The 125,664-nt window shown below is 45.4% G+C and overlaps 3 protein-coding genes across 3 annotated transcripts; all 3 read right to left on the bottom strand.

Annotated features, from left to right (window-relative positions):
- Positions 1-40,564: 40,564 nt before the first annotated feature.
- On the bottom strand, positions 40,565-46,239 carry LHX3 (LIM homeobox 3; the record flags this gene model as incomplete). The annotated part of the gene is made up of 6 exons (XM_080630746.1): positions 40,565-40,983; positions 42,489-42,660; positions 42,776-42,927; positions 43,101-43,303; positions 43,495-43,666; positions 46,170-46,239. 6 exons carry the CDS (start codon positions 46,237-46,239, stop codon positions 40,565-40,567), a joined length of 1,188 nt encoding a protein of 395 aa, XP_080486872.1.
- Positions 46,240-51,862: 5,623 nt separating this feature from the next.
- Positions 51,863-74,883, bottom strand: QSOX2 (quiescin sulfhydryl oxidase 2; the record flags this gene model as incomplete). Its single annotated transcript, XM_080630676.1, has 12 exons — positions 74,637-74,883; positions 70,535-70,635; positions 69,265-69,313; positions 68,017-68,122; positions 67,729-67,819; positions 65,298-65,443; positions 64,553-64,696; positions 62,679-62,808; positions 60,280-60,402; positions 58,969-59,119; positions 54,861-55,049; positions 51,863-52,413 (listed from the first exon to the last, which is right to left on the bottom strand). Exons 1-12 carry the CDS (start codon positions 74,866-74,868, stop codon positions 51,863-51,865), a joined length of 2,013 nt encoding a protein of 670 aa, XP_080486802.1. The 5' UTR covers positions 74,869-74,883.
- A 3,313-nt stretch (positions 74,884-78,196) lies between these two features.
- CCDC187 (coiled-coil domain containing 187) lies at positions 78,197-120,755 on the bottom strand (the record flags this gene model as incomplete). Its single annotated transcript, XM_080630950.1, is given in 36 exon segments — positions 78,197-78,337; positions 78,341-78,376; positions 78,681-78,806; positions 79,232-79,360; positions 80,022-80,315; positions 80,318-80,320; positions 80,382-83,311; positions 84,066-84,234; positions 84,715-84,827; positions 85,379-85,563; positions 88,690-88,868; positions 88,962-89,138; positions 89,930-90,017; positions 90,691-90,878; positions 90,994-91,139; positions 91,642-91,775; positions 92,250-92,353; positions 93,100-93,210; positions 93,552-93,649; positions 100,651-100,741; positions 102,786-102,834; positions 103,839-104,165; positions 104,307-104,408; positions 104,969-105,490; positions 105,952-106,043; positions 106,271-107,016; positions 109,734-109,832; positions 110,221-110,346; positions 110,349-110,359; positions 111,636-112,133; positions 112,672-112,738; positions 113,870-113,963; positions 114,719-114,775; positions 116,368-116,470; positions 119,003-119,070; positions 120,708-120,755. Coding segments are annotated over 36 exon segments (8,451 nt in total).
- Positions 120,756-125,664: the final 4,909 nt, after the last annotated feature.

Raw genomic sequence — 125,664 nt, 5'->3', positions numbered from 1 at the left:
CAGCCTGGGATGGCACAGGACAAGGCTGGGTGGGCTCCTGCCTACCCAGGAGGTGTCATGCTTCTAAAGTGGGTTTTTTCTTCTATGTCATTGTGTTAACTAATTAAGTCTGTTCCATCTTTACCTACTGACAATGTGGCACTTAATTAAGTAGTTTAATTAGAAGCTGGCATCTTTAATTAAGTTTAGGACTGTCGATGTGACTGGGAGCCTCCAGCTGAGTTGCAGAGCCTTTCTCTGGGAAAATGATGTGTGCTGCTGGTGAAGGAGAAACCTTTGCTCCCTTGTCCATCGTCCTCAGACATGGCAGGGAGGGAAGCACCATCTCCCCACCGCTGAGGGGGTGGATGGTTTGAGCACCCTTTGCTCAGACATTTAGGAGAGCTGAGGGCTTCCCTGGGACTATGGAGTGGGAGGGAGACATGAGGGGTATGGGTGGGCTCAGCAGGAGGCGGGTGTTGTGAGCCACAGGCTCTGCCCAGTGGGTGCCCATATCTCCTCACTGGGACTAAACCTGCTGGGCACCCAGGATGGATGGCTGCAGGACAGGTATTACTGAGTGAAGGCTGTGGTGAGGTTAGAAACAGCATCTGAATTCTAGACCATGCAAGAGGCTGTCTAAAAGATGTATTGCCTTTTAATAATGTAAATATGTAAATATTACTGAGGTGCCATTAATCCTTATTGCCTCAACATGATACCACTCTTAAGAACAAATGTAGTGAGATATTATTAATATGCACGGTAATAGTACATTGACCTGACTAACACCAATAAATTGCAGAGCTTCACACAAAGTGAGGAGCTGCTCAGGGAGCAGCCTGCATCCCTTGGGGCCACCTCCAGCAGCACCCCAGGCTCTGCAGCACAGAGGGCCTCAGTTTGCCCTTCAGTAGCCCTAGCCCTGGGAAAACCAAGGAGCTGGGAAGGAGCAAAGAGTTCCTGGGAGGGGAGCTGGAGTAGGTGGGGCTCAGCAGAACCTGCTCCCTATTTTGGAGCTAGAGCCTTAACTGCTGATGCTCCTTTTCCAAAGCCTCACAGCCTGAGAGTTTTCTTGACCCCTTCTCATAACAGATTTGTCTTAAATCCTAAATGTGTGTTAGGAGAGAGAGTCTTATTGGTCCCGGAAGTGTGGCAATTAAACCAGGCTTTGGGCCAGATTTCCTGTCTCGGTGTGCTAAGAGGTGGCCAAGCCTTCATCTCATCCGTTGTTGAATCACAGAACAGTTTGGGTTGGAAGATCATTCAGTTTCAACCCCCTGCCCTGGGCAGGAACACCTCAGACAGACCAGGTTGCCCCAAGCCCCATCCTGAGAAGCTGTTTGTCTCTTCACAGACCCAAGCCCAGCTCTGTTTAAAGCTTCAAGGCAGGCTCTCAGTGCCTGCCTTTGGTGGTGGATTTCCCATTTAAATACAAGCCCATACAGGGATTACAAATTGGAAGGAGCACCCCAATTTACATTTGCCAGGCTGAGAATGCAGGCTATTGCCACTTCTCCTTGTCCCTGGCGGGGCAGCGCCCGGCTTTGAGCTGTGTGAATGGCAAGTGGGAGCAGAGGGAGAGCACACAATGGAGTAAGGGAAGCCATAAGGTCTGAATTTAGGGCTTGAAAGGGAAATGATTCTGTGCAAATGGCTGCTTCAGTTCAAATCAGCCCTGCCTTGTAAATCCTGCGCATCCTTTTCACAAGGGAAACCCAGTGAAATAACCAATATTTCAGCAGCACACAGACTTCTGGAGACCTTCACCTCTCGGTGTCCTCTGAGCCCCACACCCAAGCACAGGGCTAGGGAGCAATTCAGGCACGAGCATGGCCATTAGATCTGAAATTAACCCTCAGTTTCATGATTAATGAACTTCAGAACCACAGATTTACCCAGGTACGGTGTACTGAGAAATTGTATACAGTAGATGTCTGCAAATAATCAAGATTGTAACCAAGACAAGGAGTAAAAAAGAATTATTTTCAGTTCCTTTCTGTAGAAGAATTAAGTGCTGAACAGTAAAATTATCAGGCAGTAGGCTGATGTTTCCTCCCCAGAGCATTAATGAACTGCAGGATTCATGGCTGGAGGATGCTGTGTAAGTTATCACTTCTGAAGGAGCTAGAAAAAGACTACACAAATTTGTGCATTATGTGTCCACCTTTACTGCTTTCAGCCCAGGAGGTCTCTGCTCAGTGTGTTGCTGAAGGGCAGCAATGAACAGCAGCAGGATCACCCTTTCCCCAAACACTTCCCCTATGCATTTGCTGCTGCCTCATTAGAGACAGCTCCTGGGCCAGAGGGACCAGTGGAAGCTCAGGTGGGTCTTGCACAGGGCAGGGTGCAATATCTTGCAGGGATATCAATTAAACCACTCCAAGCTCATGTAAATAAGGTTTTAGGCCAAGCAAAAGAGCCTCAGTTTATTTGCCAGTGCTGTTTTGGTCTTTGCCTCTCACTAGCACACTCCTTGCATGCTCTGCCAGGGCCACTGGTGCTCCTCTTTCTCCTCTTGCTCAGCTAAGTGAAGCTTGCTGTGTACAGACTGCATTTCCCTTTCCAGAACGTGAACCTTCCCTTTCTTTCCAGGGTTTCTTTTATGCATCATCATTTTAGTAGACCCTATTGTACTGGAAATCTGTTTGCCACATGTTAGCTGGAGCTCATCTGCCAAGATCCTTGGTTAAATATTCATGGAGAGGTAGCTATTAAACCAGGGGCAAGAACTCAGGTTACACAGCAGAGATGAGAAGGATGGTCGGCAGCGGAGGCCAACTTAATATCAAGTTAAAAACCCTCATGGAAATGACTTACCCCACATAAGGCCTGGGCATGGAGAGGCAGGAAAAAACCCCAATCCCATTGTGCTGCTGAAGGGTGTTAATTACCTCAAAGCCATCAGTAAAGGGGCAGCCTGAAGCCCTAAAGCACACTCCTGGCAACAAGTTCTGCATGAGCTTGTGGCCATTAAAGTAGCGAGAGAGAATTTCCAAATAGGTTGAGCTTTTCACAGAGGAATTAAAATGAAGCGTCCCATGTGTCCATGCCCACATACCCAGGCTAAGGAGATGGGTAGAACAGGGAATAGCATCAAACCTGCTATTCCAGTCCAAAACAGCTACTCAAGCACTGCTGCAGTGAGGAGGTGATGCCTGAGAGGGGCTGGTGGGGACAGGATGATGCCCTGTACAGCCAGACCACCCAGCAGGCTCCTCTCCACCACCTCCTCCCTGGCCATTAACTCCCACAACCTGGGGGCAGGAACACTAAGGGCAAAAGGACAAGAGAGCAGAAGTCAGTCTGGGGTGTCAGGTAACCAGTTACCTGAGCTCTGCCTAAAGGTAACTTCCTCATGAATAGCCCACAGGCCTCATCCCAACACCGACGTGCCAAGCTGGTGAATTATGCAGGGCCTGGCGGTGCTGAGCAGATGGCATCGCTGCTGTAACGTGAGCAGCCACGCTACACAACACGCAAAGCCCAGCAATTAACCTTCTCCAAGGTTTCCTCTTGTCTTGGGGATTAAGCCTCCTCCAACCCCCCTGTGCTCCACTCCTGCCTGAGAGAAAAGAGTAATCCCCAAATAAATAAGGGAAACAGATTTCGACACCTCCAGCAGCCCTGTGAGATTGTCACTGGGGCTCCCAGCCCTCCGCCTGAACAGCAGTGGGGCTGAAGAGGGTGCAGGAGGAGCCGGAGCGCTGCGCTGGGGGTGACACTTGCCCTTCCCAGCTCCGCAGCCTCTGGTTTTGTCCCGGCCCCGGTATAGCTCCCCATTCCTGCATTTCCCTACGGCTCAGGCACACACAGCTCTTACCAAATCAGTGGTGTCCCCAGTGCTGCTCTCTCCCACTAAGAGTCATTCTCTGTCTCCATCCCATACCCGGAATGGCAGGGTCAGCCCAGAGTGACCGATGGGATCAGTGCACAGCCACTGCAGCTGGAACCTGCTCATGAAAGCAGTGCGACAGCATGGCTCGGGAAGTGTCACTGCCTGAACCCAAGCCATCCTGTTCTTTTTCTCTGAGATGAATCTGTGGCTCCCGAGATCTGTTTGAGATTCAGTTTTTATTTACATCCCCAAGCTTCAGCATTTTATTCTTTCTAGAGCCTGTCCTCCTGGAGCCTGGGCCAGGGTTGATTTATGAGAGGAAAATAAAAGGAGAATGAATCATTTTTTAAATGAAGAGAGCAAATTGATCTTTTCCTCTTCAAGTGAAAAAGATCCCACTATTCCTAAAAAAAAGGCCTATGGCCTTGATTACTAATTTAGAAGGAGGGTGAACAAAAGAAAAAAGGCCAAGGAAGGAGCAGCCATGTACATTACAGTGCAGGTGGGGGGTTCATGAGCCTCTTTCTCCCCAGATCCAGACTCACAGCCACGCATTGGAACAGGCAACACACTCAGAAACCTTTGAGCCTTCAGCCTGTACACAGAAAATAGGCAGAGCGGGTCCAGCCTCTGAAAAGCAGCTCCAAAGAGGGTTTGGGTGGGCTAAAGACAGGGGAAAACCAGAGCCTGTTCCCTTTCACACCCCCTTGGCAACAGCTTGGTGACACAGCACTGCGGGAAAGGGAAACGTGAATATGGGTAATGGCTTACTATTTAGAGGAAAAAAACACGTATTGCATGCAAGGCATTCACCTTGGTGTATGACAAAAGTTGTTCTTTTAACTATGATTCTTCAACCTCTTCATAATTAAACTGATTGATTCACAACAATGCCTAATACTTTTAATTAACAAAGTGTTGTACATATACTGGCAAAGCATTACTGGCGCGCTTCCTATGCAATACACTTAATTCTGTAATGAATTATTAGTACAAATGACTAAGATACATTGCACCCTGGCAGAGACTGTCAAGAGAGGTCGACTTCAGACTCTTGGTCACTTGTTGGACCATCTGGAAGCTGAAGTAGTGCCACATCCTCCTTGGTTTCTGTGGTGCTCTGTGGCCAGGACAGAGTCTGTCCGTGCTGGGGACATCAGTGTCTTTGCAAATGACACTTCTGCTCCAGAGCTCAGGGAAAGCCCAGACAGTTTTTCCATTGCTTTCTGCCTAGAGAAATGCCAGCATGACGTTTCTTTCTCTCAGTGCAAAAGAGAAGTGTCCCTAAAAGATATATACTTTCTTCCACTTGACCTGGATGCTTTGCTTGCTGTTTTTCAGCTAGCATCCTAATCTGACTGAATTGCTCATTCAAAGGAGCAATGCAAGGTACAAAACCAAGCCTATGAAATCAGTGCACCAAGGTCAGAGAGGGATACAAGTTTGTTTTACAGTTAGCACAAAGTTTAAACAAAATAGTCACTTTGCTCCCTAAGGTGCCTGGAGAAGACTACAGGGAGGTAAACTCTGCGTGCAAACACAGCGATGCTGACAGCTACACCTCCAGAGAGAGCTGACTACAGAGCCAGTTCTGCTCCTGGTGGTCCCAGTGTACTGCAGCTCAAGTTTGGAGTCAACAGTCAATGCAGGGAGATGCCAGGAAGGAAAAGAGTGGGATTACTAGGGGAAGAAAGCACCCAAAATGGAACAGCCACCAGGACAGCAGCACTTGCCCCTTGGGGCATGCTGGACTTCAGAGCACGGGGATGCTTCTCTGCCAGCCCTTGTCCACACAGAAAGCCAGTTCAGAGCCTCTGGAGGAGGTTTCTCAGGGTGGACATGCTGGAGCAGTCGTCATGGCCCTCTCACAGCAGAGCAGCCCGTGCCTGTGCACGTGTCTCGCTGCTGAGCTGTGAGGTTAGAGGTGACTGATGTTTTTATACATGGTCATTAGGTTTGAGAAGGAAACTATGTCTTGTAAAGTAAGGATATGAAGGTTAATGGAAGGATTCTATGTTTTCCCAGGTTTCTTACAAATTAGTTAAGGTACAAATACCCTGGGGCCACATGCAAAGCAAAAGTCATTCCTGCAACTTTTATTGGATCACAGTTGAAGAACCTCGCGGTCAGAGGTCACCAGTGTTACTTTAAGACACAATCACTGGGGTCAAGCTAATTAGCACCAGGATCACATCACAGGCTTTTCCTTTTTCTCTTTGTTTCCAAGTCCTCTCTGACCCCTGATCAGAGCCTCCCAGTCACCACTTGCCTGCAGTTTTCCAGCTGACAGACCTCTGGCTTCTCACTCAGCTGAAGAGACCTCCAGGTTTCTTCCCCTTTCAGTTCAATTTGCAGCCACACAGGACAAAACTGATGGCAAACACAACTAGATCCCTCTCTCCAAATGGCACAAGCTGGGCCCACAACTTAACACAACAGGAGGAGAATAGGAAGGAAATCAGAAATGAGTTTCCAAGTGGCCAAATGTCTCCCCCTCCAGTCCCTTCTGTCCCCAGGCAATGCATCCAGCACCCTCCTCCTCTGACCAGCAGATCTGAGCCCGTTGTGCTTGGTCAGCACATCATAATGATGAGTTTCATGCAGAAGCTGAGCCTAGCCCCAGTCTCATAAATTTGTTATGCATTACATCCAATTAATGTAAATTATTACAGTGACTAAATAACAGCTCTGCCATCAGATAAGGGAATAATCGTAAGTGAACCTGCAAGTTCCCAAGGTCCAACTGAATTAACCCTTTCCCCTGACTCCACTGAACCAGGTGAGAGCTGGGTACCAGCCCTTCTCCTCTGACTGCAGCAGACAAATCTGCCTGATCCAATGCTCTTATCACCATCCATGAAGATCTGGGCAACACCAGAGCAATCACAGTAACTGCAGCTGCCTACTGACACACACAGCATCCATCCTTCCAGTCACCAGGTGAGAGACACCCTTCTCCTTGCATCATTTCCCACTCCTGAAGACACAGAAGCAGTCAAAGGTGGCCACCCACCTCCCAGGAAAGCACAGCCAGAAGGTACTGACCCTGGCACCGCTAATTCACACACCCCTTCAGTGTACAAAACATGCCCTACCCCTGCAGAGATGGAGCCAGGGTGGGTACAGAGCATTGCCTGGCAAAGCAAACAAGTAGTCCTGTCTCAGAGGCAGATTTAATGTGTGCTTCTGGGGACCTGTGGTCACAGTGCCCCAGGCAGGTAGCTTATGCTCATCAGAAATGCCTCCAAGTGCCTGTGCTGCTGAGACCTGGAGGGACCCTGGTGTGTTTTTCAAAGCAGAAGTGATCATCAGTGTTTGCAATAATTCCTGGGCTCAGATTAAATGGAATAAAGGCACAGGTTCAGAGCAATAAATAAATAGTCCTCTCCCTGCCCCAACGTGCTTCTCACGGATTCATTTGCAAGCTTTCCTGTGTCTTCCTCCTTGACTTGCTTGTGCCCAGCTCCTCATGGTACCCATTTTACCTTGGCAGAGCAGCCACAAATCATAGTGACACACCAATCAAGAGATCCGGGCATTTTTACACCACTCTGCCTCTTGAAAGATGAGTCACCTTCTGCACCACATTCCCGGGCACCCAGATAAATCTGTCACAAACTTCTCCTTCCCTCTAGGTGCAGAAGTCTTTCCATTTTTCAGTAGAGCTGTATTTCCTCTTTTTAAGCTCCTCTTTCTTGCCCCAACACACATTCACACCCCTCAGCCATCTCAGTATATTTCTCCCTTTGTTCCTCTTTCACTGACAACTTCATCCTAATAGTCTCCTCAAAGGAATGATGAATGCATAAGCTGCATATTGATCACTGCAGTGATTGATTACTAGATCTCTTTGACAGATGAGCCTACTAAGGTAGTTGCCAATATGGAGGTATGGATGGCAGAGCCCCCTTGTACAACAGTCTAATGGTATCTGACCTGATAGGGCAGAAAGGCAACTCCTTCATTTCAGCAGGAAAAAAGGCCTCTTTATACTCTTTATAAAATAATTCATAGGAAACTTAAAACACTCAGACACAGAGAGATTGCAAATGGGGAAATATGATGGATTATGGGTTGAAAGGAGCAGACTTCTGGAAGCTAAATTGATCCCCAGGAAAATGTTTTTGTCTGCTGTGAAAAATGGGCAATATCTCAGCAGCTCTGGAGGGCTATAATCTGGAAAATAATTTGCTTTTGATTTCCTTTAGTTTCATGCAGGGTTTTTTGTTGTGTTTTTTTTTTTTTTTTTTTTTGAAGTTGGTTCCTTGCGGGCTTTGTTGCTCAGCTGGAAAATCAGTGATGAAACAGCGAAGGGATTAGCCATGCCGCCAAATACGGGCTGATCCTTACTTAGGGTTGTAAAGCCCTCACCCCACACAATGTCACTTATTCCACAGGAGATGTTGCATCCCCTAAAAGAAGTACGCTACCAACCAAACCTGGAAAAGTCAAGCCCATGGTTGAATATGAGTGTGTATGTGGGAAGTTGGAGACTCTCCAGCCATGGTGCTGCAGAACCCTGCCATCAGCAGACACCTGTAAATGCTACACACAGGCTCATTGTCTAAATGCTTCCTGGTTGCCTGTGTACCTATATTAAGAAGACAGCACACAAGGATTGCTCAGTCTCCTTACTGAGAAAACCTCTGCATGTGAGCCTGTGCAATGGGAGTGACGTTTCTGCGGAGCACTACAAGCAACAGCCTCACAGGGGGAAAATCCCACTAGCGAAGAGGGGTGCAGGGTCTGTGCTTCACCTCCCGAGCAGCTCCACTGTGGAGCTCCAGCTCCTTCCCAGAAGTACCAGGCAAAACAAAGAGCAAACTGACTTCTTCTAACCCCTTCCAATTCAAAGTGCTGAATGACTGTTAAATAGTCATGGTGCATAAATCCTCAGCGAGGCAGCTACATCAGCCACCCCAGTTGGTGGACATGAGGTCATAGAACCAGGATTCTGATCAGGAAATCAGGAAACTGAGGCTTGGAAAAATAGTGAGTAGCTTCGAGGGGGACTGACTCAGGGGTCACTGAGAAGTGGGAGTCTGAAGTCAGAGCTGCGGTCAAAACCGAGGGTTTTATTCACTGCTTCTGCACTCTAATCACAAGCATGTCCTGCTTCCCTGGCTTAGGGGCTGGGTAGGAGAGAGGACTCAGGATAACCCAGTAAAACACGTTTAGAAGCTTCCCTTCAGTAGAGGAGCTTCTCTTGCTCTCATGTTTTAACCAGCTTCCCGCTTCTACTTATAATAACAAGAAATGTTCTGGCAAAAACTAGAAGAGTTTTCTCCAAGTTCAAAGTGCTAAGAAAGAAATTTATAGAGCAAGAGTTACAGCCTCCCAGTGCCTGGAAATTCCTTGGCAGTAGGCTTTTGCTCCAGCGAAATATTGACTCACTGGTGTGCTAACAGCTCAGGAACCCATTACAATCACATGCATACCTTGGGTTCAGACAATAACTCAGCAGGATGCAGCTACCAGAAAACAACAACAAGTTAGTTAGATTTCCATAGACTATACATTTGGTGAGTAATAATGTCGAAGTAGAAATGAACCGAGCCTGGATAGACTGCTGAGCCAAATGGAGATCTTTTATTCATGGCTTCAACTACTGCATGCACTGAGTAGGATGTTTGTGGAGGGCTTCAACCCGCTAAATATACATGTGTGTGTTTGACTTCACACATATTCCTACTGAGCTCAGTTATTTTACTGTTAACGGGACTTCTGGCTGCAGAGGGTTTTCAGTATAAGCCAGAAAGGATCCAGTAGTGAAAGACTGTCAGGCCTAAATTTAATGTGTCTTATTATTTGCACATTCCTACTTTGAGGTAGAGCCGAAGATGCCCTCTGCCTATCAGGAAATACAGCCCAGAAGCCAGATCTTTCTCAGTTTACGTATTACTGCTGCTGACTTATATTCTTAGAAGTCAGCCAGAGTTGACCTCTGGCTGTATAAAGCATTTTGAGCATAAGAGCTCTCAGAAGAGCAGAACCACAAATCACCAGGTCTAAGTACAACAAACAATTTTGAGGCTACTTCCATGGTATCTGTGCAGCCAAAGTGCTGTTTTGCCGGAGAGCTCTAAGTTCATTTTTCTGCCTCTGGAACAAAGAGCATTTTCATTTCTTTTTAATCACAGATACCGTTTTGATTTTATGTTCATTACATAATTATTGTTCATTTATAAGAAATTAAAATTTCTCAAATAAGAACCGCGTATATTAACCCCAAGCTTCTGGAGATTTCACACCCATCCCTGCACCTCGCTTTGAGCCAAGCTGAGAACAGGCAGGCAGGAAGGATTATCTTAAACAAAGATATTAAAGATAAGGCTGTGCCTATCAGAAGAACATTCATTACATTGCTCCAAGAACATATGTACCTAGGGGGGTGTTGGGGAGGGTCCAAAACTGTGAATTCCATTTCAGAGAGACATTTTCCTATGCATGTGGGGAAGCACTCAGCAGTGTCATGAGGTGATCTATGTCTCTTGCTGTCAGCAGCACAGCCCGGGCACAAGCACTGCAGTGAACTTACACACTTGTGCACGTGGAACTATTTTTCATGGAACTGATGAATTCTGCAGTGACGTTCATAGCAGTAGGACACATTATTGCTGCAATATATGACTACCAGTAACACCTACAAGCCTTTAATATTCCACAGCTGAACTGTGGAAACAGAAGAAAGTTGCTTGTAAATGCCTCATTCACAGTGTAACTGGGTTGTCTGTCAAAATAACTCTCAGATGTGAAACTTCAAGCAGGAAGCTTCAAAATCAGAAAAGATGCAAGAGATGACTTGATGAATGTTAAAGGCATTTTAGAGAAGGAGAAAACGAGCAGAGCACTTTTCTGCTTTCATTCTCATCACTGGGAGTTTCAATTAGCTGTACAACTATCTAATCACTTCTTTTCTGCAGTCTTAGCAGCTCCGTTATCTGAATAGTAAATATTGTAGCTTCAAGTGACAGGGCTTTGTGGGCAGAATATGGCAAAGTGGATTCTGCCCTTCATTTTCTCACTATAGGAAATGTTTCCTGCTTATTTCTATTTCACACATCATTTGTTTCGATAGGAGTGCTGGTTAAGTGGGCTCTGCTTCAGGATCTGCAGCTGCTCTCCCTGTTTCTAGCATCTCTATGGATGAAGTTGCTCTCCCTCAGAGTACCCAGTCACCCATGGGTACAGATGCAGGCCCCCAAATCTGCCCCTCTAAGCAAACATACAAGTTAGTTGGTGGCAGGAGAATCACACACTTTGAGCAGGAATGGGGAGAACAAAAGGGCTGCAACATGAAAAGCATACTAAAAAGTGAGCGTTTTGTGTTATGTGAAGGGATTGCCCACTCCTGCCCTGCTCCAACTGTAAGCCTGTTGCAGGATCAAGGTCATTCATAACCTGGAGTGCATCAGACTCTTCCTATATGCACCTAGCACCGTGTTGTCATTGTGCAAACAGTAACAGCAGTGGAAGCAGTAGCACAAAGCCAGTGGTCAAGGGCTTAAAGGAGCTTCCCTCTCCAGAAACACAGCCACACAGCAAGACACGTCCTGGTTTGCATTCCCGTCATTTGAACTGCCTGATGGTTCATTGCATGAAACATTGTCCAAGGGTTTGGCAGGAAGTTGTGTTTAACAGCAGACTCTCATAGGAGGCACTTGATTATATTAGACAGATAATTATTGATCCAGCTATAGTTTATCCTTGCTGCCTAATTTCAATAAACAGCAGCTTGGGGGAATTAGCAAGGGATTCTGTTCCCCCTCCCCCTGCTTCTTCAGAATTTGTCAGAAACAAGATGATTTATGTGTATTCCAGTAAGATTCTCGTTTGTTGTCAGGCTGCAGGGATTGTTTGGGGTTGGAAGTGCTAAGCTTTTATATTTAAATGCTTCTATGCGAGTATTCATGGGTCTCACTGCCTTGCATTGTAATATCTGAATAATAACTGTGACTTATGCAAACCAGTTTTCAGCTGTTCACTGTGATCAATTTTTCATTTTAAGCAACTCCCTGCCATGCCAGGGAAAGAAAAAATAACCTGATAGGCAAGAAGAGCAAGATCCAAGGCAGGCAGTAATATCTTCCCTTTTTAAATAATGCACAACTCATTTCTGGAACACTTGCGGATGTGTTGCTCTCTATTAAGCACAGATAATATTCTGAAGATGTTCGCCCCTCCTTATAGGTGAGGCTTTTGGAATAACAAAGTGTAGGAACACAGGTCTGCCTGGTACAGCATGGACCACGGCCTGGCTGAGCAAGCGTCCATGAAGCACAAGCAGACTGCAAAAGCTCTGGGTTTGGTATAAAGGCAGTTAGTTGCTGTTATTTCCCAGTGCTGGTAGAGCAGCTACTCCACTCCATTCAAAAGGCGCCTATGTTTTTGTGAGGGATTAGCATTTCTAGAAGTATCAGTGCATGAAAAGCATTGCTCCAAAACAACATAGCCCAGCAGACACTTGTAAAATTGGCCAAGGGAATAGGCCAGCTCTCTTCCAGGAAGCTGGTTTGGCCAGAAGGGCAATGGTTGCTGTTGAACTGGGAAAGGATTAGGAAAATACTTGCTCCCTGGCAATATTCAAGTAGACCAAGTCTATTGATAAGGAAAGGCTCTCCTGCAAGCAGGAGAAGTGGTGTTTAACTAGATAACTTCACTTGATAAATGTGAGCATCCCAGACAATTCCACCTGAACACAAGCCAGTGGTCATTCTCCTAGGCTGATTTCACTAGTGTGCAATGGATGTCTCTGAATTTCACTCCCACAGTGATAAATAGCTTCAGTTCCTTCAGGGAACTCTTCAGCGTCTTTTTTCTTTTCTAATGAAAACCTCCCACCTGGGAAGTGAAAGAAAATTCTTACCCTAATGGTTAAAACTCTGCACCAATGCAGGTAAACACACTTAAAAATACATCTTGGTTTTATCTCTACTTCCTACCTCATTTGAGAGCCTACATTGCTGGAAGACTGCTGGGGATTTCCTTCTCTCTTACCAGCACAATCTGGAAGCTTGCTGTGTAATAAACACTTCATTAAGCATCAGACTGTTGCATTATGACACGATTTACAGACAAGTGCTTGGAAATACTCTGCTCCCTTCTAGACCTGGATGGGAACCAGATTACTGCTTGAGGCTTTCTTGAGGCCAGTTAGATTGATGCTCTGATATTGCACCTTATGCCCAAAACCTTTCTTTAGCTATGAGATACAAAGGTCACATAGAAAGTGATTTTCACACTCATCCATGAAAAATCCCTGAATCAGAAATATCCATGTACTCCCAGTCTGAGACGTTTCACGTAGCACTCTGCAGTTGGGAGGAGCCTGGACTTCTTGCCGGCATCAGCAAGGAGTCCTTTTGTCCCACAAAATACAAGATATATTCTATACGTGTCATGCAGTATTTCATGCCATCACTTGATGACTTACTTTACTTTCAAGAAAGGTTTCAGCACAACTCTTTTACTGCATTAACCTTTAAAAACTACAAACTAAAATAAAAGCCCAAGCAAACCCAAACCTTTTCCCATTTCCATTTCAAGGGCTCCTTACTCCTGGGTCATAGCCCTTACTATGAACTGTAAATTTAGCCTAGAAAAAGATGAAAGAAGGGCCCATTGTAGCTGGGAATCCCAAACTAAGCTGTAAGGCTGGGCGGGCACAGCCTGCCCACTTCCTCTGACCTCCCACAAGAAGAATAAAGCCCTTTTTCAGAAGCTGTTCCTCAACTCCAGTAGGAGCTGAGCAAAAGAACAACCCTCTGATAGAACCTGGCCTTGTTTAAGAGGCTTCAGGGAGAATGTGGGGGGAGTGAACCCAGCAGTGAATCCCTGGCACAGCACTGCCTGAGAAAACGTAACCATTCTTCAGCCAAGAATTACTGGAGTGAGATGGTTTTCACAAACTATGGAGGCTCTTTCAGAGCAGCTCCTGGGTTATTTTTCACTCTGTGGCAGTACAGGGGTCTAGGATCTTCTTTGCCAAATATTTAGTGAACAGCATCTGCAGCATCTTAATTACAGTAGCTGTTCTCATCTTAATCTCTTGCTTCAGAATAAGGTTAAGTGTAATCTGTCCTAGATTCTTTTACAGATGGTTCATTTCTTAAATACTTGAGAAGAGTTTAGTCGATCTTTAATTCCTTAATCTGGGAACCAAGACGAACCTGATTGAGTGATATTTTACCAGATTTTACAATAAAAATGTAACACACACCCCAACAGGGGTTTTCAATAGCTTTTCTCATTCCAGTGGAAGTTGCTGGAGGTTAGAAGATGCATGTGACTTCCCTTTCTCCTATTAACTCTAATAACAATGCAGCATTACAGATAAGGAACATCTCAGTGGCAGAAGCTAGCAAGTACCTCTTTCTTTAGTTGAAATATGGAAGTTTCTATGCAGTTCAGTAGTACATTGAGCAGCTTTTATGGCTTTTTATCTATAGCCAGACTGCTGCTGTCACCACAAAATGCAAATCCTCATTGGGCACCATTTCCTTTCTGCAAGAAAACATCACCTAAGCCATTACAACTCTGGCAAGGAACAAACTAAGACACATAATGGCAGTTTTCAGTTAGGTTCACAGTGGAACACAGTGTGATTACAGCCAGGAAAATACCGATATAAAACTTCAAACCAAAACTTTGTTTTGTAAGCGTTTATCTGAGTCTTGAACCAAACTGCTTGACCTTCACGCAGCTATAAACAAAAAAGGGTAGATTTTCACTATGAACAAAAAAGGATAAATTTTCAGACTAAGGGACTAAAAACCACAAGGGTTTTGGCTACAGTTTTTCTTGTCTGGTTCAATTTCCCTTTATGAACTGAGTTTCTCTCATTTTCAGTACTGTACCAAGGGAACCGGAGTTGATAGGAGAGCACAGTTATGCTAACTGCTCTGCACTGCGAGTGAGAAGTGATGCCAGCCTCCAAAAGCAGCTGGAGGAAGTTGTTTCAACCTCAGTTGTGAAGTAAGAAATCACAACCTCAAAGTCCTGTTGCAAAGGCAGCCCAGGGCCCCGCAGCTCCAGAGTCTCCCCGGTTGTCCAGCACCCAGCCATTCTTTTCAGAGGCAATAACTGCATGTGCACTTCTTTAAGCTAATAATCACTTCACCATTTTAATTCCTCAACTCTTGGCTTGTGCTTATGATTTCAAGCTTTGCATTCAGTAAGACCCTAAAGGAAGCTCAAGAAATGAGCTCCCCGGAGTCACTTCTTCTTGTGAACTCTACCAGAAGAAGCTCTGCCTATGCTGACCTTCAGCAAGCCTCCGGGGAGGGCATTTTGACACTTTTTTAACAATCCTGGTAGCCTCATGTAAGAATAATAGAGATGTTTTATATCCCTGCAAAAAAACTGTCTTTGCTTTGTGAGCATTTTAAGAACTAACCATAATGATGTTCCTACCTCTGCTCTGGCTCTGGAGAATCCTTGAGGTGCTCCTATAAAATGCAGCGGTCATGGGTTTCTGCAGCACGCCAATGTGGCAAAGGCATCCGGCGGCTGCAGGCACAGCCAGCTCTCCATCCATCCGTGGGAAGTTATTGCACATGCTGTGCAGGCAAAACTCATGATGGAAAGGGCAATGAGCTGGTCCGATCAGAGATCATTCCATGAGGAAGAGAGCCTACAAGGGCTCAGGTGAACGCATTGTATGTCAGCTGCAGGCCAACCCTGGACCCCAGCGATGCTCTACAGTGCACACCGAGTCAATGCACTTGCCACAGAGTGCCTCCTTCCACCCTTCTTTTCTGGGCATTCCCCTTTTCTGTGTGGTGATCACAGCAGCCTGGAAAAGCTTCCTCACATCCACAGTTACACAGTGGGAGAGAGGGTGCTCAAAGCCGTACCAGCAGGGCTGGAAGCGGCCTTAAAGCTCATCCAGTTCCAATCCCTGCCACGGGCAGGGACACCTTCCACTGGAGCAGCTTGCTCCAAGCGCCTGTGTCCAACCTGGCCTTGAACACTGCCAGGGATGGGGCAGCCACAGCTTCTCTGGGCACCCTGTGCCTCAAAACACGTTTGAGAACGGGGATGTTCTCAGCGGGATTCATTCTGGGGACACAACCGCCTGGCAGTGCACAGCGGCAGGTCCAGAGCTCTCATTGCTACCCCCTTCACCGGACAGGGGGGCTCTGAGGAGCTCCTCACCAGCTCCAGCAATGCCCTCAGCAGCCTCAGAGCCGCTTGTATTTAATGCACCGATCTCGGAGGGAACAGTAATCTTTATTTATCTTTCCTTGATAAATCAGCGGCTCCTCGGGCCGAGCCCTCCTTGCAGGGCTGACAGGAGCCCTCCTGCGCCATGCTCTTTGTCACGGCCCCTTCCCCCTGCTCAACTTCCCCAACTTCCTAATGTGCCTCTTGGCAAGCGGCAATTTTTCTCCGAGATTATAAATTTCAGCTGTTGCCCTGATACAGCAGATGTTGCTCTTCCAGCTCCCCTCGATTGGTCCCCAGTGACAGGAACCGATCGATTTTTCGCCTCGGACTGCGTGGCCGGATTAACACAGTGATAAATGGCTCAGGATTGATTTGCACTTAATTGACAATTTGGTGAACCTGTTCTAAAGCCCCGAGGTTTGGCCCCGGCAGCGATCGTGCCCGGGTAATATACGGCGCGATCGATGCGGCCCGGCCCCGCCGCCCGCCTGAGGAGACGCGGTTTGCGCCGGCCGACAGGGGGCAGCAGAGCCTGCGGGACGGCGCCGGCGTTGCGCGGCCGTTGGAGCCGTTAGAACCGTTAGCGCGGCCCCGACGCGCGCTGCCGGCTCCCCCCCAGCGCGGCCGCCATGGCCGCGCCGCATCCCCTCGCCCCAGCGGGCTCCCCTCACCTCTGCCTGCCCCTGCCCCGCCCGTCCCCTCTGCTCCCCGTGCTCCGTAACCCAGCACAACGGAGCCCGTTTTGTGTGGGGGCAGCTGCGCAGGGGCTGCTTCCAAACTCGTTACCTCTGGCTTACCTGCAGCCTTATGTTTATCCTAAATGTAACCCAAACTCCCCTCAGGATCAGTCACTTGTGACTATGGGGCTTTACGGACAAAGCAGGGAGTTGGATTGCTGCAGTAGTGAAAATAAAGGCCAAGAAGGAAGTTAATTAGCAAAAAACTATAACCTCCGATTGCCTTTTCTGTCATCTTTTGTTCTTTCCTTCTGTTGTGCCAAATGCCCAAGCTTTTACCCAGGTAATACCCCCACCACATAGCCTGCATTAGGAGATAATAAAAGCTCTGTGCAGTCCATGGCAGCAGAGCAACTTTATCCTCCAGTATTTATCTATTATTTATTACCAGGTACTCTCAGAGCCGACAAGGGAAGCAGAGTGAAGCCAACCTGTTGAACAGCTTGATTCGGCCCCATCCTGCGTGAGAGGTTTCCGCAGGGCTGTGTAACGGGGGCTGTGACACAGTCACACATAAAGGATGTCTGAGTTGGACTTTTTTCCCCGATAGCTTTTCAATTACAGCTAACCCAGGCTTCTGCTCCAGTAGCAGCCTCCAGAGCCAGCCCTGGATCTCAGTACACAGCTTACAACCCAGTCTGATGGAATAAATTGTGAGCAAAGCTAAATCCTTCATCTTAGATAACCACCTCCAGCTTCACCCCCACTCGTCCCAACCCCAGCTCACCCCTGCGGAGTTGCCATACACCTGCAATGAGTTTAAGCTTCCTAGATAAACCCAGAACCCGAGACCTGGGGTGACAATCGCCTGATCAAGCGGAGCGGGTCCTGCATTCCCATAGCCATGTGCACACACACAGAGCTCCGCTTCCTGCAACTGCAGCTCTCCTCTGGGTAACAGAAGCTCTGAAACTGATGCCATGGACTGCAGCACGGCACCGCAGGCTCTGACCCTCTTCCTCTAGGGCAGCTGGGCTTCCTGGAGCACAGAGAAATGTGGCAGTAGCAAGGCTCTGATTGAGGGCAGTGAGTTTGATTTATATCTACCTGCTCCATGCCCAACTTGCAAACCTGGGCTGCTCACCAAGTTCGGGCTCACTCTTTGGGACAGAGCTGCTGTTACTGCTCTTCCCTTTGCTTCACATCTTGAAACTGCCCAGGGTGCCAGCCACTGGCCGCATGCTCTGTGTTTATTCTGAAGCAGTGAAGGGACATTTCACTGGCACAAAAGCTGTAAGATAAGGAGAGATGAAGGCCTCCAACATTTTTGTGAAACACAGAAAATAGCTAAATCCCATGTCAATATAAGGCAATAAACCTTTTTGTCTTCAGCTCTGCTTCAACCAAGGATGCCCAGCACTACCGAAAAATTCAGCCCACCTTCCCTGTAAGGCAGCCTTACAGACTATTTTGTTACACTGGGTATATAATGGAATGGAGAAAGAGAGGCGATTAATTATGTGGGATAAAGAAAAGTTCTTTCTAATGCCACCTGTAGCTTTGTGGCGTCTCTCTATTGATTACAGCAAAGGGAAAATAGCAGATTACAAGCCAAGTCAGAATGTACCGTCAATACATTTAATTGGAAATGAAACGACAAGTTTCCTGCTTAATTAAGAACTGTATCAAAAGAAGGCTAAAATCACATGGAAAGAAAAACTTACATTTTGTCTGGCCCCAGAATGACCTCTACTGTCTGCAGCTCACTTTTGTATGCGGAGCAGCCAGCTCCCTGTGTTCCTTGCCTAGAGAAATAGGAATGTAGCTGAGAGTGCCAGCAAGCAAAATAACACCGAGTTCATTTATCATGGCAACAACTATTACAACCCCGCAGCACGGAGAGGGTTTAAATAATCATATGTTCAGTAATTTTGTTTTCTTGTGAATCCATGGGTTATAGAAGGGTTGTGCTGCTGACACCGCTAGAATGAAATAGCAGCTTCCGCCGGTTTCAGCCTGGTGAAAGTTGGCAAATGCTGCGCATTAGGGTTTAATTATTGGCCACAGACAAATCATTTATTAGACATCGATTTGTTTCCAAAGAATGTTTTGCTAGTGTGAAAATAGCTGGTAATTAACCTATGATTAGATAGATTTACCTCGCTTAACAAAGCAGGGGAATCTCTGAAAGCTTGTATTTGTCAACCATTTCACTGTTAATCGTAAAAACAAGTCAAAAGCTCATATGGCCTTGCTGGAGACACAGAAACATTCTGTGGAAAGCCATAAGAATGGTCAGAATTCTCACGGCAAGAACTAAGAGTGAGGATTTGCCAAGATTGTGCCTGTAATTTCATTAGATCCCTAGCCTGTATCCGAAGGAACAGACAGCTAATTGGATACTAGGTGTTCATTAGTTCAGAAAAGCAATATTGGTAGAAGATAGCTGAATCCTTGGAACAGCAGGAGCTGCTGGTTTGATAGTGCTTTGCATAATGTACCACAACAGCAAGTTCTGAATTCTCCAGTGGTCCTGAGCCAGCTGCTGATACCCAGCGTTCCTGTGGGAAATGCAGTTTGTAAGACTTGTGAGCTCAGGAACAGAAGCAGAGATATAGTAAGCATCGAGCAGTATCTTTATTCACCCCAAATCAGAATGTGCTTTCCATTAGGTGGTTACTCCTGGTACCTATTTCAGCTACAGTTTTCCCTGTGGTGAAGTTCACTGTTCTCCTGGAGAACATTGTCCTGGATGGGAATATCTGGGGGAAAAATTCAAGCAGAGTGACAAGAATGCCCAGGCTCACTGAAGCCAAGGGCCAGATGACTGCTGGCTCCTGTGGGGTCAGGGTTTCACCCAAGGGCTTGAAAACCTGCTAAGTTATTATATTTACTGCACTTCTACAATGGGGCTTTTAAAGAGACTTTGCTGTAAAAACAAACAGGAGGGAACGGAAATGAACCCCTTTGTAATCAGACAAGTGAGCGCAGCAAATGAGACTGCCTGGCTTGAGTTTCTCATTCAGGTGTTCTTCAATGCTGCTGTTATTCCCGGGAGCAACGGCACAGCCAAGTCTGAAAGTGGAGGGATTTGGAAAACAACAGGAAGAAATTCCATATCCCCTACCTGTCCTGTGAAATGTTACAGGAGACCCAGGGATAATTATTACAGGGCTGTAGCAACTGCAATCTGGGTCTGCTCCAGGTGACAAAGGGTTAAGCCCGAGTTATTTGAACAATAGATTTCACTCTATTTTCCTGTTTCCTACTTTGCAGACTTACATTCTGAGGCTTTACTACTTAATCCCCACTGTAGTAATAAAATTTTTTAATCCTGTGTTTAAAATATGAGATTTACTTGTCAAAATCTGGATATACAGCAGGAATTATAATCGCTGGTCAGCCAATGCAATTCCCCTCGAGTTCAGGCTGGTGTCTGGGAGTTTGGCAGGTGCTTTGTGTTGGTGCTGGAGGTATGCAGACTGCAGGGGCTGGAAGCTTTCCCATGGCACTGGGAACACAAGCATTTCATAGGTACCAGCTCAGGTTTCCTATTTTTCTCTTCTGTATTTTATTAATCCCCCCATTCTTTAACAGTAACATCAGCTCCCTCAGCCAGCACCTGCTGGCAACTAATGGTGCAAGCCTTTGGTTAGAACTGAAACACAGAGCAGGTTTGCCATGGCAGCATCTCACAGCCACAGTTGGGCATCACTTAAAGCCTTTTGCACAAGACTTCAGTCAGGGAGTTTCAGGTGGTGGTGTGATGCATGACCCGCGGCAGGTACCAGAAGAGCCTTGTGAGCATAGCAGAGATCACTGCCCTGTGCCGAGCACACTAAGCAGACACAGGATGGCTCTTCAGCACGAGCACTGCTTCAGTGAGTTGAGGCTCAACTTCGATTCGGAAGTACACATGCTGATAAGGAGCAGATGTGGGAGCTAATACAGATTAGCATCCATCTGATAGCACTGCCTTTCTGGGAGGGGGAATTCCAGGCTGGAGGACAGACATGACCTGGCCACTTGAATTGTAAACTTGAAATGTATTCCTCACCTAAACAGAATTTATTTTCTTCACCTAATACTTGTCCAGAGCAGATTAAGGGTGTGCCACCCACACCTACAGTCTTTGTCACAGTAATATGGCAGAAAAGATTAAACTCCTTTATGTTTTAGTGTGGTAAAAATAATGCCAATATCACAGGGAAGAAATTCAGCCTAAGATAGAATCATAGAATAGTTCGGGTTGGAAATCTAATTGCATGTTTTACTTCTATAATGCCCACATGTGTCTGCCATTCCAGGCCATGAGTGCTGTACACGGATGGCTTTACCCAGGAGGCAGTACTGCCTTCTCCTTTTTCCCCAAGAGCTGCCCTGGTGGCATCTGTCTGTCAGGCAGTGGAGAAGCTGTCCAGATCACACCAGCACCCGGCCCTGGCTTTCTCCCAGTTAAACCAGTGCTTCATCCAGGCAAAATAAAAGAGCTCCAAAGAAAACCTCAGTAGCCTTTAAAATACAATGAGCCCTCAGCTGAAAATCATCCCAGTCAGTCACCCTGCCTTGCAAACTTCTGCCACAATCAGCTGTGGGTTCCAGCTCCAGTAGCTTGATAAAAATGAAGATATTCTCCCTGCCTCATTGGACCCAGCACAAACTCCCTTCCCAGCACATCCAGATGCATCTTTGTCCAAATACTGTGACCTAAACTGCAATGAATGTGGCCAACCTCTCCATCAAGAAAGGTTTAATTTATTGCGAGCAAAGAACAACAAATCACAGGCTTTCAGATTTATGGCCCCCAGGATCTGAGTTGACCAGAGCAAAGCAGCCTTTCCAGCACTATTCATTTCTTTAATAAAGTTGAAAATGTAAAATATGCATGCATGCAGAGCCAGCCCTCCTGGATTTTATGTAAAGTGCATGATAAGTTTATGGATGGTAGTAACATATGACTCCTTGTAATTTCATTATGTAAAAAGACACAGTTGGGATCTCTTAGACCCCTATTTAAGCATTTGTGAATTAAATAATAGAATGTATGCAGGACTGAGATTGGAGAACAACGTTTTCCAACAGGCAGAACTGATGGGAAGGGTTTTCAGTATTTTATGCGGCTGTAACAATCTCTGCTGCCTAATTAGAGAGAATCCGACAGGAATGAGGGAAAAAAACAGAGGAAAGCAGAAATCTGTCAAGATGGGGAAAAAGCAAAACCTAGTGCAGATTGAGGGCCCAGGATCAAATCCACCCTGAACTTCAGGTAGTTCCAGGGTCAGATCTGGGTGCAAACTAACATTAGGGTGCACCTGTCACCATAATGGCAGCCAGAGAACAGATTCTTGCTTCCACTGGACTGTTATTAACATGGCATCAAAATGCCAAGGCAGGCACCAGAGCCCTGTACAACCACTAAGAAAAGAGGCAGCACAGAGAGCTGAAACCCAACGAAGAATCCATTGATGCAGTGTGAAGACTTGCTTGGTGGGCTCAGGCAGTGTGCAGGAGCGCACCCAGCACCGATGCCAGAGGAGTGCAAAGGAGGCAGTGCCAGTCATCACCCTGGCTAAGCTGTAGCTGATCCTTTGGCTCTCCCTCTGATCCCTCTCCCAAATCCACAGACGAGATGATACAAATTCATTGTCTTGGAAAGTGAATGTGTGTGAGTGCTTCCACGCCTTTCCCAAAGGAAGTTTAAGGATCTCACCAGGCACATCCAGCTATCGCCACATAAGCTGCACCCCATTGATGGGCTCCCCCGAGACACAATAGCCACAGTCAACCCCTGTAGCTCCAGTCTGAATTCAGAGCATCTAATGGTTACTGCAGCAGCTGTATGCTTATAGTATGGATAAGCCTTTGCTGTATCTTGCCACACTATAAAAAATGCATTCATGCCCTGGGTCTGTTCCTCCCCTTGCCCCCTCCCCCCCCCCCCCCCGAGATCTTGTGTTTAATTTCATTAAGCACCTGGCACAAGTTTCTTCATAAAATAGTTTGGTCACACTGGCAACATAATGAAGGCAGGGAAAGCATCAAGTACATTCTGGATTTACGATGGTGTGCGTGGGACACTTCATGCCCCGAGTTAAGTAAACCCTAACCTGTTTGGGCAATACCTTTTGGTCAATAGAAATGCCATTATTTAGACTATCACAATCAATAAATTGGATTTTGCTTTTCCAAGTGAAAGGGCTGTTATTTTTCATACAGTTTGTCAATAGGCTCTAGGCTGTGAGTTATATGAAAGATATTCTATGCAGGCCAGAGAGTTATGAGCTCTCAGGCAGATGAATTAAGTTCTTTTCACTTCTATGAAAAATAAATACAGAGATGGCCAAAACAGACGCCATAAATTGTGGGTTTGATGTAGGATTTCCATCTTTTCTTGTCTGCTCTAAAAAGCCTGGGTCCTTTGTACTGGAAATTCTTTTACCATTTGCATCCATGCAGGGAAAGACATCATTATACACTGAAATGGTGTGCCACGATCTGGACTTACAGGTGAACACTGACTACTCATGAGAGCCAAGAAGCAGAAATGTGCACTTCTTGCTGGAGGCTGGAGAGAAAGATGTAGCCTTCCCAGGTTGAAGCCTTTTCTTGTCAGCTAAGGGTGGCCTGAAATTCACCATGGGATAACTGCTCTCTGGAGGGAGATAAAAAGCACCATCATCTAAAACAGAGCTCTGGCAGCCATCCTGCGGGACAGCACAGCAAAGGATCAGGAGTGACCCTCTGAGGGGTTCCAGCTCACCAGCCTGGCCCAAGCTGTTGAGTCATCCGGGGAACTGCAGCAGCAGCAGAAGTTTCATTCTCTCCCCCTTGCTCCCTCTGGAAGGACTCACAGCTCCGGCCCCCACTGTATCACAGCCAAGGAGAAGGCCAAGGGGTAGAGTTTACCTTCCATTCTTTCCTGACAGCTCCTCCTGTCATCCCTGCCTCTGCCAGTCTAGAGACTACCTGTCCCCAGGGGCTATTGTGAGGAAAGTTCAAAGGGAAACCAATTTGTTGCAAGTAGAAATGTGTTATTTGAGAACACAACAAAACCTGCGTAACCTGGGCAGAGAGCTCCCGTGTTCCCATGGTTTGAAATCAGTCTGCCAACCTGCCCCTTCCCTATGGCTTCAGTAATTCTCTCTAGCTCCCCCCCACTGGTTCAGCGGAATTTCCTACCCTGCCACTCCACTCTGACACGATCCATTATTTAATCTTCATGTGCCCCATACACCTCTGCAGCATGTGCAATATATTACTTTCTCATTTACAAGTGTGCTCAGAAGAGCCAGGGCAGAACATGAGGCCTCTTTGTTGCCAGATGCTGCAGGGATGTTTGAGCACAAGGGGAGTCCTTACTTCAATCTCATCATTAGGATATTGCCTCCTTTTCCCCACCAGCATGTGCCTGAAGCACTCTAAGACAGCCTGCTCTGCCCTTGCTCTTTCCTTACCCAATCCACTCTAGCTGAATACCTTTTTCGTAAGGAGTTTTAAATTGTAAGTCTAAATGAGGCCAATAAATTATACTTCATAAAATCCTGTGCACGTCATTTTCTTGCAGAAAAGGCTCCAAAGAAATATTTTCCATGCCACCACCTATGTTCCCATCCCTTTGCAATATAACATTTATTCTAATATTAAAATGGCAGCTGCTCTATAAATTGTGAATCATTAGCACTCTTCATTGATTTTTCCCTTGCAGCCTGCAACCCTGGGCAGCGACTACGTGTGAATATCAGTCTATTGGATTGAGATTCATATCCTATTTGAGGGTCAAAGACCGAGACCTCATGAGCTTGAACTTCTATCAGCCTAAAGCTGATCAATACTTTGAGATATATTTGATCCTGGCCACTAGCACAGATTAAGTGGCCATAAATACAATCAAAAACGTGAGGCTGCTGGGATAAGTGGCTGGGGAATGGGAGCAGCATGCCAGCACTAGTGGGCTTTCCAGGAGCAGGGGCAAGCCTGCAGGACCTTCCTCAGCCCAAGGCTGGATGCTGCACTTTTGGGGAGGGGGCCAGCAACATCGCTGGTGGAGGAAGAAAGGAGGATGTGGAACTTCAGGGACCTCAGAAACAGGATGCCACTTTGTTTTCCAAGCTTGGTGTTCAGGCTTGGATATGGGACCCTCTCCAAGTTCCCACCCAGCATGCATCCAGGGTATCCCAGGAGGTGAGGAGGATGGCTCTCAATGTGGGTACAAGACTGCTGCACAACCACTGCTGCACGCAGCTCAGAGGAGGCACCACAATGCGCACACCATGAGGATTAGTGGGAAAACACCAAACAAAAGAAGTTCCTCTGGTTTTCAATCTTCCCTCTCACCCTCCTGCTCCATCACTAAGTGAAACTTTAAATATATGGTTAAAATGACCTATTAAAGAGGAGACTCATTCCATTTGAGTGTATTAATGGTGATTCTGTGCTGCTGAGGAAGGAAAAAACCCCTATAATCATAGGCATTATTAAAGAACAATATCCTTCAAGAGCTTTTTGTTTGTCCCTTTAGATAGTGTGAAGCTTAGAAAAATAGACATAGAAGCAGAAAGCAATAGAGACATTGTGTTGCACTGCCACAGAGACTGTGACACTCAAGAAATTACCTTCCTATTTTTAGGCACGTTTACAACGTGCCTCTTTGCAGTATTACCTTTGATCCTGAACTCCAATTTAGATGATTCTTTTAAACGCTTGGGAGATCCAGAGTGGAACTAATTAGAAGTGACATGAAGTCAGCAGGGCTCTGAAAAACCAAAGGGCTAACTCTGCATGAAGTGTTTGTAAGAGGGGGCGTAGGATGCAGCGTGTGCCTGGACAAGCAGCACAGGGCATAAGCCATCCCTCACCATGTGAGGAGGGACCCTCTGTGCCATGAGGGCATCAGTGGGACTCAGCCTCCTACACCAGCACCATTTCAGCTGACTTCAGGAGAGAAGCCACTGCCCAGCTACAGTCAGATGCAAGCCGGTGTTTATATTTACATGGCTTCATGTCCTTGTGGTGTCCTTGTGGGAAGAGACTTCATTATCATAAAGAATATGTTTTTATTCCCCTACATAAGTACTACTTATTATACACTCATATATTTTCTGACACAACCGAGGGGTCTTTATTGTTGTACACCAAGGTCACTGCCAAGTAATATATTCAATCTATTAAGTTATTAGGGAGATAAATAATTTGGATGCAAGCTGAACTCTGAACTTTTACCTTTTCCCCTGACAGACGGGTAGTTCCTTGGCGTTCACAGTAATCTTGCCTGTGCTTGGATAGTAATTCCATTAGGGTTATGACTGCAGCTGTACATATGCAATGACCTCAAATACAATTCCTTTATGGACATGGGCAATAGGAATATTAAAATTTTAAGCCAAAGAGGATGTAATGTAACTTTACATTATTTATTGGAGACACAAATCCTTTATAATATTAAAGGATAAAGAATTAATAAAAGAAAGATCCCATAAACAATCCATAAAGTCAGATGCAGTTCATGATTGAATGCAATTGCTTTTTAGCGTCTTCTGCTTACAGACTTGCACCTCATTAAAAAAAAATCTAGTCAAGAATCAAAAGCATCCTAACTTGAAAGCAGCTTTTCAGCCCTCTGGTTCTGCTCCTACCCAGAGATAATCTTAATCCAGAGGTTATTACAGTTAATTAGTCTCTGAAACCGGGACCTCTGCACCCACTAAGCAAGGTATTGCTTTCTGCAGGACCCCAGAGCTGACCCAGAAGCCCAGTCTTTGCCTTGTCAGGAGACCTTGGGGTGGGCTTTAGCCTGGCAGTGCCCCAGGGAGTATTTTGGGACCTGTGGTTTCTTCTCACCATGTATTCTATCAGAGAGCTTTCATTCCTGACCAACCCAGCTGCAGAAACTGTAACATGTGAATGTCATGTGCTGAATTTTGGGAGAATAAGTGCTTGGAGCATCGTCGCTGCAGCAAGGAGGTTGCTTCCCCATCAACACAAAACCCATGCTCTGGGATGCACAGAGAGAAGGCACAGATATTGCAAAGGACAGATGAGAATACAAAGTGCCAGATGCCCTCACTTAAAAACCCACACAGCCAGAACTGGCACCACAAAGCAAACCTTTGCCAGGCTGAGCCCACCACGGAGCTGAGCTCCTGGGACTGGGCCGGTGAGAGCAGATGCAGGAGGGCAGTGCCAGGGAGCACAGAGCACAAGTGTGCAGCCACTGCAGGAGAACTCATCCCAGCCCAGCTCAGTCCCTGCTGCCCTCCTGCACACCTCGGTCTGACCCAGGACAGGCCCTGCCAGCCAGGCTGAGGACACCAGTTGCACTCTGCAGTTTTAAACTGGGATCTCAGTATGCCTGGGGTACCAGCACTGTCATCACCAAGAGCTTCTCAAGGCTGATGTCACATTGCGTGAGATCGTGATCCTGGTATCCAGAATGTTTTGCTGTGCCAAAAATCACATCATATATTTAACAAGGGTTGACAACCAATGTGTTAAAGCTGCTTTCACGTCAATTCTCTTTCTAATTTAGACTTATGTTGTCAAGAGAATGTTTTCAGCAAGGTTTACATCAGTAGTCTAAATAATTAACTGAACTTTGGAACATGCTTTTCTCTGATGAGAGCAGAATGAAAGTGGGGAGAAAAGACAATAAGACTTCCCTACCATAACTATTAATTTCCCTTTTGCAAATACCACTATATGCAAATATCTTATTTTAACTAATAGAATGCTTGGCTTAATAAAAAAAAAAGGAATTTAAATAATTGAAGTTACCTCATTGAATTCTAACCACCCCCCAGCGCTGTCAGTAGTTGTCAGCTTTTGCTGTAAATCCCCAAAATCCTATTGCAAACGTGATTAAACACATACATTACTTCCACATTTTGAAGGAAACAAGTCTGACACTTGTTACATTCCTGCAGCGGATTTCACCTGCCTCATTCACTTTTTGGAGGAGAAAACAGAACCCTTTACCAGCCTGGAAGGTGCAGAACAACCCCATTGGCAAACAGCATTGTAGTTTTATCCCCAGATTTTCTTCAGGCCCCAATCTACTTGGTGCAAAAGCATGCGTGGACCTGAGGCAGCCTTGCAGGACCATGAGGCTGGGAAAGATTCCACATCCTCTCCTCCTTGTCCCTTCAACATGGCTGCAAAAGGAGATTTCCAGGCATGGGCACAGCAGGGCTTTAACTTGGACCCCAGCACCCCTGTGGGGCTGCCAGGAAGGGGAAAGGAAGGGGAAAGCCGCAGTTTCTTTATTCCATGTGGGGAATCATGTCCTGGGCATGGCCCAGCTGGCAGGCAGCAGATGGAGGGGGCTGAGGGTGGGTCTGTCAGCCCGCACCAGCCTGGGCACACAACAGTAAATGTGAGGAGCTCCAGAGCCACGGGGATCCCGGCTGCAGACTCATTCACGTAAGCCTCAGCATCATTATTAGATAGTCGCATGCTGATAGGCTTCATGTACTTGGTGCTGTAACATGTGACAACAAAACAGCCATGATTATTAGTTTCCATTCAGTATTTGGCATTGGAGTTTAGTTTTCGCATATAAAAGACTGTTCTAATTACCTCAGGGGCTTTTCAGGGCTATCACTTAACTAACCCGGTTTATTTTCCTCTCCCAAGAACTAACTGTGCTGCTCCTGCCTCTAATTGTCAAGGGTGATGCTTTATTCCTACTGCTGAATGCAGAAGTCAAACCCATCTGTGGTGTAACGCTGCTGCAGTCAGAGTTCAAGCACTTCCTTTCACATTCTCCATTCTTGCTTCTTTTTCTGCCCCTCCTCCCTCATTTATCATCCCCTGCCCGCACCCTTTCACCACTCCTCAGTGTCTTCTTCTGACTGGGACATTGCCCAGGGCTCAGAGCAGTTGCTCCCCAGGCACTCACAGCCCCTCACCCTGGCTGTCCCTGGGAAACATGGGCAGGAAACGCCCCCCCCAAAGCCCAGGTCATGCAGACCTGCCCAAAGGCCTTCCTCAGCCCCAGAGAAGGGGGAGCTTTGCCCATACATGATATTTGTGACTGGTTTCAGACTACACAAATAAATCAGCTTGGTTCAGATTTGAGGGGTTTCTCTCTCCCTTCTTCTGGCAGTGCCTGGTGGGCACTTGTGCTGGCCCAGCTCTGCTGCCGTTACAAGCACTAGCTTTTGTATTGCAATAAACAGGCAAAATTCACTTCACATCACATTACTACTTGCACTATTAATTTAGATTTAAGCAGCTCTATTGCTGATTAAATAATTATTCATTGTAAGGGACATTTACTGAAAATGTATCATACCTGGTGTATTACATGGCTGTTAACCCTCCTCTGGCATGTCTTAAAGAGTTAATGGGTGGCTACTGAACTTGCAAGAAGAGTCACTAAGTAGCTAGACTGCAGGGAAGCTGCTCTAATCAGTGCTGCTCAGAAGGGCTGGTGGGCCCATTCTTTAGAGTGGGCACAAAGTGAAGCAGAGCGAAGGGGCTTTGGGTCTGTCCCACAGCAGCTGGTCCCTTACCCAAGTCCGCAGTTCAATAAAGGCACATCCCATCAATGATAGATGGGTCTGTCAGGCGGACAGAGCCCTGAATAACAGCGCTGAGCTCTGTGGAGTAGCTGTCTGGATCCTCCTGTGTCATCAGGATAGACTTCAGCCCTTTCAAATGAGCAGTCCTGCCCAAGGAATGGGTCTTCTCCAGTCAGGGTGGGCAGGGATATTGCTGCAGTGTGCTGGGGAGCACAAGCCCTCCCTCTCTGGAGGGAGGGACACATGAGGGTTTAGCTTTGCTGTTGCAAATCAAACGAATGACATGGATTTGTAGCCTATCATCTTGACAGCCTCCCTTAAACTGCTTATTTTAAACAGAGGCTTAATAACCTTGCAGAACACAGAGAGCCCGGCTCCTCCCAGGGCACAGGGAAGCCGCTGCAGCATGCTTCCAGCAGCCAGGTGAGGATCTCCCCACCTCCTGCCCCTACAGACTGTGACCATGCAACCCACAGAAATGTTCTTCAGGCTCAGGATATGCTCCTGCTTCAGTCATAGGAATAAAGTAATAGAGAAACTTGCCTTGCCTCTGCTCTGCTTGAATTAGGAGGGACAGGTCTGTGTGGTAAACCTGGCTGTTTCCTTAATAACCAGAATAAAATCATTTCAAGATCAAGTCATGTTTCAACACCGAGGTACAGAGCAACTTTGCTGCTCCTCCCACCCCTATTCAGGTTGGCTAGAAATGCTCATCCAGAACATACCTGCAAGTTAAAGCTGTTGAAAAATACAGTTGTCCCTCCACTAACCACACACACACACGTATTTACTAGTGAGTAGCTACACTGAGCAGCACAGAGGGGGTATTTAATCCAAGTCCTTGTGTCACTCAGCCATTTGAGGGCAGATTTTCCATGCAGCACTGCTGGACAGCCCCACAGAGCCTGGGGGGTAGAAGGGTAAGTGAGCAGGGAATAGCAAGAAGGTGCCTTTCACACTTCTGCAAGACCTTGCTGACTTAAAACCACCACCTTTTCAGCAAAGCAGCAGCACATCTAATAAATCACATCTGTACACTGCTTTATTCAAAGGCACTGACAGCTTAGGATTGACGACACCCAGGGCAACCTAGTGTCAAGCACTCCTAATGAAAACTATCCCATTTTGCTCCAGTAGGAGCAGCTGCCAACAGACATAATCTACTGGCATATGGAGAAGGCCATGCTAATCCCTGCAAGGTCATTAACAAGAGGGTGAAAATTACATGCAAAGCACCAGCTGTGGCATCCCCTGCTCCCTCACACTTGATGTAGCAGGGGCAACAGAGGTGAAAAATGCAAGTACATCTCAGCAGGCCAAGCATTGCTATTAAGAGCACAGCTATTTCCTTCCCCTTCCCCAGACCAAGGCTCAGGACTGCTGAAATCCTTCCCACGCACGAGAGCAGAAAGCCCCTCACAACTGTCACCTGCTTTCATAGTCAGAAATGACTTGAGGGGAGATGAGCTTCGTGTCAGCATTGCTGCAGGGCAGCTGGGGCAGACAAGCAACAAGAGGGTCTTGGCCCACCTTGTTAACATGGGCTGGGCTCCGGCACTGCAGGAGGCAGGGAGCCACATCCCATCATCCCTGCCAGCCTGTCACCACTGCACTGCTGCCCTGTGTGGAAGAGATGCATCCAGTGTGGTCACATCCTTCTTTCCAAGCATTTCCCTTAAACCACACTGGCAAGCCTGAACCTTGTATTTTAACACCCATTCCTTATTTGCAAGGTCCCTGCCAGCACACCCTCCTCACATCAGGCACCTCATCTTCTGTGTCTGTGTTGCATTTCACACCTCTATTGCCTGGTTTTGCCTATTGCATTAGTTGGTACAGACTTGGCTACACTGTCAGGTTCACAGGGCACAGAGGTGCAGGTGCACTCACAGTGAGGAGCAGCACTGTATGGGGCTAAGGGGAAACCAAGCCTGCAACCTACCTGCCCTCCATCCCTTAATCTGCAAGTAAGGACCGTGTCCCTTCAGGATCACCTCAGTTTATGTACTTTAACGTTTACATCCACATAGAAGCTCTGCATCCATAATCCTAAACTCTCTCCTTAAGAATATTCTCCCCTCATATTTGCATGGGAACTCAGGATCTGGCTTTGTCTTTTCAGTGAGTCATGCAAACACTTTTATAAGCAATGAATCAAAAAGTCTGTTAAACCCCCAGCACCAACTCCCTAAACCAACTCTTTTTGGCTGTAAAGCCCAGCCTGTGCAATGATCAGTCCTGCAAACCCCATAACTGGGCACATTACTTTGGGTAATGTTGAAAAACATCCATTTCAAAAAATGTAATAGGAAAAAAGCTCTTTAAATGGGCCAAAAGATGAATGGCCCCAGCAGCATGACCCTTTTCCATACCTCTGTGACACTGAATCATCTTAGAGTTATTTACATTTTCATTCTTCCTTGGAAAAATGTTGACAAGGCTTTCACCAGCCATAATGGATACTCAGCAACGTCTGTGGGAAGTGAAACTTCATCAAGAGCCCTTCCTCAATTCCTCTTCACACCAGTTTCAATTAATGGAGGAGAGGTGACTTCAGAGCAAACCTTCTCATTAGCATGACCAGTTGAGCTATGGGAAGTAACACAGCTCCCCAGAACACAGCTCATGCAACCTGTGATGGGGTCCTTTAACCAGCTGTGTCCTTCTGCCCCCAGCACACATGCCTGCAGCTCCCCCCTTTTCAAGGAGGAATTTGACCTCCAGGCTCATAATTGCCACCAGGTTGCAGGTTGGTCTTGGCTTTACTTTGCAACCTGTAACTGGAGCATCCACCCACTGCCAGCTCACTGAGAGGCAGCATCGCAGCATCCCAGCGTACACACAGCCCGTGGTGCTCAACACACAGTGTACATGTTACATGCAGAAAGTAAAGCATCTGCCATGCTGGAAGCAGGAGGTGACCCCCAAAGTGAATCCTATCCCCATAGACACAGCAAGCCAAGGCTGCCAGGGCCAGACTCAGTCCTGGCACATGAGCCTTCATACATCCATTATTTTCCTGCTCCCAAACCCACCCCAGGTATCCCAGCCTTCTTCCTGTTGTGCACAGCAGGGAAAGCACAACTCTATCAAAGCTCCATGCACTGCAACCTGATCTCTGCTTGGCTTGATATAATATTAATGACAAGTAATGTGTCAAGCCACAGAGCCACAAAAGTGATCATATTGCAGCTGTGCTATGCCTAAAGGAGAAACCTGGATCACCTGGACCCCAGGGCCATGCTGGGGCCCAAAACCCCTGCAAATACACAGGAGCTCCTTGCACCCACAGCCCCAGTTCTGCTGCCATCCTGCCCCTGCAGCACCAGGAATACCCCACCCGAGCAAAGCACACACAATTAGTGTTCTTCTGAGTTAATGGGATGCTTCAGCTAACACAAGGGGATGTATTTCTGAAAATGATGATTTTCCTGTTGGCAAATCCGGTGATAAAATCTGTATTTCACAAATCTGTATTTCAGGGGATCTGGGCTGAAGCTCTGCCTCCAGACAGATTCTGTAGTCACACTGCTCTGGTTGCTGCGGAGGGGCTAATATCAGCATCCCACAATTAGCATGCAGCATATTAATCCACACAACTAAATGAGCCTGGTCCTCTAATCCAGAAGAACACTTGGGGGACCAATTCTTTACTTCTGAGTGCATGATTAGTACAAATTAAAACCAGAATAAGTTTTAGTTTTGCCATTTCAGGCAGGTTCATCAAAATACTCTTATCCCCCAGAGCCAAGTTCCAGGAAAGGCCTAACCAGGGGATGTTTCAACTGGAATGATTAGGATAGTCCAGGAAAATTAATTCTGAAGCTGATGGCAGCCTCCTGTCAGGAACAGGCCACAGTGAAGAGGCTGCATTCAGAAAATGAAAATGAAAAGGCTGTGCTAAGTGCCGCTGGTGGCAAGGAACAGAAGCGGGATCTGGCTCTGCTCCTTCTCAATCGCTCTCATAAAAGCCCCATTTAATATGAAGCCAATTCAACATGATCAGCTCAACAACTGGAGCCCAGTTCCCAAACACTGAGATCTGCATCCAAATCCTCCCTCATTTAGCTAAGGGCTCCCCATGGCTCTTCATTAGGGCTGGTCAGAGCCATCGGAGCAGCTGCTGACCAGCATGAGAAGGGTAGCAAGGACCACACTGGATATTTAACTTGGCTTTCCAGAGAGCACAGTTACAGCAACGCCTTTTTACCACCACATGCCCTCCACCTCCTGCCAGCCTGGGGCTGCTCAGCACATACAGCCTTGCTTTGCTCCAGCATCCTCAGATGAGCCCACCAGCCATCACCTGGGCTGTGGCACCTCCATCCTCCTTTGCGTGACAGAGCAATATTCCTGGTGCTCAGCACTTCCTTAGCCAGAAGGGAACCACCATCCCTGCTCTCCTGCGCACACAGACACAGCTTGGTTTGTCTCTCTTATCAGCCAGGACACCTCCATCCCCAGCACACAGAGAGCCCCCAGAGACGTGGCAGCAGCAGAGCTAAGGCAGGACTGCCTCAGGAGCAGGCAAGCAGGAATTTCAACATCCACATTCCAGAATTTTCCTCACCTTTCAAATTATAATTCCTTCAAATCCCAACCAATTCCAGTCCAACATGCAGAAGGAAAAGCAACCACAGCTCAGCATTGTGTGGCCTCACAGAAAGGAGCCAGCGAACAACTCCAAGCCCTCAAACCAAGGCTGTGTTAAAAGCTCAATGCACATCAAGCTGAGATCATCTGGGGCTTGTTTTGGGTTGTTTTTTCCAGTTGAGAAATGAATCACTCACTGGGAACCAACCTCCCTATGGTTATAAAGAAACAAACACTGCTTAGTCTATGGCCCAAGCACCAGGAGTAATCCTGAGGAAACACCAAGCACTATGTTCTGAAGATGAGACCAGCCTCACATCTCATGAACTTGCACAATCTCTCCCAAGCCCAGCCCCACAGCCCCCACAACTGACCTTCAGCACAGAGGGAAGGCTCCATCCCAAGTCCCAAATGGCCAATACAGACCGACTCCATGGTGCTTGAAAGAAGCCAGGAGTTAGCCAGGAGCCATTAAATAACACCCCTCTGTCCTCACCTGCAGAGCCCAGGTTGGGCTTGTTGAGGCTCATTCCTCTTTACAGGCAGCTTTGAGTAAATCAGCTGCTTTGGGTGGAAATAAACCTTCCACCCAAATTCTGCAGCCCTGTGGGGTGTCTGTGTGGGGACACAGCTCCTGGGGCCCCGTTTCACTCTGTTGCTTTGCACTTCTGCTAAATACCCCCTGATTCACACACAGCAGGAGAGGGGAGCTTGGCATCGCTCCTCTGTGCCTGTTGATGAGTATTCCGATGAGCTGCTTCCATGGATTGAGAACAACGTCCTCCCTCGGAAAACCAGCAGTGATTCCTGAATTAATTTAGGTGTCCCGCTGCCTTGTCAGACCAGCTGGATGCAGCACGCTTCATCCTCCCTGCAAACAGTGCCACGGGCCCCTGGGGACACTCAGCACTTTATAAACCTGTCAAGCCCTTAAAGCCGGCCACCATGAGGCTTCGCAACGAAACACGTTGAGGTTTATAGCCACACACGCACCCCACAGCCAGCCCCGGAGAGGAGAGCCACCATGGATGGTTTAGGAAGCCAGGCGATGTTGTTTGGTGCGACAGTTTAGTTTAAAAGCAAGATAAAACAAAGGCACTGCATGGCTTATTCTAAAGCATCCAAGCTGCTGCAGACTGCAATGCTTGGAGAGCATATGTATGTACATGGGAAACAGGAGATTGTTCCCAAAGTCATTTGCATTCATTCCCCTCCCTTCCTCCTTCACACAGTGAGGGTTTTTAAAAGGCCTGATCCTGGAGATGACCGAAAGACCTTTAACTTCTGTGGAAACCTGACAGTTCTGGGTGCAGAGCACCTGATGGAGCTGGTTTTCATTTACAAAACGTATTGTTCTGCCAGTTCCCCCCTGCCCGCTGCTTCCAACACTGATTTATTCTTCTACTCTTCCACCAAGAAGATATTTTCCACACAAACATCATTGATTCAGCATCCCTGCGACCTGCCCCAGGACGAGCGCTCCCCACAGCCCCCAGCACGCAGCTCCCCTCGTCCCCTTGTGTCTCCAATGTGCCCTCGCGTCCCCTGGGCACCTCCTTCTGCTCAGAGCCGTGCCCATCCCCGCAGCATCGGGGCACAGGGGCCTGGGCTCGGAGCCGCAGGTTGGTCCCTGGAGCCGCGCTCAGCTGGCCACGCTGCTGCCTGCGCGCCGCTCCCCTCCCGCACGGCCGTTTGCTGCCTAACAAGTCAGCATCTGATGAAGTCTCTGCCGTTTGGGTCCCTCAGGGATTATAATGTGACTGCAGCAGGTCCCGGCTGTTCTCTGCAGCCCAGCGTGTTGTTGCTTCATTAAACGCCAAATTGTTACATTAATTCTAACTGCCCTGTAGAGATGTAGCTGTCAGGAATGATTTAGTCGCCTCCAGCTGACTCCGAGACTTTTTACAGGCTCCTGCATAGGAGCTGGAAGAGGCCAGTGGCCGGCTGGGAGCGGGATGCGGGATGTGTGTCCAGGAGATGCTGGCAGCAAGTGGCTCTGCCTTGCCCAGAGAGATGGAGACGCCACAGTGGGCAAATCACCCGGGAGCTAAACCAAGGTGTGGAGTTTGGTTTGGTGTGAACTCTGCGCTGCTGGTGACCGAATCTGCCTCTTAAACACCAGCGTCTTTGCTGGAATATTTGCTGAGTCCCAGTCTCTGGGATCTCTCCTTCACCCTGCAGCCTGCACTGCAGGAGGAGGGTCCGGGTCATGTGTAAGTGTTAAACCCATCTCTGGTGAGCAGGACTGAGCTAGTTGTTAGCTTCCCTCTGTGTTTTCCTTGGGTTCAGAGCAAGGATCTTCACACACAGCAAATCTGTCAGAAGAAGGGGAAGGGACACGGGTCCCCTTCATTTGGACACTTATCCCTGAGGAGCGTCAGTGTTCCCAGAGCCTCAGAACAGCAGCAAGGGTGAGTTGGCACCACTGTGAGCCGCTTGGCTCCAGGGCTCTGGGGCTACACCAGGGCTCCTTTATTCATCTGTTAGAAATTACCTGAGTCTTCATTCAAAGTGGAAGGAAGACAAAACATCTTGATAGCAAATGTGCAGTTTTATTGCTTATAAAGCAGAAAAGATGAGTTAAATAGCATCTTCTGTTAGGGAATTGCAGTCTGTGGTTTCTATAGGCAGTACACACACCTTCCTGACAGCCTGCTCACACAAACACATATATGTGTGTATCCTGCAAGAGAAACAATGGGCAGAAACTGTTCTAACGTGGACAAGTTTGTTTAAACCTAGAAGCCCTGTCTATTTGCCTATTAAATTATTTTTCATCTCCAGAGTGCAAAATGCTGAGCACAAAAGCAGTGCTTTTGCATTCTATATGAAGGCTTTCCCTGTGCCCTGTTCCCTATCCACTACACCTGTGTGCCAGCAAACACACCTGCATGTGTGGTTTAGCGCAAAGCACATTCCCACCTAGACACAGAATGGAGATGTCAGAAAGGAAGAAAAAACCCTAATTTAACACCTTTGCTTTTTTCCTGGTGCATTTTTGCTACCTTGGTTTTCTTGTCAGGCTTTAACAAAGTCATTTGCTGCTTTTAAATGTTATTTTAGTGTACAAATGGTGCAGGTCTGCACTTTCCTGCCTTGTTCCCAGGGACCTCGGTGCAGGCAGGGGGAGCCCAGGTGGGATGTGCAGAGTGGTGAGAACAGCTTTGCTTGGATGCTCTAATACACCTGGGAGAAAACACTGGAGGGAACCCAGAGGATGATCCGGTCCCAGCCCTATCACTGCTCCCTGTGGGAGAGGGATTTCCCCTGGCCCATGTCCCCAAAGGGAGCTGCAGGAGCTGTGGAACAGGTCGTGGTGTCTGTCCCTCCTACATGAGGGGTTTGGTTTCATTGGCATCATAGAAGAAATCAGAATAAGAAAGAAATAAGTTAACATCCACTGTTTGACACAAAATCTAATCATTTCCAGCATCCATAGGGAGTGCGAGTTTAGGCACGACTGCTTCTAAAAGAGGAATATACTCTTGAGGGAAAAAGATTCATACATTAAATTCTCCTCGTTGAGAGCACAAAAGATTTCCTGCCTCCATGCCAAGCACTCATACAAATCAGCAGGGGTTATAAAGCTCACCTGCAAACTGAGCAATGCAAAACCCCTCTTCCTAATTCTGCCTGGGTTTTACAAGCTGTCGCTCAATTGGATAGTGTTGGGTTTATTTGCTTCTTTCAAATTGGTTTTCTTTTTAACAGGAAGAAAGCATTTATATTAATGGAATCCCCGAGCCTCAGCCCTGAAAGGAGAGGCTGAAATGCAATCCCTGAATTTTATATCAGGACATTCAGGGAGCTCTTCGCTGTGCTCAGCGCCGGCAACTTTCCACCCGCTCTGCCTTTCAGAGCCGAGCACAAAGGCAGAGGGGGGGAATTTGCATTTCTTCCTTTCTTAAATCCAGCCATCCGCTGGGAATTCCCAGGGTGAGAGGAACAAGAGCGCCGGTTATTTGCGGGGAGGGAAAAGATGAAACAAAGGTTTTTAGAATACATGTTCAATTTCCACGCTTTCCGGGCAGCGTTATCCTAAAATCCACGGCAGTTCTGTCTGTCTGCTCTTACTTCGGTCTCTTGTAGGAAATCAGAGTCTTTTAGAGTATTTTTTGTTCTTTTATAGTAAAATATTATTTGCACTTCAACTGCCAAAAGGCTTTGATGCAGCAAACACAGATTTGGTGAGGGTGTTTCTGGCTCATGGGACAAGACAGCAGAAAACAAACTCTTGTTTTCTCTTTGGGTGAAGTTCTGTGATGTGCTTTTTAAAATCCCACCATTTGCTAATTACTCCATCCCTTTCAGTGAGGAATGTCCCTGCAATGTACCTGTGGGCTGGCAGCAACAGTTGTCTCTATTACCCTGTTCCGGAGAAGGAAGAAAAAGCAGCTCCAGCTCAGGGCTCAGACTCAGAGCTCAGACCCGACTGAGGCAGATCTGTGCTTGGCTGCAGGAGACACAGCTTCACCCATCTGGAAACTCCCCCAGGAGCAGGGACACAAGCAAATGTGCAGGTACCATCCCCAGGTCTCTGCTGCTGGGGGTTTTACACCAGCAGCCCCATGGTGTCGCACAGTGGTGTTTCTCCCTTCCCTGGGCTGGGTCTCCTGAATAAGGAGTGTGTTTCTCTGTTGAGGACCGTTGCAGCGCTGAGCAGCGTGCATGTACCTGTATTGCCTTGGGCAGGCTCCTGATAGCTCACTGAGAGCCGGAACTGGAGATGTTCCTGCTCCTCAGGTGCAACTTGTAACAGGAGGGGGAGAAGCTCTAAAGATGCTTACACAGTGCTGGTGCTTAAAAAGTATTTTGCATTGCTCTGCCCTAGGATCCCTGCAAAGTGGAGGGCAGCGTGTGGCAGAGCAGCATGTGCCAGAGCATCACTGATGGGGCTGGACCCAGAGGCAGCTGCACTCCAACCCCGGGGCTGTCCTCTGCTCAGGCGTGCCGCTGCTCTCTAACTCACACACTGTCAAAGATGCTCAATGCAAGGAAGACCCCGGTACAAATATCCCTCAAATTCCCAGGGGAGCGAGAGCATCAAAGCCCACGTGCTTTACAGTGTCCCCCATCAGATTCCTAAATCAGAGCCTTAGCTAAGTGCTTCACTTGGCTCTCGGGAGCGTGATCACAGGCACTGGATATGAAGATGTGTTCGCACATGAGCCTCTTGTGCCTGCAAGCACACACGGGATGTGTGTGTTCAACCAAGCTTAATCCCTGATTAAGGGATTCTTCTTTTCTTTCTGATTTTGAAGTATTCCATATCTGACTTGTAGTGTTTCATGTGCACAGCTTGCTGCTCACAGACAGACAACATCACCCTCTGCTATTTGCCATTGCTTTATCAGCACGGATTTCTGCTTATACCTTTGTAATGAATGCTGAAGAATAACCATGACCCATCAAAACCAGCTTGACTGTGATCAAAGCCTGTGCATACACAGAGCAGTAAATACCGTTTGGATCTCCCAACGACTTCCAGCCTCCAAAACAGTCATTTTTTGTTTCAGTTTATCAAAGCATTTTTCCAAAGGTGGGATCGTTCCTCTGTAAAAAGGGAAGAGGGATATAGAGTGCATGTCAACCCTTTGTTGAATCATGGCATCGAGTTTTGAGGGCTTTCACTTTCAGTTTCAGGTGTTGCATTTACCTGCATTGATGCTTTTGATGTGTATTTAGCAGAAGACTATTTCAAGTTTAGCTGACAAATTTATTTGTGATCTTGAAGTATTTGATCATCAGAGAGAAAGCGAGAATATAAATAAAAGACACCGGACAGCCACATAATCTACAGTTAATGCCATATTTTTACAGGTAACAATATACAATTGCCTTGCCTACATCTGTGGATAGACACAAATGCCTGGAACAGAGAAGTGTCCCCAGGAAAGTGTGTGCTCACTCAGACATGCAACCCCCCGAGAAGGTATTTGGCAACAAGACATCAGGGTGATTTCCGAGACACTTCGCAGTAAAACTGCTGCAAAGGAATTTGAAGGGAAAGCGGAAGAGCCACAACTCAGAGCTGACAGCGTTCCCAGGTCAGGACAAAGCCCTCCTGACCCTGGGATGAAAGTGTGGTTATTGGGAATAAATACATCTAGTCACAGTTCAATGCTTATCTGGAACAATAAAACTAGCAATCTACAAATTAAAGAGATGAGAAGCAGAATTAACATATGGTTCCCATTTGACAAAGGAAAAGGGTTGCTGGGAAGTGATGATTGGCAAATTAAAGAGCATTTCATTATAGAAAAGTTCATGTCAATTCAAAATAAAATGTAACATACCGCATCGGATATAAAATACCTGCTGGAAGAACAGTTTCCTACCATGGATTTCTGACGTGATTCACTATTAACATTTCTCCTATAGAAATATAGACATTGTCACACCTTTTACCGTGGATGAGGACTTTATTTTCTCTTAAAAAGATTTCGACGTGGATGCGTGATGAAACAAGTCCTCGCTTGGGAGAATGCACTGACAACAGAAAGCAAAATACCTCATATCAAATCTGTAAAGCGCAAGTCCTGGTGTTTAGTAAAGACACAAGAATGGGTTTGGACGCTCCATGTGCCCGTCACTGCACTGCAATTGTCTTTGCTCACCGGCCTCCAGCCCCTGCCTATGGGTCACCATCCGAAAGCGCATCTGCTCTATGTCCTGACGCTTCCCTGCCCCGCTCAGCAGTCCCGGTTTGTTCCTCCTTCATTTCCAGGGGCAGATGACATTTCACAGCACCGAGTCCTTTCCCTTCCCACTGTGCGGGGATGAACCCTCTATCAAAACTGAGCGTGGTCGACTTCATCCAGCCAAGAGGCCGGGCTGGCAGGGAAATCCGGGTATCCCCCGCTGCTGCCAGTGGAGAGGTCAGAGCTTGGTCCGTTCCCAGCCAGGACCCTCATGGATGGGGGCACCCCCTGTCCGCTTTGTCCCATGATGCCCAAGCTGTTGTCTGGGTAAACCAAGCTGGATATTAAAGGCTGGTGGCCTGGCAGTGCTTGCAAGGAAGCTGGTGACTGGGGTATTCCATAGGGGCTGTTGGATCGCAGGTCATGGTACTGGTCCTGAGCTGGGATGCCACTGTGATCCAGAGCAAAGCTCCCGTTGGTCCCAGCCTGTCTACCCAGAGCAGGGGATGCTTCATTGAGATTGCTGTAAATCCCATTGGAATGGCTCATCTCAGACATAGAGGGCTCATCTGAAAGAGAAATGGACTGGTTTTACTGGGAGAGCAATGGCCACGGCGGGCATTGTTTGCATGGGAACTCCTGCAAGCTCTGGGAATGAACAGGTTAGACGGATGGGAGCTGAGCAGCCACACACTTCTCTCTTGTAATTCCTTATTATTCCCATTCTTGTTGACAGATCTTCATAGAAGGCCATGAGATTATTACTTTTTCTGAGTACAAACACCTAATACGTTTTGGATTTTAAAAATATGCACAAAAAATACATATTAGAATATGAGACTGTGATTTAAAAATAATCCCTTAAAGGGGAATGTGAGCTCAACGTCTTTGCACCTTTTGCTCTGCAGTTCTGTTTGGCTGTGAGGTTTATCTGGAATTATGATAGCGTTTTTAGGAGCTACCTGAACATTCATAGGTGAAAGAAAACCTCCCCATTGCTCAGGAGAAAAAGACGTTAAATCTCAGCAGTGATTTTGTGCTCAGGAACCGATGAAACACATTTGTACGACTTTAAAACACTTCTGGAAACATCAGTATTTTTTAAGTCACCACCAAAACTGGTTTGCATTCGTTAGGGGCAGCGGGAACTGCTGTGCTGCCCAGGCTACAAACCTGTCTGTGGCATCAAGCTGGCAATAATTGTTTAACACTGTTTAGTTCTTATTTAGTGTGAATTCCTATTTAATGGAGCTGATGGCACAGTGTGTATAAACAGAGTCGGAAATCATATAGTTTTTAGGAACATGAGGGAGAAGCTGGGATGCCAACTGTGCGTATAAAGATCTGTCAGTAATAGACGTACATGTGTGTAAATACACACAGTTCTACATTTCAGCTGCTCTCCTGTATTCCCAAAACCAGTGTACACACACACAGGGGTCTGGGCACGGTGGTGGCACAGCCCAGGTGCTGGTTGGAGGTGTGGGGTGAGCAGCAGTGGTGTCGGTATGGCCCTGGGTTTGTCAGCAGGAATCTCTGCTCCAAAGATGGGACCCTTCAATGCACAAACCTCCTGGTGCACAGCAATCTCCCTTCTACAGCCCAGCGGAGAGGTAACAGCTCCCGCAGAGCTGGGAGGGGAGTCCTAACGCAAATACCCCCCCTTAAATAGGGCGAAAAAAAGATTCCACACACTTTTCCCCATAAAGCGCTCAGTGATTCCGGACTCTGGGTTTTGTATTTCCGAGAGCCCTTTGAAAGGGCTGAACACGAGCAGTGGCTCCAACACCCGCAGCGCTGCCCGGGAGCTCTCCCCGCTTTCCCGCTGCTCTCTGTCGGTGCTGGCTCAGCCGCGGCGAAGCGGAGGTTCCGCTGCAGCAGCTCCGGTCCCCCCCATCCCGGCCAGGACCGGGCAGCAGGGGCCGCAGCGCGGTGAAACCCGCGGCTCTGCGCGCCCCCGCCTCGGGCTCGTTTTCACTCGTTATGTTATAGCTGAAGATTATTAACGTAGCACCGGGGGGGCGAAAGCAGCCTCGCAGGGAGGGACCGCACGGGGCAAAGCCCCTTCACCGACCTGTGAAGGAGACCTCGGCGTCGCTGTCTGGTCCCTCCTCCTGGATGCTGTCCTTGTCGGACTTGGAGGTCCCCCGGGACCGCTTCATATTCCTGAAGTACTGACCCCACCGCTGCCTCCCCGCGTCCTTCTTCAGCCTTTTCTCCTTGGCCCTGCGGTTCTGGAACCAGACCTGCAAGCGGGGCAGGCCGGGGAGATCCCTCGCTGCCGGAACGGGCCCCATCTCCCCGCCGCTCCCCCTCGCAGCCCCGGCAGCCCCGGAGGGGTCCGAGGGCCGCCCCCCTCACCTGCACCACCCTCATGTCCAGCCCCGTCTCCGAGGAAAGCTGCTCCCGGACGTGCCGCGCCGGTTTGGGCGAGTTGTTATACGCGTTCTTGAGGGTCTCCAGCTGCTTGGCAGTGATGGTGGTGCGGGGCCGCTTGGCCGTGGACTCGGCCTCTGCCGACACGTGGAGAGTTAGAGGTGAAGGAACCCCCGCCAGTCACCCCCTGACGGAGGATGCCCCCAGCATCCCTCCCGCCCGGTGCGAGAGCGCGTCCCGGAGGGCAGGAGGGTCCAGGGCCGGCTCCCTGCTGCCCTCGGAGGAGAGGGAGGGACGGGGCGAGGGGTACCTCTCTGCTTGGCCGTCTCGTAGTCCGCCTTGCAGACCAGCCTGCTGTCCTCCATGAGGTAGAACTCGTCGCCGGTGGCCAGCTGCCGTTTGCAGACGATGCAGGCGAAGCAGTGCAGGTGGTAAACGAAGTCCTGGGCCCGGCGCACCACCTGGGTCGGGGGGATGCCTTGCTGGCAGGCGGCACACTTGGTCCCGAAGCGCCTGAGCGGAGGGGACAAGCGGCGGCCGCTGAGCGCGGCGGGTCCGCGGCGCTGTCCGCGGCGCTGAACCCGCCCGGCCCCGGCGCTGTCCGCGGTGCTGAACCGGCCCCGCCGCCGCCGCCGCCCCGGCTCCCGGCGCCCTGCCCGTCCCCATCCCCGTCCCGTCCCCATCCTCGTCCCGTCCCCACGCACTTGAAGAAGTCCTCCTTGCAGTAAACGCCGTCCCCGCGGCTGAAGCACTTCTCGGCCAGCTGCGTCTGGCAGTCGGAGCATTTCAGGCACTTGCTGTGCCAGTGCCGGTCCAGGACCTTGAGGATGAACCGGTCCACGATGTGCTGGTTGCAGCCGGCGCACAGCGGGATCTCTGCGGGGAGGCAAACCCCGTCAGCCGCCGCCCCCCGAAACCAGTTTTGGGATGAAAAAGATTCGTATTCGTTCAAATCCGTTGACGTGGGGTCGCGTGAGCCTCCCCCCGCGCCGCGGAGCGCAGCGAACCCCGGGGGAAGCAGCCGGGAGCACCGGCGAAAACAAGAAGGGAAAGGACGGGAACGAAATTACCCCCCCGTGCCCACCGCGGTAGCCGCGAGAAAGTTGCAGTGCAATTATTTATTCCAGGCTCTCCTGTTATTCCCGCTGCACTCCAGAAATTCACCCGCAAATAACGGCGGGAGGGAAAGAAACTACCGAAAATCACGAGGATTGCACTCAAAATAAAAACGCGATCGGCTTGTCCTGCCGCCCTGCAGATACGAACAGAGATGATACAGAAAGAGATGACATAAGGATGCAGAGAGATAGGGATATAAAACTAAACAGATTCAGTAGCCAGAAAACAAAAATGTAAAGATATATGGACACAAATATATAGATATCTGTATATAGGTATAGAAATACGTAGGTAAAAATATGAATATAGAGATACATAAATATAGATACATCGGTATAGATACAGATGGAGAGAAATATAGACACGGCTGTATAAAGATGTAAGAGTATCTATATATAACCCGATATAGAGAGATGTACAGCTCTGCGGAGGGGAGCGGCGGCGATGATGTCGTTGTAGGCATTCATGGTGTCAACAATTCACCGTGTCCAAACAAATAACCCAAACAACGGCGGTGCTAAAGGCAGCGGCACGGTAACACGGCAGAGCCCCTCGAGGTCCCGCTGCAGCCCGGCCCGCAGCCCTTACGCTGCATGGCGACACCGCGGATGCTCCCTCACACGGGCCGCCGGCACTGGCGCATCTTCCGCGGGGTGCGGGCGCAGCTCTCCCCTAGGTCCCTCCAGCCCGCACCCGCCGCCCATTTGCCGGGGTGCGGAACAGCCTCACTCCCCCCCGGGCTCCCCCACATCACGACAGCGGTTCGGTGCCGTGTCCCCCATCCCGGGCCGCTGCCACCCCTCCGTTGACGGGGTTTAATTCTCTAAAGCGGGTTCTTCGGAGCCGCAGCCCTCCCGCGAGTGCGGGTCTGAAGCGCCGGGCGGGCACCGCGCTTATTTAATCCCCCGGGCTGGCGGCGCGTTCCCTCCCGCCGCCCCTTCCCTGCTTGGGCATGGCGGGAGGGCCACGGCTGCGGGCGACGGGGGAGGCAGCGCCGGCCGCGGCCCCGTCTCGTTGTGAGCCGCGAAACTCGGGATCTGCCCCCGGTTCTGGCAAAACACAGCGCGGATCGGCCCCCCCCGCGGCGCCGAACCCCCGCCGGGCCCGGCTGCCACCGCCCTGCCCCGGCCCCCCGCCCCGGTGCGCCCCGCTGCTCCCTTCCCGCTGCCTCCCCGAGCCCCAACGGAGCCTGTTCGGGCACCGCGGGGCCGTGAACGAGGGTCGCGTCCTACGGGAAACCAGAGTTTTCGCGTCGTTCCTTCCCCCCGGTTTCGCTTTCGGCGGTGTCGCCTCCGGCCCCCCCCGATAGCAAAAGCGTCTCCCGATACGCGGGATCAAACACGCAACTACCGCTGCTGCGATGCCCGCACCGCGGAGACGCAGAAAGGCAAAACCGGGCAGGACGGGGGGCACCGGCCCGACACGGGAGGCTGCCCTGACCGGGGGTTCGGTCCCGGTGATATCCCGGTCCTCGCACTCCGGGGGGTCCCGTCCAGGCTCCTCGTCGTTGTGTTTTTAAGGCCCCGTCGGCCGCGGTCGATGCTGGCGAGAACTGGGGCGGCCCCGCACTGGAACCGGACCCGCTGCCCGGGACCCGGCTCTGCCACCCCCCGTGGGACCCTCGGTGCCCCGGATATGCCAGGGGAGGTCAGCGCGGTTCTCCCCTCCCCGACGGTGCTGACTGCGTTCGTTAAACGGGAGGAAAAAACGTTTAGGAGAGGAATTAACGGGAGCTTCCCCAAAACGGCGAAAAAACCCGATCGGAGCCGGGCGGGGGCTGCGGGGGGGTCCCGCCGGCAGGGAGGGGGTGTCCGCGGGCAGAAAATCCCCGTTTCCTCCCTGTCCTCGTTGTGCAGGAGCGGCGGGATCCCGGGGCAGCAGCCGCCGAGCCAGGCAGAGCTCCCGCCGGGGCCGGGCAGCGCCGTGAGCGCGGGGCAGCCGCCGCCTCCCCTCGGCAGCTCTCGGGGAGCCCCAATCCCGACCCGACGGGACACAAACGGGGCTGGAGCCGGCGGCGTGCGGGGGGCAGCGGGAGGTGTCCGGTGGCAGGAAAGAGCGGGAGGGAGCGTGGGACGGACAGGACGGAAGGGATGGACCGGGATGGACGGGACGGACACCTCGGTGCCGCCGGGCCGCCCTCCCTCGCTGTAGCCAACCCCAACTGCAGCCCCGAGGGAGCCCCGAGGAGCGCGGAACCGGCACAGACGGCAGCCGGCTCCCACCGGGGCACGCGGAGGTTTCCGCTCCACCCTTCCCTCACCTGGGCTCCGCGGGAAGGGGCAGAGCTCCGCGGCCTTCTCCGAGCCGGCGCGGACCCGCTCCAGCAGCATCGCGGCCCCCGCGGGCGCGCCGGGCGCCGTCCGAGGTGCGCGGGTGGCTGCGGAGGAGTGGCGGAGCGGCGCGGAGGGGAGCGCAGGGAGCGGCGCGGGGGGCGGCCGCCGCCACCCGGGGCGGAGCGGGGCCGGCGCGGGGGGGCGGGCAGTGGGCGGCACCGACCGTCGGGCCGGGCCGCAGCTGGGCCGCGGTTCGCCGCGGGGCTCTTTAGCATCACAAAAGGGGGAAGGAGGCGGGGGGGGGCATCGTCCCCCGCGTCCCACGCGTGGCCGGCGCGATGGGACCGGGGAATCGAGGGGGGGAGCCTCCCCCGGGCCCCCGTTTCGTTTGCCCCCGGGTCTCCCCAGCATCGCCCATGGGAAGCGGGGGGGACTCTTCCCCCTCCACTAATTAGTTAATGAGCAGCGAGGTAATGGTGAGGACTCGAGTCTGACCCACGGCGACCCGCGCCCTGCGGCTGGAGGAGGTTAATTGCACTGATTGAGGATGGGGCAGACATGGACGTGTGCGTGCGGGTGTGCATTGTGTGTGTATCTGCATGTGCGTGTGCAGGAACACACATGTGCACATGGGGGTGTGGGACAAGAACACACGTGGCTGCAGGGGTAGTTGTGTGTGTGCAGGGTTGTGCACTTGTTTGTGTGTGTGCACACTCGTTTGTGCCAGCCCCCATCCCTGCCCGTAGCCTGTATGCCTGTGCCTGGACCGGGATGCTCATGCTCTGTCCCATGGGTGCTCATGTGTACTGCGTGTGTGAAGGTGTCGGTGTGATCACGACTGCGTTGTTCCCGTCTGTGTCCCCCCATGTGCACGTGCTGGGGTGGACAGCGCCGTGCGTGCGCCCCGCTTGCCCCAGGCAGCAGGAGCTGGTAATTGTGGTTGTTACCGTGAGCCCGTTAATCCCCGAATCCCTTTACCTCCTGCTCGCAGGGGATTACAAATTAATAAAAGCAGCTTAGGGGCGGGAGCCTCCCAGCACGCACAGATGCTCCCTCCGGACGGCAGCACCGCGACTTTTGCCCGGCCCCGAGCTCCCAACCTCACGCTGGCCCTGCATCTAGAGAGCATCGGATCGAGCAGCGAGGGCCCAGGCCAGCCCCCAGTACGTTACAAGGGGCAGCAGTTGTGTTACCTTTGAGGGTGGTGAGGACAGGGCACGTCTACCCCTGCCTGCATTTGTCCTCAAGACATTTGGGTGCTGAGGCCACTCCTCAGGCTCCCCAGGGGAATGTCACTGCTTCCCAGGCAAGGTCACGGGCCAGCAAGGAAATGCATATTGCTCTGGAGCAGTGCATGGCGGTGCCCAACTTCCAATGTCCTCACCTACACTTCCCAGTCCTTTTGGTTCCTAACAACACCCTGGAGCACTTCAGCAGGTAGATAACCAGGGTTTTCACCAGCTCACGCATCCCACGCTCTGTGTCAGTATGGCTGAAGCCACAGGATTCAGAAGCCTCAGTGGACATTAAAGCCATCCTGGCCAATGGGCCTGGAAGGCAAAGGGAAAGGAAGATTTGTGTGCGTGTGTAGAGAAACGGGCAAATCATGGTTCAGAAACCACCAGTTGTGCCCATCACTGCCACAGACACTCAATGACGTGAAGTTACAGGATAACAGTGAAAACAATGGAGTTCAAGGTTACCCATTCCTGGTGCTTTTCCAAACGACACGACCGCTACAGCTGGGAAGGGAGGTGCACACCAGCTCTCCCTGTGGTACAGAACCTGAGGACACAGGTAAAGAGCCAAAACATGCCAAATGGTTGCAATTTATTTCCAACGAGCACATTAGTTTACAGGTCAGTACAAAACAGTCACTTCCTTCCTCCCTCCAGAGGTATGAGACTGAGCAAAAACCAAGGAACCAACCCAGAACGGACGTGAAGACGTCCGGTTACTGAATTCCAATAAATAAAACATTGAAGTCACTCTCATGGCACAGTCACCGTTTCCAACAGCTCGGAAGCAGCGCAGCCCTGCACAACGCACTCGGGACCGTTTGGCGAGATGGTCGCTCCCAGCCACTTCTGAGCAGGGTAGCTGAAAATGGAGAGTTCTCAGGAACAACTCCATCAGGCTCCTTCAGCACTCGCAGCTTTTCTCTCTTCCCTGGCACATTCCAGAGGCCTCCTTTCATTTTCTAGGCAGGTTTAGTCCTTCCTCTTTAAAAACATCTGAAGAGCAAAGGCGGCTCCATGCACAAAGAAATCCTCCTTGGAAATACCTGCCACCAGCGTGGTAGGATCCCCATAGGGAAGTGGGCTTGCAGAAACTCCTGTGGAACAAGAAAATTCCCAAATCCGGCCTCCAGGACTGAGCAGGTGTGAGGTGAATTTTCAAAGGAAACATTTTCTTGTAATGCACCCACCAATAACTCCCCAAGCAAAGCAGCATCGCACATCCCCCAGCAGACACAATAGATCTTTACAGTCAATGTACAAGGATGTAATTTGTCATTATAAAGATTACAGAATCCCAGACTGGTTTATGTTGAAGGGACCTTAAAACTCATCCAGCTCCAACCCCTGCCACGGGCAGGGACACCTTCCACTGGAGCAGCTTGCTCCAAGCCCCTGTGTCCAACCTGGCCTTGAGCACTGCCAGGGATGGGGCAGCCACAACATCCACAGGATAGAAAATCAGAACAAGCAAACCAAGACTCACACAACCAGAATCAAAACCGAGAAGACATTTCCAGATGAGGTCAGTACCAGCAGTGAGGTGAACACCTTGGCTGGTTCACTGGCTATACAGTTAGAGCATCAATATGGGTATTAACGTCCCAATTCCATACTTTTTCACTCTTAGGAAACAAACCCAAACCAGTGGCAGGTTGAGCATTGGTTCATTTTGTCATATTTCCAGCAGCGTCACAGCAACATCAAAAGTAATGGTGTGGAGCAAAGAAACCCCTACCTTATTTCAAACCCACAGTTGCTGCTGTTCAAACGGCAAAACCATCACTGCAAACCTTTTGTGCTTGTATACAGATGAAAAGCAGCAGAACAAATCAAAGCCAACACACTCATGTATTTGCTGGAGCTCTAACTCACAGCAGCAATGACTGATTTCAACATCAAAACATGCACGAAGACTGAGAGCAGGGAATTCAACACTCCCACAGAAATGGACCAGTTCTCCAGATCCAACACTGGCTGTGCTGCAGTTTGGGGTTTTTGCTGTGGTAGTGTTTCAGAAGCTGAATGTCCTCGCTTGCCGCTGACACCAGCATCTCCCCAGATCAGATCACTTCAAAGCTGCCTGATTTTCAAGACTCCATTTGGAAACTCTGCACTTTCCTCTTAATGAGCCTCCTCCTGGGCCCTCTCACTGGATTCCAGCACAAAGCAAGTGGTACTGAGCAACATCGCTTCATCCTCTGCCTAGTTACCTACAAACTGTTTTAATACCCAAGCCCAGGTGCTGTAATTATAGGTATCATAAATTCCTAAAGAGACCCACAGTTGCTTCTTGGGACAGGACTCTGGAACAAGTGTCCTTACAAAGCACAGACACATTTTGATATTAAATCAGTGTCACTGATTTAATAAACAGTGTCACATCCAGCCACAGCAGCAGCAGCTTTCAGAGGTGCTCCTGCAGCTCTCGGAGGCAGGAACTGGCCTCCAGCCTCATGGAGAGAGCATGGAGTCAGGCTTCTCCCATAGGAGCAAGAGCCATTGGGTGCACACAATGAACAGTGAAGATGGGTTAAGAACAGCACTGACCACACACCTCACCATGTACGTCAGACCAACAGCACCGTGTGAAGGGGATGCTTTTTCCCTCTGACACACGTGTGCAATAACCACAGAAGGTTATTTCTTTGTCTATGTGTTATTTTGAGAAACTTGAGGAACAAGGGACAGTAAATCTTTGACGCTCACTTTCGTTATGCCAATTGGAAGCTGCAGAAACATTCAGTGAACAAACAAGATTCGATCATGAGAAAATCTCCCTGTTGGGCTTTTGTGCTTTTAGGCTATTTTGGCCAGGCTTTAAACTTTTTATACTAAGGCTTATGATGGAAATCTGAGGAGGACACACTAACAGTATAAATACAACAAAGTGGCCAAGGACTATTTATTCCTTCCTGTGTAACAGGGGAGCCAGCAAACATTCAATTTAATTAAAAGCTGCAAATATAGAATTGAAAGGAAAAGCCTTTTTATATAACATAATTAATCTGTAGAACTCCCTGCCACAAGAAAACATTGGGGCCAAAACCTATTAGGATTAACTAAAGATTAGGTAATGGATAACTCCAGCATGCTCAATTACATTGGATTGGATTATAAACTTCACTATCCAGGACGTAAATTATCCCCCAGCCAGGATCAGAAAGGAACTCCTATTCTGAATGGTAATTTTATAACTATGTTCATGGCTTCTCTAACCCCTGTTAAGGCAACTGCCATATTCCCAACTGCTGCCTCATCCCAGAACGGAGCAGCTCTTGCACTGAGTAAAACCCTTCGTGACGAAAGCAGAGCAGTGCTCCAGCAGAAGGGCAAGAGAAATGGGTTGTTCTTCCACATCCTGCACAGACAATGTTACAGGGAGCAGGTAATGCTGAGAGCTCAGAACTGAAGTGTTTACACTGCCTTACAAGAAGAAAATTACCTTGCTGTACTGGAGTTATCCAGTTATTCAGTGTTTCCCAATCTCTAAATTTGTTCCTGCTGATGCAAATCTCAGGGTCCTTCACTAAACCCTGTTTCCCTTTTCTAGAGTTCAGCAGAATTGGCTTCCATCTGCCTAACACAATAATTGCTCAGCTACTTTTCTGGTTCATAAATGAGTGAGGTGAGCTATCCAATGCTCCATTAAGACATCTGATAGAGGAGGAAGTGAAGCACCAGGTCCAAGTCTGTCTTTGCCTTCACTTAAACTCCATTAAACTGGATGACAGCATGAGCAATCAGAATCAGGCTGCTTATTGAGATACAACCTGCCCTAAACTCTCATCCTAACAGAGACAGACACAGCCTTGGCTGGAATGCACAAGAGAATGGAAGACTTATTTGGACACATAATGCCTTCCCCTTCAAACATGCAGTATAAATAATATTTCAGAACGTCACATCAGAGGGTTTGTAACTGATTTAATCAGAATAGAATTTGCTTCCCGAAAAAAAAATGATCCGAATTTGGGCTTCTCCAAATGAAGCAGCCGAAGTAACAGCATCACCGCTCGGTACTCTGGGAGGTAAAATCACCTCGGGATAAATTAGAAAGACCTAAACCCAACAACTACCTGACTTGAAGCACACAAAACAACATCCAATTTCCTTCTAAAGCAGGTGCAGCTGATTGCATAATGCAATGTTTACTCTGAAAATGAGTAAAGGATGGAGGTGGCAAGTCACGGAACAATCTCAGCTGACAAATGCAATGCTTCCTTCAGTGGACATTTCACGATAGCACTGTGTGCCTCTGAACGATGAGGGTTCCTACAGCGAGCTCCCTACATTAAGCTAGAACACTTGTGAAATGCCTTGGGAAGAAAGGGTTCTGAAACAAGGAATACTGTATATAAAATCCCTGATCATAAATATTAAAGCTGTATCTGGTACTGAACAGCCACATACAATGACAAGGTTGTTTCCGATATAACCTTCTACACAGACGACCGATAGTACTTCACTTTCCACCGTTTGGATCTCATCCGGAAAAAAAAGTACATTATCATTAGAAACAAGGATGAGGCTACGTACAGAATGACACACAGGCTCATGTCTATGTTGGAAAATCCAATCCCCAAGAAGGACACGGCCTGCTTCGCCTCTTTAAGGGTGGCTGATCGAACCGCGTTTTTATCGCTATCTTTGACAGGTCCATGATTTGCTATTAGTTTATCTAACACCTTAGATTCTGAACCTAGTACATTTTCTTTATCCTGGATCTTATTTTCTCTGTTTCTACTTGGTTTCTTCTGTAGGCTTTTGTCTTTCCCCTCCCTTGTATCCCCCTGTTCGGTTTCAATAGAGTCTGTCTGGCTTTCAGCGTATTTATATAGAATATTTTCACTGCTGTAGTGATACTTCATGAACTGCAGAACTTGGGCTTCATTCCAGCTGTGTAATCCTTTGATTTCCTCATGACATGTAGGACAAATGTCTGGAGTTGGCCACTGAACTTTGGGAAATTTTGGATCTTCAGTCAAAGCACCTAATTGGGAGAAGAAAATAACAGTATCAGGAGTGAACGAACGAGGAAAGCTGAACCTTCCCTGGAAACCAGAGAGAGTGTTTTCGTAAGCTTCCTTATGGACACCGATTATGTTCTGAAGTGTTGATTCTTGTTTCAGAACACAAACACTAAATCACAATTACTTTCCTCTTCTCTCAGCTGTTGTGTCCACTTTCAAATACAACAAGATGCTACGATTGCTGTTTTTAGAAGGCATGAAGCCATCATCTGAGCCGTGCAGGGGTTAACTCGAATTACAGTTCAAAACAAACTGCTCTTCTGCACTCACTGCTCTTTAATCCCGAAGCTTGGTTTGCAGCAGCAGTTTCAAGGCCAAAGACTTGCAGATATTTTCCTGTTTCTATATTGTGAACCATTCCAGCCTGGCTGCCTTTTTCATAGCTTGCATTATTACTATAGCAAACTATTTTCAGTACTTTAAAAGACATTATCATATTTAAGATGTATTTTTCAGCTTGCCTTTTAGCATTTAAACACATAATGCTGCCTTGAACTACATCCAGTTTTAACCTTTTGGTTGCTCATAGCTCTGGCCACCTTTCCATCTTGACAGCAAAGAGCTGAATGCTGTAGCTAGTGTTGCACTGCTCTAAAATGTAACACTTTAAAATGCGGATGAAGGTAATTTTAGAACAAATCTCTACCTGTAAAAACCCAAGCTAATTTCTTTAGCTGATTGTTATTAGTACACTAATGCTTAAACTATTTCGGTAAGTTTAGGTTATTTTATTACTAAGGCAAGAAACTTTGGGCTTTTTAAGCAAAATGTTGTTTAAGGATTCAAAGAACGCTTTCTAATATTTGTCTCTTTGATATTTACAAGTAAGAGAACACGTCTGTGTTTGGGATATCTTAAAGATCACTCAGTAATCAATTTGTTTCAGTAGAAAAGTAGAAACAAAATATCTTATGGTAAGATTACAAACTGAAAACTTGCTGTACTTCATGTTTTCCTGCCAAAGAGAAGAATGCCATAAATCCTGCACATTCTGAAGCAACAGAGCCATATACAGCAATCGCATGACCTACACTTGAAGGCTGTGCCAAAGTGTTTTCATTGACCAGTCAAACACCATTCCTCATGGAAAGCTATATAATATTAGCAGAACTACAGATGCAGCTTTTAAGGATTAAAATCTATCACTGTCCCAAAGAGAAATTTCAGCAAACTTAAAAAGCATAATTTAACATTATTATTTATTCCAGTATGTTTCTACTTCTTACTAAAAGGGTATTTTAGCTGGCTGCTGCAGCATCTAAATCAATATCCATACGAGTTTTCCAATAACTTAATGCTCTAAATAAGTATATTGCTCCACTACTTAGCAACTCCAAGTCAACAGAACTACCTTTCTCCACATTCAACCTGGCAGTAGTAACAAACGTTAGGGGATGTTTTTATCTAATACCTTACCATTTACTTTTTTCTCCTTGGAGGAAAGGAGACAAACTGTTTATATTCACAGCAGTATTTAATACTTCATAAATCTTGGGAATTCAGCATAACCATAATATAAACACAATATAGCATATTTAAATTGTAACTAATGCTACATCATACAGATCCGTAACAGCAGACAGGGATTTAGTGCAAAGAGAAACCAATTTTCTTTAGTGCTCTAGTTACTTGATATCCCCATAACAGAACGGATTAAATACAACCAGTATTTTAACAGTACTTTTAGTCTAACTGGAAACAGAGCAATCTAGTGGGGAAACAGATCTGCTTCATACAGTAATTTTATTTCAGTCTGTGGCTGATCTGCTAATAGCTTAGGCTCTTTTATCCTGAGAAAGTCTCCCCTTCAATTATCATCATTTTCTAGGCAGTATCTCTCCACAGTGAAATGAAGACAGGTTTTATCATCTAGTTAAACTCTTACATAAAGAAATGCAATTATTTTTTTATCCCCCAATAAGTAGCTGAACTGTATTGCTTCTTTCGAAAAGGCTGTGATTTGTACTCCAGAAAAATCCTCTCCTCAAGCAACAGGTGAAAGTTCAGAAGAAACAGTATCCAAGAATGACGGAGTTTTTCATTATATATCATAGGAGACACTAACCTCTAGTAACATAGTTGTGTCTCAAGGGTGTATTTCTCACCCATGCAAAGGTTACCATGCTGTTCTTTAGTTATAGCTGACTGGGATGCTTGAGGGTTTGCTTCAGACACAAGCACCCTTTCTTGAACACTGATGTAAAGGTGGAGTTAGCCTTTTGAAGTCAATATTTAATAAAGCAATGCCAGGCTGGAACAACAGTGACTGTTGTTTTAAACTCATGTTACAGAGCCTAAGTTGCATATCTCTTTGTTCAGATATAAACCACATTGTATAAGATGCCACAGCCTTGTCCTTTGGAAACAGCTACCTTTGGTGGGTTTCCCTAAGCAAGGTCTTCCATACCTGCAAGCCTGTTATTCACAACGTTGTGTTTCTCCCAGAGCCAGAGAACAGCCTTGTCCAAGGTTTTAATGGAATCCATGGACTCTTTAGCCATTTCTTCAAAATGCTGAGCACAAGCCTTGCATCCAAAAAAGTGCTGAATGTATCTCCGCATGACCTGAAGCACTATTTGGGGATTGTCTTCAAGACCTAGGATATTAGTGGGGTTAAATCAAGATGAAGATATTAGCAGGGTTAAAAGCCTCACACAGTTCTTAGAAGAAATACCCTCCCCAAACAAAATACATACATAATATTGCCCAAGTAGTTGAGGTGGGACCTTTAGAAACCAAAGTATTTGGCAAAATAATGTAGAGTTTAAAGTGATCTCAAATGGTACGTTTCAAAACATACTGGTTTGAAAGGTTGTCTGTGATGTTAGACACAACTACAAAGGAATGAATTCAAACACACTGAGGTTCAACAAATGCTAGGTGAGTGATAGCGTTACTAAAAATGTGAAGTAGTATTTATACCCATACATACTAACACAGTCTATACAATTGTGTTCAGTTATGCAGAACAACACATTTTAATAAGACCTAAAGGTCAAGTGTTCATTACAGGGAAATCTCTCCCTTCAAAGAGTATCTTATAATTTGAGGGGGGACAAACTTAGCTAAATGAAACTCAGATATTATTGCCTCTTCAGAAGCCTGTTATCACAGTGCATTTTGAAATGTTCAACCATGCAAAGCCCACGCTGCCTGTACTTCATGTGGAAGTAGAGACTTTCCACACTATTTTTCCCAATAACTAAATGAATATTTATGTTATGCATTCACCACTGCATTTACGCTCACTGCTTTAATGCTCAGGCATTACAGTTATGGTGACCTTGCTACTGAAAAAACCAAGAGTCAAAACCCCTCTGGTAACTCTTTCACAAGGTGCCTGTGATATCTGTTTGTTACTCCGTAACTCTGAAGCAGTACAGAATTCCAAAATCTCATTAGTTACTAATTCCATGGCTTTTTTGGCAGGCACTGAATGAATACACATAATAGCTCCTCAGCAACATCTGAATTTTCATGAGTAACTCAGGAACTCCTCCTAAAATAAATACAAACCCATTATTATTTCTATAACACACTTTTACACTGAAGATAATGCAAAAGAATCCTTATTTTATTCAGAAGTAAGCTAAGGTCTTCACAGATTAAGAACTCTGTCCTGGGCCATTACTGTGGCAGCAGATAGTCCCTACATTAATAAGTGACTAGAGAACCAGATATAATTCATTGAAATCCTAATGGTTTCATCTCCGTCACGCAGATTTTCTGATTCATGCTTAATTGACCTAGTAAATTCTGCCCAAATGTGTTTACAAATGTACTATATGTTACCAGGAACATGCACTTGTCAAACTAAACACGTTTTATGATGCAGATTGATCAAATTACCAACTCACACAGCTGAACGCTCTACCATGAGCAATTTACAACGCGGGTTTCATAGGTTCTGTAATAAAGGGTTGCAGGGCTTTGCTCACTGTTCCGTTCTGTTCTGGCAGTGAGTAACAAGCAGTTTGGTAGCACACATCCCCTCTCTACATGCAGTATTTTTCAGAAGGGAAAAAATCCTCAACAAAACCCATTCAAAACGATCAGAGTATTTCTCTGTCTTCTATCTAAGACACGTATGAAGATTGTCAGACACCTTTATTTAGAACAATGCTGTTATATTCTTAACCGTGGTGGCAGAGTAAGTTTTTAAAGCCAAAAAGAAATCATAAAAAGCAAAAAATCTCTACTCAGACGTTCAATATCTGTGATTGAACTGGCATGTACAACAAAAGCTATGAGATTAAAGCAGATTAAATTACAGTATTAAAAGAAAGGCTGAAAAATAATTTTGGAAAGTTGAACTGAATTTCAGGCAGAACAGTTTTACCATGTACTAAAATCTATATTTAGAAAGAACCAGTAACAAACACACCAAAAGTAACTACTAGCAAATAACCTGCTTGTGGAGGAACAGACTGATACACAAATTCAATTGTATCTGTTCTCCTGTCCCTTGACAATTCATTTTGCTTTGAAATTCAGCAACAGATTAAACAGAATCCAGATCATTTTTTTATAAACCCCACAAGCCTGTCTTATTCACACTAATAGATCCCTATTACCTAAACCAATATTTCATATAATTAAGCGTGCTCAGGAATAGATTTCTGCAGTGATTTTATACATCCTCAGGTGTGAGCGGTTCTGTTCAGAGTTCCTTTGGATTCGCTGATGATGAGCAGGTTCAAATTACACTGTTCCACATTAGAACATGTCAAATATAAACCAATAAAAACATGCTATGGAGAAAGCCTCAGCAGGTTCCCTCTGCCTGCCAGACACTGCCAGAAGAGGAAACTATCAAGAAAAATACAGCCGCTTTCAAAAGAAAACAAACAATTGCAAAATGGCTCATTTTGTTTGTTTTTCTTTTATCAGCCCAGAGATGAATCTTCTATTAACATCTGCCATGTATCATCGTGTAATCCTCCTTTTCTCTTTCCTCCCAAACTACTGCAATTCAGGGTAACCCTAATCTTTAAAGTGGACAAGAACCATAAAACCCTACCTGTGGTGGGAAGGATTAGGGAGTACATCATGCTTTTTAGTAGATGGGATTTAAACAAGCAATAAGGAGAGGAAAACCTCCCAAGACATAATCCGGCAGTCTCAGACTGACCCAATTCTTTCGCCATAAGAAGTGATCATCACATATCTGCCCCGATTTAAATCGATGGCTAAGTGTGCCAAAGAGTTTTTAGGTTCTACAATGTATTTTTAACTTCAGACTGACAAGAGCTCACGCTTGAAACATGGCAGCAATTTAAGATGATATTTTGTATGGTTAAATATTAAGAACATTTTTAGATTTAATTAGAAAACTTTCGGCAATTGAGACAAAAGGGGAAATTTAATTTATGCATGATCCTGTTGAAGAGCTAGTATGTCATGAAGCACAAAACCCCCAAACTCACCAGGCAGAGCACAGTACTAAATCAAAGGGATGCAAAAAGGAAACAAAAACCAACAGGATGATTAGCTAGCCAAAAAAATTCCTCTTCTGCAGGAGCTTCAATATTAAGAATTGAGAGATTTTCACTGTGATTACAAGCGATGCTGGGCAAGTGCAGGCATCCATAACTTGAAATAATGAATTATTTTTTTAACATACAATCAGTAACTGACAAATGGCAAATTTCTGAATTTTATGATCTAGTAGTAGTCCATCTGGCATTGTTACATTCCTCAGAAAAGACAACTAAAAGGCTTTAAATGAAAACTAAATAGAACAATAACCAAACAAAGCACTATCCTGGCAAGAACAAAAACATATTCCAACCCTAACTATTCTATGACTCTATACGAAGGCCAATATTTTAGCATTAGTAATTCTGTTTCCATCATGTGAGGAAAATAGATTATATGTCCAGCAGGTTTCTTAAATAGGAATCATCACCCAAATATAAACACTCTGCTTCATAAGATGCTGCAAGTCTAAAAATAAGCAATTTTACTGAGTGCTTGCAAAGGAGTGTATCACTGCCGAGATTAATGGTCACTGAGTACCTTCAGCTGAAAAAAAACCCCAAACAGCCACAACATTCAGTATTTAAGAAATAATATTACAGAAGGATTGGCTAACGGCTGTGTATCTTTTACAGCTGCTAAACTGTATGGTTCAATCTCATTCTTCTCAAATTCAATTAGCAGTGTAATCTCAAGTAACCTGAACAACCTTCCGCCCTTTGCAGGTAGTCCAACATTTCTTTCTTTGAAATTCTCTCCTTTTTCTGCTTTATTGCTCACACCTTTAGGGCCACACACTTTATTTACCTCCTTTCCAAGCAAGGACAAACTGACCTGCTTTCTTTGAAGCCTCCTGCTGCAGTGAAGCTCTGCTCTGACCTCTGCTGGTGCAAACCTGAAAGCCACTGGCCTCCACTAATGTATTTGAGTATTTACTAACATATTTGCTCTAATTCGTTTTCTTTCCATTGCACAGCACAACTTTGTTTTTTCATATCTGTCTTTTCCTTCGAGTGTCCCACAAAACTGCTGCTTACCTGTATTTATCAAAGCCTTTGGTTGCAGTGCAGCTTGCACTGTGAGGGTGTGAAACAGCTTCCAGAGGGAACAGGTATAACCCCGCAGCTCGGGTCTGCTGCCCTGACACCCGACCCACTGAACCTTCTTAGTAAGAAATATCCCAGAAATCTGAAACAGAGATGCAAGTTAAGACAGACAGCTCTGGGACATAAACGTGCCTCTGAATGTAACAGCAGTCACAGCTGAGCCTACCTTGAAGTTGAGGTGATCCGAGGATAAAGAGTAAATGACTCTTTGCACTTGTTGCTAATGAATTCATGCTTACGGCAAACGAATTTTAAACTTATAGCCATCCTGAAGTCTGAGACACTCTAATGCACCATTATAAAACTCATGCCTCTCACAAATATATTAGATATACAACATACAGTCACTGATGCCAGGCCTACTAAAAGGCACATGACGAATGTCTGATTAGTCTGACAGAATTAAGTAGCTTAACTTGTAAATTTGTTTTTAAGCACAGTATGAACACAACACACACAAATACTACTGCAAATCTGACAGGGATACAGTTTCCCTGGGTACATTAAATATACCATACTACTCAGCAAGATTTACATGCCTTATAGGGTAAAGATGCAGAATACATTATTATTTCTTCTTAAAACAAAACCATTGCTTTGTCCATTATACTTAAAATCCAGTGCAAGATTTGAGTTTCTGAGGCTTATCTCCCTGCTTCCTAAACAAACGGAAGGCTTCCAAATTTTGGATAGCAATTCCCATTTCATGGGAAGACAGACTTATATCAACTTCTGTACAAAGACGGCAATAAACAGGGCTTTGTGTTACTGACGTGAGGCAGGATTCCTAGCACAGCCTTTACTGTGCCAGGAAATTAAGGAGAATTAAGGAGTATTTGGGGGAAACTCTTCAGGAATAAATCCCATTTCAGGAGGTAAATTTCCCATCACTTAAACTCTGACCTCCATGAGAATCCTGCTGATACCAGGCACAACAAGCAAAGGCAACTCAAAAATATCCATCGGGCACATTACATGATTTGAAGCTGCCGTTAGAGAACGTGGTGTTAGTGACTGCTTGCTCCTCATTAAACTGAACCAGGATTGTGTGTGTCAATTCTCTCATATAAATTCCTTCATGTGGATTTTTTTTCCTGGCAATGATTTCCCTTCATTTCCATTTTAACCTTCTTATAAGTCCATTATGACTGAGGGGCCATCAGTAAGTGATGTCTTAGATTTATACAGAATCTTATCCTTTACTAATGCTGTATTTTATGCCGGAAACTAGGAACAGCTTACCCGCATTTTGTTGTTGACAAGATCTAGGATAGCATCATAAGGGATTTTGTCTAATGGAAGGCTCACCAGCCACTCCTGCAAGGTCTCTAACAACTTCACCACAGACTGACGGCCAGGAAAAAGCTGAGAAAATGAAAGAAAGAAAACACCTCATTTTAAAGCACAAATCTCATTACCAGCAGGACACTTTTATCTTGATGTAAATGCCTTAATTCCTGTCTTTAAAATGCTTCAGATTTTCTTATGTTATGAGCAAATTAATTACTTGTTCTGCTTTCAGTAAAAAGCCATCTCACACTGACTTCTGCTTACACAATGTAACAAGTTGTAGGCACAAAATGCTAACTAGTAAAACAAAGCTACTCAAAAGCAGGCAGAAATGATAGTGCAACTTTTGGCAGATTCCATAGAATTCAGATTAAGGTAATTCAGTTCTGTGTGTAGCTCAGAATGGAGCATCAGACCTCAGTGAATCAGAGGTGCCGAAATCCTTCTCACTTGTGGAAGATTAATCACAGAAATTAGTTCTCCCACAACTTATGTTCAGGTATCTGTAAATGTAGGTGTTGGTTACCTAGAAGAGCATTTTCCTTTCATGTGTGTAACAGTGATTTCTGAAGCAATCTGGAGATTGTGACTTCCTTAACTTGCAATTTAAAGAAGTCACAGCCTGGCAGATGAGCGTGAGGAACTGTAAATCTGTGGTAATGTCATTACTTCACACTAGAAATTGTACTTTGCTTTAATGGTGGCTGTAATTACTATAGAATTAAGTACAGTAAGCATACTATCCTCTAAGTATCCTTCCAGAGGGAGCAGTATTTTAACAGATGGAGAAATAAAGACCCTGTACCTGCTACGTTAAATACATGAAGCAATTTATGACAGAATATGCTGTACGTATGCCAGTGACTCCACAGTCACTGTCCAACTATTGATAATATCTCCAATTCAAAGACTGCTTACTTGATACCACACAAAAGGGCAGCAACTCCCTTCTGCTATTGTATCTAACAAAAGAGGCTCTGTGCATTGTTTGGGTTCAGAGACCCTTAAATAGTCAATAATAAACCAGCACACCTCTGAACTGCATACTATCATTACATTTACTTCTGTAGGACCCCCAGAATATCATGTACTACTACCTAAAAGAATATCTAAAAGACAATAGTTGCACAGTATCTCAGATACATAATGGTCTCATCAAGAATTCAGAAACCAATGGACTTCTGCACTGGTTGCCAAAAAACCCCTAAATGTACAATAATGAAAATTCCCCAAGTAGGGAAGCAGGGACCTCTCTGGTGTAGGACTTGCCATCACTGTAACTGCTGTTAAAAAAAGAGGATAGTATAAACATTGCTTAACAGAAACACCTGAGAATCATGAATGAGAACTACAAGGCAAGTGTTCCACAACAACAGCAGTCCCCACTTGTGTAGGCAGCCTGGAGACGAGTGTGCCACTTAAAAGAGAGCATTCCCCACTTTTGCGCTAATAGCCAGGGAAGCAAATGACATCAGCTGGCCAGGAGCCATCAGGAAGCACAGAGGACGTTTTAGGGATAATATGATGAAAAGATTACTACCACACTTTCTTAAAGAAATGAGGCCAGCTAGAGATTTCTGATGGCCACAGCGGGGGCAAGAAACTGTCTGTCTGATTTTCAGATAAATCCAGATATTTGGAAATAGTTCACATAGGCTTTATTATTCCCTCAAATAGCTGTTGATTCACTTTCTTGAAAACAAAACAAAGGGTTAGCTGCTCAGTAATTATGAAGAGACATTGGTCATTACATAGGCTGATATTATAAAGTTAAATTATTCCAATTTTTTTCAAGTCACATTACATATATTGTCCCTTCATTCAAATATAATATGTAAGCATCTTTAAGTAGTCAATTATATACAATACCGCAATTATATTAAAATAATTAATTAAATGCAATACCTCAATTATATTAAAAATTTAGACAGAAGTTACTACTATCTCTAAATAAAACACCATTGTCAAGCGTGCATTAATGAAATCCAAAAGTCAAGAATGAAAAACAAAAGGGGTTTTAATCCCACCCAGCTACAATAGCTACTTATCCTGAAAATCTGATAAATGGACTATATTTACAGTGTTTGTTCAATATGGTGCAGACTACTTAAGCTTTATTTAATTTCAAGCCCTCCAAGATTAAATTAAAATGCATTTCAACCCTGTAAGTATGTCAGAAAAACACAGAATAACTCAAGAATTTAAAGAAACCCACAAAACTATTTTTAAGCTAGTGAGGAAGCCTATATTTAAGGATTGTGAGAGACATCTTGAGAGACTTATGTCACATAATAAATTTTATGTTAGAGTCACTTTATTCGTACAAATAATCAAAGATTAGGAGTGTATACCTTGGCACAGACAGTAACAAAGTCCTTGAAGGTCTTTAGCTCAGCTCCCTCAAGTGTCTTGTGCGTAGCAAGCTCTACCCTGAGCAGGTAATGCAATCCTGATTCAAGGTCAGCCATGTACAGCTTAGCTCTGAAAGACACATATATAACGTTAGAAAGTGGCAGGTTTCTTTTGCTCATTTTCTCACCAGTCATGAAGGTAAAACTGATATATAGTGGGTGTCATTAAAACCTCCACGTTTGCCACTCCACGGTGATTGCAGTGTATCCTACACCAGCACGGGAAGACACAGCGGCTACTTCAGGTGCTCAGTGGGTGAATGTCAAGTTCAATGAGTTTCACCATATGCTCTGAAAAGTGTAATTTTATGTCATGTTGTTCACAGTTCAGACAAATGAAGCATAACCACACACAAGAATTTCTTTTATAGTTGAGTAAACTTTTGCCTCCCAGCCAGCTTTACCTTGTAATGCAATTATATAACCCTGACACTGTCAGTAAGGAAATAGCTAGTGTAAAGAAATTACAGCTTCTCCTCAGGCCTGACCACAAACAGAAAAATTACATGCTACAAAAAAGGGAGACTTTTGTTGAATTTGGTTTCTTTTGTTAAACAAAAGAAGAGTATACACAGAGCAGGAGAGCAACCAGTGTTGGAAAGGACTGAATCTAGAAACCCTCTCCCAAATGCAGCAGTTTTACTGGAGGCTCTTTGCATATAACAGTCAATTTTAATCATACCAGCTCTTAAGACGGATTGAGGTACCTCATAACAGGTATAAGTAAAGCATGCAAAACAAATCAAGTATTTTAAACAGTTCCTTCTCACAACCAAGTATCTTCATTTTAAAAAAGATACCAACAAAACCCACTTTACAAACTACAAGTGCATCAGGTAACGCACCCTACCTTTAGTGCTTTTCAGAGTACAAACTTTAGACAGTATGACAGAGAGCATTGTAACTGAACAAACAGAAGTTCATATAGTTATAGAGTTAATACTGAGTTTAGCAGCATTCTTATCTCTAAAACCAAACAATTAAAAACAACTATCATTCAAGAACCTGCCTGCCCCCCCCCCCCAGTAGCATGCAGGAAGAAACATATCAAAACACAGAATAATCTATATTCTTATCAACTCAAACTACAGACTCGTATATCTCCTTAATTAAGAAGGTACTCACTCAAATCTTAAAAACCAGCAAAATTCTGCTTCAACTTTCTTAAATAAAAAGACATCCATAGGAATGCATGAGGTTCTCCCAAAGGATGCTATTTAGAAGATACTTGGGCTGGAGGTTCGTATCTACAAGATTTTGTCTTGCTGGAAAGCAGCTCAATTTAATCAAGTTGTTTTGATAACAGAGTGTTTTGTAGAAAGTATTTTATAATAGTCCTTGCAAGAAGATGACATTAATAGTGTCCATGAATGGAAAATAAGCACATAATTGAAGCACTCAGTCCTACATCTTTTCTATCTAAAGATGCTGAAGGATTATCTCTCTGCAAAGCCTTTGCATCCTTCTCTCAAACAAAGAGGGAAAAATGGCAATAAACCTTACTGGATTTAGTATGATACACTTCTTTTACAGTGACTTCAGTATTTTCTATTACACTTGCATCTGACAAGCACTTTTCAGTGGGCACTGCTTCAGTATCACACACACAGAGCATTCTTGTTTCCTACAGAAATGCTGTAGCTTGTTACTATTTATTTTTTCAGGGACCATGATTACTTGCTGAAGTCTTCCAACAATTCCAATCGGTGATTAGGATTTTATAGTGAGAGCACAGCTTTCCACGTGGCAAGGAAAAAACTGCAAGCAAATTTTAATAGTCAAGCATTGATCTGAAAATCAAAGGTATCACTTACTTATCGAACTCCTTCCACACCTTGGTTTCTGTACTCTCCTCTTTGTTTTCTTGAACAGGCAGCTGAAGTGGCAAAAGAAGTTTTTTTCTTACACCTGGCAGTGACTTTAAATACGAAGAAAAGAAAGACCGTAGAGGCTTCAAACTGCATATAAATGGACAAAGTAAAGATTACTTTCCATCTCAGACTAAGTGAATATCCAAAGCAAATTAGTGTATTTATAAAATAAGATATTCACTTTGTTGCATGTTTCACAGTCCTAGTGTAGCATGTTATGTTTTGCTACAAAGTGAAATCAAATAATGTTCAATTTAGATACAGTAATAACAATCATTTGGATTAGTGGTTTGAAATCCTATCCAAAATAAGATCCTATCAGCTCACCTTACAGGCTATGTTCACAAGGAAAAAGTTTTTTGACTTAGAAGCAAGCTTTTTTAAGAACTTTGATACTTAATTATTTTTTCCACTTTTATTCCAAAGTGTTTTCCTTTCAGAAGCATCACAGTAAGAGGTTAAAGCTGTAACAGTGTAAGTAGAATTCATATTATGTCTCTTGTTAATAATATAGAAAACACACAATTTCAGTCAGTACAATGTATTGATTACATGTCAGGACAAAACTTCATTATATATATGCAAAAGAAGGTTATAGAATAATTTCCTTTGTATGAAAGCAAGCTGTGGAATCTGCTTTTATAGCTTAAGTGGACAATCCCATATTCCTTGAGAGATAACTACTTACCTGTTAATTAATCCATGGGACCCATTAGGGTGCATCAAGTAGCATGAAGGGACTGAGGTAATGCCAAGTTTCTCAAGAAAAGGCTTATCAAAATTCAGTGCTCTCTTTACAACGATGTTTTCATACTGGATCAAGTCTAAGAGAACCTGGGTAATGAAAAGATGACATGAATTATACATTGCTCAAGGAATCTGCAATCTTGTAGGAGAAGACATAAATAGGTGAAGTGCATCATTCTTTAAGCTGTTCACCAAGGAACATATCTATGACTATTCTGTGGACACTAACAATTTCAGTTAAAGAAGATTTACTCTGCTCTGGAAATTATTACTCCTATCTTCCTTTTTTTCTTTTCCCCCTCGTCTATCCTGATCTTTTCCCTTTGAAGTCTAACATATGAAGAAAACATGAGAATGAATGATGAAATGCCCTCATAAACCTCAAAATAGCCCAGAGGATATTCCACAGGCACCCACAGGTTTATGTTTCATATTATATGTAAGAGTCTAAAGGCAAATCACAGAATCCCAAGGGTTGGAAGGGACCTCAAAAGATCATCTAGTCCAACCCCCCTGCAAGAGCAAATCTTCAGGTATTGAAGAAACACTGGTCCCACCACTTTATGGCATCCTGATGTCAAAGTCTATGACTCTGAAAACAACTGAGGGCTCCATGGGAGTTAACGCTTTGCCTGGCAAGCCCTGGCAGATCAAGCTGGGTAGTCTGTGGTGTACAGCACTCAGCTCTCTGTTCAGCTCTTTTTGTTTGCTAACCCCCGAGCAGAGACTCCCTGCAGGGATAAGTGCCCGCATCTCAAGATGCCAGCATCCCAGCTCAAACCAGTCTTCATCAACTGCTTTACACCTGATGCTGGGCTTTTGCACTAGAGCAGCTGGGAGCGGGCACAAATCTCTTTGCATGGTGTGAAATTCAGCAAAGGGTGGAGGAGGCAGAAGAGGGTGGTAACATCAGGATGCCTGCAATATTTGCCAGGGCTTGACTATCCAAATTATTTGCCAACTACAGCCAAAGCTGCACCTACAAATATGATGACTCAGTTATAAGTAACAAGAATTTGCCTTTTAAAAAAGTTTAAATCCTGAGTTCTTCCCTTCTTAAATCCTTCAAGATCCCACTGCTAAAGGCACCCTGTTTTGCTGCTCTAATGAGAATACTCCTCTCATCCTTCCATTAGTTTGTGCTCTTATACTACCATTTCAAACATTTCATTCTTTCTTACAAACTCTCCCATGCTTCCACTCTTCAGACATTTCTACTTGCTATTTGTTTACTTTTACCCCTCTCTGCCTCTTCTGTATCTTTTTCCTGTTGTTAGTTTCAGTTTCCACTATACTTTTCCCTTTCAGGTCAATATTACCATTGCTACGTTATCCCTCACTTTTGTAAGAGACCCTACACAATATCAGCAAATATTCTCTCTTCTGAAAGCAGACTCCACCTTCTGTTAAATCAAATGACACGCAAGTCTTTCCCCATAAGAGCAGGTAATAAAATTAAGGTGAGTGTGTTCAAAAGCTGAAGAACTTTATGATCATCCCATTTCTTCTGTTCAGTCATGTCCATTTCTATCAACCCAGCAGCTTCCAGAAAACGAACGCCTGGGAAAAACCTGCTTCTCAAAGTGATTCTTGCTTTTGGCAGCACAGTTTCCTCCACTTCTGCAACTGGGCCATCTCAGCATCAAATCTAATTAGAAACATTTCACAGACATGGGATGTTTCTACGCAGATTATGCCTAGATAATTATGCAATTTATTTTCTTCACTTATCCTCGATCTTGTCAGGAAGAGAAAAGTAACAGTTGTCTAAGCTAACAGCGCGCTCATTAGGTGGTGAAATGATGCCAAATCAAATATTTTACTGGGGGGTGGGAGAAGCAAAAAGCCAAAGACTCCCACTTCCTCAGTGCCTCGGAGCTATGAAAATGATTTTATGCTATCGCTTAATGTAGAATGTAACTTCCTAGAACCTATACGTGAAGAAAGAGAACCAGAGAATTTATATTATAAACAGCTGAAATAGAAGAAGTTGCCCAGAATGAGTATGAGGAATGGTTCTCTAGCAGTGAGAAAACAACAGAATCTGACAACACATTTGTTGTGATCTTCCAAATCTTGAAAGAAAAGACTTGTGCTAACAATGGAACTGACAATGTAATCATTTCATGTAATCTTCCATTAAAACATGAATGGAGGAAATTAACCTGAATTCACATCCACTTGTAAGCACGTTTCTCCAACAGCCCTATATAATCCCTTTGTGATATCTCAAATACACATGACCTGCCCTTTACGACCCTTTAATTCAGTTCTATATACAAAAATGTTGTTTGGCTAAGTAACATAAAATTCAGCTGTGTTATGATAACATTCATTCATATTCATTATGTCATTCATAAGTCATACATTACCTCTCGTCCAACATAGGAGTCATTACTTTCAAACACAATGGCAGTATAATGATGGCTGCTCTTGTCAAAAAGAGAAGTGATATCACTGGACCTTTGGAGAAAAGAAAAGCTATTTAGCACAGGTAGAATGCAGTATACACACTGTTGTTGATGGAATTTCCTTCTACAATCTCACAGCAGAACTGATAATAAGGAAAAAGGCTTATTTCAACTTTAATAGGACCTTCTGCATTGTATTTAATTAACACAGCAAGCACACAACAGCTGTATTTTAAACAAGGAACTTACGGAACGGGATCTAGCGGCGGACAAGCAGGAGGTCTCAGCTCTTGGGAATGATTCTGTAAGAAGTCAATCATCATCTGACGCACTGTTTGCAGCTCTCGATCAGCTCCTGCTGAGACCAGGTTACAGAAAAATACAGTGCTTCAGCAAACTGGGACAACAGGACCCATATGCAGGTTTTTATACATCCTCCTGCTTTTCTGTGTCAGGTTTTTGTTTTACATTTGGACTTCAGCAGAATATTATTTGGCTGAAGAACAGGAACTAAGGATTTGCTTGTAAGATTTCAGTTGAATGTTGAGATGATTTAAAAGCTGTCATTCCACCCCAAAATTAATAAAACCTCAAGACTTTTCCAATTCTAACCATCTGCCTGCCTTGCTGATTTCTCTTCAAACAATGCTTCATTCTAAAGCTGTGCTCATTTTCACAGTCGTTGCTGTGGGCAACTTCAGTAGCTTTGTTTTTTGTAATCAGGACATTCATTGTGTATTAAAACCTGCACAGGTTTTTAATCGTTTTTACCAAACAGGCAGGTGAGGTTCCAAGGCCATGTAACAATGTGAGGAAATAACTGAAGAGTGAGAATACTTTATTTGCTTTAAAATAAATTAATTTAAAAGCTGAAACACTCACAAATGCCCCAAAGTAACAGATACAACTGTGGTCTACTGCATTAAGGGTTAATAGTGCAGGTGGTCTCTCTTCTGACCTCTGGCCTTCTAAATGTTAATCCATTGAAAAAGACAACATTACTTTTGTCCCCAGACAAACCACCTCAAGCTGTGATCCTGTCAGACACAGGGGATAAGCCTGTTTTCAGTCAGTCAACATCTGAATAGGGGTTGTCCCCAGTGAGATCCAGGATGCCTGGAAAGTGGCTGATAGATCAAAAAGCACCAGAGTCGGGATTGAGCAAATGGGATCTCCTGCTGATGAGGTGTGTGGTGGAAAAAAACCCCCAAATTTTCAAACACCATCAAGCCATTTGTGAAAATTAGGAGCTATGTTCCAAAAAAATGAGGAATCTGAGCTCTCAGTCCTTGAACAAATGTTTTGCCAGCCTGAAATTCTGCCTGACATTCCAGTTACAGTGCTTGCAATATCATATCTTAAAGAGCCATTCAGTGTCCAGCCTATCTCTAGCTGTCTAAACTAACTGACAGGCAAAGGGCTTTTGCTTCTTGTGCACCACATTCCTGGCTCATGGGATAACTGCTTTGGGAATTTCTTACCGTAGGATATTCGTACCTTTGTAATTTTCTCCAGTAGTAAACTGCTTTGTAAATGCTTTGAAGAACTATGTGGGAGAAAAAAAAAAAGTATTATTGCTTTGAAAACACCTCACTGTAGCAGAAGAAATCTCAGTTTAGAAACAAAAATGGTTTTCAACAGTTTTTACCTTTCACAGCTCTAATTACAGACCGTTTTCTACCTGTTCAGAAGACAGTTTCCCCTCTTAGCCCGAGTTCCAAAGACTTGATTCTCAACCATCTGAGAGTGGCTCATATGCACCAGTCAAAACTCTGACACACAATAAAGGCAACTTTTAGAGGAAAATCCCCTAATGCATAATGCAGTACTGTGTACTGATCCATTACTGCAAACATTAACCCAAACACAACTGATTACCAGCACTGATTAATCAGTCCTACCAACTGTGTGTATGCTTAGAACACTATTCACATCTTCTCAACTCCCTCCAGTGGCTAAACAGGATATATAATAGAGCTTGACTGCCTTCTGCTATAAAAAATGAAATAGAAAAGATTTGGTGTTTCCAATTTACAACCAAAACTTGGAAGATAAAAACCAAATAAAGTTCCTTCTATCAGGGTAGAATCACAAGTTCTGCAGAGAAATATCTCTTGCTCCCTCTCCTGTTATAACAAACACAGTCTATCCAATGTTCCCCATCACATTCTGTTCATACTTACAGTTAATAATAAGATTATACAGACTGGCAAAGACAGAGAAGGTAAAGATTGCATTTACAGTTGAAAATGAGCAATTGTAGATACTTTTGGCAAACACAAGATCCCTTTTAAAAAGCAGTTTAAGCAAATTATGAAGTCGATTAGAAAAATAGTGTAAAAATATATAATTGATTGATCTTAACGTCAATGTATTACCTTCACTTTCACATACCAAGCCTAAAATCACTATTAATAATCATGAAAATCTGAATTTGCAAAGTATTTATATAAATTATTATTATCCAGTGACTATATTACAATAACCCAGTACTACCTACAATGGCATCTTCTTTCAATGAGAATCTTTCAGATTCAGAACTGAGAACTGAATTACTGCTCAAGTAACTGCATCTGCTATTGCATTCAGTGAGACAAACTCAAAGTCATCTTCTATAAACTCTGTAATTTTCTCAGCAAAAGTAAAACAAAAGTCCAGCTAAAGAACAACTAGATACATGTCAGGCACTGCAGAGGCATGCCTGCTATGCTTTTAGTTCCTATAAAGCACGGATCATTTACCTAAGGCTATACATTATACCACTTACCCTGAATGTTGGGTAGAAGTGAATACCGTATTCTTTGCACGTCTCGTAGTTTTCCTCTTCCCCACAATCCAGCACACCGAGCCTAATTGCAGATTCCCAGTCTGAAAACAAAGGTATCTTTCAATTTTCAGCAGAAGCGATCATGGATCCCAGCTGATGGATTACCCTGCTTCCCATGGAAATCAACAACAGAACTCTTGAGATCCCAGTGGCATAAAAATCAAGCCCTGGGTCGATTCTCATTTCCTATTCATCTCTATCCTCGAGTGCAATACTGGTTTTTAAAATAACAAAAACCACCCTTGTTTTCTTAGCTGCACCAGTACTTTTAATGTACCTAAATAAGAAGAATCCCAACACACAATGCAGCAGTTCCAGAGGCAAAGACATTTTACTGAATCCAGGAAGATGAAAAAGGGGCCACCCCAACACTTGCAAGACACGGGATTGTATTCCCAAGCTTTTCCCGTCAGCTAAGCTCATAAAATAAAGCATGCAGAATATATAGAACTAAACAAAACTAATCCAACAGTTACTCATCCACATGGCTGTCAATTACACCACCATAAATTCAATGCATCTTCTAGTACAGCTGTTTTAACAAGGACTCACTATTTCCGATCCTCTCAGAGACCTCCAGAACTGCCCACAGGCCAAGGCTCACAGTTTGGCCACTGAAAGGTGTCTTTAGCTTTTAGTATAGGAATTCATTAGATATACCTCAAAAAATATCTGAGTTTTAACCAGAGTGCTAAGTAGCTGAGTTAGAACCTCGCTGTAGCTTTCCTTTATAAATGTTTCATAGCAATAACCACCAGAATTCAAGTATTTCTATAAATATGTTTATATAACTTCAGTAAAAGCTTTCGACTCATTTAAAGCTTTTTCCTTCTGATTTTGCTAAGAACTGAGCTTTTTGAGCCATGCTTGGCTGCAGCAATCACTTTAAGGAAGAACTGCTCCCAGAGACTCCTCAGACAGTTCCTTTTCAAAGCTAAGCTAAATCAAACCAGCTGTGGGCAGAATTTGAAGGCCCACCACAATTCCCAAGTGTCAATAAAATTTAAAAAGCAATAAAAGTAAACTTGCTTTTATAGCAAAGAGCACGAAAGCTTCATCAAGTTCAAGCTCTGACTGACAGTTGCCTGCCTAGCTGCTTGTGAAATTTAGCTTGACCTTTATTTGTCTTTGGAGGAGGATGGGGCAGCGATGGGAGAATCTCGGTTGTGCTGAACGTGCCAAGAGCTGAGCAGGCACCAGGAGCGACTACAAGCATGCTGGAGCAGATGGGCACATATTCACAGGAGCACAAAAGATGCAACAGTCTATTTCATCAAATAAAATGCAAAATAAAAAAACCCAAGAGTGGCTCCTGGGTGTCTCTCATTCAACTTCCACCACCTCTCCTCCTTTTTCCACCTGTCTTGATCCTCCTCCACACCATGAATAGAAGCACTATGGATCCAATGCAAATGGCCCATGACCAACAATGCAAACCCCTGGCTCGGGTTAAAGAGCACCAGCTGGGCTGTGTGCTACTCAGCATTAGCTTCTGCTTCCAAAGGAGCTTTTCCTTTCTAAAGGATGCAGAAGCGCCCAGCCTAGACTGCACGTTTACAGTGGCACTGTAAAGACTGGCTTTGTAAAATACCCATGAATTTTACATTAATATTTTCAAAATACTAATTGCCAAACTCTAGGAAAGGGGTAGATGGGTGTTATATCAACCAACACTAGTTCCAGCTATGCTAAACAAGTTCCAATGAATGTCATGGATGCATTGGATCACCTGGAAATGCAGCAAATTGGTCAAACCTCCCATTTGAAGACATGCTACAGAATACCAGCATGCTGCAGAATTCCTCTCTCTGCCCAGAGAAGCTGTGGCTGCCCCATCCCTGGCAGTGTTCAAGGCCAGGTTGGACACAGGGGCTTGGAGCAACCTGCTCTAGTGGAAGGTGTCCCTGCCCATGGCAGGGAGTTGGAACTGGATGAGCTTTAGGGTGCCTTCCAACCCAAAGCATGCTGGGATTCTATGATACCAACACCAGACCCAGCGGATCAGGAGGAGGATACTTCCTGTGCATACACCTTGCGCACTCCCTTCAGCAGGAGGCTGCAATGCCGTGTGCTATTTTCCATTGTAAAGTTCTAGTCAGGGAGAGAGGAGATGCATCACAAGGAACCTCTCCCTGCACGCTCCTCAGGAGTTCTGTATTGTAACACACAGGCTGCTTCCTGAACGACCACGCTTCTGAAGTTCCCCACCAAACACGTTTAAAGAACAGTTTCTAGAATGAAATCATTATTGCTAGATTTGAAACAACAGTTGCTGGCTTTGGAACAGCTGTACCAAATCCAGAGATTGCTTCTGCATGTAATTCAAGGGTTGTTGTAGATGGGATTTCCACGGGTTTGTTACTTCTACACAGAAAATTACAACACATCATTCCAGCCCACAGGCATTTTGGTGGATAAATTCAATCATCTTTTAAGATAGAAAAGTACAATTAACCATAATGGCTGCTTTGGGCACTACTGCAATAAAACTAAATGTGTGATTAGGAATGCAGCAGCAACGACGCTGATCTTAAAGCCTGTTCTGAGAGGGAGCATCACACTCAAAGCGTACATTACACCAAAGCAAGCACTGCTCCTGTGTTTCGGGAGGGTTATGTTCCGCTGTGATGGTTACAGTGACAGTATTGCCAAGACTTAGCAAATGAGAAACTAAACAGAAATTAAGTATATTAGCACAGGCCTTTAATGGACAAAGCAGTTGCACCAATTTGGCTTGGTTATACCACATCAGCAAATACAACCACAGTGATCGAGAAGTTCTCTAGTGTAGATGAGTCTGCACCCCAAAGATAGCTCCAATATCCTAGCAGATGAGTAAATATTGCTGAAAAATAAATGCTACGAGTTTAAGTAGGCAAAACCTTTTGGGATTTTATTTTTGGATGAAGCTACCAATGAAAACTGTGACTGTTCTCAGCCTCCTGCTAAAATCCACCCATTCCAACTTTAAAATGGAAACATTTTGCTGACAAACAACACTAGAAGCCAAGTGCATTCGCTGGTGGTGCCAATGTCCACAACATAAAAAATCCACTTTTTTTAAATGAAAGTCTTCATGGAAACACAATAGATTAAAGAGTAGACAGGTCTTTAACTGGTTATAGCAATACAAACGTGTAACATCCTTTGCAGTTATCGTGACTAGAGATGAAAAAGAATAGATGTATCTGAAAAAGTCACTAAAAGTCATAAAAATATTGCCTACAAAGGTATGATGCTGCTGTAGCAATACATAAATATGGGCCTTTTTTGACAGAAGCTTGAGTCAGCTCAGGCTCTCATGATCACAGAATCTCAGACTGGTTTGAGTTGAAGGGACCTTAAAGCTCCTCCAGCTCCAACCCCTGCCACGGGCAGGGACCCCTTCCACTGGAGCAGCTTGCTCCAAGCCCCTGTGTCCAACCTGGCCTTGAACACTGCCAGGGATGGGGCAGCCACAGCTTCTCTGGGCACCCTGGGCCAGCGCCTCAGCACCCTCACAGGGAAGAGCTTCTGCCTAAGAGCTCATCTCAGTCTCCCCTCTGGCAGGTTCAAGCCATTCCCCTTGGCCTGTCCCTGCAGGCCCTTGTCCAAAGCCCCTCTCCAGGTTTCTCGTAGCCCCTTCAGGCACTGGAGCTGCTCTAAGGTCTCCCCTTCTCTTCTCCAGGCTGAACACCCCGACAAACTGCCAAGAGGGTGACATTGGCTCTGAGGCACCGCAGCCCCCGCAACGCACGGCCATGGGTGTCGAGGCACTGCCGAAGCCCGGGGGCGACACAGCGAGCCGAGACCCCGCTGTAGCCGAGCGCCCCACGCGTGATCACGTGCGCCGGGCCACGACAAGGCCCCGCTGCGGCCCACACGGGTACCCGGCACCCAGGACTGATGGTCGCGGCCCGGGGACCCCAGGGAGGCCGCGGGTGCAGGGGGCCAGGCCCGCGGCGGCCTGGCCTCCCCCCGGGCGGAGGTGCGGAGAGCCGGGCGGGGCGGTGACCGCTCCTCGGCTCGACCCCGATGAGGAGGGGCGGCGGCGGCACCTCACCTTTGACATCCCCCGCCAGAGCCCGCCAGGTGGGGGCGAAGGCGGTGCAGTGGCCGCAGGACGAGCTGTAGAACTGCACCAGCCACGCGGCCGAGGAGTTGAGCAGCGCCCGGCGCACCGAGCCGGCCGTCAGCACGGTGAGCGGGTCCTGCCCCGCGCGGTACAGCCGCGCCGCCGCCGCCGCCAGCAGCACCAGCAGCACCGCCACCAGCCCGCCGCCGCCCGCCGCCATGTTGGGACGCCAGCGGCGCGCGGCGAGAGGCGGGGCGGGGCCGCGCCATAGCAACGCGCCGGCCCTGGCGACGCGGCCTAGTGCCGGCTGCGGCCCGGCCCCCTCCCGGCCCTCCCCGCCTCGGCGGCCCGCAGCCCGAGGGGGGCTCGGTTCTGTCACCCTGGGAGGTGCAGGCGATGGAGGCGGCGGGGTCGCTTAGAGCGTTAGCAGACCCTGGTGACAGCGGCACACCACAAATAAACCCTTCGCCGCTGTGTTCAGAGCCGCGTTTCCCTCAGGGGACTGCCTCAGGGAAAAACCAACCGAGGTTCAAACAATAAAGATAGGTCGGTGGCCGATTTTGTGGGCAATCTGCTGTAGAAACAGAAGTTTCAACTTCACAAAGCTTCTCGCTGAGAAGAGGCTAAAATAGTGCAGCCTTGGGTCAAGAAGTGTTTCGTCCTGAAGTGCCTCACTGTGGGGAAGAGCCGCTTCCCTTCAGAACCGAAGGTGTGATAAAAGGCTGCGCGTAGGACGCGGTGAGCTCTCAAGAGGATGTAAGAAACGATGTCCTTTTAGTTAAGTTCAGAGTGGTTGAGCACTAACAATGGATTTTAGCGCCTTTCATAGCTGCAGCCACAGTTTGAAGGTCTCCTTTCATTTGTAAATTCAGGCTCAAGAAATTTCATTACATTAACAGAGGCAGAAAACCAACAGAAAATGTCCCCAGATGGAGACTTCAGAGGAGTCTAAAACTCAGATGATGAAAGAGCAAGGTCCCTGAAAAGATAATTCTTGCTTCTGTAACTCACAAATGCTTCTTTTACTCCTTCAAGAACAAGTAGGAAACAAATGGGTCCAGATTCTTACAGTGTAAATGCAGAGGTTAGAATCTATCATTGTTTCTGGCCAGTATCGCACACACAGTACAAGAGTGGGTTTCTTCTATACAATAAAAATCTCCTTTGGCAACCAAGTAACAAATTCTGCCACCTTTGCCTTTTCCTTTCCAAATCCTCTCTTTTCTTCACCATTAACATCCGAAGCAGCTCAGTCACCTGCATCCATACCCACAGCTATAAGTTACATGGTTGCTTGTATTACATCCCAGCTGAGGGTTTTTTCCTGTCTCTGTTTTTCCTGGGTACTGTAAGCCACAAAATGAGCTGGTTACAGTGGCAGAGTCCAACCACTACAAAGAACTCAGAAATCCTGTGGCAGCTGCTAATTAGGATGTTCAGAACCTGCAGCGCCCAAGATACCTGAGAGTGCATTTTATTTAGAAGAGTTGTTAAATGGATGAAGATGAAAGAGATGGATTACAGGAAAATTAAATGCAGGGTTTAACTGAGAAATAATCATTTTCTATGAAAGATAATGACTCCTCTTGAGGCTGGTATCAAGATTTATTGACCCAGGAGGTTAATATTGATCAAAACCAAGGCAAACAAAATATTAGACCTTGAAGGAGAGTAATCTTGATATTGAAGTCTTGCCACTGACTGAACAGGTCAATATATCTGGGTTCCAGAAGCTAAGGTTTTGAACACAGAATGGTGGGGATATTAAACATGCCTGACATGTCCTGTGTATACACTTTTTATTCTCATCAGCAGGAGTTACTTTATAGCTCTGTCCTTCTGTATATAGCATCTAGCAAGGGTTCAGGCTTCACTCACAAACCTAATTGCAAATATAATGGTTATCTTCCTCAAGTGTAACATATAGCGTAGCATAAGGCATCAGTCTGAAATGAAATGAGTCCTTCAGCTACTCATTCACATACATAAGTGGTATTTTTAATAGCTTTCATTCCAAATACAACAAGGATCCTGCTGCTGCTGCAAAACCATAGTGACAGCAAACTGAAAAACTGCAGTGCTTCAATATATGGATTTGTCATTGTATCCCACAATTTGTCTGTAAGTCCAGGAGGAAAAGAATTGAGCTAAATCCTACTGTAAACTGACAACAAGAAAACATTATTATTGGAACAAATAACTTATCTGGATTAATTCATCAATGAGGATAAGAGTCAGAGTCTTAAGAAAAGGTACCACAAGGGACATGAAAATAGTTGATAGAAGATCAACAGTTAATGCACTGGGGGCAGCGAGCAGGAGCTGTCTGCAAAACAACAAAACCACTCTCATTCACATAGCAGAGCATACACTATGGCCTGCAATTCTACTTGATTTCAGTAAAAACAAAAGTGAGATTTTTGGGAGTTTATTTTATTTATTCAGAAAACAAACTGTTCAGTAGGAAAAGTTAAGCCATCGGTATTTAAAAATAGAAACATAGAATGTATTTCTATTTTCCTAACAAAACCTATATTGTAAATATTGTGATTTTAAATAGATGTTTCTATATGGCTTATATTCAATTGTCCTGCTTTTCATTTTATTTGAAAGACACCCTGAATGTTGATTTTTTTCTAGTTTTGCCAAAACAAAAGAATAGGATTATTGATTTCCTTTGGTTTGCCCAGTAAAGCACATCCTTCAGCAGCCCACGTTTAGATGTAAGATTCAAAAGGCTCATGTGAATTGTATGATAAATAACCTAATCACAGGCACATATTTAATTTTCAGAAATTGGAGTTACTGATAGAAAAATATCCCCTTTAAAGAGCATTACATCAGGGTTTGTCTCATCTGCATAAAGTTGTAGATATTAAAACTGAATGTCTGGCTCTAGATCCTGTCAGGGCAAGTTAATTCCATATGCCACATCTCTGAAGCCATCTCCGGGCTCCTTTTAACCAGTTCCATAGTATATAAAAACATTTAAAAATGGTGCAGTGACCTTTAACTCTGATGTACCCATCAGGAAAAGCTTTAGGCTTGTTCCAGTTAGAGGAGTTTATTCCAAACTACAGAGGCACACAGCAATTCCGTTTCTAGGAGATTTAATTCCGTTTGCACATTTACATTCTTAAGAGTCACTTGTGATTATGTGAACGTTATTTTCAAAGCATGATTCACCTGTCATCATTCATAGCCTGAACATGATAACAAAGAATAGGATAATTTACACATAAATTGGGTTCGAACCCTGTTTGTAGAGACTTGGACACAATTTTAAAACATATTGTGCTCTTAAAATGCGCAAGTGAATAAAGTGCTGTCTTGACCAAAAAAACCCAGACAAGAATAAAATTTCCACCCTTTAGGTTCTGTGTGACATCAAAGATGAGCCCTGACCTTAATGAGCATTTCCAAAGCACACATGAACACACAAATTAGGCCAATGCCCCAATGGTATTTGGTACAAGTTCAGAACTAAAATTCTGAAATCATGCCTAAAAAATTTCCTTGCTTAAAAAAAGAAATATTTTAAAAATTCCTTAAAAATCTTTTAGGGAAACCTTAGAATCACAGGCTTTTCTCAGACAGATCTTGTTAAGAACTCTGATTGTATCGAGGATCAAGCTATCAAATATGTCTTTGGTCATTCTCATCTTCACAGTTAATTCATCGTCATCGTATTAAGTCCATTGAGATTCTTCTTCACAGAGTTCCTGAATCTAGGGTACAATTTTATTTCAGAGATTTTAATTGCTTATAATACTTCAAGAATAAGAGCATGGTCTGTTCTGACAGGTACCAAGACATTGTACCTAATCCAAGAGCTTTAGATATGCATCGTTAATTTAATGTATTTCATTTGAACCACTCACAAGAACTGGAAGTACTGGATTATTATTGCAAGTGTACTGAAAAAGAAGTCCTGAAGTTATTCTGAGTGCACACAATTCTCACAAAAGCATGAGATTTTCTAGTTTAAACCTAGAAAAAATCAAAACGAATCTCCAGTTGGAATTTGCTTACCAGAATAAGGCCCACTCTGTCTCTCTTACACTGGCCATACTTGGTCATATTAGGGAATTCTATTTTCATTTCTAAGTCATTATTTTCCAGGCTCATTATTTTAAAAATTTCACCCTCAACAAATATCTACAAAATAGAAGAGGCTGAAAAAAATTCTTCCCATAGGAATCCTGCCACTGAGAAGGCTGCCAGGGTGAAGATCCAGCTTTAGATCTAGAAACATCCAAGAGTTTAGGGAACTGATCTAGAAGTAGCTGATCAATATTGAGCAACCAACATGCTTTAGATGTAAGATTACTTTAAAGGTTCCACCCAACATAGTCATAACCAGGGAGATTTAGACGCCCTATTCCCATTCTATAGAGCTCTGTACACTTTAATCAGCTCGGTCTGTATTTATAAACATTTGAGAGCAATGCTGTTTTCTTCTCTAATCACCTCAGTTACACTGCCATAATCCTCCCACATTTCACACTGTCTTTTTGCCATGACAATTATCTGCTCTCCTCCCTGACTCTTGTTATTGTACACTTTGTGTTTCCAGAATGTACCTTGACATCACTGACGTCTGTTCTTCTGCAAAGATGCCTGGAACTTTCTCTCATCCACAGAAATGCATTTGGATTTGCAGTCACTTGATATTCTGCACATAGCAACTCACGGGTCAAATCAAATATAACCTGCAACAACAAAACCACAGCACCAGCATAAACCAAATCCCTCACTGGTGCCCTTTCAGAGGTTTCTCAGCCCTTCTGAAGGATGTTAGGATGGTGACAGTAGAGGTTTGCATCTTGGTGCAAAATACCCTAACATCAACTGCACCACTGATGTTCCTATGCTGATCATTGCCTAAAGAACACATCATCCTGTACAGCAGGGATTGGACAGTAATGTGTGAGCACTCACTAAGTGTGACGCTGATGGAGGCCTTTAGTCTCCTTGTGTAGGCAGAGGTCCACAGAGCTCAGCAGTTTCAGGATGCTAAGGAACATGAAGATCTGTCCAAACTCAGCAGGACCATCTGAGGTCCATCCTTTAATTTGCAGCTTTCCAAGAAGCTTGGCTTTTTCTGAACATACCCAAAACAGATGCTGGGCTATGTGTCCAGGGAGTTACAACTGAAAAGCTCTAGCAAAAGGCATTTATCACAACAAGGACATCCATTTTAGTGAAACTATTTTGCAGCAAATTGCCCAGAAGCAGTAGTTTGCAATACCTTTCAGTGCTCTTTTAGCTATATTTAGTGTTAACAGCTAGAATAATATGAAGTACTAGCTATTATGAGTCAGTGTATAGAACACTTGGTGAGTTGAATAACAGTTACTGCTTTAAAAATACCTGATTATACATTGTCTTGCTTTCTGTTTCTAAATCGTTCCCTGGGAGATCATTACATTCAAAGTACTTTGGCACACTGATCCTTCTGAAATCTGAATATATGTTTTCTGGGCTCCATAATTCTTCTACAGCACATGCAGACAATTCCTTAACATAAGAACTGTAATGTGGTATCACAAGGGGAACTTCCACTGTTTCCTTCCAAGGAGCTGAGTGCCACTGATCTAATTTGTACAAGTATTGCTTTTGTGTGTGTCTCACCAGCATATGTTGGTGAGAGGAACAGGTCAGATTAAGTCAGCCATCTGGTTGCAAATGCTGACATGATTTTTATGGATGTGGAAAACAACTGAGCAACACAAATGCTTGTCTGTGTAGACAAAATTTCAGGTCCAGGACTTCAGACAAAAACCTTCTCACTGTACTTACTGGCAAAGTGGTTGGAGAAGCCTCTGGAGATAAAGGACATACCTTGCCTGCTTTTGAGCCATGTATTCTTTTAATCTTCTTATATTCTTTAACTGCATCATCTACAAATTTAGTTGCAATTCTCTCTGCTACTGTGTGACAACCGTGAACGCTGCGCATGTCAGAGTCACACAGCAAGACATCAGAAACCTTTGCTGATGGTTCAAATAAGAAAGAAACTGAGTTTTCTTTAAGGAGAAACAGTTTCTGGGAGTCTTCTTGTCTTGGGTCTGTTGCAAAGGCACTTTCATATATGTGCTGGGCTGGTTCAGAAAATGCAATTAAAATGTCAAGCAGAAGTTTTTTACCACATTCACTTGTAATGTCACCAGCAAGTTTATTCCTTTTCTGATCCTCTACCAAGCTACAAATATTTTTGCTTGTGTTCCCCTTATCTGTGTTACCAGTCTTACTTTCCATTGGAATCACATCTGCAAGGGTCCTTTGTTTTATTTTTGCTGGTTCTGGTTTTTCTGTATCCGATCCCAAGCACGTTAAGTTAATTTGACAGAGGAATTCATGACCCTGGTCACAACGTGGAAACTTTTGTCTTTTTCCAGACAGCAAGGCAGTGTGTAACCTGGCCTGTATTTCTTTCACTTCTGATCCTCCCACACTGTTTGTGTCTTCTGCTTTCTCCTTTGTAAACCCTGCTCTCTGCTCATCACCTTCAGAATATTTGCAGTCTCTTTTGAAGGATTCATCATCATAGGAGGAGTCAGAGTCTTCTTCCCCACTGTAACTGGAATCATTTTCCCTAGCCCCCAACAAGTGGGATATCTCATCAGTTCTGACAAAGACACCACAGTGCTGAGCACACTCAAAATACTTCACCCCTTTGTAAGTGCCAGCGTTATCACCTTCAGCTTTGTCAAGTGCAACACCAGCCCAATGGCCACTATCAAAAGAAGTCTGTCCTTTGAACATGAGGGTTCCAGGTTGGGTCTGCTTTACTAACACTCTGTCCCCAATTTCAAATGATGACAATGGGTTGGCACTGTCATCCTCAGCTCTGGGCAGTGCTAAGTGTGTTTTGCATTGTTTCATTGTGAAATCTAGACTTTTCTTGGCCTGACCAGAAGTAGCAGCATTTGACACAGGCAGAAACTCTGAATACTGCACAGGTGTCTCATGTTCTCCTTGTTGGTTTTCTGATAAGCTCTCCTTTGCACCAGAAATACCTTTAACTAAAGATTGCTCTGAGATTGTACCATCCTGTGCTGAAAAAACAGCAGTTGTCTCTCGACTGAGCAGGGGAAATTCCTCAGGCACAACGTTATCAGGTAATGGGGGCAATGTGTCCATTTTCAGTGATGCATCTTCATCCATACACTCTGTAGTCTCCAAGACTGTCATTTGTTCTGGTGGAGATAGGAGATCATCCATACTCAAGCTAGGAGCATCATTTTTCATTGCATCTGTGCCTAAAGGGGGAGGAGGAAGATCTTCACTTGGAAATGACAAATCCTTTTTATTAGAGGATGGCAAGTCAGCACTTCCATAGGACAATACTTCATCAACAGGAGACAGTATTTCTGACAGGGTTTCCTCATCGGTTGGAGGGAGACCCTCATCACTAATAAAAATTGTATCATCTTCACCTTTGGAAGAGCAGTTCTCAGCTTGAAGGAGTTGCTTTCTTGAGGAGACAGAAGAACACAGTCCCTTCCTTTCTCCCTTTATGACTTGCCTTTCGGTTGTGGAAGTACTTTGATTTTCTGTAGCCACCCTTCGGAAAGACTCGAATGGGTTGGTTTCTCTATGGACCTCCTCAGAAATTCCAGGCATGGATGTGGACAAGGATGCAATCTGACTGGGTTTGCTGGATTCGAGTCTCTTGTTTAAAAGCTGCACATGCCTATTTTCACCTCCTGAAGCAGATAAGTTTCTTGAAGGTAGACTTGCCAGTAATTTGTTATTTTCAGTATCTCCATCAGGTGGAAAAGAGACAGTGTTCCTAAGCTGGTCAGTCACCAAACATAGATGTCTCGAAGAATCTGTGAGTGCAAACCCCGTTAGGCTTCTATCTTGATGCACGAAGAAAGTGTTAATTCCAGCATCCTTTTTCACTCTGCTAGTTGCAGAACTAGGTTTCTTCAGTTCATTGATCTTAGGTGAGTAAATATCATCACTGCATGAGGAGCTGGCAACTGCAGCTTTACCCTGGTTTGTGATCTCCTGGGAACAGGCTTTGTTTCTACTGTAGTTTTCCAAGTCATCCAGATGTGGCTCATCCATTCCCTTGGCAGGGTTATCAGACTGGGAGGAATGTGCCGAGGGACTTACTTTGTCTAATGCAATGAAGGAAAGCAACTGATCAGTGCAGCCATGATCTGAATCATCTCCAGAGTATTTCTGGGGGCATGATGAAGCCTCAGTGCTGTGCTCTTCAGGCATTTCATATTCAGTGTGTTTGTCACTAAGTAACATTTCCTTTCCATTGCTTCTTACTATGAGTGGCTGTTCTGAAACATCAGGAAATGCATCACCATTGTCACAAACAAACTCGTGTGGGATACTGACATCTGTGTCCTCTCCATTTTTCAGCTCTGATTCAGAATCTGAGCTGGAGCTTTCTGAAATGGCAATCCAAACCGCAGACACTTGCTGAAACTCCAGGAGTGAAGAGTCTGATTTGGCACTTTGACATCCGGGGGAGAAGTTGTTCAACCTGAGTGATGAGTCAGTGGAAGTTAATCCTTCAGAAAATGCTTGTAGCTCTTCATCAGGAGCTTCATGAGAAATATGGTCCAAATGCTTCAAACACTGCCTCCCATCCACCTGCTGGGTCTCATATGGGACAGACGTGTCCACTTCTTTAACTGGACCATTCAAGTAAAAAAAATAAAACAAACCCCATCAGATTTCAGAGCAACATTCTTTTGTAGGTTCCTGACAGATAATTTAGGATTCAAATCCTAAGCTAGGCTTGGGAATCTGGGGAAGGTGCAGCCTATGCCAAACTTCTGTCATCAAGACCACTGTTTTTAAGTCTATCTTACACAAATCTATAGTCTTCCTCACTATGGAGTAAATACAGAAAGACAGTTCATTAGAAAACTATCACAAATATGAAATATTGTCACAATATGTAAATGTTTATAATGCAGGGATTATGCATACAAAGAGCTATGTAAATGATATAACTGGCTCATATACAGCCAGCCAGTTTTATTCATTATATAGCCTACTGAGAGCAAGAAATATGAACTCAGGATAAAACCTGGAAACAAAAATAACTCCAGCATGTCCTGTCAAAGTCTATCTTCAACTGATCTATGTTCTTTTAAAAAGAACACCCTTAAATTATTGAAAAAAATGCCTCAAAAGAGAGTAAATTGTTAATGACACAATCAGAATAAGTTATGATTTTGTTCTGAGGAAGCAGTATAATCATATCTGATAATAAACCTTTGAGAGATCTCCACCATCTTGCCTAGCAGTGATTTATATATTGGGTAAAGTGAGCAAGACATTCAGTAATAAATGAGGAGATTGTCTCTCTTTCTGTCTGGATTAAAGTTTGATTGAAGTGGTTGAAACAGATTGGACATAATAGCATTAAATATGATTTACCAGTTCCTTGAAGAGTATTTTCTGCCTGAACCAGGCATAAGTTACCCAAAGTAGAAAGCATCCCTAAGCTTTTCATTGTGAACTTACTGTCACACGGATTAATATCTTCATTGTCTTTAGAATCTATCTTTGGGTTTGAAACAAGTGCCTTTTCCTCCAGCACAAACTCCTAGATTGTGAATATATAAGAGACAGAGTTATCTTCTTAAGGTAAAAGGACTTTGCTGGCAGAAAGAATAGTTGAGATCAGAGGTTAAATCTACATGTTTACACTAAGATACAAGTTTATATGGACTCCTGGGCATATATATACCCATGTCGGGAGTGTGTTGCTGGTGTAGGAAATAGGGAAGGGACTAACTAGTCTCTGCAGCTGCTATGGGCAGCAGGTTTAGTTCCTCCTGGAGCAGCACTGCACCACAGGAGATGGCTTAAGGACATTGTCATCAGTTAATAACATAGAGAAGATGGAAGGGGCAGGGAGGTTGTTCAGTCTTTAGCTGAAGGGCACACAGCCAACACACAAGACTGACTTTTGCTCAATCTTCATAATTGTCAAATGAGCCTGGTGCTGGTCCTATCTTAAGGCAAATATAACCTGCGGCACCATTTCTTTAGGCAGAAATGGAATTCCAGGGGTGATCCTTACCAGAAATGCACACTTTCTGCCTTCTCTTGTAAATGGTGTGGATGCAGGCTCATCCATTCTAGCTGAATCTACATGTTCCAGAGGTAATAAAACATGATCCTGAGCATTAAGCTCTGAAAGGTACAACATAAAGTTACAATATTTCCAGTCCTGCATTTCTTTTCCAAGAATAACTTGACTATAGCTTTTTGTTTAGCTCAGTCAAGAAGGTTTAAAGTTATTAATAGTTTGTGTAACTTAGTTTTGCCCTACACACTCCTCATCACACAACAGAAGCTGAAATGAGCAACGACCATATTTATTCGATTATCACCTTGAGTGTCATCCAGTTACATGGTAGCAATTCACAAGCCCAATTGCAGAATTATCTACACCCTTTCTTTCTTCATCTATGCATAGCAGCTATCTCAACAACAGAACTTACACCTTTGTGACACCCTCTTGCCAATCCTGAGCAGGACCTGGTACCAAACCCCACGCTGGAGGTAACCAAGGAACAAATCAACATCACGAGCTCCCTCTCATGTGCTTGTCCTCTTCTGGAAGATCAGTTGAACTGCTCCAAAGAACAACTGAGACTTTTAACTTTCGCCCTAAGTCATGTAGTTTGACTAAGCAGCCACAAACATGGCTGATCTTTACGGAGATCATCTTTATTTGGTACCTGTGTTTTTGCAGTCTTTAATCATAAAGATTGAGCCTGTGGTTTGACCAGAAGCACCACACACTTTCTTGGCCATCATTTCAGACACATCAGGACCTTGCAGACCAAGGGATGGCTCCAAACCTGGCAACTCCTCTGCCTGTTTCTGGTAGCATACCAGTGTTCCCTTGCTCTCAGTGGAAAAGCTGTAAACAGACAAGGAATTAATGGTTGGGGGTTGGTTTTGTGCTTACAAGTTAATCATGATAAATCTATATGAAATCAATAAAGGTATGAATTAAATGCTTCTTATAGTTCTTGATAGTACATGTAGAGTGCTCACATGCACATGTGTTTTGAAACTAGCAAATTAGTAAAGTCAGAAGCATCCTGAAGAGTGTATTTTTCCTCTCCCTTCCCCTCCCTCTCACTTGACATTGTATTTTATAGAGTCAGGTTTCTGATCTTCATAGATGAGAACAGGAGGAGACTGAAGAAATCATCAGCATTGAAAAGGTAAAACCAGGGTCAAACTCTGAACCTGTTTGCCTCCCCCATTTCCAGTCTCTGGTACTGTATCAGATTCCAACAGATCTCATTAATTTTTCCACATTAAACATACCATTGCAACTTTATGGATATTTGGACATCAGATACTGAACATGATGGTGACTTTGACCTTTCTAAACAGCCTGCTTACTGCAAAAGCACAAAGCAACACAATTCACACTCACAGGCTTTTCAGTTAGTGGCACAAGTTCTAGAATACACAGTTGAATAAGTCCAGAAAAAAAGAGTGATCTCCATGTGGGTTGTTTTGGTTTTGTTGGGGTTTGGGGATTATCTTTTTTTACTACAATAACAGTTTAGAAAGTTAAATATGTTCTTGAATAGGTGAAGATCAACAATATGGCAGTGATTGGAAGCTCAATCCTCATTCATTATTTTACTTTTAATGACTGTATAGTATTCACCACCACTAGTGTTTAGGGACTTCAAATTAAGTATCCCAATTCAGAAGATGTATTCCCAATTCTTAGCTAAAAGCTTGTCCATTTATAACAATTACAAGGTCCTGTATTCTTTCCACCATCCATTAACAAAACTAAACCAGCAGCTTCTCCTACATGCTGGTAATTTATTTATTATTTCATGTTGCTTTAATTTTTAGAAGTATTTTCCAGCCCCTTCCAGCCCTGCTTATCAACTGTCTTCCTGATCAGGATATGAACATCGCTGGTGGATAAACAGTGTAATTACCACTCTGCACTTTTACATAGTGAGGAGATCTATGCACTGTCAGACAGCAACCACATTTTAGGTGTATCATGAGTTCTACCAGGCCCCCTCTGCTCTAGACTGATGCAAATATTCACTGTTCTCCTATGAGCAGGCTTGTCAGTAAAAAGAAGTGAAAGCACAGCCAAGAAACCTTTTAAAGATTTCTGTGACTTATGATCAATAAACCCATGAATTATAGATCAGTTCTGTGCAGGGATTTATTTGAAAGCCTTTCCCTGTGGGGACTTAAGTAAATGCACAAACCTGACTCACCAGTCTGCTAAAGATCTGGGTAACACCGAGTGGAAGGGGGTTTCTAATTCATACAGATATGGATTTGTCTTTAACTACTTATTTTATCTTCCTGAAGCAAACTAGATTTTGTTCATCTGAGTCTACTTCGGAAGACTGCTGTTGTGAGCACTGTGGGTACTGCTGGGTCCTCATCTGCACTGCTCAGCTCCTTCAGCTCAGTGGGAAGCAATGGGGGATGCTGGGGATGCAGTGCCCGGGGAAGAGGAGGCAGTGCTGAACTCCCGAATTACCTCTGGCTCTGGGCATTTTGCATGACACTCCTACATTTCAGCTTAAGCATAAAATTAAGCCCTGTGTAGTACAAAAGCCTTCTGTGATTAAATCCTAAGCAAAACACAAACCTCCTCTGAGGGGTTAAGTGATACATAGGTTCAGCCAGAGGAGACAAAGGAGTGAGCATATTAAATCAATACATTTCCACTCATTCTGTATGGATGTCCTGAGGTCTAATTAATATGTAGTTGCAAAGTGTTTTGAGATTGTAGTTAAAAAAAAAAGAAAATGTGAACTATCATTAGCAGTTGTGTAGCATCATCAAAAAATATTCAGTATTTCATAATTTCATATTCACAATGCTATGTAAAGCAACTTTGTTAGGCCTGATGTCAAAGTTCCATTTGTTCCTAACATTGCAGTGACAGGCGCCAATCCCACAGACTTAGATAACGCTACTTAATATTTCATACTGCAGAGAATCCTAGTGAAATATGTTCCCCTGCTTGCACAAAAGTGCAGAATTTAAAATGAATATATAAAGCCTGCAAGGACCGGCTTTCTTGTAGCCCAGAGGATTGTGACACTGCAAGCAGGAGCATGGAGCCATCTAATGAAAACACAACTGCTTGAGGAAAAAATGTTACTGCACCTTTTGCACACAGGATTAAACAGTTTGTTACTAAGTGCAGCCCCTTCCATGTGCAATGAGCTTATGGTGGCAAACCAACAGGGCTTTTTTTCAGTGTGAAACAGACTTGTCCAACTTCTAATGGGAAATCACAGCTCTACACATTTGCATGTATATCTGCATAGACACAGGTACATATATAGATACAGACTAAATTTCAGGATTAAGGCTCAGATTTGGCTTGTTTTACTGAAGGAGTTGATATTTGTGACATACAGAAGAACTGAGATCACAGTGTAACTCCCTGTAATCACCAGGAGATTGTGGGTTTTGTTTGGTTTCAGATAAAGAAAAATAACACTGATAAATAGTGCAGCTGAGGTAAATGCTGACTTAAACAACTTCCTGATCAAATTCAAGATTTCACTTTCACCACTTTTTTTTCTCCTGCACAGAAGAGGACTTCTTTTTAAAGAATGGAAAAATCTGAAATAAATACACTGTTTGCTGTTGATACATTGAAGTGATGAATGTATCCTGCCTCAGGAATTTAGTGTTATGAAAAGGATCCACACACCTTAGTTTACTTGGTGCTGTTCACATCCCCTGCAATAAGGTGGTCCCTGCCCCAAGGAGCTTACCATTTTGGACACCAGATGGGAGGTTGGACATATGGAGGACACAAATAAACAATAAGGCAATTGGTCAGAATGATAAGCAAGGCTCTTGATGAATCAACTGCTTGAACACAAAGGGCTTCAAAACTTACCATTATAAAACTCCCTCTTGGGACCATTTACAGCTCACACAATTATCTAGGACATAGCTGCCCATCTTCTCCACTGGATTGGTTTTTACCTTCAGCTATTGCTGTGGAAAGGGTTTTACTTACCCCTCGTATTTCCTGCTTTGTTTATTCTTTAGCTGGGCACAACTGTCCCTATTCCCTGACAGATCAGGCTTTTCTGGGTGGGTCACAAACTCTGCTGAAGAGGAATGTAACATTGGGCTAGAAATAAGGCTCACTGTCTTCAGCTTTATTTCTTCTTCAGCTGCTGGGCTCCTTGTAAGCTAGAAGAAAAAGGCAATACATAAGGTTTCACCTGGGTTCCTCAGCTGTACTGTCAGCTCTTCACTTCGCTATTCCTCGCTCAAAGAACCCACCGAGGCATCTAGTGACTGTGATTTAGTAGCCTCTTCCTTCCCTGCCAAATTACGCAGCTTTTCCTGCAGTTGTGCTGTCAAATGCTGCATCATTAAGATCTCTCTTTGCTGTTTTAGTATTAGTTTTCTTTCCTGATGGGCCGCCCTGTAGATGTTTTGCAGGTGCTGGATTTCTGCCTATGCAAAGTGAAGAAAGAAAAGAGCATAAGAGCTAAGATAACAAAAGAGAGACCCCACTTAATGTGTACAGTATTTCTTCACGCAAGGCAATGCCACTCTCAAAATATCCCAAGAACTCAATATGCAGGTTTATTCCTTTTTCTGTAAAGGATTTTGTAGTTCTGTTCTTCACTAATGCTGACTGGAGGATATCCATGAAAGCTAATGGCAAGTAAGAGGATATATTTCACTGCTTGAGAGATGGGGTGTCTGAGAGGTGAGACCGTTGCCAATTGATCATCTTCAGGTCATTCAAAACTATGGAATGCTTGTCGTTCACACAGGAATTCCTTGAGCTAAAGGAGAGGCCTGTACTACATAAGGAGTAGGACAAAGTGTAATTATGAGCCCAGCATTCCTCTCAGGAGCAGAAGAACCGAGACTGTAAAATTAGCTGTCAGATTAATTTAATATACTTCAACATCAGAAGCATAAATCTGCACACATCAGTGGAATTCTGCGTTATATGGTTTTTGTTATGGCACAAACAGAAAAAACCCCACAAAAATAGTGGAATAACAGGGGAAAAAATAGAAAAAGAACTATTTTGTGCACTTCTTTTCTCCAAGATGCACAGGCTTGGACATGAACCCCCCTCCCTGAACGCAGGAAGCAAAGCAGAACAATGCACGTGAAAAGACACCAGTGACGGTTTCAGAAAGCAAACCCCACTTGCTGCAGCAGCTCCCCGTGTCGCATCCTCCCACCGGTTAGGAGGTGGAACCCAGCTCCTCTTGCTGCAGCTTTACCTGCTCCTGTTTCAGCTCCGTTAGGATCCTGCGCTGCTTTGCGGCCATGGCAGAAGCTCCCTCACTATCCTGCAGGTTTTCCAGACAGCTGGAGACCAGAGAGGGATGGGATCACAATCAGATCATTAAATGCCATTAATTTTACACTCTTCAGAAGCAGTGCCAGGGACAGCCATGGTGGCTATGGGAGGCTCTGCAAGACTTGGGGGACACCCTGTCACGCTGGGGCCATATTGCCAGGAGCCCTCCTGAGGCAGCCAGGCTTCCCTGACCGCTCAGTGCACGGCGCTGGTAGCTGAGGGACGCCATGAACTGGGGGGTTCAAACTGCACCCCACGGCGAGCCCGATCAGCACTGAGAGACGCCTTGCACCAGGGTCTGTCCCCATCCCTGGCAGCACCTCAGCACAGGCAGCACCAAGGGATGCCTTGCACCATCATGGACGGTGCCCCAGCCCGGTCAGTGCCGGGGGACATCTTGTGCTCACGAGGTCTCACACTGCCCATGATGGCGCCTCAGCCCAGTCAGCTCTGAGGGGAGGCTCACACTCCGTGAGGACAAAGCTGCAATATGGACCTCAACTGTGCTCTGGGTTGAATAAAACTGCACAGACTCCTTCCTCCTGCACTTACTCTGTAAGAGAAGGGGTTTATATTTGCTCTTTTCCCTTCAGAGGAAGACAAACTGTCCCGCTGAGCACCTCCGCCTGCTGAGGACCTGCCATGGCAGGCCTGTGGTGTCCTGCCCGTGCCTCCCCTCACCGTTGCTGGTGTCCCAGCCAGGCCAGCTCAGCCCTGGCTTTCTCCCGGAGAGCTTTCTTGCGGAGCTGGAGGAGGGCAGCCTGGTGCTGAGCTCGCAGCTCCTCTCCCCTCAGGCACTGCTCCGCCATGGCCAAGCTGAAGCGGCAGAAGGTGCTGGAGCCTCCATAGTGCCGGGCGACCTCGCTCCACTGCGGACAGAGCAGAGCGCCATCTTTATTGGTGAGGTGAGAGGCTGACATAGGGACTACAAGGAAAACCACCCCAAAACAAGCACCCCACACACTAGTAGAGAGCTGCTGTTACCTGGCTGGCAGAGCTGCCCTGTTCGCTGCTCTCTTGGGAGTCATTCACTGCCGAGGTCTCCCCGTGGTGCAGATTGACCAGAGGCGACGACAGGTTAAAGGCCTGATGGCCGGGCAGCGGCTCCCTGTGCTCTGCCAGCAGGGATCCTGAGGGAAAAGATCTTTCTCTGTAACAGAAGGCAAAAAAGACACCACAAACCAGTTCCCACAGTAGGAGTTCACATCCTTTCTGGAATTCAAGGAGCCTCTGCAAGGAGTTAGCAGGCGGACCCATGCACTGCCCTCAGCAGGACCCTGAGGAACATCTCCCCACAGCTCTTCACTCACAGGAACAAGTTACGGGCATGAACCTTCACTTTCCAGTGAAATCATGGCAAACAGGTAAAAATTAGAAAGGGTAAGTAATTGGTAGGGTGAATAACTCTCAACTTTGAAGATTATTTTCTGTGGACAAGTCAGGGCTACAAAGGGAGATCACTCTGGTTTAAATATGCACAATGAATAGAAGTATTTAGGTCAAAACTTTCAAAATCAAGTTACTGAGCTTTGTGATTCCGTGTTCCAGCCCCTGGGTGCTGCACTGTTTCTCGTGTCATGCTAGAAAGTGCTGTTTGCCCAATACCACCAAATCCTTTAACTTGGTGTTCACCTTCTTGAAGCACTGAGGGATACGAATCCCTTTCTCCCAGAGGTTTTCTTTCTCCCACTATTTTGTGATCCTCTGGACTGGGGGCTCTTTCAGTCTTCAATGCAGGTGGTTTCAGTGAATGCATCTCTTGCTTACTGAAGGTAAGAAAGGAAATATTTTCTTATAGCAGTTAGAGATATGTTTTCAATTCCAGCTTTCATAGTTAAATCCTCTGTGAAGGCTGAATCTTTTTCAAACCAGAATGGTGCTCATTTTTGTGCAATACTGGAATTTTTACCTGTGCAAAGGCACCTTTCTGATAATTGTTGTACCTGTAAGGCTCCAAAAGCAATTCTCCAGTCTTTATGGCTCTTGAAATGAACATAAAAATGTGCACATACAATACTGTCATTCACACCAAGGTATATGATGGTAAAGTAAAATGAGGAAAATTGCATTTTCCCCACAAGTTTCAAAGATAATGTAACAGCCATTACTGTTCTTAAATGACTTGAAACAAGCATCTATTTTAGAAACACACTGCAAATGCTTTAGTGCCCCATGTCATTCAAGTAGTCAATGCACAGACAAAACCATTGCAGTCCCTCATTGTATACTGCCTCCTGTACCTGCCAGCTGTGTTGTCACTTTCTGGTTGGTGTCCTGTCTGTGTTGGCTCTGTATGGTCCAATCTTGGCACAGAAGGATAACTGCCCTTGGAGCTACTGCACTCCTGCAAACACAGAAACTGTCTGTAGACCTGAATGATTTATTTGAAAGCAGAACTTTTCTTAGGAAAAGCTTTCCCCTCCTTTTCTTGGGAAAGCTCTTCATCGTAGATAATTCTTTTCATACACCAATAACTCCTAAAGAGTTGCATTAACTAATGAGCTGGGTACTACTCACAGTGAAAAACCTGTATGGGCATATGGAAGTAAGGTAGTGTAACAGCTCACAAACTGTCTTGTATTTAGAGCTGCTTTCGTGGGAGTCAGGGTACTGCATTCATCCTAAGGGCTCTTAGGCAAAACCCTAGAGAGATCACTTCTGTCCAACCTGTTCCAACATATTGAGAGACATTAATTGAGCTGAAGTATCTGTCAAAGTAAATACTCCCAAGCATGTAACTAGAGCTTGGAATCGCACATGAGGTCTGAGCTTGTGCTTACGCATATGGGGCTGCATTCTTATTCTAAGAAATAGACACTGAAGTCCATCAGTCCCCAGCTGACTGCAGAATCTGAGGCTGGAAGGTAAACAAGCTGCAGGACCCAAGTTATTTCAGATCACCAGTCCGAATGACAGCCTAAGGAACTCTGTTACCTGAGAGACCTGGGCACCTCCGACAAGTTATCCTGACCTACAGTTTTTAGTCTTTTGACTGAAGGGGAAAAAAACCCCAACAAACCTCAGTGGGAATTGGAGAAAGATTTTGCTGAAGTCAGAAGTGTCAACACAGGAGCTGAAATGATAACTTACCCCTAAACTGTGCTGAAGCAGGTCATTCAAACATCTCTGGCTTTCTTGAACCTCTAGCTTTGCTTTCTCCCTTAGCACTGTAAGCTGCTGTCTCTGCTGCAGCTGATGAACCTGTGTCAGGAAATTATACACTATAACTGATATTTCCAACCAAATCAAGTGATTCCCCAGAGCTGGGGAGCAAAGGGAAGCAAACTCCAAGAGAAGACAGCCCTGGCATTGCACAGCGATGTGTTCTAACCCATCAGTGCTAGAGTAGGATCTCTAAATACCAGTTTAAGGCTGGTACCTCCCCTTTACAGGTACTTGAGCTTTATAAACCTGATGCAGTCAGCTGATGCCAACTGATTATATCCTAAACACATGTGGATTAGGGGAGAGCTAGCACCTTCTTACGTGAGACAGCAGAACTTGCACTGCTCTTTGCTTGTTGCATCAGTTGCTCACTGTACCTTCAGTTTCTGAGCCAGTAGTAGGGAGGTTTGCCTCAAATAATCCAGATGGCTCCTGTGTTTCTTTTCCAGTTTTGTGCAGCCAGGGTGTCCCTCACCTGCAGGAGCTTGGAAAACAGATGGTAACTGTCACCACTTCTTAATTTAACAAATCTGTGCTCTGTTTAGTGAGTGCTAGCTGGGTAAAGTATCAGAGTTAACCAGAGGGAGGCAGTGGAACCAGATTTCTTCAGGCTTCAGTTGCTGCCCTGAAACAGTTTCTACACTGTCCAGGTCCTTTGGGATTAAAGCATTTGCTAAGTATTTCGCCAGCAGGGCCGACTTGCTGGGTCACCACTGACACCCATAGACCTTGTAACTAATCTAACAGCGTTCTGGTATTTTCAGTGTGGTCCCAGGACACTTCTCAGCACACTGCTGAATTTCAGGCCTGACTGTACTTCTCAAAACATGCCTGAGTCCTAATACATGGACATCAACAGGCGACCACCAAAAGGGAAAGGGTGGATGTGTACATTGTTCTTAAGTGCATTTTCCTTTTGAATCCTCCCTGGGCCTATTTTTGGAAGCCTCCCAAATCTGCCTTTATTCCCAGAATAACTTTCCTGCACACATTTATTTCTTCTAACATATCTGAAAAAGGAAAATGTCGCTACCTACGTCCTGTCAAGAAATCTGTTGGCATAAAGTCCTGCAAGTACTGGGGAGAGGGAAAGAGGCAGGACTCAAGAGGGCCTATTCAGGAAATTGATGCAGTGGGGAGTAATTCCCATTCTGAGCCTGAAGTTCAAAGTGTGGGTTATTGACACTCTTACTATTGCCACTGCTCCTTCACTGCACCAACAAGACCAGGCGTACTAGTTACAGATTTAAAAAAGCTTCTCAACCTGGTCACTTCTTTGGGAGCTCCAGCAGCATCACTGGAGCTCCCAAAGCTCCCCTCCATCTTGCAGCTTGTCCCTGTACAGGGTCCCACTGGATTTCTCTCTTCTGTCACAGGGGGAAACAAACCCATGAAAAAACCTTTCAGTTTAAGCGGGGAAAAGAACTCTTGTTCCGGATGCTCCTATTTTGCTGCTGCTTCCTTATTGTAACTCTCCTGTCTGTTTTTTACAGTACCAGTGATGTAATGTTTACCAGTGATATGTTCTTGGCTGCTTTGAGCTCCTCAGATGAATCGCTAAGCTTATGCAAACAGGTTGTGTGTTTACTCTGTGCTGTGCCACTGTCACAGCAACCAGAGCCATAAATGAATTGAAATGTGGGTCATAAATAGAAATAGGTTTGACTTGGAAACTTGAGATAAAATCCATCCAGATTGTCTGAATTCAAATTACCCCAAGCCTCAGGATAAGCCTATGACAGGCAAGGTTTGAATTTGCTGTAAGTACTGAAGGATCTCGAACATGGAAGGAGCAGAGACATGGGCTTCTTTGCATGCCAGAATGCTTTTTGTTTTTATGTGGATGTGAGTGAAATAAAATGTTAATGCTTTAAGCCTGGTGCAGATTTTCTATTAGAATGCTGCTGTGTTTTTATAAACAGCTTGATTGCAAAAGTCACCTCTGACTTTTATTATGGAGCCTTTTCTTAACCCTCTACTTTTCAGAATTAAGAGGCTGGATGAAAATCTCATCTTTTACTTCAGTAATGCATAGCTCCTGGTTCTGGAGGGTTGTGTGCAAGGGCAAAATCACAATGAATTACCTAGAAATCATATGCCTAATAAAGAGTTCATCCTTTTTAAAAGATCCTTGGGTTTCCTCAATTTTGAGGACTGATTCAGACTCTTTAATGCATATACTTACCAGAGATGACTTTGTGATGGTATATTTAGGAAAATCATGTGGATGAAAGAGCTGTTGTTTGTACGGGAAAGTTTTATTGCTGGTTTAAAGCAAGGTAATAGAAAAAAAGACTAGAAAAAATAGAAAAAAAGTGAAGAGCTCTTCAGTGGGTGTGCAGAAAGCTCATCACTTTCAAAGCCAGCTGAGGAAGCCTCCTTCAGACCTAACAAATAAGGTCATTTTGTAAAGAAAAAAAATACAAGCTAAACTTACTGGTGTCAAGTTGTCTGAGTAGCTTCTAATGCTAATATGTGGGCCATTGTGAACCATGGTAATCTACTAGGATAGAGCTTAAAACTGGCAAGTGTTTTCAGTTTGTGCCTCAAACGGAACAATGTTGTTCTTCTGCTCAAAGCCTGGCCAATGGTACTAATATCAAAGTGAGTAAGAAATTTGCTCTGGCCTGTGTTCACTCCTTTTGAACATAATTTTCCTAATTGTGGCTATTTGCAGATGCATTTCTTGTGCTGCAACACCCAGCATTAAAGAAAATACCATCTGGCTAAACTTCACCTCCTCCTGCTCTATGATGAATGGAGTTTCTGCATCCCCAGATAGCTTCAATGTACACATACTCAGTCTTTCAAAAAATGCCATTTATTAAATCACTTTCCGCTGCACCTGCAGAATCTCAGCAAAGCCCTGTAGAATCTGTGACACATAATTAAGAAAGCTGGGCTAAAAGTCTCATTTTTCTAATCACTTGAAGCCAGGCAGAAGCACTTACTGCTGCTTCACTCAAGGACAGATTTTCCTCTTTCTGCCCATGTCAGCAATCAGTCCAAATCAGTTACTACCAAAATACATACTTGCAGCTTCAGATGTAAGCACAACTTTGACTACATGCCTAGAATCATTTGAAGATGGGGTGTAAAGAGTCCTGAAATGCTACTGTGAGAGAGAGCAACAGATCTAGAAGGAGTTGACCTGTTTGATACCCAGGTCAGGGCAATCCTTCCCTTCTCCAGAGTTACTGTGCTAGCTCAATTGCATTATTGCAAAGCGAAGGGAAGGGATGGGTGAAAAAACACCCAGGCATTTCAATACCCTGTTAGCATGCAGGAGCTGAGCTGTAGTGGTGACGGGTAAGTGGAGACACAGAAGAGAGGTTTGCTAACCCCTGGTCACTGCTGAGATTTGCAGCTCAGGTGACAAGGATGGCAGTTTGACCCTTCTTCAGCAAGACCTGTGAGCCAAGAGCAATCCCTAAGCAAGAGGCTGTACACTTGAAAGCTTTGCTCGTTTACTCAGGGAAATCAATGGGCTGCATTCTTGAGTACCTCAGAGAATCTGTATCTCAACTCCTGCTGAACCGGTTTCTTCTCTATAAATACATCTGGCATCCTACTTGTCACTGAAGACTAGTTGCTTGCTAAACAAGGGGATTAATGTGGCCTGTGCTGCTCCTGTCCTCTTCAGGTTTTTATATCTAAATCCTCTGGTGCGGAGGGTTGGCCAGAGTTCAGCTGCCAGCCAGATGTTGCAGCACATGGCAATACCTCACCCTGCTGCTGCCACTTCCACGTGTGGCACATCACACACAGAGCAGCAGAGCAGCTCTTGCTGCAGGCTAGCAGGAGGGAGCTGGGCCCAAATCTGGACCTAAACAGAACTCTGAATTTGCATGAAATGTACTTTCTATTCCCTCAACCCACTACACTTGCAGTATGGATACACAGCCCCAGCCTGTATGGCAAAGCAACACCTGGCTGCCCAGAGAAAGAAATGGATGTGTGTGTTCACATGCTGTGCAGTGGTATTTCACAAGGAACAAGACACAAGTAGCATGGAAAGGATGAAGTCCTGAATCTGATGCACACCCAGGCTATAGGATGATTTATCAGCAGGGCAAATGCATACTCTGTGGGGATGGAAAGAAGCTAGTTCAGAGGAGCAAAACTGGTATCAAAGGAAGTGAGAGTGATTCTCCTGAGCCATTCTCTTGTTGCCTGCCACAGTGCCAAGAAGCTTCAACACTGCCATCACTGCAGACTGCTTGAGAGGTGCTTGGAGGCTGCTGATGGAGCTCACTGCAGCACCAGGCAGAAACTTCATAACATACAAAAGCCAGTGCAGGATTTTGAAGCGAAACAAGAGGACCTGTCTTATCTCAGCACCATCCATCAGCGGACAATTAGCTGAAACCAGGCTCTTACACTGCTCTCATTCCACCAATTTAATCGTTTCTCTCTGCTAGAAGCAAGAAGGCAGCTCCCTCTAGTGATGTGAGAGAATATCTCAATCCGCAGTGAAGGGGAAAGATGTTACATAGAAATATATTTTCTTTGTAATCGGGTTAAAATTTTGCATTTTGAGAACAATGGAGACCACCCTATTTGCTTTCCTATTGCAAGTTACTTCAAACCAGTTGCCATGCTTAAACTTCCACAGTTAGAAAATACTTCTTTTTAACAATTAAGTTCAGCTCAGACCTTGTTCTCTCTCAAATGCAAAAAAGGAAACACAAGTCTGGCTCATGACACGAGGTTTCTGGCTCATTTAGTCCCATCACAAGGCTATAGCAAGGGGCACAAGCAAAATGTTTTTCTTTTAAATCACCAACTTCCCTTATTTAATAGCAGTAGAGAAACTGGGGGCTTTTCTTGCAGTATCAAGGAAAGTACACCTCATCTCCTCAGCTCCCTGGGGAAGAGATCTGGTGGCCTGGCAGGAATGATGGAAAGATTTTATGTAGTGGTGTCTCTGAGACAAGCAGGATGTGCAAACCACTTCCTCACCAGCTCACTTGGTTATAGCAGGTTTTGTGCTGAACTGGTTTGAGATGCACATAGGAGCTGTGCAATATACTTCCCAGTGATGCCTGTGGAGCCAATTTGTGTTCATCACAGGTGTGCTTACAGCAGTTGCAATTCTGGAGTTTATACTGACTGTGTTTAGAAAGAAAATGGAACAGTTCAGACAGGTTCACTGTCTTACTCCAGGCAGTAAACAGTTAGAAATACTTCGTGAATACCTGCTTCTTACACTCTGCTTTAGTATGCTTGAAAATGAAATTTGTTATTTTGTCAAGTATGTTTACTACAGAGTATCTTTCATGTCTTTGGCTCAGCAAGCAGGTGATGTGGGTATCTGTTAAAGGTAGATATTTATGTTTTGCAGCAGCTGTATAATTGCACATCATTATGCTGCGTGTGCACAGTGACTTCTGTGTTCACACAGAACACAGTCAACTGCTGGTGTGACGCCTCAAGCAGACAATACAGGCTTGTGTCTGAATGCCCTTTGCCTGCTAAGAGTGGTGAACAGATCCACTTGTGACCCATATTTCAAACCCACATTGTCTTCAGAATGACAGTTCTGTGCCTCATCTGCAGCAGCATGGCCCAGAGTGGACCTGCTGGCTCACAGTCAAACCATGGGCTGGAGCTCCAGTGCTGTCAGTGCCTGCAAACACTCAGAGAAGGTTCAGGCCACTCCTGGCATAGACACAAGGCAGCAGTTTCTATTGTTCCTGTAGTGAATAGTAGATGGCAGGGACTTTTTGCCAAATAGCTTCCAGAATTGGGGCCCTTAGTTATGAATATTAAACAAATACAATGTCTTTTGCTTGTGGTAAACACTTCAGACAACAGATTCACTGTCCGATCATGTGAGATGCCCTCCTAGCCCCTGGGGGTTGGGCAGAAGCCTGGTAAACAATGCTGGCATCAACACCACCTCAAAATCCAATATTAAGTATGAAATTTTGTGGGGAAAACAATGAAGAATCCTTAATAAGAGCAAAGGCTTTTTGTAAGTACCCTCTTTGAGGAAAGGTTATCTGATCTTGTTCTTTTGTCTCAGAAAAGCCCTTAAAACAATGCACCATCTGCTCTGTTTGGTGGAAGCCAGGGGAGATCTCTTCAGGCAGAGCAGCCTGATGCTGCTCTCTGCCATTTAACCCTTTCAGCCACAAACTTTCCCTTGTTTCCAGGCAAACGTTTGTTGGAGCAGAAGAGGCAAAGCCTTGCAGTCACCCTGCCTTGCCCAGACCTCCAGGGCCCTTGAGCACATCTCTCTATCAGCCTGCATCCTTTGCTAGCCCCTGTAAATGTGCTTGATGTCTCTCATTGCCCAAGTAGGATAATATCCCACATTTATGTGATGTGGCAATTATGAAGAATTCATTGCAAGGCTCTGGGAGACTTTCAGATGAAGCTGAAAATGTCTCCAGTTTAAACAAGTGTTTGTTCCATCTGGGGCTGTCTGTAGCTATCATGGTGTAACTCAGCATGGGAACAACCTGTGAGGTGATGCTCTGCTGCAGTCACACTGGTGAGACAGCAAAAAAACTTCTGTTGCATTTTTTTAGTGGGCTGTAATCAGATTGGACTTGAATGTTGAAGGAACATCCTTCACCTTCAAAGTTTGGAACATAAAATCATAGAATCAACTAGGTTGACATGACCTGGCTATCTGAAATTCCCCCTCACCCTAGAAGTATTTTCAGTTCTAGTCAGAGCCATTAGCAGGAATTCTCTTACAATGAAGGACCATTAATTCTTTGGCAATGGCATTAGAAGTACCTTGAGAGGGCACTGGATAACCACCACACTCTATGCTTGGGAAATGCCACCTTACCATAGTTCTGCTCACAGCCACCATGAGCCCCAGCTCCAGCGCTCAGAGGGGAGGAGGGCTGTAATCCCCAGCTGTGCCGTGTCCTCAGGCTATCTCCAGAAGACCCATTGGCAGTTTCCTCTCGATCCTGAACTTTAGGCTCCCACCAGCAGTGATTCCTCTGAGCTGTGAGTTCTCTCTGCAGACTGTACCAAGGTAACAACAATTACTCAGAGAGTTTTTAAGATGGTGCATGTGTGTAAGCAGTCTTTTGAAGTAAAATATTGTTATTTTATCATTTATTACATTTACCATTTATTACATCATTTATTGCATTTCGTTAAATTGAAACAAAAGGCTCACTGTAACGTCATACTGTACCCTGATGTCGTCAGTAGAGGTAACAACACTTGTCTTTACCTACTCTAACTACTGCTCTGAAAGGCCTGGATAGTCTTCCACCTGGTGGCAAATAGAAACAACAACTTTGCAGTTTTGAAGCTGGATTTATGAGGCTGCATCATACAATCTGTGCCATGCCAGGACTTGGTTGCACAATCCAGCTCTGAACCTTGGCAGAGCTCTCTGAAATCTTTCAGAAACACAGAGTACTGATCTCTGTTCCATGTTCCTGGGGCTCGTGCTGAGCATGGCTGTGACCCAGGGCTGTGATTTGCTGTTGATATACGTACCGTAATATTTCACAACAGTGTCAGAACCAAGTCCCACCATCGTGACAAAGATCCCAGCAACTGGTTTTATTTTGATCTCTAACTCTCTGAGCTTAATTAAAAAGATTAGGAAGAAAGGTGTGAAATGGGCATTTATTGATCAAGCCTCAGCTGAAGCACACACAGGACACTGAGACACACTGAAACGGTGACAGATGTTTTCTTTTTCCTACAGAAAAATGAATATGGAATATTTTTTTCAATCAGCAATCAGCTTAGGGAAATCTTATCTCTTTTTTCTCCTTAATAAGCTTTTCTTTGTTTTTCATGACCCAGAAACTGCTAAAACAATTAGAAGCTTCCACTAAGGCATCTTGGATGTAGTCTCCCAAAAGTGGGAGCAAAGGTGGGTGAGAGGAAAGGAAAAAGAGAGGAGGTAAAAAGAAGTTCTAGTATTCACTGGGTAAAGGCACTGAGCACTGTCTCTGCTTTTGTGATGCGAGAGGTTTTTAGCCAATGCCACTGTTTCATTTGGCTCTTGAGAAATGCCCACTTCTGTTTGGAGAGATTGAGGCAGAGGTCCAAATCCAGCCCTGCCAGTTTCCTGGGAAGGCTACTGCCAACACCAGTGGAAGTCAATGCAGATTCTGCAGACAGCACTGGGATTACACAGGAGCAGCCAGCAACCCCTCTCCTCCAGGCACAACCAGCTCTGTGGCAGGCATAAACCATCACAATTCCCAGATGAGGCTCTTTGGATTTGGCTAAAAAGCATTATTGGGTCCACAGTGGGAGGCAGAGCTGGGATCTAACCGCCAGCTCTCAGGAATGTAACAGAAGCCACTTGTATTGGTGACTGCAGCAAAGTGGGGATGAAATTGCACACACACTGACTGGCAGTTTGGAGAATTCCCATCAGTGAATCATTTGCATTAGCAACACATCTCCATCAGCCACTCTGCAGCCGACAGAGCAGCCGTGCATGAAATGGGAACGTTTCTCATGGCAAGAGACACCTGCATGTGTTCTTGCATGAACATGAGTCACTGTTTTCACAGCTATAATTAAACATGTAAACAGAAACCTCTGCTGTTGAAACAGACTGTGGTAAGATAATGAAGATCAAGAGCTGGTTTTGTAACCAGGAGGGTTTGTGTTTGTGACTGAGGCCAGCAAACAGCCAGCTTTTCACAGGTGGCTTTGTTCAGATGAACTCTTGAAGAGAGTATCTATTGTGAGACTCATAACTCATTGTCACTGGTAGCAACTGCAGAAGTCAGAGCACAGGTCCAATTCAGCTGCTTTTACTTCACATTTTCTAACTCAGCTCTGGCTACACTGGTGATACAGGCACAGGTAACTGAGTGCTAAGAACATGGCACTGTCCCTGCCTGTTAGCATAGTCTTGTAAAGGTGAAGAAGAGGCTTCCTTCAGTCCCCTGGTGGAGTTCTCTTGGTGCTGGATGATGGGAGCCTTATGTTGTCCTTACTGGCTGTGCTGCCCACCAGTGTGTAAGGACTTCATCCACTTTTGCTTCCCATGAGTGAATGTGCAGGACTCAGGACTAAGTCCAAAATCAGAAGTCTAATCTAAGTCTAGATCATATGCAAATAAAAAACAATTCATAGAGGGGCTTTTACACTGAACCTCTGTATTATCTACTTTACCAGTAACTAGCAAAGGGTTAGACACAGGGTGATCTTTCTTTTATATCATCCCCTTACTGCCACCCACTGCTGCATCAGAGGGTCCCTCAACCCACAGGGAGATGAGTCTGGAATTGTTCACAATACAGCAACACTTTCCACTTCTAATCTCTAAATACAGTGATATATCTGCAAGAAGCTCTCCTCATCTTTTGAAATAGCACTTGCAGCAAGGCTGTGATTTATTGTTTGAGAGGTTTTATTGGTGTTTTTTGTGTGATGCTCTGAGGACTTTGTTTGACTCAAACACGCAGGGCTTCACTTTCTCAGTGATTGCATTGTTCAGGAGATCAGCACAATCTGTCTTATTTCTGCTTTGATGCTTGTTCATTACAGCTGAGGAGCTGTTCCCAGTGGGGCCTACGAGGGTTCTGCACCACCTTCCATCCATTACTGTGAATTAGAGTTGCCTGTAAACATGCACATCGAGGCAAGAGTAATGGACTCACCGTGTTCCTCACCCCACTGAGAGGCAGCACAGACAGCTCTGACTCTTCACTGCACTCACAAAGTGGCAAGGGCTCCAGTTTTATACAGTTGCCATCTTCTGTGACAAAACAGCTCTATAATCCTTGCAAATGATCTCTTGGGGCAGAAACCAGCCCAACCATTGGGAATGTGGCAGTTGCACACAAAGAACAGGCTTAACTCAGGAACTCCAATAATCACTTGTCATAGCTTTTTTAAGCTGAGCTTTTTGGACTTATTGCTCCAATTTTCATTTTGCTCTTGTTTGTTTTGCACTGTAAGGTTGTAAACAATCTTCTGAAGTAGAATGCTGTGCCTTGAATCCCACCTTCAGTTAAAAACTGCTCTTCTTTGCCAGTCGAGCTTTGTGCAGGCCAGCAGAGCCTGGGCTGGGGTCCCCACAGCAACTCATCCTTTTCTCTGAATAGGAACGTGTGGAAGCAGAGGCCAGTTTGCTGCACACAGGTCCTTTCTTTGGCAGTGCCTGTCCAGGTCATACTTTATCTTCCAGGGCTCAGGGAATTTATCCTCTAAGAGAAGAGCTCTCAGCAGGTGTATGGTCCCTGCGGGGCTCTGGCTTTGCTCTTCACTGTGGCTGGATGGGGGCGCAGGCTGAGCCGTGGTGATTGTCTCTCTGTGGTTGCCACCAGAGGCAACCCACCTGGGGCTGACACATGAGTAGGTCTTTGCTCTTTAAGACCAGAAGGATTTCTGCTCATTGCCATCTACATTAAACATTTCATTAACATAGGCTGCTGAAACCAACCTGTGTTAGCACAGTCCTTTTCCTTTAAACTTCCTGCTTCAAAACCCATTTGCCATAATAATGACAATGTGTCCTGTTCAAGGAAACACAATGTAGAAACCAGTAGAGCTATAGTAAGCAGAATCCTTACCCCATTTCAGAGCAAAGTGAGCGAAAACAATTGCTGAAAATGAATGTCTAGTATTCGGTTGATTAAATCTCTGTAATCCTGCGCAAGGAGGAGATCAGTGGAGATTTAACTAGGTACTCGTGAAGATAACCCATTTACTCTGCTGGCAGTGCCACCTGGTGGGATATTGCGGGGTTACGGGAGCTCCGCGGGAGCGGAGGGGCGCGCAGGGCTGCTGGCGCCTCCTGGCGGGCAGCGCTGACCGCAGCCCGTCCCCACCGGCGCTGTCGCCGCTCCAGGAGGGCAGAGCCTCGGCTGTACGGGAAGGGGAGCGCTGCCCCCGGCTCCCCGCCTCCTCCTGTTGCGGGGGGGCTGCCTTTGCAAAACCCCCTGTAGCGGGGATCCATCTGTCCAAAACCTCCGGGCGAACCTCTCCCATCGATCTTCCAGCTCTCCACAAAGAGGTGGTTCCCTCTTTCAGTATATCTTGTGTCAAAAACTGCCTACTTGGCGATTCTCCGGGTATGGAGAAAAGAGCAGGCTGGCTCCGTGCTGAATTGGTGCCATTTATTTTAACTACGTGTATGGGGGGTGCATTTAGAGAATAATATATACAGATTTGTTTACCTTCTAGAGAGGAATCTGTGAGATGGAGTGGCTGGGCCAGTTATGGGCTTTCCATGCAATAGGCTTGTGTCCACCTCGGAGCCCTTATTCACAGCAAAACCTTTTAAAAAGACAAATGAAGACATTTAATAAATATGCTTTTGGTAGAAATGAAATGGCCCAGCTTTGGCATCTGTTTTCTGCCTACTTATGTGTGAACACTTAACTTCCATATAGCTCTTCTCACCCACAGGTTTCTAAGTATATGGGGTTAGGTTTATAATTCCTTTTGCCTCTCCTGGGAAAGCCTCAGCACCAGAAGGTGAAGTGAGATATATCCAAAATCAGTGGCAAAGCTACAGATAAAATTCAGAGATGCAGCTTCACAGGTGCAATGAAAGGAGAAGAAAGTACTCAGATCATTTCTAAGTTAAACCTGAGCTGTGCAGGGAGCAAGCCTGCAAGCACCGAAGGCTCCATGACTGCTCTTTCTAAGCAGTATGGATATAGCCTAGAAGACCCACTGCTCAGAGATCCAAGACACAACTCTTCCAATAGCCAAAGGGAGGTGAGGTTTAAATACTGCTTTGTAGCTCTGCAATACTTGGGCATCTAAGCCCACTAGGTCAAGGAGCAGCTGTTTCCATCTGTCTGTCCAGGACTGTTGCTCCCACAAATGCTACCCCCCGAGGCTAATCCTGCCCAGTCCTTGAAATTCCCTACCTGATGGCACAACTAATGCGTCAGGATCTGGGGCATCCAGAAGCATCTGTATGGTCATTGTACTGTCTTGCTCATCCTTGGAGGTGTCAGGTTCTGGGACAGAAGAAGACTCATTGTAAAGGTCCAGAGTTTTCTCTGACGATGTTTTGCCAGTGGAGTCTTGAGTCCAGCTCGCTGCATTCAGTCTCTTAGTTGCCATCTCAATCTTCTCTGAAAGTTCCTTAGATAGACTATGTATGACTTTCACTCGTTCCTGTTTACTTCTGTATGGAGAAAGACCAGAAATCAAGTCCTTGGAATAAGGTTTTGTATCTTCCTGAGGAAGGAAGAAGCTCAGAGGAGGCATGTGCGAGGCTGGGGGAGAGCAGTCCCTCGAGTCTTCACGTTTCAGAGGACTGACAAACCAGCACTTGGACTCTGGTGTTGCTGGAGAAGCTGATGCCTCTCTGGTTTTAGGTGACTGAACTGCTTTTGGTTGATTCCTGTTTAAACAAAAAGGAGAAATACCATGTTATAAAGACAAAGTAACAGTAACTTTCTGCTCAGACCAATATCTTCGGCTAAAGCACTTCACAATAAAAAAAGAAAGAGTTCTCTGCTAATAGATACCTTTGCCAAGTTATAGATACAGGATGGAGCATGAATTGCTGACAGATGAGGTGAAGAATCAGCCAGGGGCTAGTGAGGAATAATTATTATATAAAAATAAAAAACATAAAAGTGGGCTGAAAAGTTTGTCTCAACCTAGAGAGCCAGAGCACTGGTGTCCTCCTATGCTCCAAAGCACTCCTGGCTGCTCCTGGACCAGGGCGCAGCGCGGTTGGTTTAAGGTGAGGTATTCCATTGGTCCATTGCTCTGCTTTTTATAGTTTACAACAGAATACCACGAAGTCTGCAGAGTGCTGAGAAAGAGGCTTTCGAAGATGCTGTTTATGTCTAGTACCTGCTTCTGTGGTCTTCACTTAATAGAGTCCAGGATGCTTTATCCACCCAGGCCATGAAACTCCTCTCTGGAATGCCATCAGTGGTTTGCTCCTGAAAGAGAAGTGACCATTAGTGTAAGCTCCTGAAAGAGAAGTGACCATTAGTGTAAGCATCAAATACCTGGGCAATACGAGGGTAATATTTGGCTTTTGTTCCAGTTAATAATTGGATCATGCAACCATACCAATACTTTGAAGCACTTGCAGGAAATGTTTCATCTCCTGCTGTACTTATCAAGGTTGGAGGGGTTTCAGTTTCCAAAACCAATGATGACTTACTCGCTCACATTTACCCTGAGGACTCCTTTTTGCAGACGTTGTTTTACTCATGAGCTTCTGCATTTGGTCAGAACATGTTTTCCTTCCTACAGCTTCTCTCTGTTTCCTGTATATTTCCTGCAATCTCTTATTTCTCAGCTCTGTGGCCTGCACCAAGGACTTTTTCTCTTCCAGGCTTTTTTTCTTTCTTTCTTCCTTCTTTTGATACATGAACTCCTGAATAATTTCAGGGCTGTAGGGATGAGGTTTCTTAATGTTTACCCTCCTTTTTGAAGGGTGTTTTAGGTTTTCTTTCTCAGACTCTTTCTGCGCAGGGCTGCATGAGCCTTTCTGTCTCTGAGGAGATGCACTTTTTCTTCTGCTGCAGTTTCCTGAGGTCCTGGGCTTGGTTCCATCTTTCATTGCTGAAAAGCATATTGTTTCCCCACTGAAGGCAGACAGAGCTGTGTCCTGAGGTCCAGGTGAAGAAGAACGGATTCCCAGGTACCTCTGTGGAACTTCCAGCCTTCTTTTTGCAGTATCTTGGTAAAACCTTGTGTGTCTGTGCTTGTTTTGACACTGGCTTTGCAAGTGCAGGCTCCTGAGTATTTGCTTTGTATCCTTGGTTGGTGCCTTGCTGGGGGTAGTTGCTATGGTCTGCTCTTCAGCTGTGCTCTTCAGGTTTGGAAAGGTAGGGGGTGGACCAAGCAACTTCCTAGCTAACTTCTGACCTTCTCTCCAGGCAGAAGCACCAGGCAGCTTCACACCTGAAACAGAGGATTTGTATTTAATTATTAAACTCTCACATGTTCTTTGTAAGGAGGTTGCAACTCTATTATGTCTTTTTAATGGGGATTTGCAGGTGTGGGGAGATCTAAAAAGTTTCAGTCAGAGCAGGTTTTACAAAAAGAGTTGATGTTTGGATAACAAGTAGGTTTTCAAGCACTCCAACTGGAGGCTGTTACTCTGCTCATATCTGTTCACCAACTGACAGAGAGCTGGTTCATGAGTCAGCTGAGGGCAGCACATGAAGATTCAGTGATTTCTGAAGGCTTTACCATTGCAAATTATACAATTTAGCACTTGTAGCATGTACACACAGTTGTTACAAGTTTTACTCAGAAACCATTGACCCCCACAGTCCTCAGGAGTACTAAGAAGAGGTAGGGACATCAACCTGAGGGTGTCTGAGAGCATCCTTCCCTGATGGCAGCCACAGATGGCTGGCTCTTACTGGGTATATGTGATGACTTCAAACTTGCTGGAGTAAACTAAATCATTTTGAAACTGGTGAGAATCAGCAGGATGCAGTGGGGAAGAATCAATGAACAATACAGGATGAGGGACAATGCATAATGCAAAAATGAATGATGCAGCATCCAGCACAAACAAATTTTTCGTGCTTAATAGGTGGTGTCACATAATAGACAACATTTATCACTGTTTTGCTTCAGCATTTCAGACTGCATTCGCAGCATGCCAATACTTGCAGTGGCACAATCATGTATTTATTGCAAACACTTCTCCAGTTGTGGGTGACTAAACAAGTACTTGTTATTTGGGTTTTGCATGGAAATTCTCCCCATTGAAAATATTCAAGCTTATTTTTTACAGAAGAGACTTTACTTTTAAATCGATATTGGCCTCAGTTCAAAGATGTAGTTCAGTACTGAGTCACCAAGTCAGACTTTTCTACCTTCTGCTCAGTAAACTTGTCCATGAGCTGAGCTGTGTGCAGCACCTCTGAGAATCACCTGCTGAACACAGAGCAGCTTCAGAGACTGACTGGTCAGTGGGATCATCCCAAGATTCCCTTTGCTTGGAGTAAGGCAGCACCTCAGCCAACAGCCCTGGCTCTGGACCATGGCCCCTGACACAGTCACAGCCGCTCACAGCAGCAGGATTTGCAGCAGACTCTGGGATGCTTTGAGCACATCTTGATCATGCAGTTTAGGTCATGTCACAAGGGGAATGAAGTTTTTAAGACAAGGAAGAGCTTCACTCTGTGCAGCTGAAGTCACTCCCTATGATCATGTGCATTTACTATGGAACCCTTCAGAGGACTGATAAACCAGATCTGTGTCTGACAGCAGGAACTATGGATGGAATTGCTGGAATCTGGTGGGCTGAGGAAGGCTGAGATCCATCAGTGTCTTTAGTGAACACCTTGCTCTATTACTTTGGTTTCTAGTTTAGCAGTATTAAAGATGCTGGAAGAGTTTATTTTGCATACTGTCTTAGCTTCCCTGAATGCAGATCTCACAATCTTCACTTCCCCATGTTGTCTGATTCCAATGAAATCTTTTTTATCTACACAGTGTTTATTAACTACAGAAACTCCTTTGCTAAAGTTCAAGAGCAGCTGCATTTCTGATGCAAACAGTCGCTAGAAGAACATCTTTTGATTTTAATATTCCTCTGGGGGGTTTTCTACCTATGAACGGATGAATATTTTATAGCTGTTGTGACTTAATTTTTTGTTAACTACAGCAAATTTCTAATTCATCAAATTCCTGAGTGCTCTGGCTCTGACCCTTGCCCCTCATTCATCTCCTCTAGCCCTGCCTTGGCTCTTGCACTGACAGAAACTAATAGCCAATAAAGACACCATGACACTGGCAGTTACAATGATGAATGCTTCATGTGCCATGCTCTTATTATGACCCTCTCTCGGAGGAAGATGGAGCCATTTTTCAAACAATCCATTAAAACAAAAAAAAAATAGAAAAAAAGAGGAAGGAGAGGAAATTATTACATATTTCATGCATTTTAAATCATCTTTAGGTAGTTGAGCACTTGGTGCCACTGTGTTCATAATTTCATCTGCATGGGATTAGATAGCTTGGGTTTTTTTTTTTTTTCTTTCTGGTTCACCCAGGTTACTTACCTGGTACCTTGACTGATGTAATATACAATAGCTTTGAGGGAGCAGCACCCACAGCACTTACACTACTTGCCTGGTTCCCCACTAAGCTTGAACACAACCATTTCCTACGTAAAGTAATAGCATTTAATAGGTAAATTACTCCAGTAATTCGAACGTGCAGTTCGCATACTGGTCAAAGAAACCTGAGAATGTGGGACTGGGACCGCTGCTCCTGATGTTGACTTTGCAGTAAGGCTGGGAATAATTAATCTGACTACTTTGGTTTAATCCCTATTTTGCAGGCCAGGAAATTCCTGCATTTTGAGGGCACTCTTAATTCATTAGGGAACACAGAGGTGAATAGCCATGGGGCAGTCACAGCTTCTCTGGTCAACCTGTAGCAGGGCCTCACCACCCTCACAGGAAAGAACTAGCATAACCCTCAGTGGTGTTCTTTGTTACCTGCTTGGTATAACTTGACTCTGGTCCTTGACCATGGATCCTAGGATTTGGTTTAATACCTAGCTAAAGATTTTGGCAGGTGGGTGCCTGGATGACACTGACCTCCAGCAGTTTGGTGCATCAGTCCATGTAATTGCTCATGATTTTCATCCTTACCTTTACCTCTTGCTGTTCTCTCCAGCGCAGAGGACTTGGGTGAAGGCTGGCTCTGGCTTTGTGTTTGAACTCTCCATGCTGAGCTTCTCTCTCTTTGGTCTTTAATCAGAAGGGAAAATAAAAAGCACAAGAAAGAACTAGTGTGCACCTAAAATCAAACTTCAGACACAACTGCTGTCACCACCAAACCAAACCCAGTTCCATTCACTTGGAACACAAAAGTGGGAGTCTCTTTAATGACACTGGTCACCAACTCTTTGTGGTACTACAGATGTCCCAGCAAAGCAAGCACTGGCCTGGTTACATCCCTGGGGTTACTTCTGTGACCCTGTCTGCATGTACAACAGTGAATTGTGCAGATGGAACCCAATTGGCAATGTGGGTGCAATGGGACACCTTTCCCTCAGTGTCTCTCTGGAGATCCAGACTAACCTTCTGTGCAGAGTACACAAACCCTGCATGCTAGGGCAAGGTGCAGGTAACAAACTGTTAGGATGCAGCATTGCCAGCCCGGATCTGGGGGGCTTTTTATAATCCCTCCCTTGTCCAGGGATGGCAAATTCTTCTCTGCCTGGTATTCCGTGCTCTTCATCAGACAAGGAGAGAGCAACCCCAAGTTCACAGCACTAAAACCTGGACAAACAGATATTTGAGACATGTCAGGCTACCAGGAGCAGTGCAAACGCCAGTATCTGATAGCACCAAGCTCCTATATGTGTGAAGAGCAGGAGCAGGTTTCCCAAGCCAGACCACAGGTATACGACAGAGGAAATACCTGGCAAAGCAGCTGGGACGCACTTTTCATGGTGCAGTACAGCTTCACAAACTGAACTGTGTCTGAACCCAGTGTCTGGAGCTGCTAATGTGCAGCTTCAGAGGCTGCCTCTGCTCTGCAAGTGGAATTGTTTGCCTGGTTCTTCCCTAACTCAGTTACATAAAATGATCCTGGTTAAACCCAGAGTAAAGCAGCCTTCCCCAAGCGTATGTTGAAAAGAGGCTCAATGGGGATTGCAGCTTTGGCTGCTGGGCATTGGGGTGGGATAACTGCACACTGGTGACAGAAAGCACTGCCTGAGTCAGCTGAAATGGGGAGATGGCAGCGCAGACTTGCACTCCCATAGACCCACCTCCAGACACCGCTGTAAAGGTGATTTGGAGCAAATCTAAGAGAAATGCCTGTGGAAGCTGATGCTGTGTGACAGGGATCATAATGCCCAATGAATTAACACTAATGCTATTACAGCAACAAGATTTGTTATGCACAGCTTTGCAGCTCGTCCTCTCCAGTCTAATACACCCGCAGTAATCCCCTGCTGACAGGGCAGCACTTGCTATCGAGTCCGCATGTTGCTCACAGCAATCTCAGACCTTAAATCACTCTAAACTGAAGTGACAGCTGTAGATGGATGCTCCTTCAGGCCCAAACTTGGCAGCAAAGCAGGATGAGGAAGTCTAATAATATTTGCTTTCAGAGCCACACAATTTCCACTGAATGAACTGCTAAATTCGCTCTAATGCCTCTGAACTACACAATTCCTGCTTTAAATACCTGTGATGCCTCTCCATACTACTGTGCTGCTCTTCCCCATTTCATGCTTGATATAAAATATATATTTGCAACAAATTCTTTCCTATTTTGTGGAAAGAGATGTATAAATTTGTGCATTCTGGGGAGTAAATCCAGCGGAGGAGTGAACCCAGGAATCAGCTTCATAGCTATAGAGCAGGGTGGTTCACAGCTCCCCAGGGGCTGCAGGAGTAAATGAATTTATCATGTGAACATGTTGCTGCCCAGCATACACTCAACTGTGGGCTGGGAGCTGTGGGATCAGTTATTCAGCTGTGCCAAAGCACTGCTGGGTAATACACAGCTTCGGCCTTTCACCATAGGTGCCACACTACTACTGACCTCTGTGAGCTGGAGCAGGAGGAGCAGACATCACTTGGCACACCTTTCTCTTCAGGCGTCTTTTTTGCAGTGGCTTTTTAGCATAGGCAGAAATCAGGCACTTCTCCTGCAATGCTTCTTCCTGCTTTTGCTTCTGCTCCTGGATTCTCTTCTTGAGTTGCTCTAACTTGTTCTGGGGTGATTTTTTACACAAGTGTTCCAGCTTCTCAGCATTGGGCTTGCTGCCTGATGGAAGGTGGCATGCAGGAAGCAGGACATTGTTCCAGCTGCCACATTGGACAGCTGAGCATGGACTGCTCCTTGCAGGGCACTGAGGTGGGTGACACAGAGAGCAGGGAAATGTTTCCTTTTGTACTGTGCAACCTCTTGAATCTGTCTGCTCCTTGAAAGATCTGAACAAGCTCTTTGCAGAAGACCATGTCCCAGCTGTGCCTTCAGCATCCACATCCTCCTCCCCAGCAGAGCTGCAAGGTGCTGAGCTTGAGTTGTCCCTGGGAGTCATTCTGGATGGGCCAGAGCTTGCAGAAGAGCTCTCAAAGAAACAGATCTGTGACCGAGCAGGGCAGAGAGCAACACAGCTTCCCTTTCTTAAGAAAAGAGAAAACCAAGACTGAATATGTAGGGTGTATTATTAAATTGATCAATACACTGCTGATATGAATGGCAGCTCAGCTTCTGCAGCATGTTCTGATGGTGATCTCAGTGTCTCCACAGGATCAGCATTTTACCAGTTACCAGCAATTTGGCAATTAGGTAACACTGGGAAAGCACAAAGCAAACTGTGGTTTGATAAGTTATTGCAGGCACTGGCAGATAGACTAATACAGAGGATTGATGTCAATGGGCTTGTTCCTCTGGCTTGTTGGCCAACAATGCCAAGGGGGACATTGTGTGGAGACTTTTCCTTTTTTCTAATAAATAGGAAGGTGCTAAACTTTTCCTGAAGTCCTGCATCCCAGAATTTCAAATCCATTTAGGTGCCTTCACCTCTTCATCCCCTAAGTGCTGAACACTGAGGTGGTTATTTACCTGTAGGCTGGAGGAATCTCATTGCTTTTCTCATTCAAAGCTGTTTCACCTTTGTTCCTCTCGCCATCTGCAGCATACCAAAATAATGTAAATGTCCAAAATATTCCTTAACCATTAAATTAAAATGGTTGTTTTCACTGGGGACTATTCCCCAACCAAATGGCCCTTTGGACACTTGGGTACGATTTTATTCCTACTTGGTAAAGAGCCTGCCAGCACTGCAGTTCTGGAAGAGTGAGGGTTGGGTCTTTGGTGTAGAAATCACTGTGCACGCTGTCTCCATGTCACCCAGTCCTGCAGGTCAGACCCAGTGTTTGGTTACTAGCATGGAGCATTTGGTTAGTACCTTGCACAGAAACCCATGCCACCTTTAGCATCCTGTGTTCCAGCTACTTGAGGACCCTGGGTGTTAAAGTGTCTTCCACCAGATCACATTGTGCCCTTGTCACTTAAACCCAGTGGCAAGCATCCAACTCCTCTTTCCCTCCCTCATTCAAATGGCTTGGGAGCAAGGAAAGAGATTCACATGTGAAACCACAGGCTCCAGCAAAGCTTCTGACAGATGCACTCGACACACTTCTCTTGCTTTCCTTGTTATCCAGAGCAGGGCCCAGGCAGTGAGCCACGTGAGTGTGCCATAAGCATGGTACAAAGCTCTGTTGCTCTGGAGGGAAGAGCATCCATACATATCAAAGCCTGGCAGTTTAAACTGTTCCCAGCCAATAACCAGCTCACAAATAAATACCCAACAGATGCAAAAATAAAAAGTGAAGCCTATTTTTGTCATTAGTTTTTAAGAGTCTTCTGGAATCTGGTTAAATCTCCTGCTTTTTTCCTATCCCACTTTGTCTCTTAGAGATGAATTTGAACACATTTTGTATTTCCTGTGACAGTGAACAAAACCTGCTGTATTTATATCACTTCAGTTAACTCTAGGAAGAAAATTCTAAGGACAAGCACAAGTAGCTTTTGCTTTGCTGTAGCTGGTGGGTATTAATGCTGCATCTTTGCCTGAGCTCTTTCCAGCAAAGGGATCCCTCATGCATTGTGATATTCCTCTGGGAGTACTAGAAAGATGAGGAAAATACACTCTTCCCTCCGTAAAGATGGGCCTTCACTGTCACTTGCCACCTTCCTTTTCCTCCAGCATCAAAGCAGTCCCCCTGTCCCAGCAGTTTTCCAGTAACTCAGGACTCACCAAAGCTTTCTTCACACCAAAGCTTTCTCCTGGCTGCCTGGGATTTGGCACATCTCCATGTCTGATGAGAAAATTTGTTTTCAATCTTTTGTAGCTGTGAAAAGACAGATTTTTCTTTTGAAGGGAGACATATGTTTTATTTCTGTGGTCCCTTTGCTGGCACACGCTACTGCGCTGATTAATTTTGCAGTTCCTAGGGACTCTGTAAATACTGGCATGTCTGAGCATGTTCCATGTGGTATTTCCTACTGTTGGAAAGAATGCAATTCACCGGGAAGATAAGAGGTGAAATAATCTCTCTCCATTATTTACACTCTGCATGTATGTGTGCCTCAGATTTGTACCAGAACTGCTCTGATGTTAAACCCAGCATTAAACTGGAAGTAAGCCCAGCCGACAGCAACTCCAGCAGCATGATGCCAGTGTCATGCAGCTGGGTACCATTGTGCATTCACACAAGCAAGTCCTCTGTCAGGATTGCAGCTGCTGGGCCTGACAGAAACATTATTATGTTTCTAAGAGGACAGTAAGACAGGAGAGTTCAGAGGATGTCTCAGCTCAGTGTCAGCTGTTGCTATGCTCAGGGCTTCAACCACAAGCAAGGCAAACCTTGACCTGTTCTTGTCATTAATGTGGAAGAGTGTTATGAAATTGGATAAGACTTCTTGCTCTTCCCTTTACCCTCTTTTTGTCACTTAGTAAATGAGTTAAGAGGTTGTATGTTCCTTGCGAAAGAACAAACTGAATGGCAAGTTTACATCCATGAAAGAAACCTCTGTGGAGGTCATGCACAGGCAGGTGATAGAGAGCGATAAAGGTGACAGCAAGTGTTCCTCAAAGCACACATACCACTGCTTTGGCTTTCTGGAGACTCTTCCAAGCCAAGGCCACATCTGCAGAAGCAAGAAACCAAAGACATGTTTTAGCATAAATTCACACGTGTCTTTGCTAGAGGCAATTTCCATTCATGCCCAAGCCAGAACTGGTTAGAGAGCTGGTGGCTGAAACACAGAACTGCTCCTGAAAACTCTCTGCACTGCTTTTATATACAGCTTGTTTCCAATGGTGCTTGGTTCTGGCAGAGCTGATGCTCTTTGAGTTATGTTAGTGCTTATTCAGCAAAGTCCTCACTGATATTAGCTGGTAGTCTTATTTGGTAGTAATTACCTTAAAACCACCCAACACACAGGATAACATGTGAGGGTAAAAATCCTTGTGTCTTTTACAAGAAAACCAAAGGAACACATCAGATACAGAGAAGGTCTTGATGGGAACTTATTGCATAGAATGAGTAGTAACTGAATCTTGATAACTTCAGACTGAGGAAGATTCACAGAGCAAGTTTCTGTAGAAAGCAGTGAGACAAGGGGAGTTTTGGTGTTGCTGTGAGAGCCACAAACACTGTTACAAAACCATCCAGCACTCTCCAGACTTCAAAATAGTTGCTCCATTGTGTCTGAAAAATCCAGATTAAACCAAGTGCTAAATTCTTTCAATAGTAGTAAGTCCTCAGTTTAAAATCAAGTTACCCAAATATCTGCTATGACCACACAGAGGAAAACGGAAGCTCATTGCCCACGTACCAGTTGGAGGAACTGATTCCCCAGATGCAAACCAGTGCCCCACCTTTCAACTGTGCTAGAGCTCTGCGTCCTTGATACCCATGTCTGAAAGAACCATGCAAAAGGACTGGTAGTTGTCTTTGGAGAACAGCTGAGGGCACTTTTATGCCTATAAATATGTACTTTTTCTCACCTATCATTACTGACTGCCCATAAAGCCCCTTCACCACTCACGTCTGTGGTGTTTGTGGATGTGACCTGCTGTTATTTATTTTCTCAGCCTTGTGATGGAGCTTGGGGAGAAACAGGGATATGACCCACTGGTAAATGTCCTGCTCTGGGTCAATGCACTGGAAGAGCTCATGAGTCTAACGCACTCACTTGAGGCAATGCCTGAATGATCAGAGGGTCAAAAAGTCAGCTCCTTCCTATGTCACCCTGTTACTGCCCGGTTAACACTTACCTTTTGAAGTCTCATCCATGTGTGGAACAAAGTCTCCACTTAAGAGCTGTGCAAAGTCACAGAGAGAAGCACTTTAGAGATGATCTGTGGGAGGGCTACAGTCTTCCTATGCTGGCTAATCCCAGGAGCCACTTCCAAAGGGAGGTGTGAGCAAGATCTGAGCACTGAACATCCCATTTACTGCTCCTTCCCTGGACTGAATCATCCACAGGCACCAGCTCCCTGGTATCATCTGGAAACACAAAAGTTCATGTAAGACAAGCACCAGGTCAGCCCCTGCCCTGCCCATAAGTGCTGGGAGGAGCAGGATGATGTCCAGAGGAGTCCCACAAGCCCAGGAGAACATCAGCCATCACCACACCTTTGTTTGAGACCCTCTGTGCAGGGCGAGAGCAACAACAGGTCAGGGAGAGGCTGTTATGAGCAGAGGAGAAAACAAACAGCAACAAGAGGAGCCTGAACACCAAGCTCACCTTGCAAACATGCGGCAAGGTGCCAGCAGCTCTCTTGACAAGCCCTTGAGTCCTCTCCAGGGCGTCTGGCATCCTGGACATGACTGCTCCTAGGGCTGGCTGGCTGCAAAGGAGAGGAGAGGTCAACAGAGGAGCAGCGTGACCAACCTGGGGCCCAGGTGGAAGCAGCTCTGAAGTTCTGGGATGGAGAGAGGGTACAGCACAGAGCAGGAGAGAAACCAGACCTACCTGAGTCCTCATTGCAGAGCACCTCTTGTTGTCCCAAGGCACCTCTCCTCACACCTCCCAATGTGGGCTCATCCTGCCTTTGGTCCTGCTCTCAGCACTCAGTCACACCTGGATGCCTGGTCTCCAGAGAGCACGGGGCTTAGATCTGAATACTGGCTTTTATTTAGGGGGAAAGGAAAAGGGGTTCTGATCTTTGTGATGAAAAAGAAAAGCTTGAGAACATAACGTAAGCATGCACTGAAGTCTCAGATGAGGCTTTTCCCCCTTTGTGGGTGTCAGGTTTTGAAGTGTCACGATTTTGAAGTTTCAGTATTTGAAATCTGGGGGTAACCCCTCCCCTTCTTCAGGTCTCACTGCTCTGATCTCCCAGTTTTAACCAGAGGGAACAGTTCACTCGGGAAACAGCAGAGGGCAAGCTCAGCTCGCAGACACGAGAGGAAACCCAGGGAGGCTCCGGACCGCAGGTTCCACCAGGACAAAGCAGAGCGGCCGTTGCCCGTTTGATCGGAGCCTAGAATGGGTATCAGCAGCAAAACTCCTGCTAGAGCAATGATTCACTCTCCTCTTCGTTCTCATTCTTCATACTGCTGTGGGCTGGATTCCAGCAAGTACCCCAAGAAGAGGCCCTGTATCCTTCAGGTCCCACCGCACTGCAGAGCAGAGACTGATGTTTCAGCAGCATTTTGGTTTATATTGCTTTGGGCTCTTTTTTCTGGTTTGTGTCCTCAGTCATTTGTTCATGCTTTATAATCCTACAGATTTGCTTTAAGCAGCAATGTCAGGATTGTAAGTGTTCATTATAGCTGGAAAGTACTGCTGGTGAGGCAAGACACTGACACCACATCCTCTCATGCACATGGATCCCTGTGGTCTCTAGAGAAGCTCTCCTGAAGCAGCAGACTCAGACAAATCTAATAAAGGTCAGATATCCCCAGCAGTTCAGCTTTTCAAGCCTAACCAAACAACAAATTCCTGAGCTCCAGACTGGAGTCACAAAGTTCCCTTTTCAAGCTGTTCCAAGCCAACATTTTGGCCTGATTAGAGGTTTCAGTGCCAGGAATGCAGAGCTTGTCCAAGAGGGGAGCCACAGCCATTCAGGGTGTGCAAGTGATAAGAGCCCTAAATGCAGCCTTGGGCTTCACAGGCAGCCACCATGCCAAGTGAACTGGTCCACCAGAGAGAGGAGAGAGCAGTAATGTGAGAGCTCAGCAGTGGGAAGGCAACTTCCAGTGAAGATCTGGGAAGATGGGAAGCTGTGACAGTCACCAGCAAAGCCCAGGGCTGGTCCCAGCTGGACGCGTTGCCGGAGGAGCCAAGTGGAGCAGGGATGCACATCTGACAGGCAGAGCTTCTCCAGTCCCTCAGATCACACTGGCATCTCTTTTGGCAGTGTGTTTTCCCAGCAAGCTGCTGGAGCTGACAGGAGCCAGGAGAGTGACAGATTGCCAGCGTGTTAGGCTGCGCATCTTGGAGTGTCAGCCCACAAATCTGCTGAGAGATGAAGAGAAACCTATCACTGGACCAAATCCCACTTCTGCAGTGTGTGAAGCCAAGGCAGACAGGAGCAAATCCATTCAGATGGGTGTTTTAGATGTGTGTGAGCAGAATGAGCCAGTCATGTACGGTTCTGGCCTGCTGACTCCACAGCTCCTGTCATGGGGAACTGAGACAGAATTAGCCCTGTGTTTTCACTCACATGGCACTTATGATGCATCAGCCCTCACACACTGATTTTCCTACAGAGGTACTCAAAACTACTCCTACTCCTTTTAGCAAACCAGACTACAGGCTATCGCGTACGCAGCGGGGGCTTCACAAAACCCATTTTAGGCTTTTTCTGGAAAGGATATTACAAAATTTCTTGCAGCCAAGAATCTGCCAAGAGTGATGCTGCTAACCCATCCGATAGGATTGTCCCACAGGATGCATTTGGTCCAGATAGGAGTCTCTGCTTTTTCCCAGCCAACAGTTTCTGCTGTCTTTATGTATACAAGGATGAAGTGGGACCAGAAGCGCACAGCCCTGTCTCACTGTGACACTCAGTGAACTCCAGCATGGATGGCAAAGCAAAGGCAAGTGGGTTTGGTGACTACTCAATCCTGTGCAAGGCTGTTTGGAGTTTGGTTTGACACCATCCAGGCTGCAGACCCCCCTCCCAGAGGCTTCAGCGCCCACTGTCGTGCACTTCACTGGTGGGGTTATTTATTTAAACCAATAACCCACAGGGCCCAGCAGGATTCAGGAAGTGCATCTGCATGTGAACCAAACCCAGAAATTCCTCCTCAGGCTGTGTTCGGAAGCAGCTGTGAACAATACAGCTGGGCTTGCACACCCACCACATATACTCCAAGGATCTTGGAGGCAATAACTCGCAGCTCTGGCAGACACACTCCTCCCTTTCTCTCACTGGTTTGCTCTGGTGCTTCGCTTTGTGAGGGTGTTATGAGTTCCCTCGCTGTTGGAAAATTCATCCAGCTAAAAGGAAGGGAAATGGTGCTTGTTTGTTGGGGCTTTTTACAGTGTCTGACTAAGCAATTCACATTGTAAACCACTTCTCACAGCAATTCTCAGTTAGCAAACAATCAAAGCACAAATCTAGACTTTGACTGCAAGCGGGATGTGATGGGAATTTTGTAGTAAGCATATGGTGGGAAGAGGCAGCTGATAAAAACAGTGAACCGCTCTGAAGTCAGAGAGCTCAGCACCCAATCCTGCACCCCCTGGGATCTGTGACAAAGACATTTAATAAATGGGGTTTCGATTTGAACCTGCAAAGAGCGTCAGGTTGACCACAACACATTGAAGTAATGCTTAAGGGTTCTTATCTCTCAAATCAGCAGCATAAGAAGACTGAGCTAAACATGCTGCCCCCACTTGTGCCTTGCCACAGCTCCTGAGATAAGACATGAATTTCTTCATCCCCATGTAATGTTGTAAGATAACATTAACACAAAACAGAGATGCAGAGGGAGGAGTCAGACTCTGGCTGCAGTTTTTGCTGCTACCACTGATCTTAGCTCTTGTATTGATTTTTAATCCCAGCAGCTCCTGCTCTTCCCATGCTGTTTAGAACAAGCAGATGCGTTTCCCATGCTCTGTCATCCACTCAGTCACTGAGCTGTGCTGAGGGCTGCCCAGAGAACAGCTCAAATGCAGGTGAGAGGCTGCCCCAAGCCTAGGGAGGGATTTGCTGCAGTAGGAGATACACTTCCTTTGCAGTGATTGCAGCCAGAACCACAAAGAAATATTAAGCTTGCATTTTCCTATTGATGTCCTAAAATAACAACAGAAATGTGTGTCAGGAAAGAACCAGACCTCCAGAATATCTGGCTGTCATGTTGCATGCCAAAGGAAGTCTGGAAAAGGGCAAGTATTCTCTTGATGTGCTAAAACACTTCCACTTACTGGGAGAAAGTGTGTTAGGATAGGAATAGCTATCCATGGCCCACTGGGGGCTTTCCTATCAAGAGGTGAATCTGAAGGAGGGGGGCTGCCTGCACCCTGCCTGCAAGGTTGCCATGGAAACTTACCATAGTAAACGGGCTCTTCAGCAGCATGAGAGGATTTATAGCACCGGGCTGGGAAGAGGCCATTGAAATCAACAGTCTACATAGATACATGAAATCTACAGCACATTTCCCTGAACATGGTCTGTGTGTGATGTGAAATGAAAAAGGTGGGAAGCAGCTTGCTCCAAGCCCAGTCCAACCTGGCCTTGAGCACTGCCAGGGATGGGGCAGCCACAGCTTCTCTGGGCACCCTGTGCCAGTGCCTCAGCACCCTCACAGGGAAGAGCTTCTATCCAATGTCTAAGGAAGGACAGGTCAGTGCCTCAACACCATGCAGCTTTCACAGGCTTTCTTTTCCTGCTGCTGATCTCTCACACAACTCTCTCCAACGCAGTCACTCAATGGCAGGACCAATGACAACTTTCTGCCAAAAACACTAATGCCAAAGAATGGTTTAATTGAACCAAATGTACATTTTGTTGAGTTTTCATTTTCTTCCAGAACAGAGGAAAAAGTGACTATTTTCAATCATTTCATCATTAATTCCATAGGGCCAGGGTGATCATCAGCTCCTACACAACTGCCTTGGTTTAAGCAACTTACCTTCTTGTCATATCTAGCAACAAAGCTCAAAATCTCCTGACTTACCATGTGTCCTGAGCTTAGTGTGACTGGATGGAAATATGCAGATTAGTACACACCTGGCTATACTTGTGACATTAATTATAAGAAGGGAAATACCTTTTGAACTGGAGAATAGAGTCCTTGGCAGCAAAGACTCAAAGCTCTGTACTCTCCTTAAGCTTGTTCTACTGTGCTCTGCAGCTTCTCCCTCAACTGTTACTTTGTTCTGCTTCCACCTTTCAACAAAGCATCAAACAGATTTCAAGAATGGCAAGATCTCAGCCTCCTCCTTCACAAAGAGTCATGTTCAAAATCCAAAGAGTCAATCAAAATCTAGGAACTGGGTTCCCCATCCTACCTCTGCTGCTTCTTCCTTTGCCATCAAGTCCTGCCTACACAGCAGATGCTGCCAGCCTGAGTTCCACTTTTTGTTTGCATCTTTTCCTCTCTGTAGCTCTTCCTTTGGACCTTCAGTGGCTTTCAAAAGCCCTCCTGCTTCCTTTCAGTTCTTTTTATCTACTCAGCAATTTGCAGCCCCTTAATCTCAGACCTGCATCATCTGCAGATGGCATCATGAGGAGCTTATCAAATCACCTGGGTGGAAGTTCTTGGGCAAGCCAATGCAATGATGGGTGTGCAGATGTGCCACACAATGCATTTAGATGCACATTCGTCTTGTAGCAGAGCTGATCTACACCAGTACAGGCAATTGTAAGAGGTTATGAGAGCAGAAAAGCTTTATATATTCCACTGCCTAAGAGCAGTCCCTAGGGACATGCACCCTCTGCTGCTAAATTCACCTGATTTCCCCTTGATTACATTTGGTTTACCACTAACAGGCAAGTCAAAAGGGAGAAGCAGCAGGGTAACCTAACACAACAGACTGTGTCCTGCCTTGTTATGCTCTGTCAAGTCAGGTTGCCCTCAGATTTGCCAGAGTTCCATTGCTGCTATCCCCTGGGATGCTCAAAGGCACGCTCAGTTAACCCAAGAACATTTACGACTCTGACTGGAATTTGTTTGGGTTGGTTTTTCCCTGTCTCTGTGGATAACAATGTAAAAACCCAGTGTCAACCAGCAAAAATATTGCTTTATTACTGATAAAATTAATCTATATGGAGCTGAGTGCAAAGCTAAACAGACACTGGCTGCATAGCCATCTCAGTGGAGAATGAACACAGCGCATGTCTGTGGGCTAAATCCTTTGCTGATGTGAAGGGGTGCAGCCCTGTGCCAGTAAACAGTTATCCCAGTTTATGTAAGTAGAGAAGCCCCTGAGGGTTTCAGCTCACTTGCAGCAAAGCTGGTGGCTGTGCTACTTTCCTGAGGGAAAGAACAGATCCTGGACACCCGGAAATGGTGGTTATTTAAAGGCTGGGCCACTGTGAGCAAGGACTGTCACCACAGAGGACTTGGTTAATTGTGCTGTCTGGTAGGAAGGCATTGAGTTTGTAGAGACTGAGATACATAGGGGTAGAATGTGCTCTCTTGTGCATAGCCCCAACTGGAGGGTTCCCAGATCCCCTTTTATGTTTCTGTGACAACACCATCCAGCAGCTTTCGAGTGAAAGCCAAAAGCAGCAGCAGGGAGGTAGACACTGCTCAGAGGAGGAGCACCACCACCTTCACTCCCTCTGCTTTTCCAAGGAAAAGTGAGGGGATGGCATTGTAGGCTAACACTGTGCTTTGCCTCTCACAAACCTCACTCAGAATCAGGACTCTGCTCTTTTCCAAGAGGCCAGGGCAGCCTTCAGGCTGCATCAGCCAAGGACACAAATATCTGATCCCAATAGACAACTGAACAAATGTGAATATTCATTTTGTCCCCAGGCAGTGCAGGTTGTTAATCACAGCCTGATCGATACTAGTACGTGCTGCACTAGAAACATCACTGATATGCCCAGCCTGATGCTGGGGTTTGCCAAGCCAGGAAAAATATCAAGTATCAGTAGATAAATGTGATCAATAGTAAAACAAGAAGAGTGGTTTTACAGATTACCGTCTTCTAGATTTCATTCTTAGCACAAACTTCACCAGTAATGTCCTTATACTTACTCTCTGGTTCATTGATAAAAGCATTGGATGGTATGCAGCAAGACTAAATCCTTCTGGACACACTAGGAATTCCTCCATCAGATAATTGCTTTTAGATGATGTTACCAAATTTTCCATCCATTTAATATAGGCCACATTGATTTTGTTGAGTGCTGTTTTTAACAGGATGTCATGCAGGATTAAGTCAACTGCCTTGCAGGAGTCTGAATCTATTATGTCAGCAGAATTACCTTTATTAACTGAATTCATAATCTCCTCAAAAGAAAGATTGCTTGTTTGATGAGCAATTTTCTGGAGCAATGGATTGACATTCCATGGCCCATTTGGCTGTGTCCCATATTAGCATGGCATCAGTACTGGGCAAAGAGGCTAAAGTTTGGGTCGTCCCAGTTACTTTTCTAAGCTGTTTCATTTCACTATTAGTCTCTTCCCAGGCCGTTGAAACTTTCCTTGTGTTCTGTTACTTGCTCAAAAGTCAGCATTAATGATGCAGAGAGTGTGCTGTGTGCCTGTTATCAGTCCTAAAAAAAGAATTATTTACTTCTAGAAAATGCTGCTTAAAGTTGCTGTAATATTGTGCTCATTAGAATAACAAGAACAGTCTTATCTTCAAGTGGGAGAAATGTAGGAAACAAAATGTGTATCTACCGTACCCACTGAGCAGAGCAGTGGATGGGGATGTGCTTTCATTGCTGATGAAGGAATCAATGGGTTGAGCCCTGGTTTTATGTGGTTAGAGCACAGCTTCGGTTCTAACCAGAACGTGCTTCCTGTCACAGGGAGCCGGCGTGGGGACCGTGAGAGGCTCTGCACCCGCTGCTGCCGCAACAGCCGCTGGGACTTTGTGGTGGGGCTGGGGACAGTCACTTCTCCAGCTCCTCCTGCTCCTCCTCATTCTCTGAGTTAAACAGAAATCAACCCTGTCAGTTATGGGTGTTTAAAAACACTCACAGAAGCCTGACTAAACAACGCAATTACAGTGTCAATATTGGCAAACTGTTTCAAAACAAACCCAAACACGTTTGCTTGGCATTAATGGCATTGCCAACAGTTGTGACTTAAAAAGGAAATAACGCCCCCTTCAAAGGGGAAAATGTGTGGTTTTCCCCCGGGCTTTCAAGTATAACAAAAGATTGCTTCTTATTCCAGTTAATGCTAACAGGAGGTTTTCCCACACTTCCAGCAGGAGAAATTGGGTTTTTGTCTGTTGACTGTTGGAAATTGAAGCTGTTAAACAAACCCACTGCCACCATTGTAAATAGGAGCTGATCCTGACCGGGAGCTCTGGAGTATTTGCCTGAGCAGTAAAGCTTTGGCAAAGTGCCTCCAAGAAAAGCTCTCTGTTACTGCCATCCAAGCCTTCCAAGCCCATAAAAAGCCGGCATATCTCTGGATCCCTTCACCCTCACAGGGCTTTGGTTGAAGTCTTAAGGGATCTCCTGAAGCAGGCACTGTGCAGGCTTCATTCTCCTGCAGGAACAGTGGGAGCACATGCCCCCAAGCAGTGAGAAGGGATGGGAGTTTACCAAGAGCTCACAAGGAAGCAGAATTCCACGTGTTGCTCAAGCATGTCCAGCTTGCTGCAGACATCACTGAGGTGCCTGGGGGCACATGTGAGAGGCAATTAATAACAGCAAGGCTGTTCTTGTCCCCCTGGCTGCTTATCAGCATCATCCAGGAGAGTGCAGCCAGCTCCAGCTCTCCCTTTAGGCCCATTGGGGTCTCAGGGAATTCATGGCTACGGCAAAGCCAAACGGAGACACAGAGCAACCAGCTCTGAGTCCAGGGGGAAGATGAGGGTGTCTGCTGAGCCCCTGAGCTCCCACACTGGGGCCAGTGCCAGGGCAAGCTGGGCCAGGCTCCCCTTAGCAGGCAGCATCCAGAGAGCAATGCCAGGGCAGAGGAAGAGGTTGGCATGAGGGAGGATTCTGTTACAACATGCGCCAGTGTCTGTGCTTGAAACGTGCTGAGTTCAAAGGCTTCTCAGGCACTGTGCAAGCAGTCCTTGTGCTCTGAGGTGAAGAGTGAGGTTTTGCTGAAGAGGAGGTGCTGGCTGTTCAGACACAAAGCATATATGACATTAGCACAAAGTCAGGACAGTCCCCTTGGGCCTTGCCTAAAAGGTCCCTATCCACCAAGCAGGCCAATGCCAGGCCCTAGGGTGTCATCTCATCAAACAAACTATGAGGTGGAGGACAAGGGAATTTCAAGCCCCTTATTATTTATTTAATGAAGTGTTTTCTGTCAAGCTTGAAATCTAAAGGAAGCGGATGAGTTCTGCCTCTTTGTTTGCCTCTTCCGAGGCTGAGAGGAGCATTAATGAAAAGGAAATTCAGGACATCAGAGACACAGGATGTATAAATATGCACAAAGCCGGAAAGGCCAAATCCTCAACTGCTGCGTGCACTGACACATAAAGGAATGTACCTGTGAAAGCTGCTAAGGCCTTCATGTGTGTTTTCATGCTGTGCAAGGAAAAGAGAGTGGTGAGCATGAGGGCCTTGCCTTGGGCTGGGGAAAATAACAAAGGGTGTTACTGCCTAGGTTCTGGGAAGGGGGCTGCATCCAGCTTCACTGCCTATCAACACATTACAACATCAGTGTTCTCACTGCCCACTTCTCTTGGCTGCTTCTGTAACGGGTCTCTTTGTTCTAATATTTCACAGAAACTCTACCCTCAAATCCTTCGTCTTTCTACCACACTTGCTGAAAGAGCATTAGGAGTTAAATGACAGCTGAGGGGAAGAGGCAGGAATGGGCTGCACCTGCCCTGGACAAGGATCACTTCCTTCACACAAAAACCACATCAGAAAAAAAGACTCAGTTCGACATCCACAGAAAGAGAGACCCTGTCCTGCTTTTCCTTGCAGGCTACCTTGAC

This window comes from Psittacula echo (genome assembly GCF_963264785.1).
Source record: "Psittacula echo genome assembly, chromosome: 16".
NCBI classification, from domain to species: domain Eukaryota; kingdom Metazoa; phylum Chordata; class Aves; order Psittaciformes; family Psittacidae; genus Psittacula; species Psittacula echo.
Note: the sequence above shows the minus strand (reverse complement) of the source record. Positions and strands in the feature narration are given on the sequence as shown.